Source organism: Capricornis sumatraensis, chromosome 21, assembly GCF_032405125.1.
Source record: "Capricornis sumatraensis isolate serow.1 chromosome 21, serow.2, whole genome shotgun sequence".
Lineage (NCBI taxonomy): Eukaryota > Metazoa > Chordata > Mammalia > Artiodactyla > Bovidae > Capricornis > Capricornis sumatraensis.
This window is the reverse complement of record NC_091089.1, coordinates 50091330-50235508: the sequence shown is the minus strand read 5'-3', so window position 1 is coordinate 50235508 and position 144179 is coordinate 50091330. Positions and strand designations below refer to the sequence as shown.

General features: G+C 39.9%; 1 protein-coding gene across 2 annotated transcripts; it reads left to right on the top strand.

Annotated features, from left to right (window-relative positions):
• The first annotated feature begins 48611 nt into the window (after window positions 1-48611).
• On the top strand, window positions 48612-134244 carry SMAD2 (SMAD family member 2). Of its 2 annotated transcripts, none has more exons than XM_068993955.1 (11): window positions 48612-48668; window positions 80114-80402; window positions 107380-107469; window positions 108524-108717; window positions 109723-109857; window positions 112060-112134; window positions 126187-126240; window positions 127374-127586; window positions 129921-130058; window positions 130377-130521; window positions 133612-134244. In XM_068993955.1, the coding sequence occupies exons 2-11, from the start codon at window positions 80167-80169 to the stop codon at window positions 133733-133735; spliced, it is 1404 nt and encodes a 467-aa protein (XP_068850056.1). In that variant the 5' UTR covers window positions 48612-48668; window positions 80114-80166; the 3' UTR covers window positions 133736-134244. The 2 variants fall into 2 exon arrangements, with proteins under 2 accessions (XP_068850056.1, XP_068850057.1); XM_068993956.1 differs by lacking the exon at window positions 48612-48668 and adding an exon at window positions 48986-49104.
• Window positions 134245-144179: the final 9935 nt, after the last annotated feature.

Below are 144179 nucleotides of genomic sequence, written 5' to 3'. Positions count from 1 at the left end.
TAGCTTCCCAGGCTGGAGACTTTTCAGGATAGACCACGGGAACACAAACACTGGAGCTCTGCCCCTCACAGTGCAGACCTCAGCCAGGTGTCATGGATCTTTGCTTATCTTTCTTTGCAGGCCTTTTGTCACTAATGTATTTCTTCCTTGATATAATGTAGATTAAAGTCAGTTCCTCTAAAAGAGTGACTCTGAACCCTGTGCAGCAGAGTCACCAGGGGAACTTTGAAAAAGACTCTCAGACCTCATCTGAGCCCTCCTAAAACAAGACTAGCTGTGGGCCTGGGAACCACTGCTGGGGAGCAGCCCCACGGAGGGGCTCAGAGGGCCCATGAACTTCTGGAAATTATGGGCAACATGAAATCTGATGTGTTTTGAAGAACCATAGCTTTTGTCATATTTTCACAAGGAAACTTTTGGCTTCCCTGCATTATAACACTATATTTCATGACATTATGTAATTGGTTGTTTGCTTTCTGTTTTGTTTAGTTGCTAAGTCATGTCTGACTCTTTGTGACCCTATGGGCTGTATTCTTCCAGGCTCCTCTGTCCATGGGATGTCCCAGGCAAAAATACTGAAGTGGGTTACCATTACTTTCCTGACCCAAGGATCAAACCCATGTCTTCTGCATTGCAGGTAGATTCTTTACCACTGAGTCACCAAGGAAGCTCCATATATTACATTTCATGACATTATATAATTATGTGTTTGGTTTCTGTTTTATTCACCATGATAAAGGTAGAAACTAGTCAATTATTAGAGTCCCAAAACATAAATAATTCTTTTTCCAATATAAATAAATATTGGTTAAGTGAATAAAAGAACGAATGAATAAAAGCATTGGTAAGCTCCCCTGCTCTCCAGTGGCTAAAATTCCTCTCCAGAGCATAGGGTCATAGAAGCTCTGGATGGAAATGAACTCTTTTTGGAGGTTCCACAGGGATGATGTTGGACTGGATCCGAGGTGTAGACACAGGAGTCAATGACACCTGAGTCTGAGTCATTTGCAAACTCTCCACTCTCAATCAGGATGCTTCAATGGCAGTGGATATTTTTGAACAAAGAAGAGAGCTCTGACCACTCTTATGGTATCTCTCCCGGGTTTTATTTTTACCTCTCTGGCCTTATCAAATGACAGAGGGGACCCTCTGTCTCTTAAAGAACAAACAAACAGCTCTTCCACAGACCCTGACTCCACGATGGCTGAGCAAACATCCATGACTGCAAAGATTTATCTCCTAAGAGCACTTAGCAGAGATTTGGTCCCACGACGTGGGAGGGCTGTCTTACAGCCTCGGCCCCAGAACACTATTCCCTGCCTCCAGACCTGCAGGAATGCTTTCTGGCAAACACTGGAAAGGGCGTGCAAGTAGTGGGGAGGAGTCAAAAGAATTAGTAAGAGAACAGTTCGATTTAAGGGCTTCTATGATAGGAATTTGACCATCTAAGAATACCATTCTGAGAGGCCCAGGCGCCTGTTGGAGACCCGAGGATGCCTCAGAGTGGGCAGGAAGAACATAAGCACGACGCTTCTTCCTCCTTTTTTCTTAGCTTCCTCTTGATGCTATCACAGCTGAAATCTTACTGCTTTTAGCCAGCTCTCAATGACATCATACCTTGAAGGGACCTCTGAGATGACATGGGTAGTATGTCCCCCACGGGGCACGCAGCACTGATGGTGTGCATGAGGGAGCCTATTCAACTCAGGATGGAGCTGCTCCTGGTGGAACTGAGGCAGAGCAGACGGAACTGGGGCAGTGGACGGCAAAGGTTTTCTAAGACAAGCAAGCATGTAGCACATCTGGGCATGTTGATGGTAACTGGTTAGCAGTCACCTTGCAATGGCAAGGGTGAGAAAAAAAACCGTCTCGACCAGCTGATCTTAAAGAGACCTATGTGCAGGGATTCCTTTTCTGCCTCTCTCCCTCTCTCCACTCTGACCCTTTTCTGACATTTTCCTCTTAAATGTAATCCTTTGTAGGAGGCAGAATTCTATGCTGGCCCTCCAGATTCCTGCCCCCTGGTTTATATGCCCTGACTAATCATTTCCCTTTGCTTATGGGTTGTTAGGATTGACATTTGCTAAGTGTGATGAAGTCTGCTAATCAGGTGACTTTAAGTTAATCAAAAAGGGATTATCAGAATGTATAGATATGGATATACATATATGTCTATAGTTGAGTCACTTTGCTGTACAGTAGAAATTAACAACATTATAAATCAACTAGACTTCAATAAAAGAAATCTTTAAAAAAAAAAAGAGAGAGAGAGACTACTCTGGGTGGGCCTGACCTAATCAGATGAGCCCTTTAAAAGAGGGTATTGAAGTATCAGAGAGATTCAAAGCAGCAGAGATGCTCTTCTGACGGTCTTGAAGAAGCAGCTGCTGTGCTCTGGAGAGGCCCGCAGGACAGAATGGCAGCTGGTCTCTAGGCTCTGTAGGGTCTTAGTCTAACGGCCACAAGGAACTGGATCCTGCCAACAACTGGCGAGCTTGGAAGAGAACCCCAGGCTTCCGCTGAGATCACAGCCCGGGTGGCAACTTGAACCTGGTGGCACCTTGAGGAAAGGACCTGGTTAAACCATAACAAGACCCCAGCTCAGTGGAAACTAAGAAATAATAAATCTGATGTTGAGCTACTGAATGTGTGGTCACTTGTCATGCACCAATAGAAAACTAATATAGCCTAAAAGCTCACTTTTATTTAAGTTAACTGGCGATCATGAGTGTGGGCATGGTAGGGAAGAGAGAGGCTATATGTCAGACTCAAGCTAAACTGCTGGTATTTGAATCCTAGAACCACTTGCAAACTGGGTGAGAATGGGTGAGTTATTTAACACCTCTGTGCCTCAGTTTCCCCATCGGGGATGATGTTAATAACAGTACCTCATAGTTCATGGTGAAGAATGCATGACACATAGTAAGCGCTCAGTAAATGACCATCTTGCAATTACACTTGCATCAAAAATGTGGCTGGAAGCTCAGACAATACTGATAGTTCCAAGGAAGCAACTCCAGGTAAGAAAATCATTTTAGTGTCTTTTCTTCTGGGCTTCTGGCCTTGGTGTTACTATCTCTCCATTAGTCTTAACTGTCAGATCAAACATTACCTTTAAAAAGTATTTTTGAAGCATGTACAACTCCCCAGTAGTTTGGCTACTGGCCCAGGCCCCAAGCATCCCTGAGAGGGAACTTTTCTTTTTTAACTATGGTATAGAACACATGGGGCTTCCTGTGGGGCTTCCCATGGGGCTCAGTGGCAAAGAATCAGTCTGCCAAGGCAGGAGACACAGGAAACACGGGTTCGACCCTGGGGTGGGCATATTCATTGGAGGAGGAAATGGCAACCTATCCCAGTATTCTTGCCTGGAAAATCTCATGGACAGAGAGGCCTAGTGGACTATAGTCCATGGGGTCGCAAAGAGTAGGACACGACTTAGTGATTGAGCCCACAGCATGCATTGGAAGGATTCAACTGGATAATCAATCCTCAAAGTAAATACAGTGAATTCCCAGTTGTTCAAGGTGAAATTGGTGTCCAGGTCCTTAGTGGTTTCATTCTATTCCAGCCCTGGAACTGATGAATTTCTGACTATTAATGCCGTTGCCCCAGGGCAGCCTGGACAACTGAAGTCTACCCCAAATGAGGGAATTTCACTGTGAAGTAACAAACTCCCTAGAAAGAAGGAGTTATGTTGTCAGTTTTGTAAGGAAAAGAGGAACGAAAGCACTTGGCTAAGAGAATTTTTAAAAAGTTGTGAAACCTGTGTGCTGATGCCCATATCTGTCCCTCATCAGGGGACATGTGACTCAGCCTTTCTGGATATTAGCTTCCTCCTCTGTAAAATGAGAGGGCTCCTTTCCAGAGAGATGGCAAAACACGTATTTGCATCACCATGCTTTCTGAAACTCGAAATGAACAAAGGTCAAAACAAAGAAAAAAATTTCAACTGTGATAAATACTAGATAACGACTGCAATCTCACAACACAGATTTAAAAAACAGTCATTCATTCATTCTTCATCCATCCAACACACTGTTAACGAGTGCCTCTGACATGCCAGCACTGTTCGAGATGTCAAGAGCCCTAAGAGCCAGATATAAAGGAAACTGATCCCAATGGAAGGAAAATACCAAGGTCTTGACACCTTTTCCCTCTAATTCAAAACATGTACAGATTAAGAAATGTAATTAAGAGTGTTCATAGGGGCTATGTAAGTAAAAAATTTAATCTTGCCCCTTAAAGAGAAGTCCAGTCTTTGCCCTCAGCTCCTGGGAGGTAATCTCTAAAGCTGTTGGAATGTCATGCCTGATTGGAATGTTTTTGTTTGTCTGGGGGCCTTGGGTCACTTCAGATAGTCTAAAACGATGTGATTGAAGGTGGGGGATTTGGGTCACATGGTACAGGCTTAACCTCTAGAGGGACTGGAGGCTGAGATCAGTCACACGAGTCAATGATGCCCATGGGACAGCGTCCTACTAAAACTCTGGACCCTGAGGCTGGGGTGTACTGCCCTGGTTGGCAGCGCTCTCTGTTTGTCACACACGACTTGGAAGGGCAGCCCTGTCCCCACCACCACTGGAAGAGGACGGCTGGACGCCCCGTGCTAGGAACTCTCCTGGACGCCGCCTTGTGCACCTCTTCCCCTTGCTGACCTTCATCTGTATTCTTTGGCAGTAATAAACTATCATTCTAACAGCTCTCAGTGAGTTCCAGGAGGCCTTCTAATGAATTACTGAACCCAGAAGTGGTCTGGAGGACCCCCAAACTGGAAGCTGGTGTTGCAATTGTTGAAGTGAGGCCGGTCCCATGGACTCCTGCTCCATCATGCTACAGAATCCGTTACTGTGGATACAGAATAAGGGGGAAGTGAGCAGGACCCAGGGGGAAAAGGGAATGTGTTGCTTGGGGCCCATTTCCATGACAAAGAAAGGCCAGGTAGATGGGGCTAAAGAACTCCAAGGCTGCTGTCCTGCCAGCTCATCCAGTTTCCTCACTGAGAACACCCTTCAGGATGACTGGCTGGTCCCAAAGTGAGGGAACACCCCAAACCAAAAGAAAGCTCCTATTTCATGGATGCAGTACCTGCCAATGAAGGAGAGACAGTCACAGTCCACTGGGCTCCTTGCTACTGCCGCTCACTCCCCAACCCTCCTCGCAGGCAGAGGTTCCCCCTCAGAGCTGACAGTGACCCAGGTTCCCACTCAAATTCTAAGTAGTCTTACAACACCACTTCGGAAAAAAGGGGAGAAAATTAAGGATAAACCATAAGTAAGATTCTCGGGCAAATAATGAGCTGGAAAAGAATGTTCTATCCGAAGATGAATAACATGCCTGTCTGCCCCCCTCCCGTCTTCTCCCCCTTCTCATTAATACTACAAAGAGAAAAGAGGAAGACATTGTAAGGAACAGATCAGGTACAAATCAGATAAAAAATAAGAGAAGAATCACTCCAGTAAACAACACATTTTAAAATAAAACTTCTCTGTAGCATTAAAATAAAAAAGTTTATGAAAATGTGCTCAAGAAGAGATAACACTACAGGATGATAATAATAAAATTTAACATCTATGGAATATTTAGTATGTGCCAGACAGTGTTCTTAGTGTTTTACATGTATTAGTCATTTAAAACTCACAACAATACTACTATTATCCCCATATTACATACAAGAACATAAACAACTATCCCAAGTTCACTGGTTTGTGGGCGAACTGGGCTTCAGCTCAGAGAGCTTACTCTTTGCCCCTTTGTTACACTACCTGAAACAGTTGAAATCTTTTAATCAAATAGACTGCAATGAAAACCCACATAAATTCCAAAAGGAAGAAGCTCTGGTGGTTCCACTGACTGACTGTAATGAAACAGTGTGAGTCAGTGATTCTTAGAGAATCATTCTCACTACTCTATGGTGATAAATTTTAAAATCTGACCGAAACGGACAATTTCCTAAGGAAATATAAATGATTCAAAATGAATTAATAAAAAGCAGTTAAATTCAAATGAGCAACAGCAAGAACAAACACAAGGGGATACATTGAAGAAGGAAGCTGTCAAAGTGCCAGGCTGGAGAGTTTCATGGGTGAGCACTTCAAGGAACAGATTAATTTTAACACTATTTGAAGATTCCAGAGCATCAGCAACTAAGGAAAATTTTCTGTCCCCCCCTCCACACACACAAATCCAGGATTACAGTGATGTTAAAAGCTGATAGATGCGGGTACACACGCTTACCTTTGTACACAGACAACCTGTGTATCGAATGAGATGCTTTGAGCTACAAGTAATAGAAGCCTTGAGTAAAAGTAGCTTAATTAGCAAGACATTTATTATGAAATCTAACCAAATTCCAGGGGTGCCTATTTTTGTTTTGGGGTCAGACATTTAATGAGGCCCTTAGAGACCACAGCCCCAGGGGTGCTGGCCTCAGAGGTAGAGCTTGACAGGCGAAGGTGGGTCAGTGATCCAGAGCCAACTTCCGGTGACCTGTGTGGTCTAGACTGTACTCTGCCCTCTGCCCACTTGGGTGCCGACGTGTTGGTGCCCTGTTCTAAATGAATGGGGGATCTGTGTTGTATCTGTTTTTAAATATTTTGAATATCGCCTCGTAATAGGGTGGCACTAGCGATAAAGAACCCGTCTGCAAATGCAGGAGACGTAAGAGACACGGGTGTGATCCCTGGGTCAGGAAGATCCCCTGGAAGAGGAAATGGCAGCTGACTCCAGTGTTCTTGCCTGCAGAGTCCCACAGACAGAAAGGCCTAGTGGGCTACAGTCCATGGGGTTGCAAAGAGTCGGACACTTCTGAGCATCTGAGAACATTTGAATATATCAAAGATTTTTGGAAATTTATTATCCTCTAAAATGGATATTTCAAATCAACAGGGGGAAATATGGCTTATACAGATATCTACTTCATTATTTAGAAGAAAATGCTCGTTCTCATTCATGAAGTGTTCCATATTTTGGGGGCTTCCCTGGTGGCTCAGATGGTAAAGAATCTGCCTGCAATGCAGCAGAAGGCCTGGATTTGATCCCTGGCTTGGGAACATCCCCTGGAGGAGGGCATGGCAACCCACTCCAGTATCCTTGCCTGGAGAATCCCTTGGACAGAGGAGCCTGGTGGGCTACAGTCCATGGGGTCGCAAAGAGTCGGACACAACTGAGTGACTAAGCACAGCATAGCCGAGTGTTCATTAACAATAATTCAAAGATTAGAGAGAGAGAGAGAGAGAGACCATAAGATTACTAGAAGAAAACAGCAATGAATTATTTTTATAATCTTGGAGTGAGAAAGGAAACCACAAGCAGTAAAGGAGACATTTGATAAGTTTGACCATTTTGAAAACTTGAATATCTTGTATGGGAAAAAGGGGACATTCTCATAAAGTCAAAAGTCAAAAAAAAATCAAAACATAAAAACAGTGCTAAAACTTATTTGTAATACATTTGACAACTAAGAGGCTAATTTCCTTTACATAAAAATTGATGAAAGCTCTTACAAATCAAGACCCAATATTAGGAAGAAGTTTACCACATCATGAACAACTTTTACATAAATGCAAATAAAAGAAGGATGAGGATTTCTTTGTCCAGCATTGGCTAGGGTAGAGAAAAATGGGTATAATCATATGTCTGCTAATATAACTTTTTAGGAGGAAAATTTGTCAAGTCTAGTAAAACTTAAAATATTTATACCGATTGGCAGAATCATTCCTGGCAGTATCATTTGTAGCTTTGAAAAATTGAAAACAATTCAAACATCTGTTTATATGGGATCAATCAAGCAAATTAGAGTACATTTCTTAATTCAACAAAATGTTGATCCTCTGCCATCTGATGAAGCTTGCATTCTTGTGGGAAGAACCACATTAGCAAACAAGTAAACAGCCATACAAGGTTTGGGATAAATGCTTCAAAGGAAATAAACATGATGATGTTTCATAGCAAGAGCTGGGAAAATATGACCCATGGACCAAATCCAGCCTGCCTCTCTTTTCTGTATAGTTTGTGAGTTAAGAACGGTTCTTATGCTTTAAGTGGTTGGGGGAAAAATATTAAATGATGAATACTATTTCATGATGTGAAAATTATGGGAAATTCAAATTTTAGTGTCCATAAATAAAGTCTTTTTGGAACATAGCCATTCCTATCTGTTTGCATATTATCTGTTTTTTTTTTTTTTCACTGCAATGGCAAATTTGAGTCACTTCTATAGAGATTATCCTACAAAGCCTAAAATATTTACTATCTGATCCTTTGCTGGAAAAATTTGCTAATCTCTATTTTAGAAGAAAGTCATGGAGGACCCAAGAGAAACAAAAACATATGTTCACATAAAAACCTGCATGTGAATGTTCACAGCAGTGAACATTATTCATAAGAGCCCCAACGTGGAAACAGCTTACAGGCCCACCAGCTAATGAACAGATAAACAAAATGTGATAGCTGCCTACGCAGGGTCCGTCTGATTTTCTTTAAGGCCTGACCCCGAGCAACACTGTGTCTGCCCCCACAATACATTTCCTGCTCCCTCACAGGGGCAAACATGTGACAGTTTCTAGCTATGAGACCTATGTGGAAGTGTGTTGGGGATTTCTGAAAGGTTTTATTTCCCCCTCATCTATATGACAGGCTTTCTTCTTTGCAGCTTCCTTTTTCTTTCTTTTTTCCAGTATTTGATGCCTTTTATTCAACTTGAAAGTCTAAGCCAGTAACAACTTTTATCTGAAAAAAAAAGAGACGTTCAACAGTCACCCTGGGACCTGGGGCCATGGCAAAGCTCTCGCTCCACTGCGGTTCCCCCAGGAACCCGGACTGGGAACTACAAGAAGAGGACCAAAGGCCGGAGGGAGGGAGGCTGTAGGGCCCACGAAGGGGAGAGGGTGGTAACAGGAACTAGTGTATCTCTCTGCAGGGACCCGAAGAGGCTCCAGGGAGAGCCCACAGGTAGAACCAGAGGACAGAAGTTACAGATTCAGCTCAACACCCTCACATTCCCAGCACTGTCTCCCAAACAAAACAGGGGCCTCCAGAGGTAGCAAGCACCCCATCCTATGTGTACAAGGAGCCGCTGGGAAATCCAAGCCCGCCCTGGAGGATGTTGGATAAGATGACCTCTGAAATCTCTTGTCTTCTTGAGAGTCTTAGAATTCTTCCTCAGGACAGAAGAGAAGGCAGGGGCCTGGGAAGGTGTAGAGCCCTCGAGAGAGAGGACTTCGTGGGTGAGTCAGGCTGGGATCAGCAGCAGAGAGGCACTCGGAGGCCACTGCAGGGACCTCCTGACCCAAGTCACCCCATCTGCCCCCCTGACTGCTGCTGTCCTTGCACTCCACACCCATCGCCTTGCACGAGTCCTCCTAGGAACCCAGGGAGGACGAAGGTCCAGAGAATAGGATGTGGAGTGGACAGAGCTAAGGAGGGAATGGCGAGGCAGAGGCAGAAGTCTTGGCTGAGCGTGAACAGGGTGCTCACCATGACAGGCTCCGCGCTGAGCTCTTTAAACACGTGGTACCCAGTCTTACCCTCATAGTCCCTCGATGAGGTTGTGCTGCTGGCATCCAGGGCTCCCTAGATCTGGAGGAGGAGACTGAGGACAGCGGGACCCTGCAGCCTGTGTATCGGTGAGACTGCTAAGGAAGAAGGAGGAGAGCTCTGGGTCCAGCAGTGCTGCAGTCGTTCTGACATCTTCCAGCCTCAGCTGCAGCATGAGCCAGGCTTCCTTTCTCTTTATTCTGCCTGGACAGAGGACAAAAGGCAAGAGACAGCAGCCATCAGGTACCCATGGCTAATCAAGAAGACGAAAGTCACGTGCTAAGGATGGGAGAACAGAAAGAAGGCGCTTGGGAGAGTGGGGACCCCGCAGTGCCACTGCATCCATCCTGGAATATTTGCCTCTGCCATTGTTGTGATACAAGAAAAACAATCCTTCTTTCCTTAATGTCACTGTAGTAAGGTTACTCTCATGTGAGGCTACATGCCATTGCTAGCCGATAGAGCAGATTAGAAAACCAAGGAGATGGATTTCCCTGGTGGTACAACGGTTAAGAATCCACCTTCCAATGCAGGGGACATGGGCTTAATCCTTGGTCGGGGAGCTAAGAACCCCTCCATGCTGCAGGGCAACTCAACTCTTGTACTGCAGCTAAAGAAGCCCGCATGGCACAGTGAAGATGCAGTGCAGCCTAAATCAAAAGGAAAAAGAAATAAATAAAACCAGAGGAAGGAAAGAAAAGTTGGATAGCCAAGAATCAAAAAAGTGTAGCATCTCAGAGGCCAGGGGTTTGCACCAAAGAGGATCATTTGCTGGCGGTTGTAGAATGAGCCACGTGCAGAGAGGGCCTTCTAAGGACAAGCTCAGCAAAGCCAAGCCCTGGGTGAGATGGTGAGGGTGTCAGGGCAGCTCTGTGTGGAGTCGAGGAGGCAGAAGTCAACACATTCATCATGTTGTTGACATGAATGTTGAAAGCTACTGGGATGATGGCTGTGTGGAAAGAAAGAATGAGAATCAGATGCCAGAGAGTTATCTAGGAGCTGAGAAATGGGCCCCCTAGAGGAGGACGTATGTTGCCTTGAAAGAGAGTAACAGCTGGCCCCCAGATAGGGTCTCACCAGTCAGTCTTGTCCTGGTGGTATCACAGTTTGTTTCCATTTTATCTATAGTTGGCCAGGTGCTCAGGAACCACACTGCTCTCCAGATTAATAAAGTTAGACCCAGAAACCCATGTGCCTATTGACTTAGTGGGAAATATGCCTTTTCTCGGATCAGCACACTCGGAATTATGTCTGTTCTTCTTGGCCCCCTTTACCTCGTATCCAGGTAACTGGGAAATCAAATCCACGGACAGAAGATAGTTTAATGAGCCCAGCACTAAAATGAGAGCACTCCTGCTTAGATTAGTGTGCTTTTTCCAGAGTGGTGGTTCAGACGAATCCCCTCGTGCCCCTTTTTGTCTGGCTGTGTGCATATCACTTAACTCTGGTCCCCTAGTCTTTCTTCATGCAGAGCCCCTCGGGGCTGCCTGGTCTATGGCCTTCCTCACGCTGCGATCTGAGTGTAAGGCTAGCCACTGGGCAGGCCTGATGCAGGTGTGTCCCTTGTCATCTCAATAATTATTTATCTATAAATGAATATATTACATTATTTATTCTTTGCCTAGAGAATCCCATGGACAGAGAATCCTGGCAGACTACAGTCCATGGGGTTGCACAGAGTCGGACACAACTGAAATGACTTAGCATGCACAAACACGCACTTGCGAGCTTGTGGACTGTAGCGTGCCAAGCTCCTCCGTCCATGGAATTTCCCAGGCACTAATACTGGAGTGGGTTGCCATTTCCTACTCCAGGGGATCTTCCCATCCAAGGGATCAAACTCACATCTCCTGCATTGGCAGGTGGATTCTTTACCACCGAGCCACCTGAGAAGCCCATAAAACTATATATTTATGTATTTATATAATGTATATGAAATACCATATAGACATAAATATAGACAGCTATAGCTAGGTGGAGAGACTTCTGTAGTTGGTTATTCTCATCTATCATGATTAGTACATTTCACTTTCAAACAATAACTGTTAACTAGGTGAAGTGAAGTGAAAGTGAAGCCGCTCAGTCTTGTCCGATTCTTTGCGACCCCATGGACTATAGCCCACCAAGCTCCTCCATCCATGGGATTCTCCAGGCAAGAATACTGGAGTGGGTTGCCATTTCCTTCTCCAGAGGATCTTCCCGACCCAGGGATCAAACCCAGGTCTCCCGCATTGCAGCCGGACACTTTAACCTCTGAGCCACCAGGGAAGCCAAATCAGGGACTGTATTACTGATATTCCTATGAATCAAAGACGAATGTGGATAAACATCACTTTAGCTCTTCCCAAGTTCACTTCATAGTCTTCAAAGAACAGCACAACTCCAAATGGTGGCCACACTTCTCCCTAAACTTCCAAGAACCAGAGGGAGCCCTTGGGCAGAGTACCAGCCTGCCTATGCTTGTGCCCGCTCCCTTCTGAGCCTGCTGCACATGGGATGGTCTTCCCTGCAGAGCAGGCAAACATTTGGCTGGTGGCTGATGCATGTACTAGAAAATATGGCTACTCAACCCACGGGATATCTTTTGTTCAGAATGTTTACAGGGAAAGTAGGGAAATATTCGGAAAAGGTGAGCAAGATCACAAGTGATATTCTTTTGTCCCTAGGCACAACTGTGTGCCTTTGGTCTGTGTTGGCCTCCGCTTTGCAGCCCTGCCCTGGTCTAACTGCCTCCTTTTCGGACAAATGGGAGCAAGGTGCCTGCCAAGGAGGAGGGTGGTCCTTAGGAGTGGAAGACCCCAAAGAAGAGCAGTCTGAAGGTAAGTTTGGAGGTGCCAGGGCAGCAGTCATCATATTCCTGAAAGGACCACTAGGAAGTCAAGTTTCACCTTGATGTAAGATGCCCTTAGATTCTCTGGAGGTAGAACGGCTCATCTGGGGAGGAAATGGGCTGCCCGTGGAGGTTACCCCAGGGAGAAGTTGTGTGGCACTGTCAGGAGGACCATGGAAGGAAGTCTTTCACTGGCAAAACATCACACCATAGGACTTTTGAGGTCCCTTTCAGCACTGAGGTATTAGATTCTATGGCTCGGTACTATAGAAATTTACCTTATATCTTCTGACCATTTATTGTTTAAAAATCTTCTCAATTCTAATCTTGAAAGGAATAGAAAGAAAAGTTTTGGTTGAATGTAAATGAACACAGAATATCACAGTTTTAGAGGTAAATCTTTAAGCGCTAGGTATATTTGGCATTGAAAATAAAGAGCTGCCTTGCTACATATATGCTAACATGGAACACCAGTCAAGAAATATTAAGTATAAAAAAGAAAGCAAGAGGCAGCAGTATATATATATATATATATATGTATACATACACTTGTGTATTCATGGAATAACTCTGTATTCATGGAACAACTCTGTGAAGATACCCAAAAATCTTATAACAGCAGTTGTGTCTCAGGAAAACTAAGTGGTTGAGTGTGTGAAAGAGAATGACTTTCCACTGGAATTTAGTGGGGGAAGGTTACTTCTGTTTTGTGTGCTTGTATTGGGCTTCCCAGGTGGCTCTAGTGATAAAGAACCTGCTTGCCAATGTAGGAGACAAAGGTGATGTGAGTTCAGTCCCTGAGTCGAGAAGATCCCCTGGGGGCGGGCTTGGCAACCCACTCTAGTATTCTTGCCTGGAGAATCCCATGGACAGAGGAGCCAGGCGGGCTACAGTCCATGGGTGTGCAGAGTCGGACATGACTGAAGAGACAGCATGCACGGTATGCTGGTATTACCTATCAAAATGATAATAATAATGATAAACTTTAGCTGCTTTACTGAGAAAACCGAGTTAGAGGCAGGTGCAGGAAGCTCTGAAGAGGGAATCTTTGAAGGTCCCAGGGGGGTGAACGGTTCATATTTAAATATAATTCATCCCTGCCCAAGTTCAGAAATCATCTGTGGAGAATTCCAAGTGAGAGCTAGATGAGTCTGAATTTAAGCCGCCCTCAGGTGGATCATAAAAATGTAAAGGATTTCATGATCATCGATAAGTAAACAAGTGGTCTAGCCTTGATCGTGAGCATTCTCCTCAAACTCTGGTACTCCCGGATGAGCAGTCAGGACAACCAGGTGGGGTCCTCACTCTGCCACTGGCCGACATATGACCTTGGGCACATGTTCCTCTTGGCCTCCTGAAAAAGCAAGGAGCTCATGAGTTCATTACATCATTCGCTCTGAACCAGGGTGTGTGTGGAAAACCCACCGCAAGAGCAATAAAAACTGAAGTCTGGTCTCAGGAAATCAGAGAGCATATCAAGGAAACCACAGCAGAGCTGGGCTAAGCCTCGAGAGAATTACCATATCCTGTTTTCTGTGAGTCTCGACAGCAACTTTAGGGGGTCCAGTGAGTCACCAGATCTCTGTCCCGCTCTCCTCCAGGAACCGCTCACTGCACAGATGGTACCAGGAGCCTTGCGAGCCTCGCTAGGTGGTAAATCTCTTCTCCAGCGTTAATCCCAGTAAGCATACGCTTAATTAGGCAGGGATATACCAGACTTCCCCAATACAGATGATGAAAGTCAGTGCAGGAGATGGCTCATTTTCATCTTAAAAATTTTTTAAAGAGATATATATGAAGTAAGGTGTGTCTAAATGAAGGAAAGCAATTTTGTTAACCTTTGAATTTTTATTGTATACAGTCATCCTTTGGTATCCATGGGGGACTGGTTCCAGATAGCCAAATCCACAGCTGTTCGAGTCCCTTATATATTAATACAAGGTGTGGGGACAGTGGGACTTCCGTATCTGCGGGTTCCACATTGGTGGATTCAACGCCCTGTGAATGTGGGATGCGCAGAGCCAATTGTACATAACTTCAGAGAAATTAATTTTAGCTAAAACATCAGCTTAGATTTTCTTCTGCTTTCTCTTTCATTCTGTTAGATTCCTCTCTTGTTTAAAATAAAAGCATATCTTTAAAATGTTTATTGTATTCATTTATTTCAAAGGCAATGCATGGTTGTTGTTTTTTTTTAAAAAAAGGTCAATGTTCATGCACTCAGTCGCTCAGTCACATCTGACTCTGTGACCCCATGGGCTGTAGCCTGCCAGGCTCCTCTGCTCATGGAATTTTCAGAAAAAAAAAAGAAAAAAGAAAGACAGTACCAAAATGTACAACAGAAAAAAATAAAATTCAAGAAAGAAAAAAAAAAGATATCATGTTAGCAGGAGGGTCAATTACTCAAGTTACATTTGTGCATGTTAGAAGCGTAGTTTCATTGTGCTTTGAAAACACTTTGGTATTCCTTGTGAGCGCCTCCCCTCTGGACGGTGGGAGCCCTTACACTCGCCTGTGAACAGTATTCCAGGGTCCTCTGGTTAAACGCGTATTTTTGATGTACAAATTCAGACTTTTCAGAAACCAGTTCCCCATAAGACAACAACTTCTCGGACACTGGAATGATCCGTTACCTGAACCTGGTACTGCTGAAGGACACCTGTCCCCACCTGGCCTCTTGGGATGATGTTCTAGCATCCATCCACTGCTGGGGTTTTTGAGCTTGCTTCTGTGGTCCTCTGACCCTGTCAGCCTTGTTGCACTCTCTACCAAGGCACGTGGCTTCACATGAATCCTTTGCTTGCTGCAAGCTGGCCATGGACAACCAGGAGCGTGTAGTTTGTCTAACTGTGCACCCCCTGTTCAGCCTCTCTGTGGGCTTGCCATAGGTAAGGTTTTTCTGTGTCGCATCTGGGCAAGGAAACTGCTAGCCCCAGTGGCCTTGGGCTCCCTAAAATTTATTTGGATGTTCTTAAGTATATGCCTGGCATAAGTGGTAAGGAAAAAAAAATCAATCTTTCTCTGGTGTTCTCTTCATTTGAGCAGGAAAGATCTGTCTTTGTTCTCCCTGCTGCCTTGATATTATATCCTTCTTCTCCCGAAGTCAACCTATCTCGGCGTTTAGCCATCATGGGCAGAAATGGAAGTTTTTTCCTTCCACACGGGAGTAGACTGCATGCTCTGAGTCCTCCTGGGTTAGTCCCTAGTCTGGTTAAATAGGAGCTACAGGAATTTACAAATCCTGTTTCTCCTGACAAAGTCTGTCTCTCAAGACTTTTACCATGCTGTACAAACCTATTTTGGTATTGAAAGCAAATTATTAACTCTTCCTTTTTCTTATGGTAAGAACACTACCTGCCTCCCACTCTCGCAGCTCTTCTGCTTTCCCTTAACTCAACACAGATGGATTTCATAGGCTGGGGAACAGCAAGTGTTCATTAAGCAAAATTAAGAACCATTAAGCAAAGCAACTTAGCAGCAGCAGCAGCAAGCAAAGCAAAACAAACAAAAAACCCATCCAAAGCCCCACATCAGTCAGATACTTAGAAATATTACTCCAGTTACAAAACTTTTAATGTGCAATGTTTTTGGTGCCTGGTAAAACTGAACATTTTAAAAAACATATCATGTTTATATAAATTAAAAAAAATTTTTTTTTGCTCTATATTGTATTAAGGGTATTGAATCTTTGCTTTATCTAACGCACAATGTTTCTCTCTCTTTTTCAAAATTTAGAGTATAGTTGCTTCATAGTGTTGTACAAGTGAATCAGCGATATGTGCACAGATGTCCCCTCCCTCTTGGACTTCTCTCCCACCCCACTCCCCGTCTCACTCATCTAGGTCACCACAGAATACAGAGCTGAGTTTCCTGTGCTGTATAGCAGGTTCCCACTAGCTGTCTGTTCTACACATGGCGGGGCACATATGTCAATCCCAATCCCCCAGTTCATCCCTCTTGACCCCCTCTTGTGCCTACGTGTCCATTTTCTATGCCTGCATGTCTATTCCTGCTCTGCAAATAGGTTCATCTGTACATTTTTCTAGATTCCACGTATATGTGTTAATATATGATATTTGTTTCTTTCTTTCTGACTTACTTCACTCTGTAAGGTACAGTGTTCCTATAAAATGTTTTTTGGTCTTATGTTTTATGTAAACAGATATATCATTCTTGCATTTACATTTCTTTCATAATTTTATGCTTAGAAAATCTGTCCCAAGACCATTTAAAATATTTGCTTATATTTCATTCGCATTTTTAATCACTAAAATTCATATGACTTTTACTTTTTTCACTTTGATATATTGGGAATTTATTTTAGGCTAGAGCGTAAGGTGAAGGTCTAATTTGATTATCTATAGATAGCCAATTTTTCCAGAATCCTTTGGTGAATATTCTAGAAACATAAATATATTTGTTGCTGTATTTGCTGCAAATGCATTTGTTTATGCTTTTTTATCTCTTAACTTCTTTTAAATGGCAAGCATATACATCCTTTTCTATCCAAATGAGTGGTTCCCCTTCTGAGTAATCTCTTTAGAAGATTACGTAACTATTTTAAGGATGCTTCCACTGCCGGAAAGATTTTTGCTGATTTCATTTGGAAATTTTTTTGGGAAGCAGCTTTTGAGCCACATAGAAAATCAGTCTTATAACTTAATAATGCTTTTCTCAAACCTGAAATTGCATACTGTGGCTTGATTTGCCAGATAACATGGTTCCAAATAACTCCTTCCTATTCCAAAGAGAAAATACACATTTGAAGCACATTGAAGATGGGCAGAAGGATGGACCTCAGTTCTATGTTTGTTTTAAAATTAGTCTTATGATTTATGGTTGCATTTAATTAGATATGTGTATTTGTTGTTGTTGTTTAGTCGCCAAATCGTGTCCAACTCTTTTGCAACCCCATGGACTGTAAAGCCTGCCAGGCTCCTCTGTCCGTGGGATTTCCCTGGCAAGAAAACTGGAGTGGGGAGCCTTTCTCTTCTCCAGGGGATCTTCCCAACCCAGGGATCAAACCTGGGTCTCTTGCATTGGCAGGCAGATTTTCTACTGCTGAGCCACCAGGGAAGCCCAGATGTGTTTATGCATGCACACGAAAGATTCAATCTTCTGCCTTACATTGTTGACTGTAACTATAAGTTAAAATCCAATCTGACAAAGAGAAGCATAAGAAAGAGTCATGTACCCTTGGGGGGAAAATGGTCTAATAAAGATACTGACCTCTAAACAAAGTGGAGGATGAGACAGTTGGATGGCATCATTGACTCAACGGACATGAGTTTGAGCAAACTCTGGGAGATAGTGAAGGAAAGGGAAGCCTAGAGTTCTGCAGTCCAAGAGCCAGACACAACTGAATAACAACAATGGGTGAATATGGTGGCTGAGGAAAAGCTTCACAGTCCGATGTACTCAGCTTTTGAAGCCTTGATTGTGCAACCACAAACAGTGACCATGACTTTTTTTTTGGTGCAACTTTGGCTTCGGAAGTGCTTTGGCGCTTCTTCTCAGACCAATCACTAAGCCGGTCAACACCGGTTGTTGTATAAAATCCACTTTTTGTCACACGTCACAATCCAATAGAGAAATGGTTTGTTGTTGTTGCATAGAATAAGAGATGACACTTCAAAACGATAGTTTTTTGTTTGTTTGTTTTCTGTCAGCTCATGAGGCACCCACTTATTGTGCTTTTTCATGTTTCCAATTTGGTTCAAATGCTGAACGACTAACGAATGGTCGATGCTGAATTCTTTAGCACGCAGTTGTAAGATCAGCTTTGGTGATCCTCTCACCTGGTCGTTGTCAATTTCCAACGGCTGGCCACTTTGCTCCTCATCTTCAAGGCTGTTGTCTTTTTTGCAAAAATTCTTGAATGACCACTGCCCCCATACACTCTTAAGCAGGTCCTGGGCTAACTGCATTATTGATGTTGTGAGTTGTCTCTGCTGCTTTATGACCCATTTGGAACTCAAATAAGAAAATCGCTTGAATTTGCTTTTTGTCTAACATCATTTCTATAGTCTAAAATAAATATAAAATACATGGCAAGTAATAAATCATTAGCAAAAAAAAAACCACAAAGCAAGAAATGAGCATTAAAATGATGTATAACACAACCACTTGTATTTAAGAATGTATTCCAATATTAATCAAATGGCAAAGTTCAACAATGCAGGACCACAATTACTTTTGCACTAACCTAAGAGATTTGAATTCACCAGTGGGGTAACAAAGAATTCATGGAACAAGATGAGCTCTATTCGTCAGTAGCAAAACCCATGGTTCCATTTAATTTTTTTAGGGCTCCACACATATCTAACAACAACGTTGTTTGAAGAAAAGAAATGCCAAAATTGATATCCCTCTGGATTTTATACATTTCCCAATTTTCTAATTGCTACAGAGACTGCCAACAGAACACAGTGAAAGACTGCCCCATGAGGAGAGGTCTCAGAACACACCACAGGATAGGACTGCAAATTTCAGTGATTACAAACAATTAAAGTGGGCAGCCAACATGTAATTTTCTTTTTAGGCATGGACATAGAATGAGAAACTACTTACTGGGTTAGAATAGATAGAGACAGAGCCATTTCTCTTTGTGTAAAAATCATACTTGATCAAGTTGAGATTAAAGCTAATGTGTCCTCCCGCATTAGCTTTTAAAATTGAGGGATGTGGAAATTAGTGGAATTAAACTCACAGCTGCATTAGTTGCAAGTAACAAAAAATTCCATTTGATCTTGTGTAAACAGAAAAGAAGAATGTTTTGGTTGTGGAAGAATAGAAAGAGTTGAACATCCAAACAATGGGAAAGGCAGGGAGGCAGTGGAGCCTCCAGGAACAATTGGAATCGTGGCCCCAAAATGACCAGAAGCACCTCCCTCTCTTCTGTATTTGGCTTCTTTCCACCAACTGACTTCATTCTGTCTCACTGCAGACCAGCCTTCTCCATGTGTCAGAGTGGATGGCTGTCCTTGGCTCCTGAATGTTATCATCAAAGACATTGCCTGTCATATTGTTTTTAGTTTGAAGTTCAAAAATCCTGCTGGAGAAAGTCACTGCACAAACTCAGGGCACTGTTCATAGTGTAAGCATTGTAGATTTCAATAATTTCCTCACATGCATGCTTGCTAAGTCACTTCAGTCGTGTCTGACTCTGTGCAACCCTACGGACAGCAGCCCACCAGGCTCCTCTGTCCACGGGATTCTTTAGGCAAGAATACCGGAGTGGGTTGCCATTTCCTTCTCTCAGTTTCATCACAGATGGCCATAAAAAGAGTCCTGAGGAAGGGACGTCTTTTCTAATTCCCACAAAGTTGCCATATGGGCTGGTAGTGGTCCTAGGTAGGGTTCTGATTGCCACAGATGAAGTCAGATACTCTTCACCTCCAGGCCAATCAACTGTGGCCACAGGATTGAGGTAATCTAAGAACATGGCAGCCTTTGTGGGATCTTCTTAAGTGGAAGAGGAGTCATTTGGGCAGGCAAACACTGATATTCATTGTTCACTATACCACGAGAGCAGTGTTGTGAGTCTATTGTACCTTTTCTCTCTCCTGTGGAAGTATTTCTAGGTCTTTTTCTCTGATAGGACAATGACTGAGGCTCCATATGTTCCCAGACCCAGGGCAACTATCATTTGTTAAAAGAATATATACATCAGTTCATCTTTTAGATAGTTAGTGTAAGCAGGCAACATCTTCATTGGATTGATTGACTTATTTTCTTTGGTTTTAAACTATCATATAAAATTCTAACTAGGTAGTTACCTTAGGATGGTACTTCGACTCTCTACCTCCATCTCTTCTTCACACAGGGAAAGTTCTATGTGCCCAGACCTCTTTCAGAAGGTGTTGGAAAGCCACAAGAGCAAAATTAACAATGTGAAAGTGTCAGTAACATAGGAAATGCAATAATATGTGCTAGAAAATTAAGATTACTCTTCAGGCATTATTCAGTAACATCACTTCCCTCATCAGAAAATGACAGGTTCTTCTTACTGATTTTGCAGTCCTAGTAAGATCCCTAATTATAGGCTTTTGTACTTCTATCAGTTGGCTCTTAGAAAATAACTGTGATGTGGCCATTGTTATGGGGGAATTAAAAACAATGACTGGTTAAATTTCATAATCCTATATCACATAAAAAGTGTTAGACTAAGGGGAGATAAATACTTTTCTAGTTCCAACTCATATTGTTTCTTTTGTCATTCTGGACTTGGGTACATTGACGAAGTACATTTTCCAACTAAATTCTTTTTGTTTCTTCAACTTCATTTATCCTAATTACCTTATTTTTCACATTTCAATCTTATTAACATTATAAATGGCAATAGTTATTTACTGAATCCTACAAGTAATATTAATAGCTATTTACTGAATATTTTGATGTGTCCAAAAATATGCTTACTGTGTTATTCCAATTAATTCTCCCCCAAATCCAATCTGATAAGCATTATCATCATCTCCATTTGACAGAGGAGGAAAAAAGGCACATGGACAGAAAGTTGTGGAGCTGAGTGTGTCTGATACCAAAGCATGGGCTTGTCTGGCTAAGTGATGAAGCAAAATCCCTGGTAAATTGTTGCTGGACAACATCATCTTACAGAAGAATTGATGCTTTTGAACTGTGGTGTTGGAGAAGACTCTTGAGAGCCCCTTGGACTGCAAGAAGATCCAACCAGTCCATTCTAAAGGAGGTCAGTCCTGGGTGTTCTCCAGAAGGACTGATGTTGAAGCTGAAACTCTAGTACTTTGGCCACCTCATGCGAAGAGTTGACTCATTGGAAAAGACTCTGATGCTGGGAGGGATTGGGGGTAGGAGGAGAAGGGGACGACAGAGGATGAGATGGCTGGATGGCATCACTGGCTCGATGGACGTGAGTCTGAGTGAACTCTGGGAGTTGGTGATGGACAGGGAGGCCTGGCATGCTGTGATTCATGGGGTCGCAAAGAGTCAGACACGACTGAGCGACTGAACTGAACTGAACTGAAAGTTTTAAAGGCAGGTTCTATGTCATTGCCTTTATAATTTTTACAACTATTATCATGTTTTGCATATAGCAGGCACTCAATATGTGCCAGCCACTTTAATTTCTTTTTAGCACATTGACTTGATTCTCATTACAAAATCCGGAGATATATGTCTTAATTATTATCTCTGTTTTGTAGAACTGAAGCAGATAAATCAAAGTGATTTGCTCAAAGTGGCCCAGTCTAGGTAGAGGCCATGTCTTGACCTTTCCCTCCCCCCCCTCCCCCCAAGTCCCTGTCCTACAGTGTGCTCCTCTGGGACCCTGCCCTTGAATTCAAGATATGTAGGCCTGCGCTTGCTAGCTGTAGATGCTCTCTTGATACAGCGCTCAAGCCTGTGAGTTTTTGCTCTAATCTTCTCCCAATGAGCCTGTTAACCCTCCTCCAACCAGCAGGGTTTTCTAAACGATCCATGGGTCTTAGTTCTTACTATTGTTATTCAAACTTTCCATAATCTGTCTAATTTCTGTCTACTTGATATAAGAATTTCTAAAAGAGGCAGGTTAATGTTCTACATTGGGGTGGCAGATTTGTCCATTTCTCCCTATAAATGTATCACTTTTTATTTTGTGTAGTTAAAAGCTACATGATTAGTAAACATATGTTTATGAATATTGTATATCCTTTTAAGATCATTACTTTTATTGTTATATGTCTTCCCTGATGGCTCAGATGGTAAAGAGTCTGTCTGCAATGCAAGAGACCCAGGTTTGATCCCTGGGTCGGGAAGATCCCCTGGAGAAGGGAATGGATACCCACTTCGGTATTCTTTGCCTAGAGAATTCCATGAACAAAGAAGCTTGGCAGGCTACAGTCCATGGGGTCACAAAGAGTTAAATAATACTGAGTAACTAACTTTAACTTTATACCCATTATCCCTATGTGGGGTTTATGCTGTAAATTTTGTTTGGTGTTATTGCTATTGTCCTTATTTTCTTTTGGATAGTATTAGCATGGTATATATTTTTTCCATTCTTATATTAACATTTTTTATATGGTTTCGTGTAGATATGTCTTATAAGCGACATGTAGATGAATTTTTAAAATCCAATCTGATAATCTGTCTTTTATTATGTGAATTTAATTCTTTTCTATATATTAAAATTGTTAACATATTTGTTTCTACCATCTTAATTTGTTTTCTATTTACTATATTCTTCTTTGCTTCTTCATTTCCATTCCACTTTGGTATATAGATAAAATTTTCTATATTTCTATTCTTAAATCCCCTTTTTGAGAAGCTGGAGATACTATTTTTATTCTTTAAAGTGATCATTTTAAATATTTAATTTGTACATATTTAACTCATTTTTAAATATTTATACCCTTCTTTAAAAATGATAACATGAATACACTTTAGCTATTGCACACTGTGCCCACAATCTTCTAATTAATTTACCCTCCCGTTGTATATGTATAATCATTTTTTATTCTTGTTACAGTCAGTGCTAGTGAAATTTATGGAAACATACATTCTCATTCTGTACTCACCATTTCTCCTTGTACAGGCATACTTCACTCTATGGCATGTCATTTTATTGTGCTTTGCAGATGTTGCATTTTCCACAAAGTGAAGTTTGTGGCTGCCCTTACAGAGCAGTTCTATTAGCAAGTCTTTCAGTGCCATTTTCCCAGCCACATTTGCTCACTTCGTGTCCGTGCCGCATCTTAGGAATTCTCGCAGTATTTCAAACGTTTTTGTTATTATTATATTTGCTACAGTGATCTGTGATCAGGGATTTTGATGTTACTACTAACACTCATTAAAGGCTCAGATGAAGGTTAGCGTTTTTTTCTTTTAGCAGTAGTGGATGTTTAAACTAAGGTATGTATATTGTTATTTTTAGATATAATGCTATGGCACACATAACAGACTACAGGATAGCACAAACATGAATTTTATATGTACTGGGAAACAAAAAAATTTGTGTGCCTCAATTGTGATCTCCCTCTTTTTGTAATGGTTTGGAACTGAATCCATCACACACCATTTGAGGTATGCCTGTATTTCAAGGCTTTGCTTTACTCTCTTTGAATATTTTCTTCCTTTTTTTCTTTCTTTTCTTCACCTTTTTACTTTCTTAAATTTAAAAGTTTAAATATTCTCCTTTAGTGAGGATTTATAGGTGTAAAGTCTCTTAGATTACGTGGATGTGTCTATATTTTGCTGCATCTTGAATGACAGTTTGTCTAGGTATAAAATTCAGGCTCACCAATTATAGTGTTTTGCATTTTGAGGATATTATTCCATTGCTTTTTGTCCTGTATTGTTGCCAATAAGAAATCTCTGCTGCTGCTTCTGCTGCTAAGTCACTTCAGTCATGTCCGACTCTGTGCGACCCCACAGACGGCAGCCCACCAGGTTCCGCCGTCCCTGGGATTCTCCAGGCAAGAACACTGGAGTGGGTTGCCATTTCCTTCTCCAATGCATGAAAGTGAAAAGTGAAAGTGAAGTTGCTGAGTCGTGTCCAACTCTCAGCGACCCCATGGTCTCCAGCCCGCTAGGCTCCTCCGTCCATGGGATTTCCAGGCAAGAGTGCTGGAGTGGGGTGCCAGAAACCTCTAGTAGTCATTTATTTTTAGGTGATCTATCTTTATCTCAAACAATTAAAATTTTTTTCATTTAATAGTTTGCTGCTGCTGCTAAGTCACTTCAGTTGTACCCAACTCTGTGAGACCCCATAGACAGCAGCCCATCAGGCTCCGCCATCCCTGGGATTCTCCAGGAAAGAACACTGGAGTAGGTTGCCATTTCCTTCTCCAATGCATGAAAGTGAAAAGGGAAAGTCAAGTCGCTCAGTCTTATCCGACTCTTCGCGACCCCATGGACTGCAGCCCACCAGGCTCCTCTGTCCATGGGATTTTCCAGGCAAGAGGACTGGAGTGGGTTGCTGTTGCCTTTCTACTTTAAAGTATCTAAGTGTGGATTTAATTTTCTTTCTCTTCCTTGGTATTCCATACTTGTAGACCAAGAACTTGTATCATGTCTTAATTTTGGTAAATTTTCAGTTACCACTTCTTACTGTTTCTCCTTGATTCCCTGCATCCTTCTCTTCTGGAACTTATATTAGATGTATTGTGTAGTTTCTCAATTTATTCTCCACATTTCTTAACCCTTCTTTAAAACTTTTTATGTGTTCTGTGCTGCATTCTGAGAAATTTTGTGATACTGTCATCAAATTTACTAATTTGTTCTTAAAAAGTACTCAGTTACTTATGAGGTTTTTAATTTCAAATCTGTATTTTTATTTCAAATTTTGAATCAGTTTTTTTGCCACGTATAACTGTTCTTACTTTTGCTTGTTTGTTTTCCTATCTTTCTTATTATGGATGTGATTTTAGCATGTTGAAATACTTATGTTTAAGTCTTCTTCAGAACAGCCTCTAAAATGCATTTCTAATGGAACAAATTTGTATTTTCATTACTGATTATGATTATAGTCTTCTTAGCCTTAAATGTCTTCAAATGCTTTGCAGTTATTTTAGTTTGGAAATTCATTTTGAGAGGGACATTTGTTTTTCTTTCTCTCTTCCCTATTTAGCAGGTTTGTGGTTGCTTCTTATGTTTTCCCCCACCTTCAAGCCAGTGTCTCAATCTAGGTCTTAGAAATGTTGGTCTTATATATATATATACACAGGGGCTTCCGAGGTGGCTCAGGATAAAGAATCCACCTACCAATGCAGGAGATGCAGGAGGCATGGGTTTGATCCCTGGGTTGGTAAGATCTGGAAGGGGAACTGGAAGTCCACTCTGGGATTCTTGCCTGTAAAATCCCAAAATCTCATGGACAGAAGACCCTTGTGGGCTCCAGTCTACAGGGTTGCAAACAGTCAGACATGACTGAGGGACTGAGCACCATATATATATATAGTTGGGGATTCTGCCCTATGACATTACTGAGGATGCTTCAGATCCAGTCACCAGGCCAATGAGCTAGTTGTTTTTGTTCCTGGTTTTGGACCGGTGTGTCTGTCTCCTACCTCCATAGACTTCCCTCCTGCCTCTATAAAAGCTGTAAGCTCACACATTGATCAACAACAGTTTTCTTCTTAAGCTTTCCTTCCTGGTCAGGTAAGTGCTGATGGCTGCAATACTCCATTGCATGTGCAGCACATTTGGTCCTTTATGATTAACCTAGATTGTATATTCAAAAGCAGAGACATTACTTTGCCTACTAATGTCCGTCTAGTCAAGGCTATGGTTTTTCCAGTGGTCATGTATGGATGTGAGAGTTGGAGTGTCAAGAAGGCTGAGCGCCAAAGAATTGATGCTTTTGAACTGTGGTGTTGGAGAAGACTCTTGAGAGTCTCTTGGACTGCAAGGTGATCCAACCAGTCCATTCTGAAGGAGATCAGCCCTGGGATTTCTTTGGAAGGAATGATGCTAAAGCTGAAACTCCACTACTTTGGCCAACTGATGTGAAGAGTTGACTCATTGGAAAAGACCCTGATGCTGGGAGGGATTGGGGGCAGGAGGAGAAAGGGAGGACAGAGGATGAGATGGCTGGATGGCATCACTGACTCGATGGACATGAGTCTAAGTGAACTCCAGGAGTTGGTGATGGACAGGGAGGCCTGGCATGCTGCGATTCATGGGGTTGCAAAGAGTCAGACACGACTGAGCGACTGAACTGAACTGAACTGAACTGATTCTGCAGAAGTGAAATTTCTAGCCATGGCTGCTGCCTCTAGACCCAAAGCCCAGCAAGCTGTGGCTTCAGCCCTTTTTATTTCTTGATGTTTCTATTTTGTTTCTGGGTAATGGAGATTTTTATCTTGTTTTGAACCTGGTTGTGTTGTTTTCATTTCATTTTTACAGCCATCTATGACTGCTATAATTTGGAGTAAAATGGAGGCTTGAGAATTTGCCATCTCTACTGAAAGTTTTAACTCAATCATTTTACAGTAAAGGGGAAAGGAACATTCCTCAGATTGAACACTAGTGTGTGCACTTATTTATTTATGCTTTATTCCATAAATAATTTGAGGAATTTTTATATAACACACATAAAAGAGTAAAATATAAATTTGCTTTAAGAAAAATAGACTCAAATTGAATATTAAGATTGTGTGCATGCTAAGTCACTTCAGTTCAGTTCAGTTGCTCAGTCGTGTCCGACTCTTTGCGACTCCATGAATCACAGCACGCCAGGCCTCCCTGTCCATCACCAACTCCCAGAGTTCACTCAGACTCACGTCCATCGAGTCCGTGATGCCATCCAGCCATCTCATCCTCGGTCATCCCCTTCTCCTCCTGCCCTCAATCCCTCCCAGCATCAGAGTCTTCTCCAATGAGTCAACTCTTCGCATGAGGTGGCCAAAGTACTGGAGTTTCAGCTTTAACATCATTCCTTCCAAAGAAATCCCAGGGCTGATCTCCTTCAGAATGGACTGGTTGGATCTCCTTGCAGTCCAAGGGACTCTCAAGAGTCTTCTCCAACAACGCAGTTCAAAAGCATTAATTCTTCGGTGCTCAACCTTCTTGACAGTCCAACTCTCACATCCACACATGACCACAGGAAAAACCATAGCCTTGACTAGACGGACCTTAGTCGGCAAAGTAATGTCTCTGCTTTTGAATATGCTATCCAGGTTGGTCATAACTTTTCTTCCAAGGAGTAAGTGTCTTTTAATTTCATGGCTGCAGTCACCATCTGCAGTGATTTTGGAGCCCCAAAAAATAAAGTCTGACACTGTTTCCACTGTTTCCCCATCTATTTCCCATGAAGTGGTGGGACCAGATGCCATGATCTTCGATTTTTGAATGTTGAGCTCTAAGCCAACTTTTTCGCTTTCCACTTTCACTTTCATCAAGAGGCTTTTTAGTTCCTCTTCACTTTCTGCCATAAGGGTGATGTCATCTGCATATCTGAGGTGATTGATATTTCTTCTGGCAATCTTGATTCCAGTTTGTGTTTCTTGCAGTCCAGTGTTTCTCATGATGTACTCTGCATATAAGTTAAATAAGCAGGGTGACAATATACAGCCTTGACGTACTCCTTTTCCTATTTGAAAACAGTCTGTTGTTCCATGTCCACTTCTATTCTTGCTTCCTTACCTGCATACAGATTTCTCAAGAGGCAGGTCAGGTGGTCTGGTATTCCCATCTCTTTCAGAATTGTCCACAGTTTATTGTGATCCACACAGTCAAAGGCTTTGGCGCAGTCAAGAAAGCAGAAGTAGATGTTTTTCTGGAACTCTCTTGCTTTTTCCATGATCCAGCGGATGTTGGCAATTTGATCTCTGGTTCCTCTGCCTTTTCTAAAACCAGCTTGAACATCTGGAATTTCACGGTTCACGTATTGCTGAAGCCTGGCTTGGAGAATTTTGAGCATTACTTTACTAGCATGTGAGATGAGTGCAATTGTGCGGTAGTTTGAGCATTCTTTGGCATTGCCTTTCTTTGGGATTGGAATGAAAACTAAACTTTTCCAGTCCTGCGGCCACTGCTGAGTTTTCCAGATTTGCTGGCATATTGAGCGCAGCACTTTCACTGCATCATCTTTCAGGATTTGAAACAGCTCAGCTGGAATTCCATCACCTCTACTAGCTTTGTTTGTAGTGATGCTTTCTAAGGCCCACTTGACTTCACATTACAGGATGTCTGGCTCTAGGTGAGTGATCACACCATCGTGATTATCTGGGTTGTGAAGATCTTTTTTGTACAGTTCTTCCGTGTATTCTTGCCACCTCTTCTTAATATCTTCTGCTTCTGTTAGGTCCAGACCATTTCTGTCCTTTATTGAGCCCATCTTTGCATGAAATGTTCCCTTGGTATCTCTAATTTTCTTGAAGAGATCTCGAGTCTTTCCCATTCTGTTCTTTTCCTCTATTTCTTTGCATTGATCGCTGAAGAAGGCTTTCTTATCTCTTCTTGCTATTCTCTGGAAATCTGCATTCAGATGCTTTTATCTTTCCTTTTCTCCTTTGCTTTTCGCCTCTCTTCTTTTCACAGCTATTTGTAAGGCCTCCCCAGACAGCCATTTTGCCTTTTTGCATGTCTTTTCCATGGGGATGGTCTTGATCCCTGTCTCCTGTACAATGTCACGAACCTCATTCCATAGTTCATCAGGCTCTCTATCTACTAGATCTAGTCCCTTAAATCTATTTCTCACTTCCACTGTATAATCATAAGGGATTTGATTTAGGTCATACCTGAATGGTCTAGCGGTTTTCCCTACTTTCTTCAATTTGAGTCTGAATTTGGTAATAAAGTGTTCGTGATCTGAGGCACAGTCAGCTCCTGGTCTTGTTTTTATTGACTGTATAGAGCTTCTGCATCTTTGGCTGCAAAGAATATAATCAATCTGATTTCAGTGTTGACCATCTGGTGATGTCCATGTGTAGAGTCTTCTCTTTGTTGTTGGAAAGAGGGTGTTTGCCATGACCAGGGCATTTTCTTGGCAAAACTCTATTAGTCTTTGCCCTGCTTCATTCTGCATTCCAAGGCCAAATTTGCCTGTTACTCCAGGTGTTTCTTGACTTCCTACTTTTGCATTCCAGTCTCCTATAATGAAAAGGACATCTTTTTTGGATGTTAGTTCTAAAAGGTCTTGTAGGTCCTCATAGAACCGTTCAACTTCAGTTTCTTCAGCGTTACTGGCTGGGGCATGGACTTGGATAACTGCGATATTGAATGGTTTGCCTTGGAAATGAACAGAGATCATTCTGTCATTTTTGAGATTGCATCCAAGTACTGCATTTTGAACTCTTTTGTTGAACATGATGGTTAGATATAATGATCATCTGAGTTAAATTCACCCATTCCAGTCCATTTTAGTTCGCTGATTCCTAGAATGTCGACGTTCACTCTTGCCATCTCTTGTTTGACCACTTCCAATTTGCCTTGATCCGTGGACCTTACATTCCAGGTTCCTATGCAATATTGCTCTTTACAGCATCAGACCTTGCTTCTATCACCAGTCATCTCCACAGCTGGGTATTGTTTTTGCTTTGGCTCCATCCCTTTATTCTTTCTTGAGTTATTTCTCCACTGATCTCCCATAGCATATTGGGCACCTACTGTCCTGGGGAGTTCCTCTTTCAGTATCCTATCATTTTGACTTTTCCTACTGTTCATGGGATTCTCAAGGCAAAAATACTGAAGTGGTTTGCCATTCCCTTCTCCAGTGGACCACATTCTGTCAGACCTCTCCACCATGACCCGCCCATCTTGGGTTGCTTCAGTTGTGTCCAAGTCTTGTGACCTAATGGACCACAGCCCACTAGGCTCCTCTGTCCGAGGGATTCTCCAGGCAAGAGTACTGGAGTGAGTTGCCATGTTCTCCTCCAGGGGATCTTCCTGACCCAGGGACTGAATTCACATCTCTTATGTCTCCTGCATTGGAAGAAGAGATTTTTTTTTTTTTAATCACTAGTGCCACATGGGAAGAATAGAATACTAAGACTAGGAGGAAAATATAAAATTCACATATTCACATATGCAGAGTATAAAGTCCTCCATGATGAGCTGTACTCTGAGCTTCCAGAAAAGCCAAAGTGAACAAACACAATTGTTCTTTCCATGAAGAAAACCCTTGCCAATTCTTTGAGAGAAGTAAAGCTTTATTCTGGCACCGAATTCTAAAACAAATGTCTCCTGTGTGCTTCATCTACTATGTGAGCTGAAGTAGATGATGCAGACAAAGACTTTGCTGAACCTAAGTGAGGAACGCTGGTCTCCCAGTGAAATCTCCAGGTATAGTGTTCACTCAGTGAGCAAATGGCAGAGCTGAGACAAACTCAGGAATGAATCTTCGTCAAATGCTCTTCGAATCTCACCATCCTTCCTCCTCTCTAGGGCTCTGAAAGATCTCCACGTATGAACCATGGGTTTGATCACTCAGGCTAACATAAAGCAAGAGGCAAATTCATTTTTTCTTTTATTCTTTTTATTATTGTTGCAAATGATAGAAATTCCACTCAAACTAGCTCAAGCCAAACAAAATGAAAAGTTTTACAGAAGTTTTATTGAAATCAAGCAATCATTGTAAATGAGGGAGGGTAGATCTGGTTACAGAGAGAACTGACTGTTGGGAATCTCACTGCTAGGATCCTCTCTCCGTGTTCTCTCTGCTTCTGTCTTTGTGTTGCCCTAAATCTTTCTGTCTCTCTGTGGGGCAGTGTAGGTTGCCATGTACGTGTGGATGTATGCTGAGTCACTTGAGTCGTGTCTGACTCTTTGTGACCCTATGGGCTGTAGCCCACCAGGCTCCTCTGCCCATGGGATTTTCCAGGCAAGAATATTGGAATGGATTGCCGTGCCCTCCTCTAGGGAATCTTCCCAGGGTTCGAACCCAGGGATCCAACCCATATCTCTTTTGTCTCTTCCATTGGCAGGCAGGTTCTTTACTCGTGCCACCTGGGAAGTCTGAAGGTTGTTGTGTTAGGCACTCAGTCATGTCCGACTCTTTGCAGCCCCATAGACTGTAGCCTCACTCCAGTGTCCTTGCCTGGAGAATCCCAGGGACGGGGTAGCCTGGTGGGCTGCCATCTATGGGGTCACACAGAGTTGGGCACAACTGAAGCGACTTAGCAGCAACAGTCAGCAGCAGACTGTAGCCCACCAGACTACTCTGTCCATAGGATTTCCCAGACAAGAATACTGGAGTGGGTTGCCATTTCCTTCTCCAAGGATCTTCCCAACTGAGGGATTGAACCTGGGTCTCCTGCACTGCAGGCAGATTCTCTATCTTAGACAGCTGCAAACTTCCAGCCTCATAACCAAAGAGGAAAGACAGTGCTTCCTCAATGGACTGAGTTTTAGCAACCCTTGGGAAGAACTGACTGGTGTGGTTTACATCACGTGCTCATCTGTGGGTCTCTACAGACATTTATTAAGCACTAACTAAGTGCCAAACCCTATACTAACACCTTTAGGCAGATTATATTATTTACTCTTCAGAACAACTCTATGGGAGAGGCAGAAGTCAAATAAAAGATAATCATTCTTCCCTACGTGTTTTTGCCTAGTCTTTGGCCTCTCAGTTCCTTGATCCTTTACCTGCAACGATCTCACTCTCCACCCCACCAAGTCACACATCCCCAAGGTCATACCTTAAACTCTGTCTTCACCAATAACTTCATAATCTCAGTTTCAAGTGTCCTACTCTCTAATCACTATGTCTGGAACCTAACTCCAAATGTTTAATCTCATTGGCTCCTCAGACCTGCTGGTCCTATCACCTTTTACTGTCTTTCAACCCTTTTATCCCCAACGCCTTCCATCATGTACTTAATTATCTCATTTCCTGGCCTAAAAGCTATGATTCATCATTGTCCTGTTTGGTTCCCTCAGAAGATGACTCTCAGATAAGAATTTGAGTGCAAGCAGTATATTTGGGAAGTGATCCCAGAAAGCATTGGTAGGGATATATGAAAGTCAGACGTGAAAGGGAAGGAAGTGAATAAAGGGCGTTTTTTGAGCAGGTATGCAAACACTCATAGGTTATTCCCTCCCTGCCATACCCAGGGGCAAGGAAATGGGGGCATCCCATCCATCACTGGCTGAAGATTACTCCTGAGGGCACTGGCTTCCCAGCACTCCTGGCCTGCCTGGATCACAGGCCAACAGGAAGTTGTCAGATGGAGAGTTGCAGGTGCTTGGTGTGAAACCCAGCAACATTCATGGTGATGGGGACCACTGAGAGTGGGTGGGACAATGAGGACAGGTAGAGTCCTTCTTTTGGATAGGCCCCTCCCCAACCTCTGATTAAACTGAGCAGCTAAATGTGGTTGGAGAAATGTATACAAATGTGCCACTGGGTCTCATTTTAAAATGTTCACTGGCATCAAGTGAGCCCTTAGTTAATTCCCAATCCTAACCACCAAAACATCAATTTCACACTTTTTCATCTCCTGTCAGACCTACAGAACTCCCTTTTATCTCCTAACATTTGATTCTTCTTGTTCCTATTTCATTAGGGAAATAGATGTTATCAGAAGTGAGCTTCCACCTTCCCTGCCACAGCACCCAAATACCTACTATCTATACATATGTCTTGCCTTCTTTTCGGTTATAATAGACTAGTAGCAGCAGTAGCAGCAGTATTTCTCAACCCTTCTTTTCATTACCACACTCCTTAAAGAGTCTTTTTAGATATATTCTTCCCTAACTGTGCCCCCTCCCATGAAATATTAGTCCTATAGATACTCTGTATATCTGTTTCTATACTCTATGTGTATCTGAAGTCTATATACAAAAAGAGTAAGAACCAGTGTTCACCCCCATGGAGAATGTATGCACCAGGTGGACCATCCATGCTGTACATGAAACCATCCACTCTACACCAGGTCCCATCCACTCTCGCCAACTTAAGGACGTCATTCCCACCACTATCCTCTCTATCCTGTACCATTAAATCCCTCTTACTAGTCTGTCCCATTTTTCTATTACTCTTTACAAAATAACTCAAAAGACATGTCTTATCTTTGCTGTCCTTACTTTCTCTCCCCCATTCTATCTTTAACCCATTCCAATCAGACTTTCATCCCCACGGGTTCACTAAGCCTGTCATTGTCATGATATCAACATCCTCCACTTTGCCATGCCCAGGGGCATTTCTCAGGCTTATCTTTCTGACCTGTTATTAATAGCAATGCCACACACAGTGGATCATTTCCCTTTTCTTGAAACAATCATCACATTCTCTCGGTTTTCCCACTACCATTATATTCTCCTTGGCCGGATTCTCCTCATATTTCTTACTTCCAAATGACAGAGTTCACTCTAAGAATGTTGCTATGGCCTTTTCTTGCCCTTTAACCACACTCTCTCTTTAAACAAGTTCAGCTGGTCCTGTACTTTAAACATGATTCTTCTTTGCCACTTCTCCCATCAACGGATGGAACCTATGTCCCCTTTCCTTGAATCTGGGCTCTGTGACTACTTGACCAGTAGGACATGGTGAGGTGACATTGTGCCCATTAAGACACTGGCAGCTTCCACTTTCTCTCAGGACACTCGCCTTGGGAGCCCTGAGTGGCCATTTAGGCCATTTCGGCTGCCTCTGGGCTGTGAGGAAGCTGGGCTGCAGGGAGAGACCGTGTGCAGGTGTGCTGGCCAGCCACCAGCGTGAGCCACCAGACATAGAAGTGAAGCCGTGTCCACCCATGGCAGCATGAACCGTGTCGGCCTGCCCTCCAACCTTCGGGTTTCCCAGGTGAGACCCCAGACGTCATCAAATGCAGAAAAGCCATCCCCACTGTGTCCTACCCCAATTCCTGACACACAGATCTGTGGTTGTTTCTGTATTTTAAGGTAGCTGGTTCCACAACAATGGTAAGTGGAATAATTCATCACTGTAATGACTCCTCATTCCTTTGCCTGCATGAGTGCTGAGTCGCTTCAGTTGTGTCTGACTCTTTGCCATCCTATGAACTGTAGCCCGTCAGGCTCCTCTGTCCATGGGATTCTCCAGGTGAGAATACTAGAGTGAGCTGCCATGCCCTCCTCCAGGGCACCTTCCCGACCCAGGGATTGAATTCACATCTCTTATGTCTCCCGCTTGGGCAGGTGAGTTCTTTACCACTAGCACCACCTGAGAAGCCCCCTCATTCCTTTGTCTGCTCCCAATTCTTTATTTAGGGGTGGCAAAAGCCCAACCCTGGCCAATCCACCTATCTCTTTATTCCACCCCTGCAACCTCAAAGGTGAGTATGCCAAGGATCTTCATCTTATTCTGTGCCTTATTTAGAGGCACAGTCCCTAAAATGGCCCCTACCCACAGCCCCACCCCGCCCCTTCCCCACTCTCCTCCTTGCTCACTCTGCCCCTCCTTGTGCCTTAACTGGCCCGCCTGGCCTGCGCCTGCCCCGGGACCACTGCCCTCACTCCCCGCTGCCTGAGGACCTCCTCCCAACATGTCTACTCGGCTGGCTCCTTCATCTCCAGCAGGTCTCAGCTTCTGTGTTACTGAGAACTGCAAGCTGCCCTCTCCCCTACCCCAGCATGTCCTATTCTCCTTCCTTCTTTATCTCTCTCCTCCAAAGTTAACGCCCAGATATTTACTACCCATTTTTCTTATGTTCTACCCCCTGCCCCCTCAATTCGAATACAGCACCCCAAGAGGATAGAGATTTATTTTTAATACTATTTGCTGTGTTCTAGGGTCTAGAATGGGCTTCTCCGGTGGCTCAGTGGTAAAAAAAAAAAATCCACCTCCAATGTAGGAGCCCCAGGAGATGTGGGTTCAATCCCTAGGTTGGGAGATCCCCTGGAGGAGAGCATGGAAACCCACTCCAGTCTTCTTGCCTGGAGAATCCCATGGGCAGAGGAGCCTGACAGGCTCCAGTCCATAGGGTTGCAGAGTCAGACACGACTGAAGCGACTTAGCACAGTGTCTAGAACAGTGTCTGACACACAGCATATGCTTAGTAAATATGTTAGGACAAGATGCCCTCCATTCTAGGGAAGAACTCCTCCATTCCAGGCAAGTAAAATTTGCTCAGTCGTGTCCGACTCTTTGCGACCTCATGGACTATACTGTCCATGGAATTCTCTAGGTCAGAATACTGGAGTGGGTAGCTTTTGCATTCTCCAGGGGATCTTCCCAAACCAGGGACTGAAACCAGGTCTCCAGCATTGCAGGCAGATTCTTTACCAACTGAGCCACAAGGGAAGTCCATTCCAGGCAAGGCCACGCTAAAACACTGTAGCAGAAACCCCCTGCACCAGTAAGCCTGACTGTACCCCAGTCTTCTTGCTGGGAACACTTCCATCTCTGGTCTTTCTGAAATGCAGCCCACTGACCACATAGCCTTGTGGCTTTGGTGCCTTTGGGCTACATTCCTGCTGTATCCAGGTGAAAGCATCCTGCTCCCAGCTGCAACTCTTGACCTCTCTGGGCTCCCTGGCTCCACTCCTTGAGTTCCCTGCACCCAAGGATACAGTCGCATCTTGGGGGTCCAAGGAGATTTAGATAGAATGTGTTGGGGTGATCCAGGCGTGAGCAGCAACATGCCTGCCCCTGTTCTTCCTCCTAGATCTGGAAGTAGAATCGACGCCTTGCAGAAACACACTCACATTTCCCTGGTGGCTGCCCAGGTCCAATCTCCAGGTCTCAGAACATCCTTTCCTTGCCTTCCACAAAGAGTAGATATGCAAACAAGACCCCTAAAGGTCAATTACGAGAGAACCCAGCCTCGTTCTGGCTCAGCAGAACAAGGAGGTTGCCCAGATCTCTGCACTTGGTACACACTTCCTGGGTTTTAGCTCAACTGGAAATGTCCACTGTAGCTTATTGATCTTAGGCAAGCTATTTTACCTCTTTGGAAACTTTGCTGTTTAGAAGAAAAATTTTGTATTTCTGGGGTCATTTGAAAATTAATGGAGATAAAGTGAGCTTTAGGAGCCATGCAGTGATAGGACTAGCAATAAACACTTGCTGTCTCCCCTGTCCTGAGCTCCCTTGTTCTCAGTTGAAGTTCACTGGGAGAAGGAACCACACCTGCCATGCTTTGTACCCTTTCATCCTTTGTACCCTTCCTATCCTCATAGCCCACAGAATGGTGCTTTGCTCATAACATCTAATAAATGTGTATTTATTACACTCCCATTGTTCTACCCTGAATTGAACTAGAGAACAGAAAGATTTCCAAAGCAAAAATATTTAAAAGACTCTTAGTTGAAGGCCTCTTGGTGTAGGCTCTTTTTTTTTAATTGCATTAGTTATAATTGTGCTAAGGAGAAAGATTAGTGCCCAGACTCTGATTTTGTAGTGCTGTTTTTCTAAGTAATTCATTCAATACATATAATATATAAAATATTTTTGAATTCCTTTCACTTTCTTCATGTCTTACTTGATTTACCATTTAATCCCTGGAAGTGAAAATCCAAGCATTAGGAAACATTTTATAGCCTCAGAGAAGTGAGTAATCTATTCTATGTATGAGGGTCTAAGTTCATATTTATTAAATGATCAAATACAGTGGTTTAAAACATTACTAGTATTACAAGTTGATACCAAATTTGAACCTTTTGATTAAAAGGAAATATATTTGCTCCTAATAAGAGGATTGAAAAATAACAAATTGTGATTTCTTTTTCATAGTGTATGTTTTCCAACAAGTTCTCATGTCTGTTTGTTTGTTTGTTTGATGAGTCAACCATTCTGTGACTGCTCATTTCTGCTAAATTGTTAACCCTTCAGGCAGTGATCTTCTCTTTACTTGGTGTTCTTGTCCAGTTTCATTTCTTTCCCCACCTCCTCATGCCCTCTCCTCTCTCTCTTTTCCTTCCTCCTTCCCATCCAGACATGTTCCTCTCACATCTGGACCTCTGCACACCTGCTTTCCTTTGCTGTCTTGACTCTTTGTCTGGTTAACTTCTGGTGGTACCATCTTGGCTATAGTTCCTTCTTCTTCTGGGAAACCTACCCTGACCAAACCCAGCAAGCTGCCTCCTCTAACAGAATAAAGGATCTTGTAGGGCAAGGACTGTGCCCTGTCCCTTCTCTTCCCAGCAAAGTGCACAATCCTTAATACAGGGGAGATTCTCCAGGAACACACAGCTCTGTTGAATGAAAGGAAAACTTGGCTTCTTGGCATCTCCAAACAGAAGTCACAAAATGTCATTTGAGAGATAATTGTTTCAATGAAATACTTTATATATTGGCGGCCAACTTCAAAAGCAGCAAGGCTGTACGTTTGCCAAGCTCTCAATATCCATGAATGATTCCTTATAAAAAGCCTGGCAGAATCTTGTAAATTGATGGACAGCATATTTAGAGCTGATCAGAAAGGGAGAGGAAATTTGAGAATAAAGTTAGGATCTATGCAGTAGTATAAAAATCGTGTGAGAATGCTCAAAGCAGCATTATTCATGAAAGCTCAAATGCAGAAACAATTCAAATGCTCATCAATTTATGAATGAATAAACAAGTGTGACATACACATACAACGGAATATCATCTGGCTGTAAAAAGGAATGAAGTTCTGAGACGTGCTACCACATGGATGGACTTTGAAAACATTGTACTAAGTGAAAGAAGCCAGTCCGTTTACATGAGACATCCATAATAGGCAAATTTACAAAAGCAAAAAACTAGATTAGTGGTTGGCTAGGGCTGGGGCAAGGCGAAGAGAAAGGGAAGTGAATGCAATGGTATGAGGTTGATTTTGGGGGGTGACAAAATGTTCTAAACTTCTGTTGTGATGATCACAGCATAGTTCTGTGAACATACTAAAAACCATTGAACTGTATAGTTTAAATGGGCAAGTTGCATAGTATGTGAATTATATCTCCGAAAAAAAGCTGTTTTTGAAGAGAAGTAGAGAACATTCATTGCAAAATCGTATCTCACTAAGCTGTGAAAAAGATAATTTTTAAAGATAATCCTTACTTGTAAGAGTTCTACTTGGTGCTTCTTGATAAGTGAAAAACCAAATCTCTAAAATCTGGGCCTCAGGGCTTCCCTGGTGGCCCAGTGGTTAGGAATCAGCCTGCCAATGCAGGGCACACGGGTTCGATTCCTGGTCCAGGAAGATCTCACATGCCATGGGGCAAGTAAGCCTGTGTGCCACAACTTCAGAGCCTGTGCTGCACAATGAGAGAAGCCGCCACAATGAGAAGCCTGTGCACTGCCACTTGAGAAAGCCCACCGGCAGCAACGAGGATCCGCTGCAGCTGGAAATAAGTAAATAATAATTAAAAAAACAAAATCTGGGCTTTTGAACTCCTGCGTGCATAGTCCAGGGAGCCCCACTCACTGTTGAGTATTCAGGATTACAAGATGCTAAAGATGCCAGCCAAGCTGCTATAGTGTGATGAACTCTAGGGAGAAAGCTGTAAATGAGGTGAGTAGAAAGATTATTCAAAGGACATGCGGAATGAGGGAGGAAACAGCACAATTACGCTTCGAGCGTAAAATGTAAACATGTACCTGGAGACTGACACCTTGTAAAAGCACCATTGCTTCTGTGCAGACCTCTCTCGGCTAGCTGTCCAATTTGAGGAGTCTTCATTTCAGACACTGTTGTGACTGGAAGGAGTGCTGAGCTGGGACTCACCTTCTAGTCCTGGCTCTGTCATTTATTCACCAGTGAACAGACAATTATTATAAGCCTACTGCATGCCAGGCACTGCGTCTAGTTCTGTTGACTCATAGTTCAAAGGCACACACCCTACCTCAAGGATCTTATTTTTCAGAGAAAGATGATTTTAAAAAGTATAGTGAGTGTTGTGAAGGGGAGGGGGAGGGATCTATTCCCTTTTGAGGAATAAAGAAAGAAGAGGTAGGAATGAGGAAGAGGCTGACCATTTAGCTTAAGTTGTTTGTTACCTGCTTGTTTGCTGTCCCACAAGCATGTCAGCTCCTTGAGGAGAGAGCTTTCTATCTTATTCATTAAAAAAAAAATAGCCACAGACCACACATGCACCAACTTAAAGTATGCATGCGTGCTAAGTCCTTTCAGTTGTATTTGACTCTGCGACCTGATTTACTGTAGCCCGCCAGGCTCCTCTGCCCTTGGGATTCTCCAGGCAAGAATAGTGGAGTGGGCTGCCGTGCCCTCCTGTAGGGGAATCTTCCCGACCCAGGGATCAAACCCACGGCTGTTAAATCTCCTGCATTGGCAGGTGGGTTCTTTACCACTAGTGCCACCTGGGAAGCCCAGTTAAGAGTATACAATTCCATAATTTTTAGTATATTCACAGATTTGTACAATCCATACCACAATCTATTTTAGAACATGTTTATCCCCAGCAAGAAACTCTAGCTGGGGATAAAAATGTAACTCTAGCAGTTACTCCCTATCTCATCCCTCTTTGCTCTTGGACCTAGCCAACCACAAATCTATTTTCTATCCTTATAGAATTGCCTATGCTGGCTGTTTCATATAAATGGAATCAGTATGATTAGCTTCTTTCTGTGACTAGCTTCTTTCTCTTAGCACAGTGTTTTCAAGGTTCATCCATGTGGTAGCATGCTTCAGACTTCATTCCTTTTCACCACCAAATATTACATTGTATGGATACTCTACACTTTGTCCACTCATCAGCTGATGAGTGTTTGTTTCCACTTTTTGGCACTTATAAATATGCTGCGAAGAAAGCTGAGCACCAAAGAATTGATGCTTTTGAACTGTGGTGTTGGAGAAGACTCTTGAGGGTCCCTTGAACTGCAAGGAGATCCAACCAGTCCATTCTGAAGGAGATCAACCCTGGGATTTCTTTGGAAGGAATGATGCTAAAGCTGAAGCTCCAGTACTTTGGCCACCTCATGCGAAGAGTTGACTCATTGGAAAAGACTCTGATGCTGGGAGGGATTGGGGGCAGGAGAAGGGGACGACAGAGGAGGAGATGGCTGGATGGCATCACGGACTCGATGGACATGAATCTGAGTGAACTCCAGGACTTGGTGATGGACAGGGAGGCCTGGCGTGCTGCGATTCGTGGGGTAGCAAGGAGTCGGAGACGACTGAGCGACTGAACTATGAACTGAAATATGCTGCTATGAACATGTGTGTGTGTGTTTAAGTGAGCATATGTTGCCATTTCTCTTGGGTATATACCTAAGAGTAGAATTGTTGGGTGGCTCAGATGGTAAAGAGCCCACCTGCAGTGCAGGAGACCTGAGTCCAGTCCCTGGGATGGGAAGATTCTTGGAGGAGGGCATGGCAAGCCACTAAAGTGTTCTTCCCTGGAGAATCCCCATGGGCAGAGGAGCCTGGTGGGCTACAGTCCATGGGGTCTCAAAGAGTTGGACACGACTGAGAGACTAAGCACATGGTTACTCTGTATGATCTTTTGAGGAATTGCCAGAGTTTTCCAAAGCCCACCATTTTACATTCCTCCCATTGATTTCTTTACATCCTTGCTAACACTTGTTATTTTCGTTTTGACCATACAGTCCAGTGGGTGTAATCACCTCAGTCAATTTTGTATCCCAGTATCCCTCCAAGAGAACCTAATACAGGCAGATGTCAATTTATATGTTGACAGAATTTGAGAACATTTGTCATTTGGGGTTTCCCAAAATCTGATCCCCTTTCCTTTTTGAGGGGGTAATCTAAAGATTACTGGAGAGAAGCAGATCCCATTTACAACACAGATGTCGAAAAACGTCACCTCTTTACATTTCCAGAGCTGCCTTCAATTAGAGCAAGGAATATGTGTTAAACCTAACGGGTCTGCCACAGACTTCAAAGAGAGAGCCCAAGTAATACAAAGTAGGTTTGGTGGAGAATCCATTCTGGCAGCAATTACAGGCACTGCAGTGACATTTGCCTTCAGGACCAAGAGTGCTGGTAGTGCCAGTGATGGATGGTACCTGTGTCCAGTGCTGTTGAACCGCAAGTATAAGCTGCAGTATCCTATTTTGAATGGTGGTGGTCACCTCCTTTGAAGCATTGTACCACGGTATTGGTTGTGATGCTAGTTGCTGCCCAGACTTCCTTGTTCTTGCTTACTGTCTGAGACTGTTTCTGGAGACTTCCCAGCAATTGTCAGTCACCCAGTATCCTTCCATGAACTCCCTTTCTCTTAATTCAGCAAATACCAGCTTCTGCTGCTTGCAACTAAGAAACCTGTTTACAATGAACCCTGGATGGATGAGTGGGTGGGTGGAGGGATCATCAATGGATGAACTGGGGTTACATGGAAACAGTGTTTTGAAGTACAAGTAGAGGTTCATCAGGGCTCCCAGGTGACTTAGTGGTCAAGAATCCACCTGCCAGTGCAGGAGACGTGGGTTCGATCCCTGGGTCGGGTAGACGCCCTGCAGAAGGAAATAACAACCCACTCCAGTACTCTTGCCTGGAAATCCCATGGAGAAAGGAGCCTGGTGGGCCACAGTCCATGGGGTTGCAAAGAGTCAGACACAACTTAGTGACTAGCGACTAAACAACAAGAGGTTCATCAGGCACAAAAGCATTGCAGGCAGAACAAAGAGCACAATGTAGGCCCTGAGGCGTGGAAGAGTATGGTGTGGGGAAAAACACCAGGAATTCCGCCTGGCTGGGCTACAAGGGCAGGGTGGGGAGGGCTGAGGTGTAAAGCTAAAGAGAGTAGCCTAGGACAGATCATGAAGGATCTTTTGGGTTATGCTAAAGATCATGGCATCCGGTCCCATCACTTCATGGCAAATAGATGGGGAAACAGTGGAAACAGTGTCAGACTTTATTTTGGGGGGCTCCAAAATCACTGCAGATGGTGACTGCAGCCATGAAATTAAAAGAGGCTTACTCCTTGGAAGAAAAGTTATGACCAACCTAGATAGCATATTCAAAAGCAGAGACATTACTTTGCCTACTAATGTCCATCTAGTCAAGGCTATGGTTTTTCCTGTGGTCATGTATGGATGTGAGAGTTGGACTGTGAAGAAAGCTGAGTGCCGAAGAATTGATGCTTTTGAACTGTGGTGTTTGAGAAGACTCTTGAGAGTCCCTTGGACTGCAAGGAGATCCAACCAGTCCATTCTGAAGGAGATCAGCCCTGGGATTTCTTTGGAAGGAATGATGCTAAAGCTGAAACTCCACTACTTTGGCCACCTCATGTGAAGAGTTGACTCATTGGAAAAGACTCTGATGCTGGGAGAAATTGGGGGCAGGAGGAGAAGGGGACGGCCAAGGATGAGATGGCTGGATGGCATCACTGACTCGATGGATGTGAATCTGAGTGAAGTCCAGGACTTGGTGATGGACAGGGAGGCCTGGCGTGCTGCGATTCATGGGGTTGCAAAGAGTAGGACACGACTGAGCAACTGAACTGAACTGAAAGAGACTTGATTCTATCTTAAAAAAAAAAAACTATCAATTTAATCAGGATAGTAGATCAGATTTGCATTTAGAAAATACGCTATAAAAAAAATTTCTGGCAGCAGGAAGGAGACTGAATTGGAGAGGAAGACTAAAGATGTGCAGACCGGTTAAGGAGCTATAGCAAGAATTTCAATGAAAGATGCTGAAGGTCTGAATCAAGGCAGTGACCTTGGACAAGAGGTATTGGATCAGAGATGTATTAAGGAGATAGAGGAATTTGTGTCAATTAGATATATAGGCAAGAAGAAAAAGATCACAGACAATTCCAAGGTTCTGGCTTACATTAGTCAGAGATGCCGATGCCATTTACACACGCATTCCTTCAACAAATATTTTTCTCTTATTGTGGGTGGCTGCTGCTATAATGCAGTGAAGGAAGCCGACCTGCTCTTATGCCTGTTGTGGTAACAACTGCTCTACAGCAGGCCCCATTCATGTGACATCTCAGATTTTCTGGGCCTCTTGCTCTGTCCTAGCTGCTACCATGAGTGACTTAGTTAAGTCCCTCATGATTTGACAGCCTAAGGCAGACCAGCCACATACCAAGTTTTTTTCCTACCGCTTCTGGCCTCCAGGGCAGGGACCTGCTTTCTGAGTGGCTATCAAAGGATACAGATCACACACCTGGGATGTATGGGAAAGTTAGCCCCCTGTGGGGCAAGCTGCAACCAGTGGGCGACTAGAGACAAGATAAAATTCCTTCCTTCCTCAAATGTTCCAAGGCATGAGTGCTCCATGTTGTTCGTCTGGCCAAGTGGTTGCGCTTGTCAAGGCTTGTTATGAAGCAGTGTTCAGCACAGTCATGCATTGCTATATGTTGCTCTCCATTCTTTCTTGCCTTTTCCCTGTCCCTGACCTGGGATAATATCTCCTAAAGAAAGCGTCAGCATCCTTGATTCAGGCTCTGCTTTCTAGGGAACTGGGATAGAAACACCCAGAGAGGAAAACAGAAGATAATGAGTTCACTGTTCACATGCTTTGAGTTTGAGGGAACATTATCCATCCATTCAAAAATATGTATTGAGTACCTCCAGGTATGCTTGAATTAGGGACAATATGGTGAACGAAATAGGCACGCTTGAGTAGGGGATACTCTGGTGAATAAAGCAAAGTTTCCTGCTCTTACAGAGCTTACATTCAGCAGGGAGAAGTGACAAATGATAAATCAGTAAAGAAATAAACAGATATAATTCCAGATAATGATGAGTTCTGAAAAAAAAAAGTTTAAAGGTGAAATGAGAGTGTCACTGGTGTGTGTGTGTGTGTGAGTGTGTGTATGTGTAGAAGGGTTGATTCTAATCTAGAACAGAAAATAACTAGAAGCTTTTTCCACGGATGGAAGAGCAGGTTTTCCATAGGAAATGTCTGGAGAATAGATTTGGAGACAGACATATTTGCCTAGTGTTGGAGTTCAGGAGTGGAGGAGAAACCTGCCCTATTTTCACTGTGAAGTTTGGTTAGGACATGTGCACAGAAGGTAAAAGCAAGACTGAAGAGGGTAGCAAAGACATAGGGGAGGGCGTAGACCAGGGGTAGGTCAAAGTCGGCAGGCAGTGCCCGAGCAGCAGAGGCACTGTATGTATAGCCCCTGAACGGGTCACAGGACTTTGGAAAAGCCCAGGCTTCAGTTTCCTTAGCTGCAAATAAGAGCTTTGATCAGGTTCCATAAGGGGGAGCTGATAGGAAACTTCTCCGTAGCTATGTAATTCACCCCTTGAAATCCACCGTTGAAGTCCTTAGGACCCAATAGTAATCAGCTCTCTTCCATCATTAATTACATTCTGGCCGCTCATCAGCTAACACAATTGTCAGACTCTTTTAGCAAAATGTCTTTTTCATAGCCGAGGACTGCTTACAGTAAGGACAAACAATGGGGGCTCATTAATTCAATCATTAAGACACTGATTATGCATCTATTGTCTACTCCAGTCAGTTAAGTAAGCTCTTCAGTCTTCATCAGAACAATTATGCTAATAAGCTTGAAATTTTCTAAGTGTATTATACCTTCATACACTTATCCTGCCTAGCAGCAGCCTGGCTCAGTCAATATTGTCACACACAGACAATTATAATCAAGGCATAAGGCCCTATTGTTGATATCTGACTACCAAATTATCCTCTCACAATAGAACTTTAAATAATTTGTCCATTGTCCTTCTAGGATTTAGACAGTGGCCCCTGTTTAGTTTATTTCAAATACAGAGATCTCAGATAACATTTAAAGTCCTTTATGGGAATGCTCATTTCACTGGAATTGTAATTTTCCAAGTAATATTTGAACAATCATTGGATTAGCTATCTCACGATAAATTATCCAGTGATTCTTTATGCTTTCAAATGTACAGATAGAAATATCAGATGCCTGGATAATGATGATAAATATAACTTTTCTCCAAATGTATCTCTTTCAACCACAGCCATTTCTCTTCCAATCTCATTTTCTTTAAGTGAAAAAACCACTTGTATGTTTTACTTTCTTGAGTGATTTTTGCCATGGAATGAGAATTCTCTGCCATGAAGAACCGATGCTTTTATGATAAGCATATAAGAGATATCTGATAAATACTTGCTGAAATTCTTTTTTCTTGTATATGCTTTATTCTCCATTTCCTATCAGATATTACATATTTTTTATTTTTAGTAAAAATTAGCATGTGAATGTGTGTTTGTAGAGGCAGGTGTACACATCTTCAACATAACTTTATTTAAAACATGAAATTTCATTGTGTTGAGATAAAAATTCAGTTGGTATTGGGTTTCTTCATTTACAGCAAAAACAACCCCACACATTTGTTCTTTACAACTTTTGCTTAGGTCATCTCATTAATCAGTATCCTTTCAGTTACAAATAACTGAATCTTTGAGATGTAATACCACAACTTCCTTCCATGAGGATGAGCAAATATAGAAATTGGATGTTCACAAGATACTCAAAGGTTTTATTGAGGGCAAATACAAACTGGAAGGGGCAAAGCTGTGTAGAATGCATGGAGACCTCTGACACACATACAGCCTTTTTCTGCTATACAAATGCTGTTATTTCATATTTCTTCAATTATGTGGTATTTTATCTCAGATTGTGGGGAAACAACTGAGAACAAGATGCTTACTGTCCTTGTCCTTCAGGAATTCACAATCTAAATGGCGAGACAAAACACACACAAGAGAAGTTAAAAAACTACTCAAGACTAAACTAATAGATCAAGACATTAATCAAAGCAAAGTCATGGTATGTAAATCTTTCTAACCATGAGAGAAATTCATACGTGAGTGATATCTTTTGGGCTGGAGTAACAAGGAAGAGTTTAACAGATTTAGCAGAAAGGAGAAGGAATGTGAGTTCTAGCCTTTGAAAAATAAATACGTGGAGATTATATACACACATACATATTATTAAAACTCAAGCTAAAAAGAATGATAAAAGTTTTCCACTCATGACTTCAAGGTGCTCCTTCTAGAAGCAAACGCTGTTACCGTTTTCCTTATGTGCCTTTCTGAAACATTTTACTACTTTTAAATAGATTCTTTATTTTGATTTTTTAGTATTGTGCCTAATAAAGTGTTAAACAAGGTGTCTATTCATATACACATAAGATTTTAAATATAACTTATATAATTGGGGCCTACTGATAGATCTTGAGGTATCCTAATGAATTTCTAAGTTGATTGCTGCCATGGCGATCCCTGTTCCCAGCTGCCTTGAGTTTCTATCTTGATCCACTTCGGCTCAGATGCATTTCTAGCTGAGGGGCAGAAGGCATGCTCCTTTCCTAAGCCTTTTGGGACTGCATTGGTAGCCAGATTGCCCCTCCTCCCCTTTCCCTGATCATACAAATCCTGGAAGTCTTCCTAAATGGAAGAGTTAGGGATCCAAAGTCTGACACTTTGGAGAGATGGTCTTAGACCTCAAGTATATTATCCATTGAATTAATGTGCCTCTGAAAGTAACTACCTCTCACACTAGGAGCAGATTCTTCTGGAATTCCAGTCAGATCTGCTTCCACTTGTCCTCACTCACATGGACACCCAAGTGCACACCCTGGTCACATAGGAGAAAATACTTGTGTGACGCAGGTAGATTTTTATAGGCTATTTCATACAAAAACTGGTGGTCTGTTAGTGGCAAGAAAGACCACAAACCTTAAACAGCCTTCCTGCTTCTACATCAAATAAGCCTTTGCCCTGGAACATCCTCCTTGGTGGCTCTGGGAAGTGGAAAGGGAAGTCTTAAGAGGTGGAACAGCTCCACCAATTGGCTTCCTAGCTCTCCTTCACAAGCTGTTTTTAGAAAAGAGGTGAGTATAACTGCCTCTAAATTTACAAGAGGAGACGCCATCCTGGAGGTAAACTTTTGAAGGTAAGATTTCTGCTGAATGGGTTCATCTTGACCTATGTGCCTGCAGGCAAAAGAAGGGAAGAAATGATAACGATTATTGGTTTTCTTCGAACTTCAAAACCATGTGCTATTCACTTTCATATTTACTACTTTCTTTAATCGTCACACAACTATATTTATTTATTTTAATTGGAGGCTAATTACAATATTGTAGTGGTTTTTGCCATACATTGACATGAATCAGCCATGGGTGTACCCCATGGGTGTTCCCCATCCTGAACCCCCCTCCCACCTCCCTCACAAAACTATAGTTAAGCAGCTATTATTGCAGGAGAATTTTACTTGCCAAAGATCACAGATTTGAAGCACAGCTGCATTCAAAACTACAATTTGCCCAACTCCAGGGTTCATGCTCTTCATCACAAACTTGATGAGAAAAGTACTTCCATGTTCGAGGAGATAGTAGAAATGGAGATTTTTTAAAAAAAGGATATTTGGAAAATCTGTAACACTCAGAGGATGACCAAATCTCTCTCCAGATTCAGCATTAGGTATCCTCCTAAGAGAAGCCTTCATTTCTGAAAAGAATGTATTTCAGAAAGCCTTACTATTTGAAATGGTCATCTGGTACTTCCTGCTTGCTGATTTGTATTGCCAGTGCTGCTCTGCCTCGAGTCCTCTGTTAAATTCACGAAGTAGTGTACATGTGAGTGCCAGACAAGAACCAAGAAAACCATGTTACAGGTCTAATCTCTGCCACCAACGACCTATGTGAGACCCGAATTTCTTCTCAACTTGAAGTTCTATGGTGTTCTCTGCCTAACATCGTACATGCTTGATAATCGCTTAATATGATTGGCTGGGTTCAAGATTTCAGGCAGAGGCTCGGGGTCTGCAAGGAAAAGGCGACCAAATTCTAGCAGCTTAGAGGCTTTGCAGTGCAGACGTGCGAGGATGGGGTCTAAGAACAGCGCCTGAGCAGTGCAGAAATGAACGGGGCAAATAACTCAGCAATTGAGGGATATCGTGCTAGGCACTTGTGTTCTAGACTTCACAAGGAGCATTCAGAACACGCATGATGAGCACCATTTTTTCACGAAGACAGGACCAAGTTTCCGTTCAACAAAAATACCTGTGACCTCCCCCACCCCCACCCCCCCCCCGCCTCCCCACCAGACCCTACAGCCCAAGCAAAGAGCTCCGCCCCGGGCTTATTTACATCTCGGACCCCGCCCCCGTTCACCACCACGAGGGCCGCGCCCACTCATTCGCACAGGGCGCCCCACGCGTGGGTCCGGGACGCAGGCTTTGGCACACCCCTCTTCGGCCCCTTAGCTCGCCCACCGTCGGGGCCTCCCACCCCGAGGATAAGCACGCCTCCACTCCCGGCTTGACTACAGAGAAGGTGGGCCGGGCGGCGGCCTCCGACAGGCCCCACCCAGTGGTGCCGGCCAGAGACGGGGACGGAGGACCAGCCGCGATCAGGACGGAAAGGTGGTCGCCCTCACGGCAGGTTACGCGCCTCCCCTCCCCGCTCCCGACTCCCTTTCCCAGAGTTTCCCGTGCGAGCGCGCCAGAGAAGAAGCCAACCGAAACCGCGGGCATCCCACCCCGCCTAAGTCCTCCGCCGCCCGCCCGGCCGCGCCTCGCCTCACGCTCTACGGGGGAGGCGGGACCAATCAGCGAGCGACGTCTCCCTTCCGATTCGAGGCCCCCGACGCGCGGCTCACACCCCGAGCACCCAGCGCGCTGATTGGCTGCGTGCGCCGCCGGTCCGGCCGGGAGGGCGGGGAGGCCGGAGGGAAAGGAGGTGGGGAGAGGTAGCGGCCCGCGCCTCTCAGAGCCCACAGCTCGCGCCCTGGCCCTAACACGGGCGCTCGGGCCTAACCCCTTCCCTTTCTTCGCTGCCCGGGTCTTCCGCGCGCGCTCCCAAGGCCGCGCGCTCGGCCAGCGTACCTCGCGCCCCTAACGGGCGTCCGGGGGCGCCAATCAGCGGGCGGCAGGGTGCCAGCCCCCCGGGGCTGCGCCGGCGAATCGGCGGGGCTCGCGGCCCGGGGTGGGAGGCGGGGCTACCGCGCGGCCGCGGCGGCGGCGGCGGCGGCGGCGGCGGCGGCGGAGGAGCAGCTCCCAGCCACCAGCCAGCGAGCGCCGAGCGAGCCGCCCGGAGGTGGGTGCGCCGCGCCGCTGCGGCCGGCGGCGAAGGGCGCAGGGCGGAAGCGGAGGTGGGGCCGGCGGGCGCGGCGGGGGAGGACGGCTCGGCCGTCGGGGGCCGCCCGGGTGGGGGCGAGGCGGGCGGGCGCGCGCCCGAGGGGAGGAGGGGCGGCGGTGGCGGCGGCGGGACGCGCGTCCCCACCTCCTCCTCCCCGCGGGCGGCGGCCGGGCCCGCGCCGCCCCCTCTCCCGTCCCCTCCCCGCGCGCCGGGGCCGCCGGCCGGGCTCCGGCTGGGGGGGCGGGGCGGCCGCCAGAGTGTTTTCAGTTCCGCCTCCAGTCGGCCCATTCCCCTCTCTCCTCCCGGCCCCTCCATCCCTTTCGGAAGAGGAAGGAACAAAGGTCCCGGACCCCCCCGGGCTCTTGACGGGGCGGGACCCGGAGCCTCGGTCCAGGTAACGCCGCGGCGCCCGGCGGGGCCTCGGGGCCGGGGTGTGTCTCTGTGGGGCTCGGGGTCGGTGAGGCGGGCCGGCCGCGTCACCTGGCCGGGCCGAGGGGCCGGGGTGTGGCGAGGCGCCTGGCCGCTCGCGGGGTGCGGGAGCGCGGGGCGGGGCGGCCGGGGGGACGGGGTCGGCGCTGGGAGCCACCCGCCCGCTCGCCCGCCCGCCCGCGCGCGCGGCCCGGGGCGGGGGCCGGCTGTGTGGCCCGGCCCGTCCCCTCCTCCTCCGTGGCGGTCACCCTCGCTAGTTTGTGGTGGTGATTTTCAAATCCCGCAGGGACGAGGCTCTGGTTTCGGGGACTTGTTGGGAAGCCCGAGTTAGGAGCATGCGAGACTTTGCTTCCACTTCCCCCCCCCCCCCCGCCCCCACTTCCCTGGTGCTGTAACCTTTGTTAACCATTCTGGTCTCGGGGTTCAGAATCGCGAGCGTGTGCTCTCACACAAACACGCACACGGCTGGTACTCCGTCCACATAACTTCTCCACTAGCTTGTGAAAGTTGCTCTTGTGAGCGGAGCCTATTAGCTGTTTTTTTTTTTTTTTAATCACACGCCTTTAGAGAGCAAGCTAATTGATTTCAACGTATTTCAAACTTGGTTTTCAAATCCTGCAGCTTTAATTGTTTTCTTCTCTTCTGGGGAATACTGCCCTTGGATTGAGTACTTTTGTCTTCTACTTACTTAATCCTTTCGTGGTTAATGGTTTCCTTTTGATCCTGAACAAAAGAAAAAAACAGTAGTTAGGTTGGTTTTGTTATTCCTTCCTCTTGACCCTTGAAAAAGCTAAATACTGCCGGTTTGTTGTCAACTAACCCTTTATTTAAAAAGAGACGTTTCCCGGTAAAACGAAAATGAGGTAGCATTTTTCCATCAGTCTTGTCATGTTTGTTACAGTTTGGGGTATCCTAAATTGTGGTGTTTTAGCACGACACAGCTAAATTTGTTGTGAATAAATAAATGATCTCGCGAACTTGCTTGGAGTAATTGCATCTTTTCAAAAATTACATCTTTTCTTCTGATTTCATATGAATTGAGCCTTCACCACTGATTGTAAGGGTGCTTTCCTTGAGACTAATAGATAATGCACTTTCTATTATTTTGATAATACATTAGCTGTTCTAGTTTTAATCCCTTAAAAAAGTTAGGGTTGGGGGTGTGTAAGGTAAATAGTTAAATTTGGGAAGTTGTGAACAAGTAAATGAAGCAAATATTCAAGAGATGAAAGAATGTAAAGTGGGCTTCATAAATGTGTCTTAGTTTGAAGATGTTTTTTTCATTTGCCTTAAAAAAAAGTACCATACAAGATATTGATAGAATTTTCTCCACCAGAAGTTCATTTAGCAAACATATCAAAGTCAGAGACCAACACTGATTTTATTTTTAAAGTTTTAAGTTTTTTTTCTGCTGTAAAATTAGTTGTTGTAGTAAATAAGAACAGTTCAAATCTATTGACATTTCTAAGATGAGTGCCCACTTAAACCCTTAATGTTAAAGTTGAGTTTGAAGTAGTTCATTGGTCTATTTTAATTAATGTAAGGTGTTCGGAAACATCCATTCTGGGCTTTTTTTTTTTAGTATGAAAGTGCTGTTAGAACTTGGTTTTTATACTTTGTAGCTATACCTTCTAGTGATTTCACATTCTAAGTGTTCAGCAAAGTTTGGCTTTTTAAAATTGTAACTTACCTGTATCTAGTCATAAGTGGTCAAATCTCTACACACACATCTGTAAGGTTCATGAAATAATAGTTTGCAAGAAACTGTGCAGAGTAATTTCCTGTTGTTTGTGGCTTGTCAGGCTTGGTATGTGCTTTAACTCTTAAGTAGGAATTTGGGGATAGTTTTGTATATTTCAGCAGAAATTCTCTTTAGTAAGAACAAAGGTTGTTTCTACTTCAAGATGGCAAAAGGTCCCCTTTTCATTTTCATACTGTAAATACCTCAAACATGTTCCTGAAATCTTGTTACTTCACATTGAGGGAAAATCTGAGTGACAGAATAGTTCAGCTGCATAACCTGATCAAAGACCTGCAAAGAAGTTATTTTGCAGATATTTTCAACTGTGGCTTTTATAAAAGGTCCGAAAGCACTCCTTATTCTTGTTTGGTTTTGTACTTTAGGACTTCTGAGGCCTCGTTTTTTGTAGCAGCTTTTTTGTACAGGTGTTTCTGTAATGCATATAAAATCTGTATTTAGTGCAGTCTGGCAGATGGAGCCTTATTCATATTCTTGGGACAAGAGTCATTTTTAGAGGCTGGAGAGGGGCATGTCTTTTGATGGGAGTAGAGGAGCCATTTTTATCTGTAGATGTTTTCCACTAAGTATCACAAAGGTATGTCAAGAAAATGTGAACTAAAAAGATTTCAAAACCAGTCCAGGCAAGGTTATGCATTTATTCAACAAGTAACTTGTATTTATTGAACAGGTAACATTTACTCATTTATTAAACAGTAAAATGATGTTTTGCTGTGTGTCAAGCCCTGAACTAGGCAATAAAGTAACAGGGAACTAGTATACCCTGTTCCTTAATGGAATTTGAAAAGTGGGAAGTCTTCATTTCTCCTTGCCCTGTCCTCCGGTGTTTAGAAAATCATGTTAACGTATTGATACAAATTGAGGGAGATTGTAATACAGGACTGAGCCACTTCCTGAAGTATGCTTGCACTGCTTTCTTTTGAGCATAGAGCACAGCACTGGGGAAGGGGTCACATGTTCACGCTCATCATCTCTGGGAACAGATCATGTAGTTTTTTTGGAAAGAGGGAACTTGTCACCAGTTTTACACAATCTCTACAAATTGAAGGTATGACCAGTCTTTCAGAAATTAGTATTTGTTGCTGAGCTGGTGAACACTTGAAGAGCTAGCCTAATTTGGCCTTGGTTTGATTATTCGTTGCCATTTATATCTTCCCTGATAGCACAGTTGCTAAAGAATCCGCCTACAATGCTGGAGACCTCAGTTTGATTCCTGGGTCGGGAAGATTTCCTGGAGAAGGAAAGCCTTCCCACTCCAGCGTTCTGACCTGGAGAATTCCATGTGGGGTCACAGAGTTGGACACAACTGAGCGACTTTTGCTTCACTTTGTAGAAGATGGTTAGGGAAAGAAAGCAACCCTGAACTGGTCAGGCTCCAATGAAAGAGCCAGAAATAAAGTATAAAAACAGTTAGCTAACCAAGACCAAGCATTGGGCTACAATCTTGTGTAGTGGAAAGGCCCTGGGTTTCCGAGTCAGAGAGACCAAGGCTTACAGAGTCAGTTTCTCGGTTTTATGGACAAATTACTTTAACTCCTGAGCCTTGGTTTTCTGACTGAAAATGGAGCTGATAGCACCTACTTCTTAAGGTTATTAGAAAGAGTAAATGACTGTGATGAGGGTATGAAGGTATCTAAAACAGTGCCTGAGAAGACATAAGGGTCTTCTCAGAGATCTCTTTTGTTCTCTTCTGGTTGTAGTTTTCACTTGTTTTCTTTCTAGTTCAGACGACTCTCCTACCCTCTTCTCCTTGACCTATGATAACATGCATATGAGAAACAGACACTAAGCAGGAAAGCCAAGGGTAGCCAGATTGTCCCGAGTCCATACGTTATAGCCCTAGTCACGGGAGAGTCATCGCTACCCTTAATTAGATCCTGTTGGCATTTATTTCGTATGTTTCTAACAAGCAGAGTTCTCTTACTTCTAACCTACAGAAGATTAGAGACAAATAGATTGTGGGTAATGTGGGAGGTTGAGGCCAGTCTAATGGGGAGTGGACTAGAAAGATGGGGAACTGTTAGCCTACTGTCCATTGTAAGATAAAACAGATAGCAGCTTGGTGAGGATAATGGAGATAATCTACAACACACAGAAGCAAATACTCAGAGCCTAGCTAGCAGGTCTGGAACCATTCAGTGCAGGACCAGACCTGAAAGCATAGTAATGAATGTTCATCAATTAGCTTAAATCATATTTGGGAAAATCTATTTAAAGAGCGTGGTAATCGACATAATATACTTTAGATCGTCATTCAGGATGATTAACACATGTTCTTAAAGGAGTAGAATGTGATTCTAATGATGTATTTCATGAAAGATCCACAGTACCTACCGTGACCAAGCTGCTCTTTAGTTTTGCCATTGTGGGGGCCTTGATTCCAGACTGAAAAATCCTTCATGCGAGGCCAGTAGTAAAGAAAGGTGATGTGAATGGTACAGCGCCCACGCCTGTTCTTCAGAGGAAGTCATTCTGTTTGTCAGTCTGCGGGGATGTCATGTACAGTTGTTCACTTGGATTTTAAGATTAAGTATGCTAGTGATTTCTAGAACTAGTGTGGACAGTTGGCTGGTTTGTCTATTGAGGGCTTCATGCCTCTTACGACTTCTGTTCAATATTACCCTTGATAACTTTTTTGGATCTTCCTCCTTCCTATCTCCAGGTTGTACTTTCTAAACCATCTACTCCATCAAATATTAGTATTAATTGGTGACCTTGTAATTATAGCCTTAGCTATTTGGGGGGAAAAAAAAGGACTTTAAAAAAAACTAGTAGTACAGAAGTAATCCAGCCCTTTTTGTTTAAAAATGCAGTTTGAGGCTTATTGCTTCTCTCTGATTTAATTTTGGTCATTTCTCCAGATTGGTATAATTGTGATCTGTTCAATTAGGACATACTTCAATACTGATTATAGGTAGATATCTCAAGGATAGCTCTGAGTTTCAATTTCAGTAGGTTCATATAGGAAGAATGTAACTTTGCCAAGTCAGATGGGTTTGGACCCTGCCTCTGGTTTGGGTAGTTAGCCAGAAGTATTAAGGTAGTTAACATGATTGTGGCTTACACACTTGCCGTGCATTCTAGAGTGTACTGATTGCTTTTGGATTATAAGTGAGCCACACTGATAGAGAACAGATACCTGCTCATTTAGATCTGTCTTTAGGTTTGTGCTTTTAAGAAAACAAATCCTAAAGTGATTCATTCTCATTAAAATTTTACTATGAAATTGTCACTAACTCTTCCAGATAGTTCTGTAATTTTTTCAAAATCTTGGGATCACTTTGGAACAATGGAATGTGAGTGCAGACTTTAGTTTTGGTCTGTTCAGTACCCATGTCCAGTTTGCATCTGAAAAGCTGCATTTCCTTAAACAATCTAGTGCCCTTTCCCACCTTCTCTCTGAGGGGTAGGTCTAGCTTCAGGTTTAAAGTATTCAGCTAGTAAGGAAGAATACTGGGAGGAGCCGCTGCAAGTTCATCACATTTATTACCTTGAGTCTTTCAATTCAAAAACTCCATCTGAGGACATAGTGTACTAAGTCTGTGATCTTGTAGTTTGCCTGTTTAAGATAAAGTACATTTGCATACGTTACTTCAGCTTTTTCCAAAAATTCTATAAAGAGATAATGGTTAAGGATTTGTAAATATTAAAGAAATGCTCCAGTTTAATCACACCCTTCATTACAAAATGTGAGGTGGTGAATCTGGTGTTCAAAGTTCACAGAATGAACTCCTGATAAATTGTGCAGTGGAAGCTGGGCACATGGGCTTTCTCCCTTGATTTGAATGAGCTGTGGAAACTTTTTTGTTGACTATAGAGTTGCTCTATCTATGGCAGTGAATGCAAATCTTCCTTGTTTAGACCATATCTTTACTTTATAAACAGGTGGTTAGGCTGTAGTTCAGGCAAGCTGACCAGTTAAACTTTTTGTGTAATGTTTTAAGTATCAGGAGGGTCCTGCTTTGGCCTGAGGTTTGTGCCTTGGTCGTTTTTGCTCTAAACCACTTTTTAAACCTCACACGGACCTATGTGCACCCAGCAGCAGCCAGAAGGAAGGCTCCTGCCAGCAACAGCAACATTATGCAGAATCTCAGAATGTAAGCCAAGTGGCAGTTACTGAAGTCCTGCCTGTGCAGTTTTCCTGTCATTCTTTTACCGCCCCCCGCCAACCCACCCCCGGAAGCCTTTGAAGTTCCAAAGGAATAATAGATTGTAGAGAAGGATCTTTGGCGTAGACCCACACCATTCAATATAGTAGACACCAGCTACATGTGACTATTTAGCACTTGAAATATGGCTACTGTAACTGAGGAAATGAATATTGAATTTAATTTTAGTTAATTTCAAAGAAAGTTCTGTTGGGCATTCTCTAGTCTTTGTTTTAGTTGGACTTTTACACTCTGAGGACTTGCACCCAGTTGATGTGGGCATAAGTTGTTGCTTCAGCAGAAGGTCAGTACAGACTCTGGGAATTTGAGAAGTTGGAGTACTGAATATTTGTGCTGATTTGAGTCTGAGCTTGTGTAATCTCAATAATTGCATCCTTTTTTACAATCCAGGGATGATAAACGAGTATGTAATTTTATGTTTATAAACTGAATATAGGCCTATGGATTCCACACAACTCATTAAAAGTGAAAGGAAAGTAGCTGAACTGAAGAACAGATAGACTCTTTGCTCAGCAGTCCTCCTTTAATGTGGACTTTCTCTCAACTAATGACCTGCTTTTTAGGGTTAAATTCAAGCTCTGACATTAGGTTTTAACAGTCCATGAAATTGAACACGTGGATGTTTCTCTTTGCTTTTGTTTAAAAGGCATATTACCCATTGCTTTCCATGGGGCCAACTTGGGTTTCCAGTTGGCAGTGCCTTTCCTTACTAGTGTACAACTTTGGGAATAAGACAGTTACAGTGAGAATTGAGAAATGTTTTTTTTTAAACTGGCTTTTATGTGTGTGTGTTCATTAATGCTTTCTGTTGTCCTGGTTTCTTTGACTAAAACAGTTGTAAAAATCCAGGTCATTAATACATCTTGCTTTTTTCCCTGTCTTGTGTGATACATGTTTGAATGTGGATTGCCAGAAACCTCATAGTGATTTTTTATTATTTCAGCAGGAGCTTAGGTGTTCTTTTTGAGGCAGCACCATCACATTTCACGTATTTTATGTTGAAATGTCTAACTTGATTTTCTTCTGAAATAAATGTATAGGTATTGGGGGAATATTTCATATTTGCTGTTGGAAGATGTTGGGCATCCACGGTCACTTTCAGCACTGAATGACTTTCTTTGTTCGAGACTTGAATTTTGTGGGGTTTTGTCACCTATTTCCATATCGCCTTCCTGCTGTCCTTAAACAAGTCATCACTGAATTCTGAACTGCCGAGGTTTAGCAGTCTTTATCCGTTATCATAGTGCTTCAGTGTTTGCCATCATTGACTGTGTATTATCTAGATTTCTTAAAACCATACAAAGAGACATAGATTAGGCCCTTTCCTTTTCCTTCAAATATGGAATAAAATGCACAACGTTTTTTGTTTTATCAGCTATGTATATACATAGCTGATCTAGAGAGGGCAGCAAGGGAGAAAAAAGTCTCCAGGTATCAGAAGCTTAGAAAATCAGTTAGTATCAAGGAAAAGCCTTGGGGAATTTATTAGATAAATAATCCAGTAGCTGGGGCTGGGCTTCTATGGCCATTTGGGAAAAGGAGATAAAATTCTGTAAACTGTACACTAAAATGCACACAAATATATACACATCTGTTCCAGTATCATTGAAACTTCTGTGGGCTCTGAGAAAAACAAGCTTCAAGCTTCTCTATGGAAAAACTAGAAAAACACTAGTGTTTGTATCCCATGAATGCCAAGCATGGTAAATAAAAAGCAGACACTAGTTAGATGTAGAATAGTGGGTTTTGGGGGATTTTTTGAATAGTGGGCTTTTTAAGTAGGTAATACATTATTGTATTCAAACTTGAAATTCAAAAGATACACACTGCAAAGTCTCTTGCTACGCCTTACTCAGTTGCCTTTCTAAAGGCAAGTAGCATTATGAGGTTTTCTTGTATTGTTCTGAAAGTGTTAGGCATTGTTCTGAAAGTTGCATATATGAACAACTTCGTGCATTCGTTACCTTTTAGTACAAAAAGTGGTCCTTTATTTTGCTTAATAATGCATCCTGTAGGTTATTCCTTGTCAGTATATAATAAATACTTCTTAGCTTTCTTTTGGTTGCACAGTATTTTTTTGTATGTGTGTCTATAATGTATTTAATCAGTCCTCTGTTGATGGATGTTTATTTCCAGTCTTGTGTTAAAAATAGTGCTGCAACAAATAACTGTTTCTGCATCATTATATACATCCATAGAAGAGATTTCTATAAGTAGGTCAGAGGATATCTACATTTATAATATATTTTAGGAAATGTACTTTATTCATTTTTTGAATAATAAGAGCACATGATGCCAGATTCAAAAGGAACAAAATAGTAAATGATGAAAAGTAACTCTCCCTCAGATCTCTTACCTCCTACTATCCAGTTCTGTATCCATCTAGAGCTGCTCTGTTCAGTAGATAGCCACGAGCTGTATGTGGTCCTTGAACACCTGAAATGTAGCTAGTCCAGACTGAGATGGACTGCATGTATAAAACACACTGGATTTATAATACTTAAGTAAAAAAAAAATACTGTAAATAAAGTATTTTCATCTTCAATACTGATTACACACTGAGATAATATTTTAGATGTTTGTGTGTATGCTGAGTCGTGTCCAACTGTTTGTGACCCCATGGATTGCAGCCCGCCTGGCCCCCTGTCCATGGAATTCTCCAGGCAAGCTTATTGCAGTGGGTTGCCATTTCCTACTACAAGGGATCTTCCCAACCCAGGGATCGAACCCTTGTCTCTCTGTTTCCGGCATTGGCAGGCGGGTTCTTTACCACTGAACCGCCTGGGAAAACCCTTTTTGGATGTGGTAGGATGAATTAGTACATGCTGCAGTCCATGGGGTGGCAAAGAGTCGGACACGACTGAGTGACTGGACTGAACTGATTGCATTATTAAAATGATTCAGTTCGGTTCAGTCGCTCAGTCGAGTCTGACTGTTGGCGGATTACTTTTAACTATGATTACTTTCAACTATTTTTACTTTTTAAAAGTAGCTAATAGAAAGTTTACAAATACATGTGTGGTTTGCATCCTGTTTTTGTTGAGTGGCACTGGGTCTAAAATTCCATATGTATGTAAACATGTCTGAACGTATGAGAGTTCCTCTTAACAGGCAGGTTTTTTTCCTTTGCATTCTAATCTATGGGGTCAGAAATCTGGATGTTAGTTAAAACAGACCTGGTGGTTATTTATTGTCACATTCACTCTGAACATTTAGTGGGTCTCATCAGTGGCAGTCATGCTTCCATTGACTTTTACAGTGTTGGTCCACTTTGGAGAGAAGCCTGGTATCATTCTTGCTGTATGTTGTTTGAACCCGCTCCACTCTGCACTGGTTGCTGACACTGGTGCGCAGCAGTTGTTCTGGGATCCCCCTCCGCGCTCTTGGGGTTCCTTAGGCTTTCTCCTTTGCTAGATTTCTTATTCGTTTGCTTTCCCTTCTTTTTACAAAACATATCCTTTCCTTTAGGACTTTCCTTGAGAGAGAGTGTATATGGAAAATATTTGGAGATATTGTACGTCTGAAAATACCCTTATTCAATCCTGGGTGGCCAATAGAATTCTTGGTTGAAAATAATTGTGTTTCAGAATTACGAGAGCATCGCTCTGTTGGCCTCACTTAGTTTTACTGTTCCGAAAATCAAATCCATTCTGATTCTTTTCTATATGACCTTTAAAAAAATTTATATCTGGGAACTTTTGGCTCTTCGTTTGTGTCCTCAGCATTCAGAAGTTTTACAGCCACCAGCTTTTATGTGGGCATGTTTGATCCATTGGCCTCGGGTCTTAATGGACCTTTTCAATCAGGAAGCTCCCATCTTTCAGTTCAGGGGATACTTCTTGATTGCTTTGATAATTCCCCCTCCTTCCATTGTCATCTCTGATGTTTGAACATTGAGCAGTCCAAGAGCTGTCTGTTACTGTTTGAATGGTTCCCTTTGTGAAGCTTGTTTCCTCTGTAAAACATGCTACTCTTGGTCAGGGTTGCTATAGTCTCTCATTTCTCTGGGTGTAGTGGTGATTTTGACAGTGTTTTCTTTCTCTATATAAACTTAAAGCTGCATTTTTCTGTTTTTGCTTCATTTTCCCTCAAATAATCCAAGTAATCCTTAATTAAGAAAGTAGGGGTCTGAAAAGCTGATTGGAAACTATGCATATGGGTAGTCTCCTTTCAGTTTCATTGAAGAATAATCTGGGTGGACTGTTTGTTGGTAAAGTCTTGATTTCAGTGTCTGTATGTTTTTCCTCTTAGGTTGGTCAGGTATCCCAAAGAGGAGTCTTGTTCTGACTAAATGGGTAAAGGTCTGGCTTCTAGTATTTTTGGGAACCAGAACTCAATGAAGGAAAGGGCTGGGGAGTGTCTGCATTTAGCATGCCTTGTGTTCATTTACTCCATCTCTTCTCCTAACAGGACCAGACTGTTCTCCAGTCCAGGTAGACTGATTTCCTCTCTGCCAAGAATAAAGGTTTAGTCTTCTGCAGAGGGAAAGGGGCAGTTACCCAGCGAGGGAGCGGGGGAGTAGGTGATTGCTTCTCAGATAGCTCTCACTCAATCCTGTCTCTTTTATCTCCTTACCCCCTCCCGGTCCTCAGCTCCTGCTATGCCTGGTGGTGTCCACAACTTAACCTTTGGAGAATTCTGTTCTGTAAATAGAATGGTTCTCTACAGGTAGCTTAGAGTTAGTAATAGTTTCTGAAATCTGTTCACAGTTATTACTCATCCATCCATTTTCCAGTTATCAAAATTTTGCTTTTCTTCTTACTCTTCACCTATCCTCATGAGATTGTCTTTTCTTTTGAAATTCCTTCATTTTTATTTTATTTTGGTTTTTGTTTGCTGTCTTCACCTACAGCCACTGATTAAAGTTTTCCATGAAAAATTTAAGGAGTGCATCCTGAAAGAATTGAAATAGAATGTGTAACTCCAAATCAGTGGGGATGAAGGGGTTGAAATGATGAATATGTGATCATTCAAGAAGAAGCCAGGAAAGGGGAAAAAAGAATTGAAGAAACTCCTTAGGAATTAGAAAACAAAATAAGATGATAGAAAGTTAGCTTCAGTATCTCCATAAACCAGTACATAAGTTCACATTAAGCTTACTAGTTAAAGGAGAATGAAAACTTAGAAAAAAGTTTAATTAAATGCTTCTTCTTAGTAGATACACTTAAAACTAGGATGACGTAGTCTTAAAGTAAAGAAATGCAAAAAGTTGTGCTAGGCATTATCTGGAAATCTAATTCCCAGTGTGATGTTATCTGGGGATGGGGCCTTTGGGAAGTGATTAGATCATGAGAGTGGAGCCCTCCTTAATGGGATTAATGCCCTTTTAAGAGAGACCCCAGGAAATTCCCTTGCCCCCTTCTGCTGTATGAGGTTACAGCAAAAAGACAGCTGTCTATGAAGTAGGAAGTGAGCCCATACCATACACCAAATCTGATGGCACCTTGAACTTGAAATTCCCAGCCTCCAGAATTGTAAGAAATAGATTTCCACTGTTTAATAAGGCACCCAGTCTACAGAATGCCATTACAGCAGCCCGAATGGGGATTATGCCTAGCACAACTTTTTTCATTTCTTTACTTTAAAACTACATCATCCTAGAATTTGATGGCTTCCCTGGTGGCTTAGACGGTAAAAGCGGCTGCTTACAATGTGGGAGACCCAGGTTCATTCCCTTGGTTGGGAAGATCTTCTGGAGAAGGAAATGGCAACCCATTCCAGTATTCTTGCCTGGAAAATCCCATGAATGGAGGAGCTTGGTAGGCTACAGTCCATGGGGTCGCAAAGAGTTGGACACGACTGAGCAACTTCACAGTATATAAGAATTTGGGTGCAGGGCAAGGTGGGTATGCTAGGGACAGTCTGTAGCGATCTATACAGTAACATTGGCAGAATTACAAGGATAAATAAACAAATGTGTAATAATTGTACTAGGAGATTCTAATATACATCACAATAATTTAAGAAAAGATAGGTAAAAAATAAGGTTATACAGGATTGGAAATGTGCAGTTAGCAAGCATGCAGTAGTTACAGTATATTTTTTTCTGATTCCTGTGGAATTTTATAAAACTTGGTTATGTATCAAACCTCAAAGCAAATGTTGACAAATTCCTAGGAATTTGTACCCTGCAAGTCATATTTGGGACCCTAGTATGATCAAGTCAGAAACATCGCAGGAGGATAGCGCCAGCTCCCAAATCCATAGTGGTGTGCTGGAAAACATTTCTCAGTTTAAGGACGAATCATAAAAATGAGAAGTGTTTAGGATGATGAAAATGCTGCTTATCAAAACTGGGTTACAACAAAAGCTCATTTGCCTACCTGGGAAATTTAGAACTTTAAATGTTTACTGAAGAATTAAGAATGTTTAGTAAAGAAAAATAAATGCATTAACTATACAATGTAATGAGTTAGAAAAAGGAAGGAAATAAAGTTGAGGAATATTAATGGGGGAAAAATATAATTGAAATGACTAAACCTTTATGATTATACAGTGGAAGTGAGAAATAGATTTAAGGGCCTAGATCTGTTAGATAGAGTGCCTGATGAATTATGGACGGAGGTTCGTGACATTGTGCAGGAGACAGGGATCAAGACCATCCGCATGGAAAAGAAATGCAAAAAAGCAAAATGGCTGTCTGAGGAGGCCTTACAAATAGCTGTGAAAAGAAGAGAGGCGAAAAGGAAAGATACAAGCATCTGAATGCAGAGTTCCAAAGAATAGCAAGAAGAGATAAGAAAGCCTTCCTCAGCGATCAATGCAAAGAAATAGAGGAAAACAACAGAATGGGAAAGACTAGAGATCTCTTCAAGAAAATTAGAGACACCAAGGGAACATTTCATGCAAAGATGGGCTTGATAAAGGACAGAAATGGTCTGGACCTAACAGAAGCAGAAGATATTAAGAAGAGGTGGCAAGAATACAGGGAAGAACTGTACAAAAAAGATCTTCACAACCCAGATAATCACAATGGTGTGATCACTCACCTAGAGCCAGACATCCTGTAATGTGAAGTCAAGTGGGCCTTAGAAAGCATCACTGTGAACAAAGCTAGTGGAGGTGATGGAATTCCAGTTGAGCTATTTCAAATCCTGAAAGATGACGCTATGAAAGTGCTGCACTCAATATGCCAGCAAATTTGGAAAACTCAGCAGTGGCCACAGGACTGGAAAAGGTCAGTTTTCATTCCAATCCCAAAGAAAGGCAATGCCAAAGAATGTTCAAACTACCACACAAGTGCACTCATCTCACATGCTAATAAAGTAATGCTCAAAATTCTCCAAGCCAGGCTTCAGCAATACATGAACCGTGAACTTCCAGATGTTCAAACTGGTTTTAGAAAAGGCAGAGGAACCAGAGATCAAATTGCCAACATCTGCTGGATCATGGAAAAAGCAAGAGAGTTCCAGAAAAACATCTCTTTCTGCTTTCTTGACTATGCCAAAGCCTTTGACTGTGTGGATCACAGTAAACTGTGAAAAATTCTGAAAGAGATGGGAATCCTAGAGCACCTGACCTGCCTCTTGAGAAACCTATATGCAGGTCAGGAAGCAAGAGTTAGAACTGGACATGGAACAACAGACTGGTTCCACATAGGAAAAGGAGTATGTCAAGGCTGTCTGTTGTCACCCTGCTTATTTAACTTCTACACAGAGTACATCATGAGAAATGCTGGGCTGGAAGAAGCAGAAGCTGGAATCCGATTGCCGGGAGAAATATCAATCACCTCGGATATGCAGGTGACACTACCCTTATGGCAGAAAGTGAAGAGGAGCTAAAAAGCCTCTTGATGAAAGTGAAAGAGGAGGGTGAAAAAGTTGACTTAAAGCTCAACATTCAGAAAACGAACATCGTGGCATCTGGTCCCATCACTTCATGGGAAATAGATGGGAAAACAGTGTAAACAGTGTCAGACTTTATTTTTTTGGGCTCCAAAATCACTACAGATGGTGACTGCAGCCATGAAATTAAAAGATGCTTACTCCTTGGAAGAAAAGTTATGACCAACCTAGATAGCATATTCAAAAGCAGAGACATTACTTTGTCAACAAAGGTCCGTCTAGTCAAGGCTATGGTTTTTGCAGTGGTCATGTATGGATGTGAGAGTTGGACTGTGAAGAAGGCTGAGCGCCAAAGAATTGATGCTTTTGAACTGTGGTGTTGGAGAAGACTCTTGAGAGTCCCTTGGACTGCAAGGAGATCCAACCAGTCTGTTCTAAAGGAGATCAACGCAGGGATTTCTTTGGAAGGAATGATGCTAAAGCTGAAACTCCAGTACGTTGGCCACCTCATGCGAACAGTTGACTCATTGGAAAAGACTCTGATGCTGGGAGGGATTGGAGACAGGAGGAGAAGGGGACGACAGAGGTTGAGATGGCTGGATGGGATCATGGACTCGATGGACGTGAGTCTGAGTGAACTCTGGGAGTTGGTGATGGACAGGGAGGCCTGGCATGCTGTGATTCATGGGGTCGCAAAGAGTCAGACACGACTGAGCGACTGAACTGAACTGAAACCTAAGGTGCTAAATTGAAAAGACTAAGTTAGCCGAGATTGATAGAGGAGAAAAAGAGCACAAATACATTAGAAATGAAACAGGGATAGGACTGAAGACAAACTGTGGTTTCAAAACTGAGACGTGTGAACAGCTTTTTGCCTTTGATTGGAAAACAGGTTGAATGGAAATCTCTAGCAAAATAAATTACCAAAAGTGGCTTAAGGATAGGAAACCTGATTATAATTTTAAAATCTTAATTCATAGTTAGAAAATACAAAGAAATGAAATTAAATAAAAATTTCAAAAAGTCCAGACCCCAAATGAAAATCCCAGATGGGCAAGTTCTACAAAACTTAAGAAGAACCAGTAATTCCAGTGTCATGTAAAATGTTACGTGGTCTGAGTCCTGATAGGAGAAGAGATGCAGTGAATGAATATATGAGAAAAAATCATTTTGCTGGGCTACTATAATCTTAGTACCACGAGCCGTCAGGACAGATGTAGTATCAGAAGGGAAACATACAGGCTATACCTCAATAATAAGCACAGCAATGAAATTTTAGATAAAAAGTTAGTATTTGCTCATAACAAGCCACTGTGATTAATTAGGGTTTGTCTCAAAACGTAAAAATGACTAAACATTAGAAAACCTGTAAATGAAATTCATCACATTAACACATCGAAAGAGGAAAAAGCTCTATGATAATCTCAATGGGTGAAGGAAAGCAGATGATAAAATTCAGTACTTATTCTTAACAAAACTTCTTAGAAAATTAGGAATATAAGGGAACTTGATTAATTTGAGTAAATGGTCTTTGTTAAAAAAAATAGAAGTGTACCTGTGGCATGATTACAACTTTGTGAATTTCTGTAACAGACGAAAATTGCTTTGATATAAATCAGGAATATGAAAGGTATATTGACTCAGAAGGGATCCAAGGAACCTTTCTGAGACAGTGAAAATATTCTGTATCTTGACAGGGATGGTGGTTATATGGAGGTATGTATTTATTAGGACTCACTGAATTATATATTTAACATCTTGTGCATTTTATTGTATGTAAGCATTGCCTCAATAAAGTTGATTTTTTTTTTAAGTTAATACAGTTGACACTTGAACCGTGCCTGTCCACTTCTGTGTTTGTTTTTTTTTCCCCCAGTAACTATGTACTACCCCATTCACGATTGAATCTTGAAATGTAGATCTGTGATATAGAAGGCTAACTGTAAAGTGACGTGAATTTTCAAATGCGTGGAAGCTCAGCATCTCTAATGTTGTCGTTCAAGGCTCAAAAACCAATGCCAGCAACAAGCAAAATCTGAATTTAAAAAAGACACCCTTTAAAATGGCAACACAAACTATAAAATACCTAGGAAAAAATAAAAACATATGTGGGACCTTAATGGAAAAAATTATAAGACCCATATAATATTCAATTATAAGAAAATATACTTGTGTTTATGAATAGAAGATACAGTATCATAAATATCAATTTTCCTCTACTTATTTATAAGTTCAGTGTCATTCCAAGTAAAATCGCAGAAAGGTGAAAGAATTCATTTTGTCCGATACCAAGACATAATTCTGTAGCTTTAATGGTTAAGACATGATGGTATTTGTTTCAGATATAGACTAATGGAAGGAAAGGAAAAAAAAGCCTAGAAACACAGTAGCGTTTGTAATCACTAGGGAAGTGATTCAGTATATGGTACTGGTGTACTTGATTATTTCTGTTGGGGAGAAGATACCTGCCCTACATCACACACCAAAATAGACTGCAGCCAAATAGAACAGCAAAACTTTGCAATTTGACTTTTAAAAGGTGACAGCATATGGAAAGATCCAAGAAGGTATAAGTGTATACATAACTTAAAATACTGATAAATTTGAACCCTTTAAAGTGAAATACTTCATTTTAAAAAGGCCATTAAAAGTCACTTGCTAGGTGAAGATATATGTGGCTTGTGTAATTAACAAAAGATGATTATATGAAGAATTCCCAGGTAGCTCAGCTGGTAAAGAATCTGCTTGCAATGCAGGAGACCCTGATTCAATTCCTGGGTTAGGAAGTTCCCCTGGAGAAGGAAATGAAAACCCACTCCAGAATTCTTGCCTGGAGAATTCCATGAGCAGAGGAGCCTGGTGAGCTACAGTCCATGGGGTTGCAAAGGGTTGGACACGACTGAGTGACTAAGTGCAGAGACAAGAAAAAGATGGTGAATGTGAACAAATAATTCAAAGGAGCAGGATCCTGAAAAATCAGTAAACATGAAAATATTCTCAAATTTTTTTGTAATTGGGGAAATGCTAAGTGTTGACAGCCCTCCTCTCTGTTGCACTCATGCTTTTGATGAAAGTTTGAGGGACCAAATAATGTGTTGATGATAGTGGATAAAATAGGAACTCATTTTTCCCTGGTGGGAACAATTAGTGTAATCATGTTGTTAGTACTTGGTAAAGATGTATATGTGCATGTCCTGCCGGGCAGCATTTCTACTTGTTGGTATATGTCCTAAGGCCTTGTTTTCCATATGTTTCCATGGTGGGAAATACATTGATATTATATGAGACACAGGCTGAATTAAAATTTTTGAAATTGAGTGTGATCTGTTTTCTACTGTTTTCTGTTTTTTTTAAAAAAGCTACTGCTCAGGATCAACTAAGTTGATTTCATAGTCATCAGTAGTTCACAACCCTCAATTTAGAGAGATGGCAGAGGATAACATATAATAAAATGCCTGTTTTAAGTGTGTGTGTGGGGGGCTGCAGTGAAAAATCGTTTTTCTTGCTGTGGGGTTTCTTTTTTGATCAGAAAGTTCAGAAGTTTCTGTCCTTAAAGAGCTCTCCTTATGAATGAGAAGTTATATGCCAGACTACTGATGGGAGCTTGTAAGAGTGGATAATTGGAAACAACCTCCTCTTTAGAAGGAGACTAGACAGGGAACTGTGTTGGAGTCATACAGTGGAATGCTATATGACAGCTAAAATGAATGCCCTAGAGTTGAAGATTATTTATGTATCATCGGCATGAAAGAAATGCAGCGACATGAGCAGTGTCAAAGTTTGACACAAATTTATAGAAGTGTGCAAAACTTTATTGTTACGGATACCACGTGTATCAAAACCTCTTAATGACCATTGGGGAAAGTCAAAATCATGGCTATCTCTTGAGAAGCAAGAGGAAGGACAGTGGGATAATAAAGGTGTTCATAGGGGACTTTAGCTGAATCCATCTGTCATGTCTTATATCTAATCATATACTACAAAATGCTAAGAGTTGACAGAGCTGGATGGGAGATCCAAGGGTATTTCAATATATATTTTTGTATGACTGAAATACTTATTAAAAAAAAAAAAACTAGCCACAATAAAATTCAAGATAACTGGAGGAAAAAATAAATTTAATGAGATGTGTAACACCTTTATGCAGAAAATTAGACAACTTACTGATGGGTATTAAGTCCAAAATAAGTGGAAATATCTCATTTTCATAAGTAATACATAGTGTCATAAATTAATACAAATTCATTGCACTTCCAAAGTTCTATAGGGTTTTGGTGGGATTTGACAACATCAAATTAAAAGTCATTGTTAGTCATTAAAGTGAAATTAAAAGTCGCTCAGTTGTGTCCGACTCTTTGCGACCCCATGAACTATATACCATCCGTGGAATTCTCCAGGCCAGAATACTGGAGTGGGTAGCTGTTCCCTCCTCAAGGGGATCCTCCGAACGCAGGGATCAAACCCAGGTTTCCCACATTACAAGCAGATTCTTTACCAGCTGAGCCACTGGAGAAGCGCAGTCACTAAGGTGCATCCAATTCTTGCAGCCTCGTGGGTGTAGCCCACCGGCCTCCTCTGTCCAGGGGATTTCCCAGGAAGAATACTGCAGCGGGGAGCTTTTCCTTCTCCAGGAGATCTTCCCAACCCAGGGATCGAACCCGAGCCGCCTTCATTGGCAGGCCAGTTCTTTACCACTGAGCCACCAGGGAAGCCCATCAAATTAGAAGTAACATCCAAATTAAAAAAAGAGTGAGGGAGGACTCGCTTCTCAAATATCGCAACTTGCCTGAAAGCAGTAGCAGTAGCATAGGTATGAATAAGCACGCCAGGGGGCGGAATATGAAGTCCCCAGTGAGACATTTATTTACAGGGCTTTGGTATGTGACAGGAGTGGCATTTTGAATTAGTAAAGAAAAAAACTAATAAGTGGTGCTAATAAAATGGGCTTCCCAGGTGGCTCAGTGGTCATGAATCCGCCTGCAGTACAGGAGATCCGGTTTCCATCCCTGGGTCAGTAAGATCCCCTGGAGGAGGAAATGACAACCCACTCCGGTATTCTTACCTGGGAAATCGCTTGGACAGAGGAGCCTGGCGGGCTAACTTAAGTCCATGGGGTCGAGAAGAGTTGGACACAACTGAGAGGCTGAGCGTGCACACACACGCTGGTAAGATAGGCATCCTTAGAGGAGATACTGAGATTGCCTTCTCACCCCTTAAATGGAAATTCCTGATAAGTTAAAACCTAAATGTGAAAAACAAATGTAAACTATATGAATATCTAGAAGGAGCAATATCTTAAAAAAAATCAAGGTATTTGTGTCTCAGATTCCTCATTTGTAAATAACAGTACCCACCCCACTGAATTCTTAAGAGAATTAAATAAGTTAATGCTTACCTGTTAAGACTAATGTGTTGTGTCATTGAGTAAGCACTTAGTAAATGTTTGCTACATTTGAATGCAGAAAGAGATCTCTTTAGAAATTAACAAAATTGTATCGTAAGATTTTGATTTAAGTATAAATTTGTATGCTAAAAGACAATGTAAGGAAATGAAAAAAAAATTCTAGGATTTGGAGGGTTTTTTTTTGGTAATACACATTCAGTTGATAGGGTTTTTTTTATCAGAATAAAAAACAGTGTGCAAAGAATAGCAAATTGAAGAAATGTAAGGAATGCCATTTGCAGAACTGTTTTACAGTTATTAATAACTTGAGGGCTTTATTTGCTAGTTCGGGATAATCAGACCTCTTAACTGAAACTTTCCAGTGAGTAATCTTGAAATCCCAATTTTACTAAAATATCATTTGATAAGCTTTCGTCTTTGGCTGTGAAGTGAAGATTTCCCATTCTGTTGAAATTTGCACTGTGTTTACCACAGCTGGAATTAGGAGCAGGGTTAGTATCTGAACTTTTCAATATTTGCAGATGTTGAGAAAAACATTTCTGACTTGAGTACAGAGCTTGCTACCACACTATTAAAGAAAATCTGTATGATGTAAAAGATTCATTCATATTTTGATAACTTGATCATAAATTAATTTTCTTGTTTTCTTACTCTATTTTGTCCTCAAGTTGGAACATGCAGAAATCGATACCTTATAAAAACCTAAACTCTATCTGTTTACATTTCAAAACTTTTGGCCAAATATATGATAACTTAGCTATTTAAAATGCCCAACTAATTAGCATTACTGCAAAAATTATTTTATTGCATAATTGAAAAATTCTCCAGAGATAATTAGCCAGGAGTTAACCAGCCATGATTACTAAGACATGACAAGTTAAGACTGGTAACTTTAAGCGATCACGTAGTTCCGAAGTGATCATAACTGCTCTTTCTAAGACATGGGACACTGAAATCATGGCCATACTAGGTCATGAGGTCACTCAGATGACCCAGAATAGGTTTAAACTTTCCATGTTTCATTTCCATGAAGAAAAAAGTTCTTATAAAAGACTTTATAGAAGGTTTTCAAATCCCTAAGAATACATCTTAACTCACAATAAACATTTTTCCTAACAAAAGTGAAACAGAGACCCTGTTTTACTCAGGTTCTTCCTGACACTGGGAATCCCTTTCATTTTGCTGGTAATATAAATGTTTGATTTTTATTCATTTTCCTAGCTGCAATTCTCATGGCTGAATTAATTGAACTAAAGGTATAGGCACTTTTAGATAGCATCTTGTTGTATTTGCTTGTTTCGGCAGTTTTTCGCAGGGAACAGGGCTCTTTCCTATAACTTAGGAGTAAGTTTTGTTCTAAGGATAAAGTGGGTATGGCGCTTGCCCGGCGCCTGGAGGGTCCTCTGAACGCGAGCCTTCTCCGCAGGGCTGCGTGCTCGGCCTTGCCTGGGTGTGCACTGTGCTCCGCTGACTACCCTCTGCTGGGCCTCTGCTGTGTTTTCTGTTGCCCCCAGTCATGTGATGAACACGAGTAAGGCCGTGTATTAATACTGACCCTGTAGCCTGTTTTCACATTGGCTTCTGTTTCTGTGTTCTGAATAGTGATTAATGCACCATTCCGTGCCGCTTAGTTTACACTGGTTAGTGACCATTATCTTCAAATCCTCCTTTTCCCTAGACTGTCCATATCCACTTGGCTAGTAACACATGTGAATTGTTTGTGCAGTCACTGAAGTAATGCTCTTAATATTAGCGGTAACTTCTGTCTTCAGTGTTTTAAATTAGACTGGCCTCGCTTTTCCCTCTCTCCTACCTTGTTGCTTCCTTGTAGTCTGTGTTCCAGCAATACCTGCATTTATTTTTCTTTTTTTGTAACTCCTAAAACGTTTCCTGTCTCTCAAACATACTGAACTTTCTGCCTGCTGTTCGTTTTCTCTCTCTCTCGTCACACTTCTGCTTTGTTGTTGCTTTTGTGATACGTCTCCCTTCCAGAGGTTGAATTAATAAGTGTGTTCTCAGCGCTCGGATAGGACTGTCACATGGTATTGAGGCTCATGCAGCTGGCTCCACTAGAGCGTGCTTTGTGACACACAGTAGGAGCTCAGCAGAGTTTAAAACGTAGCCAGATACGCTTTTTGCTGCCTGTTAGTTGCAAATGTCTGCTTTGGTTTGTAACCGTCTACATGTGTTTGGTGAAGTTTTATGTGTCTGCTTTATTTTGTCAGGTTGTAGTTTTATATACTATAGTATTTTCAATTATAATATTTAGTATACTATAATATATAGCATTTTTATGTATGTTTATTTGTGTGCATTTTTACAGCGTCTGTCACTCTAGACAGCTTAATGTGCTATCTGCTGTGCAGTTCTCATTGTTCTTTACTCCCCTCACAGTGGGAAAACTTTAAAGGAAGTCACGTAATCTTATTTTTTTACTCCTTTCAAATTTTTAGCATCTAAATCACAGTTGGGCTATCAAGGATGTCAGGACAGTGTTGCTATGTGGAATTCCAGAGATGGCCCTATAAAAAAGTTACTGTGGCCAAGTAAATCTATGAAATTTGGGACCCTTGGGACAGTCTCCTGAATTAGGTTGGGGACCTGTTGTTTTTTCCTTTTGAGGGGAATGAATATGATTATAATTATTGATAATTAGGTTGTGACCATTATTTTCTAGCAAACTATACCAAGGCCTCAGTATCTTTAGCTGGAAGATCATTTTTGAGAATGACCTTTCGAGAATTCGGAGTCCTTTTTTGAGAGTTATACTTGCTTATTGAATAGTAAACGTATTCTCGTTGTACAGCAGCCTTGCCACCACTGCCCCAGTTAAGTCTGTGATTGGATGTCATTTGGGCTCTCAGTTTTTGTTCTTCGATAACAACCCCGCCCCCCACCACACCTGTCCCTGTTCCCCAACGTACACCTAGAAGTGCTTGTAGAGGCTCACCTCCGGGTTGTGGGCAGACACGTGCAGGCTTACATACATTGTTGGTCAGCTGCCACCGCCTCCCTTCTGAAACTTCCAGTATGAGTTGGCGTATTGAAGGTTTGGTAACTTTTTTAGTTAAGAAACCTTTTTAATTTCGCTTATTTGGAACTTCTTAGTGTATTTGTTTAGGTGCTTTTTAATTTTTTTGAGTTGTAATTTACACGTGACAAATGCCCAAACCTTAAATTTTCAGTCTGTGAGTTTTGGTAATTGTGTACTCACATGGAATTACTTATCAAAAAAAGATAGAAAACAATTTTATCACGCCAGAAAGGTGTTTGTGCCTCTGGCCAAGCATTCCTCTGTGTGTTCCTACCTTTTCCTGAGACAGTTATTTTGACTTTTGTCGCTTCATTAGTTTCCCCACTTGTTAGAAGTCATAAGTGGAATCAGTATATATTTTGTATATTTTGTTCTTAAGTAATAGCTTTATCATTTTTCCCCAGCATGATCGTTTTGAGATTCATCTGTGTTGTGAAGTGTATACATAGTTCCCTCATTTTTGTTGCTGAGCAGTATTCCATTGTGCGAATATACAGCAATTAAATTTTTTTTTTTCCCCCTGTTTTCTTGGTATTTGGGCCATTTCCAGTTTTGGGCCATTGTGAATATGGCTGCTGTGAACACTCTTGTACAAGTTTCTTTTTGTGAACCTAAGTTTTCATTTTTATTGAACATATGTCTAGGAGTGAAATTATTTTGATATAGGGTAGATGTATGTTGAACTTTGTAGGAGCTTGCCAGTCTTCCAAAGGCGCAGAACCATTTTACACTCATATCACTAGGGTGTGAGCATTCTGGTACACAAGTCAGGCCGAGTAATGGTCCCCAAAGACACCCATGTTCTAATCCCCAGAACCAGTGAATATTACTTGATATGGCAAAAGGGATTTGCCAGGTGTGGTTCAGCATCTTGAGATGTGGAGGTTTTAGGGAAATACCTGGATGAACCCTAAATGTAGTCACAGGTGTCCTAACAGGAGGGTAGAAGGACGTTTGGTTACAGAAAGCGGAGGCGGTGTGACAGTGGAGGCAGAGATGGAAGTGATGTGCTTCGAAGATGGAGGAATGGGGCAAAGCCAAGGGATGCAGGAGGCCTGCAGGAGCTGAGGGGAAGGAAGCAAAGTCTCCTCTTAGACTCTTCGGAAGGAACCGATCCTGATGATACTTTGACTTTAATTTATTGAGACTCATGTCGCTAACTGTATTGTTCTAAGGCACTGAGTTTGTGATAATGTGTTATAGCAGCAATAGCAAACTAGTAGATTCTATGTCTTCACCAGCATTTGGTGGTGTCAGAATATTTTTAAACCATTTGAGATGTGAAATGTATTGCGGTTTTAACTTGTATTTTTCTGAAGAATGTTGATATTAAACATCTCCTAGTGTGCTTATTGCACTCTGTATCCTCTTCATGAAATATCTGTAATTTGTCTTTTGCCTATTTTTTTAAAAACAGAGTTCACGTTTTTCTTTGACTTTCAGTTCTTTATATATTCTGAATAGTAGTCCTTTGCCATATATATTTATAACATATTTTTTCTCTAATCTGTGATTTACTCGTTTTTTTAAAGGTGTCTTTAGGTAAGCAAACATTTTAAGTTTTGATGAGGTTTGTGTTATAGTTCTTTTATGGTTAGTGCTCTTTATATCTTAAGGACATAAAAGTATTTTTTTGTTTCCCTCTGGAGATAAGATTTTCCTTTCCCGTTGAGGATGGTATAAGATTGTGATTGAGGCTTACTGTTTTCCATGTTGTTGAAAAAATGTTTAAAATAGATTGACTTGGTGCCTTGGAAACCTTGGTAGCAAGGGCTTCCCTGATAGCTCAGTTGGTAAAGAATCCACCTGCAATTCAGGACACCCTGGTTCAATTCCTGGGTCAGAAAGAACTGCTGGAGAAGGGATTGGCTGCCCACTCCACTACTGGGGTTCCCTTGTGGCTCAGCTGGTGAAGAATCTGCCTGTAATGCTGAAGACCTGGGTTCAATCCCTGGGTTGGGAAGATCTCCTGGAGGAGAGAAAGGCTACCCACTTCAGTATTCTGGCCTGGAGAATTCCAGTATAGTATAGTGCATGGGGTTGCAAAGAGTCAGACACAATTGAATGGCTTTCACTTCACTTGGTAGCAAATGAGTTGACTGTATATGTGTGTGTCTATTTCTGAACTCTTGTATTTCACTCTGTTTATTTTTCTTATGCCTACTCTATGATCTTGATTACTAAGTCTTGAAATAAGGTGTTATAAGTCCTCCAAAATCATTCATTTTTCAAGATTGGTTTTACTGTTCTAGATCTCCTGTTTCCATGGGAATTTTAGCATCAGCATATTGATTTCTTTAAAAAAAAAATCCTGCTGAAATTTCAACAGGGCCTGCATTTATGTCAAACTGGGGAGGATAGACATTTAAATAATATTGAGTCTTCCTGTTTATAAACATCGTCTCTATTCATTTCAGTCTTCTCTCATTTACCTTAGCAATATTTTGCATTTCTTAGTAGAAAGGTCCTGAGTATCTTTATTTAGATGGACCTACAGGTTTTCTGTTGTTGCAGTTATGTATTGTATTTCTTTAAATTTCCTTTTCCATTTGTTCTTTGCTTGTATGTAGAGATACAGTTAGTTTTATATGTTGACCTTCTATCATAAAACCTTACTGGCTCACTTGCTAATTTTACCTGTGTTCTTATAGATTTTTATGCAGTTTCCAATAGAAACCACCATATCACCAGAAAATATACTTCTTTCTTTCCAGTCTTTATGTGTTTTACTTCTTTCTTGCCTTATTGCAGTGGCTGGAACATCCAGTGTGTTATTGAATAGAATGGTGGCTGTGGGCATCCTTGTCTTATCTTCAGTCATAAGGGAAAGAGACTTAATGTTGTTTCATCATTAGATATGTTGCCAACTGTAGTTTTTCAGTTATCCTTTTCCAGAATGAAGAACTTCTTGCTCGTCTCTGTTTCTAATTCTCTTTAAGAGTTTTTGATCATGGATAGATACTAAATTGCTCCCGTGGTGGCTCAGTGGTAAAGAACTGGCCTGCCAGTGCGGGAGATTCAGGTTCGATCCCTGAATCAGGAAGATTGCTGGGAAGGACATGGCAACCCACTCCAGTATTCTCTCCTGGGAAATCCCATGGGTAGAGGAGCTTGGTGGGCTATAGTCCATGGGTTCACAAAAGGGTCACACACACGGCGTAGTGACTAAACAACCATAGGTGTTAAATTAGCATTGTCGTGTGCTTCTCTTTTCCTGCATCAGTTACGAGAATTGTAAGAATTTTTCTTGTATACTGTAAATGAGGTGCTTGATTTTTTTTTTTTTTCTTTTAAACTGGTAAACATGGCACCCCACTCCAATATTCTTGCCTGGAAAGTCCCATGGATGGAGGAGCCTGGTGGGCGGCAGTCCATGGGGACGCGAAGAGTCAGACACGACTGAGCTACTTCACTTTCACTTTTCACTTTCATGCATTGGAGAAGGAAATGGCAACCCACTCCAGTGTTCTTGCCAGGAGAATCCCGGGGACGGGGGAGCCTGGTGGGCTGCCGTTTATGGGGTCGCACAAAGTCGGACACGACTGAAGCGACTTAGCAGCAGTAAACCAGTTTTGCTCCTTGGAAAAATTGCCACTGTTTCTACTTTTCCTCATTTATTCGCCATGAAGTGATTGGACCGGTTCCCATGATCGTAGTTTTCTGCATGTTGAGTTTTAAGCCAGCTTTTTCACTCTGTTCTTTCACCTTCATCAAGAGGCTCTTTAGTTCCTCACTTCATGCCACTAGAGTGGTATCATCCACTCTCTGAGGTTGTTGGTATTTCTCCCAGCAGTCTTGATTCCAGCTTGTGATTCATCCAGCCCAGCATTTCACATGATATACTCTATATAGAACTTAAATAAGCAGGGTGGCAATAGATGATAGCCTTGTCAAACTCCTTTTCAAATTTTGAACCAGTCTGTTGTTCCTTGTCCAGTTCTAACCGTTGCTTTTTGACGTGTATTTAGGTTTCTCAGGAGACAGGTAAGGTGGTCTGGTATTCCCATCTCTTTAAGAATTTTCCACAGTTTGTTGTGATCCACACAATCAAAGGCTTTAGTGTCAGTGAAGCAGAAGTAGATGTTTTCCTGAAATTTCCTTGATTTCTTTATGATCCAGTGTATGTTGGCAATTTGATCTCTGGCTTCTCTGTGTTTTCTAAATCCAGCTTGTACATCTGGAACTTCTTGGTTCACATACTGTTGAAGCCTAGCTTTGAAGGATTTTTGAGCATAACCGTGCTAGCATGTGAAATGAGCACAGTTGTATGGTAGTTTGAACACTGTTTGGCATTGCTCTTCTTTGGGATTGGAATGAAAGCTGACCTTTTCCAGTCCTGTGGCCACTGCTGAGTTTTCCAAATTTGCTGACATATCAAGTGCAGCACTCTTAACAGCATATCATCTTTTAAGATTTTAAATAGCTCAGCTGGAATTCCATCACTTCCACTAGCTTTGTTTGTAGTAATGCTTCCTAAAGGCCCAATGATTTCACCCTCCAGAATGTCTGGCTCTAGGTGGGTGACCACAGCATCATTCGGGTATGAACTTCATCAAATCCCTTACAGTTATACAGTGGAGGTGACAAATAGATATAAGGGATTAGATCTGAAGAACTACAGTGTTATGGAGATTGGTAACATTGTACAGGAAGTGGTGACCAAAACCATTTCAAAGGAAAAGAACTGCAAGCAGGCAGAGCGGTTGTCTGAAGTTGTTGTTTGGTTGTTCAGTCGTGTCGGACTCTCTACAACCCCGTGGACTGCAGCACACCTGCCTTCCCTGTTCTTCACCATCTCCCAGAGCTTGCTCAGACTCATGTCCATTGAGTTGGTGATGCCATCCAACCATCTCATCCTCTGTTGTCCCCTTCTCTTCTTGCCTTCAGTCTTTCCCAGCATCAGGGTCTTTTCTAATGAGTTGACTGTTCACATCAGCTGGCCCAAAGTATTGGAGCTTCATCTTCAACATCAGTCCTTCAGTGAATATTCAGGGTTGATTTCCTTTATGATAGACTTGTTTGATCTCCTTGCTGTCCAAATAACTCTCGGGAGTCTTCTCCAACACCACAGTTCAAAAGCATCATTCTTTGGTGTTCAGCGGCCTTTATGGTCCTACTCTCACACCCATACATGACTGCTGGAAAAACCATAAGTTTGACTATCCGGACCTTTGTCGGCAAAGTGATTTCTGCTTTTTAATACGTTGTCTAGGTTTGTTGTAGCTTTTCTTCCAAGGAGCAAGTGTCTTAATTTCATGGCTACAGTCACCATCTGCAGTGATTTTGGAGCCCAAGAAAATGAAGTCTGTCACTGTTTCCATTGTTTTCCCATCTATTTGCCATGAAGTGATGTCTGAGGAGGCTTTCTAAATAGCTTAGGAAAGAAGAGAAGCAAAAGGCAAGGGGGAAAGGGAAAGATATACTAACTGAATGCAGAGTTCCAGAGAATAGTAAGGAGAGATAAGAAAGCCTTCTTAAGTGAGCAATGCGAAGAAGTACAGGAAAGCAATAGAATGGGAAGCACTAGAAATCTCTCAAAGAAATTGGAGATATCAAGGGAACATTTCATGCAAGGATGGGCATGATAAAGGATAGAAATTGTAAGGACCTAGCAGAAGCAGAAGAGGTGGCAAGGATACACAGAAATACTATATTTTAAAAGTCTTAATGACCTGGATAACCACGACGATGTGGTCACTCATCTAGAGCCAGGCATGCTGAGTGTGAAGTCAGGTAGGTCTTAGGAAGCGTTTTCAGATAGCTTTTCTTTGTACTCATTCTTCAGCATCAGGGCACGTTTGTCTGCTGCTGCTGGTGGAGCTATTTCCTGCCTTCCTCTAGGAGTAGACCGTAGGGATGCTACACATGAACAGCTTGTCATGTGGCAGGTGCACAAGTAGGTTTTGCTACCCCCACCCTCCCAGATCGGGTTCTGCTCCTCTCTCTGAGGCAGGGGATCTTCCCTTGGGCCTGGGAAGTGGGAGGCTTTCCTGCATCTACTGTCCTGGCTGAAGGCTTTGTTTCATGTGAGATGGCCGCTTAACAGGAAGGAGCTCTCCGTTATCTTTACTTTTATCTTTAATATTCAGTAGGTTGAAATATTCAGCAGATTGACTGTTAGCTGTTTCCTTTGCATCTGTGGGTTGATGTCTGATATCAATTTGGCAGTGTTCTTGACCATTATCTCTTCTTATGCTTTTTCTGCCCCATTTATCTCCTGGGACCCCAGTTATACTCCACTCAGACCCAAGTTCACATTTGATGTTGGATGTTCTGGGATTTTTTTCCACACTTTTTTTTTTTTCTCTTCGTGTTTAAATCTGAGCACTTTAATTTGGCCTGTCTTCAAATTCACTGCTTATTTTTGTCTGTTTCTAAATCCATCTAAAGAGATCTTTAATTTCTGATATTGTATTTTTCATTTCTCACATTTCCCTGTGATCTTTTTTTATAGCTTCAGTGTCTGTGATGAAAATCTCTGTTTGGTTATTCATGCTGTCTATCTCTTCCATCAGTTTTCATCATAGTTAAAAGTATGTCTGGTAATCTCCAAATCTAGACCCTCTGATCTGATTATATGAATACTATCCTCTTCTGACTGTGGTTTGCTCCTCTCTCTGTCTTGTAATTTTTGAGTGAATGCTGAATGTTTGTGTAAAATCAGTGCAATGGCCCATCATTTCTTGCGAGGCTAAGTGATAAGATGTGTGTGTAGTTGACCTAGTTCTCGGCTTGTTTGCAACTTTAGCTTGATTAGCTCAAGTGTTTTAAGAGTAGGGTTAAGACTTCACATTCTACAAGATTTGTTGTCTTATTGTAATTTTAGTTCTTTCCCTGTACTTTGTATCTGAGCCATCAGCTTTCTGAACTGCGGGTGATTTCTCTGTTTTTCTCTGGGTTTTTTGTGATTCTGGAGTGCTGCCCTCAGGCTCTTGTATCTTCCAGTGCTTTCTCTCAGCAATCCTTTCCTACCCTAGCCTTGGTAGTTCAGTTTACAGAGTATCTCCGTAGAAGTTCTTGTCTCAGCTCTCCTGTCCCACCTCAGCCTAGGCAGCTCAAGTGTCTGGAATCTCTTGGATTACTTTCTCTTAACTCTCCTTTGCAAGGCATTTGAAGAAGACCTTTAGCTTCTTGGGTTATCTCAGCTTTCCAGCCTTGTCCTCTACCCTTTGGCACATTTTGGCCAACACTTGGCGCAGGTCTGTGGGATCGAGTGGTTGAGTAGTGCAGACTTGTTCTGTGGAATCCTTGGAATTCTAATATATCTTGTCTGCTTAAATGTTACTGTTGAAATGTGTTAAAATTTAGGTTGATTTCTGCTTATTCTCACTGTGGTGGGATTATTCCTCCATAGCTGCTCTACCAGGAAAGAGAGCATCTTTGGGTTCCTTTTTCTATGAAGACTCAACACTTTTTGGAATTTAGTTCCACTCAGGTTACTTTGCATCTTAAACTTCCTGATGGGTTCAGAAAAACCATGATTTTATATCTTTCCTGTCTTGTTTTGATTGTTAGGGTGAAAGTAATGATCTGTTGGGATCTTTTACATCCTAATTAGAAGTGGAACTCCTTTATGGAATATTTTCTGGTATATAATCTAGCAAATACCTGATAAAGTTTGTTAGCAAATACCTGATAAAGTTTGTTATTTCACTTTGCTGTAGTTGGATTTTCTACTGAATTCTCAGAGCTAGATTTTGAAATATTTTCCATTCTTCTCAAATCTGAACTCTGCAGTTCTGTCCTCAAGTGGCAAATTATCTTATCTCTTACTTTGAGATTAAAGCCATTGACATTAAATTGTAATTGAAAGGCTTGTGGAGAGTGTGGGAAGAATTTGCAGTAGCTGCTTAGAAAACTGGGTAAATGAAAAACTAACACAGTTAGCTGTAGGGGAAAGAGTTGTACAGAAAGGAGCACATGATTATACAGTAGTTTACTATTAATGTCATCAGGTACAAAACTACATTTGGGAGATAGTTATTTTTAAAGTTGGAAGAAAGCAAGTGGCTGTGGTGTAAATCCTGATTTTCTTGTAGAAAAGTCGATAAGTGTATCTAAACTTGATATTTCAAGGGCTGTCATTACTGAGGTATAAATAGCAAAAATAAATTTAAAAGATTTTAAGGAATTTGTACCTTGGTGTAAGAAGAGGAGCTGTATTTGACTTTATTCCTTATACGTGTTGTTACTTAGATAAAAATGAACATTTTTTAAAAAAAGCTTAATTAAAAGTCTTCTCGGGGGATAGTAAAAGTGAACCAAGTCTTTTCTTCACAGACTCTTTTTACTTTTATTTCTTCCTTCTTGTTTACTTCACACTTGATGCCTTTTCCTTTGTTATAACTTTAGATTTTCCTTTATGATAATTAGCTATGAAAGTTTAAAACTTTGGGGTTGTTGGGCTTGTAAATTAAAAAGTATCTTTTGTTAACGAGTTTTGAGAACAGATTGAAATGCCAAAAGGTGAGGAAAACTTCTTTTGGTGAAATATTTTATTGATCCTATTAAAATTAAAAATAAAGTAGTATGGGTAATGAGAAACTTGTCCAGTGTTGATAAAGATACGAGATTTTACTTGCAAAAGTATTATATTTATCCACTTGTAACATTGCCTTGTTTTTAGAAGAATTTGTTTTTTTCACAGTTCATTTAAATTAGTAAAGATATTTTCAAGGGTGAAAAAGATAACTTTTGAACATCTCTTGTGAAAATAATAATTTGAATTTCTCTTTCATCTTGTAATTGCCTTTTGGTATTGTGCTGAAACTAGTGGTTGATCGTAAAGTTAGCCTCTAAACTATTCTTTCGGTGTCTCTTCTAGGTTAGATTAAGGAGGATATTTTCTTAGAGTGGACCACTGCTTTTGGTAAGAACATGTCGTCCATCTTGCCATTCACTCCACCAGTTGTGAAGAGACTGTTGGGATGGAAGAAGTCAGCTGGTGGATCTGGAGGAGCTGGTGGAGGAGAGCAGAATGGACAGGAAGAAAAGTGGTGTGAGAAAGCAGTTAAAAGTTTGGTGAAGAAGCTGAAGAAAACAGGACGATTAGATGAGCTTGAGAAAGCCATCACCACTCAGAATTGTAATACTAAATGTGTTACCATACCAAGGTAAGTTGTTAGATAAGAAATTTGAGGGCCTTACTGTTGAAAGTTGCTTAAAGGAATCTAAGGGAACGTTACTGAAATTTTTTTACTTTCAAATCAGTAGTGATTATTAAAATAAGATAGCTGTTCTTAACCTATCACATTAATTTTGTTTGACTCATTAAGACTTATTTTATAAATCATTTTCTTGAACAGTGAGAAGGTTTAATCAAGCAAAATAAAATACTTAGACTATATTTTTATCTTCACTGCCTTCATTTACCTTCATTGCCTAAATGCTTCATTGTATACTTTTGTAGTTTCTGTGATCAAATTTGAATAAAGAGTCAAAGATTTTCTATCACTAGCGCAGTAGTGGCTGACCGTTTTCTCCTCCTTTGGTCAAAACTTCAAGTAAGGAGTTAACAGAGACAGCTCACATTGTGATGAATTCTGTACAGTTTTTATTTGAGTTACAACATTACTTCTAACAAAGAACCATATGTAAGACAGCTTCCTGTGGGTCATGGTTGGTCAGAACCTGTCTTGAAGACCTGCCTCTTATATTAGAAGGATGTGTTACCTAAGAGGTTGAAGTTTTATTAGTGTACGTTTAATCATTTTCAGAGTAGTGCCACTCTCAGAAGCAGTGTTTTTTAAAATAAAGTAGCAAGTGGTTTTAATTTGTACTGCTATAATTGTGCACATTATAGAGTTTGAGGGAGTGTCAGTTTATTGCATTTTCTAAAATGATTGTTTACAGTGTCATACACATAGGCTAGCATATGGCATGTGAAACCATTCTACTTGACATGTTTCTAATGAGTTTTGGGAAATACACTGTGGATGCTTGTTGATAATAGAGCCTAGTAACACCAGCCTATCTACTTGCAAATACTAACAGAATGTTTCCTGCCTTGTTTGGTAGATTAATTATCCATTTCTTTTACCTTGCTTGTTTCATGTATTTCTTAAGTAAGAGTAACTTTTCCTGGTTTATTCTTTCATTTTAGATATGTTTATAGATGCCTGGCATTTCAATTCAGTAAACAGTTGTTAATATCAACATATAGTCTTTGCTGTTGAGTTGCTTACTTCCTAGTAAGGGAGGTTAACTTGAAAAAATAAGAAAGATAGTTTTATAGCATACAGTAGGCATTCTGAAAGATGTATGCTCAGGGAGTTGTGTCCAAAGTGGGAAGCCTTCCCTCTTCTGCAGCTTGTGAAAATTTTCCTCCTGAAGAAAGATTGGTGGCCGAGTTGGGTGGATGTCAAGGAGGAATTTAGTTAGGAGAAGCTTGATTCACCCAGAGTGGTGCTGTAGTGTGGCGGTGGGAAGGGCCGCTGACTGGGGTCCTGCGAGTGTAGGGGAGGAGATGGGGGATGGCCCGCCTCAGAGGCTGCGTGGTAGTGAAGAAGTGCTGCATGGGTGAGGGGGGAGACATCAGAGAGTCTCAGGCAAAGAAGTGAGGAAAAGGGCTGTGAGACTGTCAAGAGTGGAGGTGGGAGACTGGATAGTATGTTTCCTCCTCATCCAAGGGAGCAGTGTGGTCCGGTCCAGGAAGACATGGGGCCGTGGGTCTGCACCGCTTCATTTAAAGCTCTGCTGCCAGTGCAGTGAAGTGTTGATGGAGCGGAGCTGCAAGGAGAGTCGTGCAGTCCTGCCTCTTAAGGAGATTCAGTAGGTAGCAGCCTCTTGATTGAAATGTATAGACTTTGTATTTAAACTATGGAAGTCCCCTTAGTCAGATTTCTTTTCCTTGTCCATTTTTCATTTTACACACTAGTTTTAGAGATATTTTTTTACATTCTTTTTCTTTAAAGATTTTTTTCCCCTAACACTTTCACCCGATCAATGAAAGTGAAGTGTTGCTTTTCCAGTATCTTGTTTTTCACTCTTTAATAAAAGTTCCATGAAGCTTAGAAACTTGCTTGTCTAATTTGGTGGGTTTTTTTTTTTTTTAATATTGCAAGAAATGTAGATTTAATATTGGCTGTTATCTGTCGAAAAATTTAAGTTTCTTGTAGTGTTTGGAACCATATATTTTTTGAAGTTTGCTTTCTTGTTAATAGTTGAGAATTGTATCAGATTATTAGTCATTTCTTAACTACTAAATATCCTTAAACATTTGGTCAGCTCATCATGGTGTCAACTGTAAAACAGGGAGAGTGGGTGCAGAAAGGGCCCATTGTGGAGGGATCCAAACCACAGCTTAAGCAAAATTATTTAAGATGTAATGCAAAATGGGTTTACTGTAAGTCTGTTAGCTTAAATTGCAAGTGAGTTGTTAATAAAATACCTTTAGGTATTGATGCCTTGATGTTTTCATCATGTATTGATGAACTTGAAGCATAAATTACTTAATTTTTAAAATGGCAAATATTCTTAAGTGGTCAGTGTCTCATTGACTGACCACCGTTTCTTGCCCTCCACCTCCATCTGCTGCTGTTAGAGTGGGACTGAACTGTGGGTAGGAACATAGACCTGACTCTGTGTCCCTCCCACCCACCTCGTATAATTAGCTCTGCCTTCGTCGCTTTGTCTCTGAGGACAGGGAGAGCTGTAGCTGCACGTATGTGTCCCTGCTTCCTTCCTACTGTTGTATGTGGTGACAAAGTGATTCATGGGTAAAACTTAACCTACTAAGCTACAGTGAGCTGAATAGTATGGATAAAGGTTCATGAAGCTTTTCCATCTTGAGACAACTCAGTCAGAAATCAGAATGGCAGTTGATGTTTAGGTAACGAATCAGTCAAAAGAAGAAAAATTGGCTTTCAGTGCATATTATCTACAGAAAAACAAAATCCAAACAGCAGTGGAGATGGAGAGCTTGTGAAGTTAAAAACAAGAGACTGTGAGGTCTGAATGCTAATTTGATACTGGTCGTTGTACGTAAATAAGCAGGAATACAGAATTTTTTTTTTTGTAAACATAAATTATAAGGACTTTCCTAAGGTGATACTTTGTGTTTGACCATTTATGACATTTTGATGGTTCACCCTAAAGAAACAGTCAGGAATATGGTCAAAGATTTCTGGTGTTCATTTCAGCATTGTTTTTAATAGCAAAGAATTAGATAAATCCAATCATAACCCATAGTTTCCTTAACTATAAAGGAAACTTACATAACTCATTTTATACCAGAATTGAATGGTAAAGTAAAATTGAATAGCAAAGTAAAGTTTATACCAATTTTACTTGTAAAAATAGATGCAAAAATTATAAATAAAAAAGCTCAAATTATAAAAAAAAACCCACCAAATCATGAGTAGGTAAGGTTTACTGCAGGAATGCTAGTATGATTGACCTGTTGGAGGTCCATTATTATGAGGCACTGCATATTCATATTTATGAAAGCTCTGACCTTAATGGATCTAGAAAGGGCTTTTTATAAAATCCAGTCTCATGTTAACAAATTAGGAATAGGAATTTTCTGAAGTTGATAAAGCATAAAAATGTTAACGTTTAATCTTGAAACTTTAGAAGAAATAATGCCAAATTGTTAATAGTGATTAGTTATAGATTACCTAAAAAGAGAAATGTCCTATAATATTTCCCTAATATTTATCTATGAAGGTATGTTTTACTTTTGAGTCAGCACAATTAAATGTTTAAAAAGAACTTTTTGGCAATACGTAGACTATTCTTATATATTTTTTAAAACCCTTGAAGTCAACTTTCCTGTTACAGGGAAACAGTATTTTCATTTTCTTAACATTCTAATACATGTGTTTATATTTTTTCCTTTAAAAAGAATGTTCCTTAAAAAGATAAAGTAGTATGTGTTGTACATGATTCCAAATTCAAACACAGATTATACAGTGGGAAAATTCCTCCCTCTGCCTCCCGTCATCACCCATATCCTCACCCAGTTGTATTACTATTATCTTATATATCCTTCCAGGATACTGAGTATCTTATTAATACCGTCACAGACATTTGGATTTTGTTTTCCATCTTCCAGATTTTTAAAACATCAGAGTAATTGAAGTAAACTTTATGCAGATTGTCAGCTTTTATTTTTATTTTCATATTCCTACTCTTTTGCTTCTCTGGATAACCCAGAAAGAATTAAAGAAAAGTCTTTAAAAACTGAAGTATAGTATCCTTCGGTTCTCCTTAAATTAGTGCTTTTTTATTTCAGAAGAAACTAAGAATGAGTGTTCCTCCCTCATACATCAGTGTGTGTGAGATAATATATATGGAGTACTATGACAGAAAGAACTCTGAATTTGAAGTTGGATGACTTGTAAGCTTTCTTCAGTACTGATGAGTGAGAATCCTGAGGCATGTAACTGTATTTTTTACTGTTTCTTCATCTGTGAAAGGGGTCAGTACTATCTTGAGTTCTTTCACAGTACTCTTTTGGGGTCTTTTGAAATACTGTCACCATTGGTTTATAAGCTGTAAAGCACTATAGTCATGAATATGATTTATTTGAAATGTTCCCAGGTATTCCATATCTTCATTTTCCTTCCAGGTTTTCTCCTAGAACTCATATTGAATTATAATTGTCTATCTTTGCTTAGTAAATGCTTTTACCAGATAACTATCATGATTTAATATAACTTATTTAAAAAATCAATTAGTGAAAACAGTGAAACATGTATAAATGCAAACTAGAACTTTGAGACGTATCAGCCTCAGCATCCAACTTGTCATTTGCTGTATGATCTGTGTATAAGTTGTGAAAGCACTTTTGGTGAACACTTCATTAGGCTCCTGTGAAACACAGTTTGAAAGACATGTTGCTAAGACCCTTAACCTTTATCTGATGCTTACATTTACATTTTGATTTTTTTCTGAGGTAGTTAGGATCCTGGTATTCAAAGTCCTTTTGTGTATATAATACATTCTTCCATGGGGCATTTTTATCATTTACCTTATCAGAGAAAACATACCTGCCCTAGAACCTAGGTTCCTTTATAAAATTACAGAATTATTACCCAGATTTATTATTATCTATTTAAATTTAACACTCTTTACAGTAAACATCATCCTCACTTTTCTTGTCCCATTCACGTAATGTATTTTGCTTTGAAGAATTCACTTAACAGCCTAGAATCAACCTAGCTAAAATAATACACATCTAAAAAATTGTAGCCATGTTTTTAGATGCTACAAATGATGCCTTCCCCAAAGAGTAATTAACTTTTTCTTAGGTAGACAGGCTGATCACTTTAATCTCAGTGGCTGATCTGGGCTGAGGCTTGGTTGCCATTTTAATTTGTTTTAGTCTGCACTGGCACATGCCTTTTATTTATTTATTCCCATCGTTAGCATTGTGGGAGATTCATATCAACTCTTCTTCCATAATTTGAGTTTGGTGCCTGATCCTAATGGTTGCATTTTTAAAATAAGGCAGACATCTTTGAGGGACGAGAATCTTGTGATTGTCACAAGTTTGACCATGTTTATTTTCTTCATTAGAGTTTCTTTTCCCAGACTGAACCTGGTGCTCAGCTTGTACCTGGAATGTACAAGTGACTCCAGGGGAGGAAATGGCACAGACAGTTTTCTATTCAACAGAATAGATGTCTTCTCTTCTCTCAGTCTTTGTTCGTTTGGATCTCATTGCTTTAATTGCTCGCTGTGCTCACTGTTGTCTTTGAATAATTTTTTTTTGTTACCTTTTTCCCTCGAGTTTTTGCAACAGGGAACATTAGCTTGCTGTGTATGACCTGCTTATATCTTACCTGGAAGTAAAATTGTAACAGCTAGTTAAAGTGAGACTTCTTATATATATTCAGAGACCCCCAAATCTGAGACCTGGTTACAAGTAACCTACAGTCAGAATTGAGGTGCTATACCATTTATGCAGAAATTGAAGGAAAGATTAGCTGAGACAAGTATTGTTAGGTTTAACCTATCACTGACCTCCTCGCCATGATAAAGAGTTCGTGAGGGAGATCCCATATGAAAACTTGGAGAGAGTAGGTTTTGCTCTGGCATTTCCCTTCTCCTTTTATCCAGATTGAGGGGTGTCAGGGACCTTCTCAGTTTGAATTGAGGTATGGGAGATAAATAGACTGGTACTTGATTGTCACCTGAAAAAGCCTAAAAATAAAAGTAAGAGAGCAGTTGAGCTGCTCTGTATCAGTGGAAGTTTCCCACGGGCCAGGTGGACTTTTCTAAGGTAGTTGAAGTTGACTTACCTTGAAAAGATCAAGAGGCTCAACTTGGAGAGTCAGAGTGACCCAAGCCGGACAGCCAGAGAAACTCTTGCAGTAGGAACTAACTGCAGGAAAAAGGTAGCATTTGGGCTTCTGAACTTAGAGGGCTCTTCCCTCCTCGTTCTGGAAGAGTGGAAGTTAGCAAAGTTGAATGAGAGAATAAAAGTTTCGATTTAGATCAGAGTAGTAGAATAAATTTTTTCAAAGAGGTTTTTGTTAATTATCTATATATATTTATATACTATATATATACACTTTATATATTTATATATATTGTGTACTAGAACAGCCATGTGACCTTTTTGAGATTTTTATGCAGAAATGAGGAAAACAGTTTGAAAAGGAGCTTGCTTGAGGGTAATGATATGGGAATACTGAAAAGCTTTTCAAAAAACTGTATATATTCTCCTCTTGAAAACTAGGGAACCCACATTTAGTGACACTGGGGACAAGCAAGCTGAATGGGGAGAATGGAGGAATGTTACCTGTGTCTACATGAAGTGCATAGCTTTTTAACAAATTTTTTTTTTTTTACAAAAAATCTTGACTGTATACCTGTTAAATTATCCAATGATGCTTTTTCCCCAGGAACTATTTTATTACAATAGAGTCTTCTTTTATTACCATCACATTTTTTTTCCCCCTTGAACTGTTCAATCTCTGTTCTCAAAATCCAGTGTTATTTTAGCTTTGGGTTATTATAAACAATGTGAATTGGTTGTCTTGAGACTCGTATGAAACTTATCATGAATAATGCTTAAATTAGAACTAAAATATGTAAAATTCTTATCTCCCTCACCCCAGACTTTTTTATGAACCTTGCTTATGTTTATGGCTTTTTATGTATTAAGAGGATATAATTTTTCTGTAACTAGGTTTACCCTAAGTTTGCTAGGCTAGTGGGGGAGAAAAAGTTAAGGGAGGCTGTATTTTTATTAAGGATAATGTAAAAGTTCAGAGTTAGATAGTGAAGAGAAATTTATAGTGAAAAGTAATTAACTTACAGTAATTTTCCCATAATTTTTATGTGATTGCTTATATAATTTGCATTATGTAAAACATTTTAACCTCTACGTGTAAAATCCCACTGTCAGCTTCAAAGTGGTATACAAATGTGAGTTAATTTTTATCTTCTATGATGCTGATATTAAAATTGTCAAATTAAAAAAATCATTTCTTTACAGCCAAATACAGCGTCATAAAAATGTGTGATTGATAAGTTAAGTTTTTTACAGAACTCTATTCTGTCGTGCAATTCTTGTTTTAAGTTTTATGCATTTAATAGATTGAAATGACCACGTAGTTATATTTTGTTAGGATTTCTTGTTTTTTAGGATACTAATTTTTTTAATTGTTAAAAACAGAATATGTATTAAAATAAATTTTAAAAATCCATCAGCTCTATTACTAAAATAAATGTCCTTGAGCCTACTTTGGTGCTGGCTTTTTTTTTTCCTAAGTAAAAGTTTCTGTTTTTTAGGAAGAACTTGAAATATTTTGAGCAACTATTTTTAGAATTGATATTTAAATCTTTTCAATGATAAGGACTATTTTATTTATGTGGGGGATATTTTGCTATTTTTCAAAGGCAGTAGAAGCACCTAGCAAGATTTCAAAGTAGTATTTTCAACATAACATTTAAAGAGAAAGGTTGGTAACTTTTTCAGTCATTTCTTGGTCCTTTCTTCTGCTTCTAAGAAGAGCTGTTTCAAACCAAGAAGAATAAAAGTATCCCTTTTATCTTACTGGACTCTGGAAATTCTGTTGTCTCCTCCTGTTTTAATTTAGGAGTGACTCTACTAATTTCATTGTCCAAAGAATGTTTTTTTCCTGAGAAATTAACTCTTATAGTGACTGCTCTAGTTTTATAGTTAAGCACATTCTGTAATGTTTTACTTATCTAAAATGCTATACCAAAGTTATTGGTTTAATTTTATCTTGCCATATTTTTATTTTTATTGAACTATGTAAGAGGCAGAATAGAGTTGGTAATTAAGAATGCAGCCTCTGTCCCCACCCCTTGCTAGCTGTACAACCTTAGACATGTCACTTTATCTCTGTGCTTTGATGATCTCATTTGTCAAGTGAGTTAACTGCCTTATTTGTGGGTTGTTGGGAGATTAAGTGATCTAGTATATGTAACAAGTTAGTGCTGTGCCCGATGTATGGTAAGTGCTTGATCTGTGTGAGCTGTACATGGGATGAATCCCTCCCCAAACTTGATTTTGATGTGAGACTGATGAAGCCAAACGTATATTAAAAGGGAATGAAAAAGATTATTGCTCATATGATAAAGCTTTTGGGAAAAGCAGGACAGGCTTCCAGACTGGTCCAAAAATTACTTGAGAAAGAAGTAATGGGAGTCGTGGGGCTGGATTGATAATTCTTGTGTTCCTGTGTGTACCCAAACTTTCTTGGTTTAAAATTCCTACCAGCCACAAGGATTTCCTTAGCAGTTTGCTCACATTTGAGGCAGAGGGTTGAAGACATGGGGGAACTTGAAACTCTGCACATCAAAATAGAGTCAGATTCCTCATTAAACTCAACAGGAGTAAATGAAAGTAAACTATACCAAGTGCATCATAGTCAAACCCATGAAAGAGAAAATCGTGGACACAGCCAGTGAACAGTGAGACGTGTTACCTACCAGGAAATAATGATGTGAAGGACATGTGACCTTCTGTAGAATCAGTGGGGCCAGAAGATGATAAAATGACATCTCTGAGAAGCCATAGCCATAAACATGTATCTAGTTAATGAAACTTTCAAAATATATGAGTAAAACTTGATAGAATTAATGTATCAGAATCACAGATTTGTGGCTATAGAGAGTTAAATAAGACCAAAAAAGTGAGGAAAGACATGGAAGATCTAAATTACATTACTGTTTTGATATTTATAGAAAAGTAGATCTAAATCGGTGTGGTAAGTCTTTTCAAGTACTCATGGTACCCTCACCAGGAAAGACTATCAGCAGGGTTCAGTAAATTTTAAAAGATTAAAAGTCAACAGAGTATGTTCTCTGCCAAGAACAGAACAAAATTAGAAATCAATAAGACATGTATTAAAACATGGAAATTATCATAATTCTTTGTCCCATGGGTTATTTAGAAGAAAACTGTGAGCAAAATTAGAATATGTATCAAAACTAAAGGATAATCAGATTACACTATGTAAAATAAGTGGGATGTAGATAAAACAATGCAGAGTTCCAAAGAATAGCAAGAAGAGATAAGAAAGCCTTCTTCAGTGATCAGTGCAAAGAAATAGAGGAAAAGAACAGAATGGGAAAGACTAGAGATCTCTTCAAGAAAATTAGAGATACCAAGGGAACATTTCATGCAAAGATGGGCTCAATAAAGCACAGAAATGGTCTGGACCTAACAGAAGCAGAAGATATTAAGAAGAGGTGGCAAGAATACACAGAAGAACTGTACAAAAAAAATCTTCATGACCCAGATAATCATGATGATGTGATCACTCATCTAGAGCCAGACATCCTGTAATGTGAAGTCAAGTGGGCCTTAGAAGGCATCACTGTGAACAAAGCTAGTGGAGGTGATGGAATTCCAGTTGAGCTGTTTCAAATCCTGAAAGATGATGCTGTGAAAGTGCTGCACTCAATATGCCAGCAAATTTGGAAAAGTCACTAGTGGCCGCAGGACTGGAATAGGTCAGTTTTCATTCCAATCCCAAAGAAAGGCAATGCCAAAGAATGCTCAAACTACTGCACGATTGCACTCATCTCACATGCTAGTAAAGTAATGCTCAAAATTCTCCAAGCCAGGCTTCAGCAGTACGTGAACCGTGAACTTCCAGATGTTCAAGCTGGTTTTAGAAAAGGCAGAGGAACCAGAGATCAAATTGCCAACATCCGCTGGACCATGGAAAAAGCAAGAGAGTTCCAGAAAAACATCTATTTCTGCTTTCTTGACTATGCCAAAGCCTTTGACTGTGTGGATCACAATAAACTGAAAAATTCTGAAAGAGATGGGAATACCAGACCAGCTGACCTGCCTCTTGAGAAATCTGTATGCAGGTCAGGAAGCAAGAATAGAACTGGACATGGAACAACAGACTGGTTCCAAATAGGAAAAGGAGTACATCAAGGCTGTATATTGTCACCCTGCTTATTTAACTTCTGTGCAGAGTACATCATGAGAAACGCTGGACTGGAAGAAGCACAAGCTGGAATCAAGATTGCCGGGAGAAATCTCAGTCACCTCAGATATGCAGATGACACCACCCTTATGGCAGAAAGTGAAGAGGAACTAAAAAGCCTCTTGATGAAAGTGAAAGAGGAGAGTGAAAAAGTTGGCTTAAAGCTCAACATTCAGAAAACGAAGATCATGGCATCCGGTCCCATCACTTCATGGGAAATAGATGGGGAAACAGTGGAAACAGTGTCAGACTTTATTTTTTGGGGCTCCAAAATCACTGCAGATGGTGACTGCAGCCATGAAATTAAAAGATGCTTACTCCTTGGAAGAAAAGTTATGACCAAACTAGATAGTATGTTCAAAAGCAGAGACGTTACTTTGCCGACTAAGGTCCGTCTAGTCAAGGCTATGGTTTTTCCTGTGGTCATGTATGGATATGAGAGTTGGACTGTGAAGAAGGCTGAGTGCCGAAGAATTGATGCTTTTGAACTGTGGTGTTGGAGAAGACTCTTGAGGGTCCCTTGGACTGCAAGGAGATCCAACCAGTCCATTCTGAAGGAGATCAGCCCTGGGATTTCTTTGGAAGGAATGATGTTAAAGCTGAAACTCCAGTACTTTAGCCACCTCATGCGAAGAGTTGACTCATTGGAAAAGACTCTGATGCTGGGAGGGATTGAGGGCAGGAGGAGAAGGGGACGACCGAGGATGAGATGGCTGGATGGCATCATGGACTTGATGGGCGTGAGTCTGAGTGAACTCCGGGAGATGGTGATGGACAGGGAGGCCTGGTGTGCTGTGATTCATGGGGTTGCAAAGAGTTGGACACGACTGAGCAACTGAACTGATTTGAACTGAACAGGGAAATTTATCGCTTTAGATAATTATATTAGAAAAGTTATCTAAGATGTCACCTAGGAAATGAGAAAAGGTCAAAGAAAATAGTAGAAGGAAGATAAAATCAAAAATAGCAGGAAATCAGTGATTAGAAAAGAGACAATAGAGATAATAAATCTGAAAACTGATTCTTTAGGAAGATCAGTAGAATTGATAAATTCTCCTATAACACTGATGGACATAAGAGTGAAAGAGCCCATAGCCGTGAACTAGCTATGTATGAGATGATAGAGGTAATATTATGCTAGATCCTACAGACATTAGAAGCATACTATGAATATATTTTCAACAACTTTATGCCAGTAATTTGTGATGGTCAAATTTAAGAACATGTTACTGTGGCTGGTGCAGGAAGAAGTGGAAAATTTGGATAGCCCTATATCAATGAAAAAGAAACTGAACTCATAATCAAAATCTCTCTCACAAAGAAAAGTCCAGGTCCAGATGGTTTTACTGGTAAATTTAAAACATTTGTGCAAGAAATAACATCAATTTCACAGAAACTCTGAAAAACAGTTATTTTATGAGGTCATTGTAACCCCGATAGCAAAACCTGACAAAGATGGCACAAAAAGGAGAAAATTTACAGATTAATATTAGTCATTAGCAAAGGTATAAAAAATTAACATGTATCTTCCAGCAATATACAAAGAGCACATAATGACCGAGTGAGATTTAGCTCAACAGTGAGAGGGTAGTTTATAATATTCAAAAATTAATCAATGTAATTCAGAGCAATAACAAAGGGGGAAAGCAGTGTGATCACTGTACTTGGTTAGAAGCATTTGATAAAAATTCATCATCCATTCATGATAAACACTCCCAGCTAATGAGAAATGTAAAGACATTTCCTCAGTCTGATAAAGCACATTTGAAAAACTGACAGCTTAAGATTATACTTACAAAATAACATGTTTTCTCTAAGAGCACAAGGATATCCATTCTTATGTCTTCTTCAGTTCATTATTTTATCAATAGTTGAGGACCTAGGCAGTGCAGTGGGGCAGGGAAATGAGATGTAAGAGGCATACAGAGCTCAAAGAATGGGTCAAATTGCTTATATTTGTAGATGATGTGATTATGTAAGAAACAAGGGATCTACAAAAACAGTCACTAAAGCAAATGAGTAAATTTAGCAAGGCTGCATTTTACAAGATGAGTTGTATTTTCTTTAAATACTCAATACATTAACAGCAAACAAGTGGAATTAATATTAAAACAATTCTATAAATAGCATCAATACAATTAAAATATCTAAGATTATTTTTTAAAGATAAGATCTGTATATTAAAATTTCAAAATCTTAAAGATTAAGGACTAAATAAATAGGGAGAGAATTCTTCTCGCATAGATAATTCTTTTTATCAGACTTGCACTCCCTCAGATAAACCTTATCAACTCTGCACAGAATAAAAAGAAAAATAAGGCACTACAGAGTAAACAGAATAGACATTTTGAAGGAGATTTGACCCTTGGATGGAAGTGACAGGCAAATTTTCTGTTTTTATTGCTTTTATCCATGCAGAATGGATAGAGTAGCTAAAATTTCAATATGAATTTCACCTTTTCTGGCCTGAAAAACCAGAGATTGGGGTTGAGGACAACCAGAGTTGCTGATGAGTGACAAGAGAATTCTAACATGGAGAGAGCCACTGAAGGGAAGTCCCAAGTTTTCCTTTAAAAAACTCTGCCGAAATCACTAGGCTCATCCTTAAACTCGTGTGTGGGGTAGAGTAGTGCAGTCTGGCTGAAGGTAAAAACTGATTGAAATTGCTTGAAGACTTAAGAGTTTGCAGTTTGAGTACAAACAAGTTAATTACATGCCAAAACAAAACCAGTTAACACTTGGAGGAATCTAGCATCTCCATCATGTAATGTTCAGTGTCCAGCATACAGTCTTTTAAGTTACTCAACCTCTGAGAAACAAAGAAAATGGGACCTTTTCTCAGGAGGAAACCGATGGAGACACCTCTGAGACAACCTTCCTGTTTAACTATCACGCAGTAAGCTGACATATATTTGTCTATTGAAGCACTCAGTAGTATTAATTAAGTTCTCTTTCAGTTTAATTTGAATCAAATCAATCTCCATCAAACCCTAAAAATAAATGTATTTGTTTTTCATAGAATATACACACTTAGCCTAAAATTTACGTGGAAATACATAGGACCTAGAATATCCAAAGCAATTTTGAAAAAGATCAACAGTGTTCAAGGACTTAAATTATCTGACTTTGTATGAAGCTACAATAATAATACATTGTGATTCTGTCATAAAAACAGATAAATAGGATAAAATAGAGAACGTTAAAATAGATGGTTCTATAAAACTGTAAGAGATGTGGGTTCTTGGTTATTGGGGCCACCTGATGGGAAGAGCCAGACCCTGATGCTCGGGAAGATTGAAGGCAAAAGGAGAAGGAGGCAGCAGAGAACGAGATGATTACAGAGCATCACTGACTCAATGGACATGAATTTGAGCAAACTCCAGGAGATAGTGGAGGACAGAGGAGCCTAGCGTGTTGCAGTCAGTGGGGTTGCCAGGAGTCAGTCAGAGCTTAGCAACTGAACAACCAACAAATGGTTATTTGATTTTTGACAGGTTTGCCAAGGCAATCCAATAGAGACAGGAAAGTTTTTCAGCAAATAATATTGGGAGAATTGGACTGTCCATGTGGATGAAGGAATCTTGGTCCCACCTTACACAATTCAAAAAAATTAATTGTAAATGAGTCAGCGTTCTCATCTAAAAGCTAAAACTATCAAGCTTGTATAGGAAAATACATTTGTGACCTTGTTGTTGTGAACAAATTGAATTATGTTTGTTCAGTTGTTAAGTCATGTCTGACTCTTTGTGACCTCATGGAATGCAGCACACAGCCTTCCCTGTCCTTCAGTATCACCTGGAGCTTGCTCAAACTCATGTCCATTGTGTCAGTGATGCCATCCAACCATCTCGTCCTCTGTCTTCCCCTTCTCCTCCTGCCTTCAATCTTTCCCGGCATCAGGGTCTTTTCTAGTGAGTCGGCTCTTCGCATCAAGTGGCCAAGTCAGCCTCAGAAACAGTCCTTGCAATGATTAGTCAGGGTTGATTTCCTTTAGGATTGACTGGTTTGATCTCCTTGCCATCCACCAAACTCTGAAGAGTCTTCTCCAGCACCACAGTTCAAAAGCATCAGTTTTTCGGCTGTCAACCTTATGATCTAACTCTCACATCTGTGCATGACTACTGGAAAAACCGTAGCTTTGTCTGGACCTTTGTCAGCATAGTGATGTCTCTGCTTCTTAATACACTGTCTAGGTTTGTCTAGGGCTTCTCAGAACCTTTCTGGTGGTAAAGAACCCGCCTGCCAGTGCAAGAGACATAAGAAAGGTTGGTTCAGTTCCTGGGTCAGAAAGATCCCCTGGAGGAGGAAATGGCAGCCCACTCCAGTATTCTTGCCTGGAGAATCCCATGAACTGAGGAGCTTGGTGGGCTGCAGTCTGTAGGGTCACAAAGAGTTGGACATGACTGAAGCGACTAAACACACAAGGGTTTGTTACAGCTTTCCTTCCAAGGAGCAAGCATCTTTTAAATTTCATTGCTGCAGGCAGTCCCCATCAGCAGTGATTTTGGAGCCCAAGAAAATAAAATGTCACTGTTTCCACTTTGTCCCCATCTATTTGCCATGAAGTGATGGGACCGGATGCCATGATCTTAGTATTTTGAATGTTGAGTTTTAAGCCCACTTTTTCACTCTGTTCTTGCACCTTCATCAAGAGGCTCTTTAGTTCCTCTTCACTTTCTGCCAATAGAATGGTCATCATCTGCGTATCTGAGGTTGTTGATATTTCTCTCCCCACAATCTTGATTCCAGCTTGTGATTCATCCAGCCCAGCATTTTGCATGGTGTACTCTGCATAAGTTAAATAAGCAGAGTGACAATATACAACACTGACAAACTCCTTTCTCAATTTTGAACCAGTTGTTCCATGTCCAGTTCTAGCTGTTGCTTCTTGACTTGGATATAGGTTTCTCAGGAGACAGGTAAGGTGGTCTGGTATTCCCATCTCTTTAGGAATTTTCCACTTTGTTGTGATCCACACAAAGGTTTTAGCTAAGTCAGTGAAGCAGAAGTAGATAATTTTCTGGAATTCCCTTGCTTTTTCTGTGATCCAGTGGATATTGGCAGTTTAGTTCTTCTGCATTTTCTAAGCTTGTGCATCTTGGAAGTTCTCAGTTAACGTACTGTTGAAGCCTAACCTGAAGAATTTTGAGCATTACTGTGCTAGCATGTGAAATGAGCACAATCGTATAGTAGTTTGAACATTGTTTAGCATTGCCCTTCTTTGGGATTGAAATGAAAGCTGACCTTTTCCAGTCCTGTGGCCACTGCTGAGTTTTCCAAATTTGCTTACTTACTGAATGCAGCTTTTTAACAGCATCATCTTTTAGGATTTGAAATAGCTCAGCTGGAATTCTCTCAACTCCACTAGCTTTGTTTCTAGTAATGCTTCCTAAAACCCAGTGACTTCATACTCCAGGATGTCTGGCTCTAGTGAGTGACCACACCATCGTGGTTATTGAGGTCCTTAAGACCTTTTTTGTATAGTTCTGTGTATTCTTGGCACCTCTTTTTACTATCTTCTGCTTTTGTTACGTGCTTACCATTTCTGTCCTTTATTGTATCTATCCTTGCATGAAGTGTTTCCTTCATACCTCAGATTTTCTTGAAGAGATCTCTATAGTCCTTCCCATTCTATTGTTTTCCTCTGTTTCTTTGCATTTTTCACATAAGAAGGCTTTCTTATCTCTTTTTGCTGTTCTCTGGAGCTCTGATTCAGTTGGTGTATCTTTCCCTTTCTCCTTTGCGTTTCTCTCCTTTTCAAAGCTGTTTGTGACCTGGACGTAGGCAAGGTGTGTGGTTTTTTTTCTTAAAGGATATGGAAAGCAATAAGAGGAAATTCAGTTAAACTTCCATCAATATTAAAAAGCATTTCATCAAAAACCATTAAATGAATAAACAAGTTGAGTGGAAGAAAATATTTGCAGAACGTGTTTCTAACAAGAGGATTGTATCCGCACTTTATAAAGTATTTAATTCGGCAGTGAGAAGGAAATTGCCTATTTTAAAAATGGACAAAGGATTTGGATGCATCACAAAAGAAGATATGGAAAGGACCCGCTGAGCAAATAGAAAGTATGTGGTATTGTTAGTCATTGGGAAAATGCACATTGTGAAACCACTATGAAATACCACTGTACAGCCACCATCACAGGGGGAAGAAGATTGCCTTTGGGGGTGGGAGGGGATGACAGGGATTGACTGAGAAAAGGGGTAGGAGGGGACTTCTTGTCAGGATACAGAGTTACCCAATTTATATAGTTGATAAAATTTAAACCTAACAAAATGGTACCATTAAGATCTGTTTGGCTCTGTGTAAATGTTACCTTTGAGAAAGTGAACAGTGAACTCTAGTTAACTATATACGTATGCTTTCAGTGTCTAGATTTAAAGTACCTACAACTTAATTTTGAATGCATCAAAAATAAGATGGATTTAATAGATCCTGGGGCAAGAACAGCGTGGCTCCGAGCTTTCATTGCAGTTTTCCAGGGAAGGAATGACAGTGCGGGACGGACATGCTGAGTTACATTTAGGGTTAGGTAGTTTTAGTAATTTTGGTCAGTCTCTGGGCTATAGAGGTGATTCCTAGATGTCTAGTACGTACCCCTAGGTTGATTTAGGGCAGGAAGAACGTTAGCTTGGTGTGTCAGAGTTTGATTAATAATAGAGGTGTGAGCTCTGAATCTGTTGGTTTGTGTTTGAAAGATGAGCTCTCACCGGAGTCCCTTGCTGTCTCTAGACGTGGGAGGGGGGTAGTCTCTCTGAAATCAAAGCTCCAGATGCCAGCGTGTCAAGGATACAGAAAACGAGAAAATACGGTTGATATGTATTCATATAAAAGCTTAAAGCTACAGATTTTGAACCATCATTCTGCAAAGGTATACCTTGAAAAATTTAGGCTCTTAAGCCATCCAGAAGTAGATACAAATCCTGGCTGTTACCTCAGTAGCTTTGTGACCTTTTGAGATATTTTAACTGCTCACATTCATTTTTTTATATGAAAACAGTGTTCATGTTAATTCACTTTATAGGGTTGGTATGAGTATAAATTATGTAATACATATGAGGATTAGTGCCAGGTACATAGCAAATGCTTAAAATAAATGTTGGCAGTTTTTCCTCAAGTTTTCTGTAGCCAATGAAAATTTCTCAATTGTTCCTTTATATTCTTTGCTAATTGTTAAGAACAAGGTTGTTCCTAAAGCTCCTTTCTTGGTGATGGAGGGAAGGTTAAAAACTATCTGGAGGTAGGCATTTTCCTGTTTTCTGTTCCCACGCCTCAGCTGTGTAATGGTGATAAAGTGAAGTTTGTAGACACATACAGTATGCAGAATTATAGAGACCAGAATTTATTTTTTTACTACAGTTATCAGCTCTTGATTCCTGAGCTGATAAAAACTTTCAGCCTTGCTAGTCACATACAGAATGGAAGGACTCCTTTGTTGTAAGTAGAAATAGTTTTAGATGGGTCGATGCAAATTATTTCATACAAGTTCATGTGTCTGCATGCATGCTGAGAGTCAGGTCAGACCCTTTGTGACCCTGTGGACTAGCCCACTAGTTCCTCTGTCCATGGAATTTTCCAAGCAAGAATACTGGAGTGGGTTGCGATTTCCTGCTCTGGGGGAATCTTCCCAAGCCAGGGATCGAACCAGCGTCTGCTGTGTCTCCTGCATTGTGAGGTGGATTCTTTACCACTGTGCCACCTGGGAAACCCCTCGTATCTCATGAGTACATCAGTAATCGGACTGGAGCCTCCATTCTGTTAATTTTACTCAGTGTTCAGCGTTGTATATATGAGTTTCCTCATGACTGTCTAGATCCTTACTTCTTTTGATTTGTAGAAGAAATAAACTCTTTAGGCAAGAAAGTCATGAAAAGTAATGAATTAGTCAAACATAATGAGGTTTGTTGTGAAGAAATCTCTAGTACAAGGTCTGCAGGACTTTGCATGAGATTCTGATATGGACATGCTTGCTCATCTGATCGAATCTGTGTGAGGACAGCTTTGTAAATGACTTAGGCATGTCTTATTTTAGCATATTATTGTATGCTAATTGCACTGGTGAACTATGTCAAATTTTGACCAGGCTGAATTTATCTGAGACCAGTTTTTGTTTTTAACCAATTAGCATGCAAAATTTTTTAAACTTTTGCATATTTAGACTGTTCTAAAGTCACTGAACTGAACTGAAAGTCAGTCAAATTTAGGAAATGTTGAGCTAATGTGTATGGGATAGTGCTATTACTACAGTTTATTCTGTAATTAATAAAGTAACACCTTCTTTGGAACATATGAATTTCTCCTATCGAGTATTTTTATCCGTTTAATGTTTTCAGACCCATCTTTCTCTTCCTTGTAGCAGTGAAGCGTTGATACGTTTCACTTTCAAGTGATATGTAGACACTTCTTGTGGACTTCTTAATGTTGTTTAAATGTATAGAAACATAATTTAGTGAAAGTTTATTATTATCAGAAGGCTAATTTATACTGAATTCTGTAACTGAGAAAATTCTAGCATCAAATTAATGATTCGTTAATATTGATTTTTTGTTTCCATTGTGATTGTGGTGCTGAATGACTAAGGTTCTTTTAAGGTCAGCATATTATCATCTGCCCTGTATTGCTAAATTCTTTACCTCTTTTCTCTAAGAGTACTAGGAAGCATAGTTTATTTAGCACATCCTAATACCATTTGGCCTTTTTGGTGTGGTCTCGTCACTCACACGTTAAGTCAGTCTCTCTGCTTACCTTTGGTGCTGAGGTGATTGTCAAACCCTGATCCGAACTGAGGCACTGAGATGATGCCGCAGAGTGAGACTGGTGTTTACCAGATTATCACGAGCACGCGTCTAGAAGGTCTGTGTTTACCAGGTTATCCCGAACATGCATCTAGAAGGCTTCTGTTACAGTTTACTCGGGATGAAAATACAACTTAAAAAATTATTGCAGACTCCCGACAGTACTATATTTGAGGTGCCCAGGGATCCCCAGGTTTCAGTCACGAAATGCTGACAGAGGTGCTGTGGAAACAAATTCAGAAAGCTCTTGGTGAAGTGGAAAGTGTTGGACAAGAGTGGGCTGGAATCTTGGCCCTGCCGCTTGTTAGGAGATTGTTTTACTGTCCCTCTGAGGCTCAGTTACCTTAAATTTAAAGTGAGATAGTAAGTAGCTTGCAGGTTCTTATGAGGTCCATAATATATTTAAAGTCTCAATTATGCCTGGCATATGGCCTGGCTGACTTATAAAGGTAATTGTTATTACTTGTTTCACTGGTTTCCAGATGTACATTTCTTCACTTTGGGACACATCATATAAATAAAATTAGAAGTTTTTTCTTATTTAGTATAAGATAATACTGCATTTTGGATTTATTGAAATACAGAACGTACAAAAGTTTTATAAAGTAGTTGTAATCAGTGCTGTTTTTCTGACATTTTTCCTGCGTTTACTTCTTTTAATATCTTTAAGAACTGTCCATATTTGCAGTTATAACTTGCCACCCCTTGTTAACAAACTGAAACCCTGAGAGAGCCATTTTCCTCACTGTTGTTTAAAGTATTATGATTTAATGTGCCCAGGAACATTCTGATTCACTCTTTATGCTATAAAAATACTAATTTAGTCACCAGCTACCTTGCTTGCTGTGTGGTAGGTATACAAAGACCTTTGGAAGCTCAAGGTCTTATGGGGTTAATTTTGTTCATAAATAAAAACTTTGGGTTGAAAGACTCTTCAAAGAAGAGGAAGTAATTAAAACTGCCTGATTTAAATCCCCTAGACTACTAGGTCTTAAAAATTGACCTGTTTTGCTAGGCATACCTAAAGAATTAGTAGTCAAGTTAAAAGGGGGCTAGGTGCAGGCCATTGACATAAATGCATGTGGAAGAAAATGGGTATCAAAGGCTCATGTTAGATAGAGAGGACATTTTGCTAGAATAAACAGGCCTCAGACTGGCATTTGTTATCTCCTATACTGATGCCCTAAGTGAGCTGAAATGGCACAGAATAGAAAATAACAATCTGTACTTCTTATTCTTAGTTATCTAAGGTTAGAAGCATATCTTTTAAGAGAAATGTCAAGACAGCTTGACTTACGTTTAATTCTGTGGCAGTATTCTTTTGTTTGATTTGTTTAATTTTGGTAAAAGGCAATACATTGGCATAGTTTTAAAATCTGTATATATTTTATGTGTACACATATGTATGCATGCATATGTAAAAACAGAATGAACAAACATTGAAAATTTTTCTCTTCCCTCCCTCTCCCCACCTCAAGTAACTCTGGTTCACTCTGTGTGTGTGTGTCTTTCCTGTACACTTGCGCAGATACTGGAAGATATTTTTACTGTCCTTTTTTTTTACACAGAGTAGCTTAAAAATACTGTACACTTTTTCAACTTCATATTTTATTTGCTAGCTCTTTCCTTGTCAATTAATAGGGAACTTTATTATATACTAAATTAATATATAATTTTTTTGTTGCTACTTTCCATTTTTATTATTTCAGTGTTTGAATCCCCCCCCGCTTGTATTTTTCCATAAAATTTTCAGATCATAAAGTGCGCAAATCACCATGCTCAGTAGGTTTTGATTTGACAGATGCACATAGAGTCAGTCAGTTCGCTTGCTCAGTCATGTCCAACTCTGCGACCCCGTGGACTGCAGCACGTCAGGCCTCCCTGTCCATCACTACAGTATATCAAGATAAAGAAGGTTTCATTCAGTCACTCAGGAAGTTCTTCGTTCTCTTTCCCTCCAGAGGCAACTGCTGTTGGGATTTTTCTCGAATTTATCGAATCATTCAGAATCTAGGCTTTCATGTTCAGCTTCTCTGAGTCAAATATTTCTGAGATTGATCCATGTTGTATCAGTAATTCTTCTTTTTCCAGATATTTTGCCTTTGAAGATCTTTTGCCTCGGGCTTCCCATGTGGCTCCAGCGGTAGAGAACCCACTTGCCAATGCAGGAGACTTCAGAGACAAGAGTTCCCCTGGGTTGGGAAGATTTCCTGGAGGAGGGCATGGCAATCCACTCCAGTATTCTTGCCTGGAAAATCCCATGGATGGAGAAGCCTGGCAGGCTGCAGTCCATGGGGTCACAAAAGAGTCGGACACGACTTAGTGACTCAACAACAACATACCATAGGGTCTGTGGATGACTTGTCATTACATGCCATCCTTTTCAAAATACATGATGATGGAAACTGAGGGAGTCCTCTTGGGAGGTCTTGAACTACATGTCCACATACATAAAGACTAGAAGGAAAGAAAAAATTGTCCTAAGTTTGGTCTGGTTTTTTATAGTGATGTAAATTGAAAGCCATTTCTGGGAAGAAATTAGCATTTCTAGAAAAATTTAGGCAATTTTCTAACCTCTTCTAAACAACCAGGCACTTACCCACCCACCCGCTGATTGTCAGGCACTGTTTTGTTCTGTTTGTTAAATATTCTGTGTATACTTGAAGCAGATTCTATAAATGTCAGTTAGATGGTGGTTGATAGTATTGTACAGCTCTTATTATGGTATATAGATTTTTTTTTTGATAGTCTGACTATCCTAAGAGTTAGTGAGATAACTCTGATGACTGATTTGTTCATTTCTTTCTTTAGATATGTCAGTTTTTAACTTCATGTATTTTGAAATGCATACAGGTCTTCTGATGAATTGGCCCTCTCAATGAAATATGTCTGTTTATCTCTGGTAATATTTTTAGACATGAGTCTTACTATTTCTGGTACTATGCTTTATTAAACTCACTGCTTATATGAACTATATTTCCACTCGTGTATTTTCAGCCCATCTATATATTATATTTAAAGTATACCCTTTTTGGTAGACATTTTGCATACTGTATTCATTCTGACAAGTCTTTCTTAATTGGAGTATATGGTGTATTTATGTATAATGTTAACACTGATAGGGTTGGGCCTACTCTTTGTTTTACTCTTTACACTTTACTTTGTTTGCAGTTATTATCTGTTATTTGTTTTTTCTTTCCTTTGGACATAATTTTTAGTATTTTGTTTTATTAATAGTTTTCTATATGCACTTTAATTATATCTCTTGGCTGTTTGAGGAGGGGGTTCCTTTCCCAGTGATAGTATGTATTTTTAGCTTTGCAATAGTGTAGTGATTCTAAAAAGCCTCTTGTTTCCTCTGCTGCCCTTGTCATTTAAATTACACCCACATACCTTTAGTTACAGGGTTTTTTTCTGTTGTTGGTCATAATCTTTCTGTAGAAATGAAGAGCTGAAATGAATACTATTTTTTATATTTGCTTACATACCTATACTTTCTAGTTTTTTAAAAATTTCCCCCGTGATTTAACTTACATCTGTTATCATTTCTCTTTATCCTGAATTTTGTTGATTATGGATTTTAGGTTGAGGGTTTTTTTCCCTTGGTGCTCTTTAAAGCTGCTATTCCATTAACCTGCAGGCTTCCATTGTTTCTAATGAGAAATCGTTACTATGCCTCTCCACGTCTGAATTGTTGTGGTTAGGAAGCTGTCAAAGTTAAAAGCTACGTGTCGTTGGTTAAAGGTGATAAAAAGCAAATTTTATTCAGTAACTATTGCCATCAGAGTGGCAAGATGTGAGCCCAGTTCCAATTTGCACAGAGGTGACTGGAATAACGAGTAGCATGGGGGTCAAGGGTGGGGTCTGCAACATAGTCAGAGAAGTGAACAATTACATACAGCAAGTGGGCTAGAGGTTTGGTCCGTGTCACTGATTTAGGCCATCTGTGTTTGGCGAAAAGCATTTATCAGAAGTTAGGGTTCTGCCTTTCCTTAGAGGGCAGACTGGGAGGCAGACAGACGCCCTTTTTCCTGATGATGAGTTACATTTCAAAGGAATGGTTTTCAGGTCCTTCCCTCCTGAGTTGTAGGAGTCATATATACATTTCAAAGAGACAGGAAGGGTTTACAATTGTAGGCTCTTTTAAGTAGATGCTCCTCAGGAAAAGGAGGTCAGAAACCTATGTATCAGTATTGGCTGGGACAAATGGTAAGTTCTTTTGGCAGTCTTGAGCATTTCCAGACCGGAACTCCAAAGGGTCTGTGTCACACGACGAGGCCTTAGGTTTCTAGAAGCCATGTTAGAGTTTGGTCAAGTCTTCTACTGCAGAGGTTTGGATGGAGTCCTTTGTGGAAAGTTTTCATACTTCTCACCAGCTTAAAGATTTTCTTTTCAGCGTTTGTTTTTAGCAGTTTGACAGTGATATGCCCTAGTGTGTTTTGGTTGTTTCATGGGTGTTATTTTTAAACTGCTTATTATTCACTGGGTTTTTGGGAAGTATAAGTTTAGTTTTTCACTGAAGTTGAAGAGTTTCAGCTATTATTATTATTGCAAATATTTTTGTCTGTTCTTAATTGTCCTCTTTTGGGGACTGCACATGCTACTGAGAGTTTTATTCTGTTATTCAGTCTTTTGTTTCATTTTAATTAGATAACTTCTGTTGATTCATCTTTAAATTCACTGACTCTTCTGTTTTCTCCCACCATCAGGTTAATTTTTAATTTCTGATTTTGTAGTTTTCAGTTCTAGAGTTTTCGTTTGTTTTTATAATTTCCTGAGATCCCTATTGGTTCATTAAGTCCATGAACGTGCTCATAGCGGTTACTTCAAGATTCTTGTCTGTTAGTTCGTCTTAGTGGTCTGTTTCTAACGGCTCTTTTTTCTTTTAACCAGAGGGTAACAGTTTCTTATTTCTTCACATGCTTAGTATTTTGTGATTTTTGTATTGGATATTTGGGACAAAATATCATAGAGACTAAATTCTCTTATCTTTCTCTGAAAAGTGTTGATTTTTGTTCTTACAAATAGTTTTGGGTGACCTTAAAGTGCAAACCGCTTCTGAGGAAAGGAGTAGCTGAAATCTGAGCTTAGTTCTTTCAGACTTTCAAGTGCTCGTTTTGAACAGGCCTCCAGAGCCTCTCCCACAGGGACAGTTTAGGGTCTGGCCAGAATTCACACTCTTGGTTTGATGTGTTTTGTTTTTTCTTCCTTCCCCCTTTGTGGCTTCTTTACTTCATTATGGGATTTCCCTCTTCTTTTTCCAGCCTTTCCGGTAGCCCCAGATCCACCCTCTGATCCTGCAGGTCGTTAAAAGCGCTGTTTTTTGCTTCAGGTCTAGTTCCCCTGGGTGGCTTCCACTGTGGGGTGCCTTAAGATGCAGAGCCACTCAAATGCATCTCTCACCTGGTGTAGTAGCCCCTTATAGAGGTTGACTTTCCTTCAGTTTGTGTCTGTTTTTTGTGTCTCTCCACTGTTTTCAAATAATTGGTTTTGTTTTCCAGTAGTCAATTTTATTATATTTTGTCTAAAGGCTATCATTTTTATCCACAGGAAGGTTTGCCTGATTGAGGCTGCTCTACTGGCAGAACCTCTGTTCTGTTGTGTTTGTGTATTCCTTTATTAATTTCATGCAGTTTCCACTGTTGAAGATTATAGTGTGTTTCAGGAACTAGTAGAGCCAGTTGCTTCTTCATGGGCGTTTTCTTGGTCATTCTTGTAATTTTTTTTGATATGTTATATTGGGCAATTTTGAGTCTTAAAATTGTTTTTTTTAATTTTTGTTGAGTCCATCAAATATAGAAATTTGGCAGAAATGATATTGCTATCATGTTAGCTTCCTATTTAGGAAGAGGTATGTTTTTCTCTTTGGTTGATTTTTGTGTTCTTTAGTAATAATTAAAACATTTATTTTTATAGTTTTGACACATTTATAATTACATTTATCCTAGGTATTTTGTATATTTTGATATAAATTGATTCTTTAAGAAAATTTTCATATATAAATGAGGAAAAATGTTACTTGATAGAAGCAAATTCCTTATTTTTGAATAAACCTTCCAATTTGCATGAGAGAGATTACAATGGTCAATAGAACTGAGGCTTAAATACCCTGTGATGGCAGTGGAAAAGTAGCTGAGTTAAGAGTTGGGATGTAGTTCTGTCTGCCTCTAGATTGATTGCATGCTTTTAACAGCTACTGTTCATTGTTCTCTGATAAATTTCAGGGCTTGAATAAAGCACAACTTAAGCTCTTCATGCCCTGTTACATTTCTGCTTCTCATGTCAGCTCCAGAGTTTCTTGAATGAAATATTTATTTTAGCCTCAAGAGCAGAATAGCCACATTATGTACTCTTCTCAGTCATTTTCCTTCCACTGTTTTTAAAGAGAGAAGAGGAAGATGTATACTGTTCCTTCAGAGGTTTGAATTCAGATTCATGAAACTCCAGAATTGGGTTGGTTTCATTGTGTTTTAAACCACTTAGTGCTATATGTTTCCAGCAGATATTTGATAAGTATCTTATATAAAAGAACCATTTGTGTCATGGTTTTTTAGTCAGCGCACCTTCGGGAGAAAAGAAAAGGTCTGAATTAGCCTCCAGTTTGGCCCTTTCTGACTTTTGTAGTCTGAGAAGTGGAAGTTAGACTTGTGAAGCCTAAAAAATCCAAGAGAATCTGTAACAATGTCTCAACAAGCTGCTCCAAAGTGTCTGAAAATGCATTTTGCAAAGCCACCCCGAGTGCAGCTCAGTAACCCTGCAGGAGGCCCTGAGCAGCCCCACCAGACTGGACGAGTTGCCCAGCCTCAGGAAGGCAGCGCTTTTCATTCACATTGACCTTTGAAATGCTGAGTGAGTGAGCTCCTTAGCAAAGGATGCTCAAAAGTTGTTTTGAGTTGTTTCTTTCTCTTCCTTTTAAGTTTTGATGATTTTGTAACAGGTAAGAAATTGTTTTTTGACTCTCGTTTTTTAAAAAAGTACGACTTGCTACCTGAGATCCCTTTGGCAGTCAGTAGTTCGATTCCAGACTGTTTATTAAGCTCTTCTTTTCCCCTCTTCTCACACAGATGAAGTGGTGGCAGGGAAAATAGGCAGACTTTTATCTGGGCCGTCCTTGTTCTTGAAAGAAATGTGGAAGAAAAATTTTGATTTTTGAAATTTCAAATCAGATTTTTCAAAAAATCTTCCCGGTGTATGTCTTTCAGGTTAAGAAAAACTAGATACAGCAACTTTGTCATAGTCATAGTGTCTTTTACAAATTTTGTACTTTCACATATCTTTAATCCCTGTAGCAATTTCTTAAAAATTTTCAGGTAGTGTGCTATGCTAGGATGGCTTCAAAATCCATTTCCTTGTCCTTTGTAGTAATAAGAGCAATAATAATTTTCAGTGAAACTGAATATGTATGTATCTTAAATAAGCTTGAAATTTTAACTGGATATATGTCTGTTTTAATTGAAATTTTATCTATGTTAAAAATACCAGTTGACATCCATTTTTAGATTTTTTTTTTAACTGGATTATAAAATGAAGCACTGTTAGTAAGACTTAATGGCATAGGAGCCTCTGTTGTGAGCAGAGGAAATTGGAAAAGGCACAGGTATGATTTCATTAAGCTAGAGAGCATTGGTGTTCACATTTTAAAAACATAATCATGACTTATCTGGAGTCACATGTTCCATTTTATTGGCTTCCTTCATATAGAAAATATGGAAATCAGCACTAAATGCCCGTGTAAAAGTGAAGCAGTGTATATTTTCTGGGTGAAGGAAGTATTCTGTACATTTTCCATGTTTTACATCATGGTAATTTGAATAACCATGCTTCCATGTTCACATCAATTTTTTGTTTTTCAATTTATGCACAGCACTTGCTCTGAAATTTGGGGACTGAGTACACCAAATACGATAGATCAGTGGGATACAACAGGCCTTTACAGCTTCTCTGAACAAACCAGGTGAATATTCTGCCCTCTATGGAATCCTAGAGATCTTGTGGGAGGGAGGGTGTTTTGGAAGACCTAAAGTGGGTTGCTTAGTATAATTTTGCCTAGGATGTTTCCTTAATGTAAAATAAGGCATGGCATTTAAAATAACTGCTTGCCACTACTAAAAATATATTAAATGTTTCCGCTGACGTGTTGATCAATGAAATTCTAGTTTTGAATCTTCTTTAAATTACTGCATCCCCTAAAGAATAGGAGCTTCAATAACTATATTCTCATTTTAGTGTGAGGGTAGATTATAATCTGTTGTTGGCCTAATTTTTCAGTAGATACATAACCAGTTTTTGCTAAATTTCTTGCTGTCATCTAAATCTCATCTTTATACTAATAAGTACATGGTTATTTACTGAACCCCTTATGTCACAATTAATGGTAGGCTGACTCGTTTTGGTTATTTTTTTTAATCACCTTACTCTCTCTTTTTGAGCATATTGGTATTTGTCCATTTCACCTCATCATTTTCATCACCATCTGCATTTATGTGTGAGCTATAGAAAATATACCTCAGTACTCAAAACAGTCACAACTGGGTAATGAGTCACGTTAGTTTTAGTAAGTTACTTTTACATCATTGTTGGTATTTGTCATTCTTCACACTAGTTCCTTTTTTCGATAGTTCAGTCACCTGCAGAAGTAACGCCCTTAAGCCTCCCTGAGTAAGAGTTTGAGTCACTAAAGATAGACGTTGATAGCATTTTTCAAGTGTAGCTGTATGAGACTTAAAAAAATAAAAAAAACACAACATTTTTCCTCCAAGCGGCTACCTGTTCATTGATTGACGTTTGAGTCATTTGTGTAGCATGTTTATAAGAAAAATACCCTAGTGCTGCTGCTTACCTTTATATCAGATCCATTAGATAGTTCGTTTTCCTTCCTTGTGCTCACTAAAACTAACTAAATGTCTGTCATTCCTTTCTTTATGCTCTTAATGTACTAGTTTAGCCCAATTGAGTATGTTTATTTTTTTTAAAGTTCCCATCTTTCTTCTCCCCTTGCTTCCCAACAGGTCTCTAGATGGTCGTCTTCAGGTGTCCCATCGAAAAGGACTGCCTCATGTAATATATTGCCGATTATGGCGCTGGCCTGATCTTCACAGTCATCATGAACTCAAAGCAATTGAAAACTGCGAATATGCTTTTAATCTTAAAAAGGATGAAGTATGTGTAAACCCTTACCACTACCAGAGAGTTGAGACACCAGGTAGGAAAATTAGTTTTTCCCCTCGTTTTAGTTAAATGCTTGAATTTAAGTATATTAGGTACTCTTACACCTAATTGACCCAGGAAACTTTACTATAAAACTCTAATAGTGAAAAGTGAAAGTGTTAGTTGCTCAGTTGTGTCCGACTCTTCGCTTCCCCATGGACTGTAGCTCACCAAGCTCCTCTGTCGGTGGCATTCTCCAGGCAAGAATATTGGAGTGGGTTGTCATTCCCTTTTCTTCCTGACCCAGGGATCAAATCCAGGTCCCCCGCATTGCAGGTGGATTCTTTATCATCTGAGCTACCAGGGGAGCATAAAACTCTAATTAAAGTTGCCTTGAATTCAGTATATTTTTTGGCAGTAATTAAAAATACTAAAAAAATGCTGATTATATGTTATGGAAAAATGTATCTTAGAGGGAAAGATATGTTAGTTTCTTGAAATAACATTTCACATCAAAGTACATATCTAGGAAATTCTAATCCTATAGACACACAGTCTGCCTAGAACTGAATAAGTCTCATTACCTGTCTGCTGCATTAACTGTTTTAAGTCATTTCGCTCTTTGGTTTTTTGATGTGTTTTAATGATACCATTTGTAACTAAGCAGTTTAGTAAAACTCAGAGCAGGACTTAGTTTACTTAGTACTTGAAATTTACTAGAATGCTGCTATATTTAGGGGGGAAAAGCTTGATTTCACAAATCTTTTTGCAACCTTTCCAGTGAGGATTTATGAACTTCTGTGGTCATGTAATACGATCAGGATCACTTTTTCCTCAGAAGTACAAGATAAGTCAGAACTTAGAGATTTAGATTGTGGACTTCGTGGTAAATTAAAATCATAATCAGGTTTGTCAGTTTCTCAGTAGCCAAATAATACCAAATAAGTCGATCCTAAACTTCAGAAATTAATCAGGCTAATCCTTTTGTGTGTGGAAGCTTTTAATAAAAGGGTCCGCCCTCATCTGCTCTGCCATTAACTTGGATTTCTCCCTCTTTCAGTTTTGCCCCCGGTGTTGGTGCCCCGGCACACTGAGATCCTAACAGAACTGCCCCCCCTGGATGACTATACCCACTCCATTCCAGAAAACACTAACTTCCCAGCAGGAATTGAGCCACAGAGTAATTATATCCCAGGTATTTTTGCCTTCTGAGTCTCCTAAACTGTGAGATAGATACAAATTTTGTTCATAAACATTCATCTATTAATAAATTAATAAGTTATGGTTTGGCTTTTTAAAAATTTTAGTTCTGCAGACATAGCAACATATATGTTGTACTGAAAAATGAGGAAACTTCTATTTTAGTTCTGTTTCATCTGGGACTCAGTAATGCTGAAAAATAAAATGAACTACATGATTCTCAAATTCTGCTCTATTACATTGTATGTCCAGTACAAACTAAAGGTATAAGCATGAGTATTTAGCTGTACATTGGATTTTTTGGTGTTTTAATTTTTTTCTCCGTGTGTAGTATTTATCTATTCCACTTTTATGTTTTATTTATACCACTGAAAATGTGTAAGGAACTTCAAGTTTCAGCTATAGTGAAAAAATTGTCTTAATGTGTCTCATCGTGGAAATAATGCTTGTTCATTGGAGGTAAAGACTTTTTAAAAACAGCTAATTTTAAAGTTAAAAAGTGTTTTCTGACTATCTTAATGCTTTTTTATTTTATTACTATTTATTCCAAAATAAGATTTAAAGCTGCCTTTATTAGGAAACATAAACATTTTGAGGAGTTAGTACAGGGCAGAGAGTTTGTTGTGGAAAATAGGGGCTAGGACAAGTGGAAGCAAGGTGAACACAAGGCATTTTGTAGGGAGAGGAATTTGACTGGAAGTAGTTACATTTGTGAGTAGTGTGTTGGATTGAGGGAGTCCTTAAATCTGATGTAGAAGTTAGTATAATTCAGCAATCCTTAGGAAACTGAGGTGTAAGCATTTGCTCTTGTAAGACAACTACCCAGTGATTATGTAGAAAGATGTTAATCAAAATGTTTGACTTTTACCTGTGGAGATATTTGGGCTGATTTTCCATCATCTTTGTTTAAATTTGGGTCTTTTACAAAGTGGAAAATCACGTGTAGATTATACTTAACCCGCTTTTCCGGACAGTGCCTTGGTGTTCACTTTTTATTCCACTGCGAAAGAAATTGTAACATTTCCTCCAAGACACTAGTATTATACCTTTGTTGTCTACTACTTTATATATAAATAATAATGGAGAAAAATGAAAAAGAATAGCATATTTTTGAGTTCAGTATTTTTCCCTGTTTACACCTTTGAGACCTGGTGGTTAAATTGGCAAAGCTTAGCTTTTTAAAATTTTATTTAACTTTTAAAATAGCACATAACTGAATATATTCTTATTTTTATATTCTTTGTTGTTCGAGTATTACTATGAAGGAATTTATTTTATTCTCATATTAAAAACTGGGGGGCACTGTCATTTAAAATGAAAAGTTTGATACTTAAGTTAAAACTTAAAATTAACTTATTGAAGAGAGATTGTCAAGAGTTCATGAAGGAGACCTTTACCCTGCATCACCTAAACTTCTGTTTCCTGCTTGGAATTGTGATTGGTAAAATTGTATAAATTTTTTATTTTACATGAAGCATATTCAGATATTCAAGTACTTTCTGAATATAAATATTTTGTTCATAAGCCATTTTGGAAATGACACATTAGAGTCTTACGTATTTTCAAAAAGTAATTGACCTCAGTTTTGTGTAGCAGCAGTCTTATTTGAATTTAATTTTCTGCCTCAAGCATTCAGGATTTACTGTTTAGAAATCACTCAAGCAATCTACTTTTTAGGTAGAATTCAGGCTAGACCATTCCTGAACTATATTACCATATTTTGCCCTATAGAACCTAGTGTAGTATGTCAGCCTGTTATTACTTTGTAATCCTGAAACCTGTGTACCTATGTTGTGTGTCTAAGTACCATTTATGATGGCCATTAGTTAAAAAATTTCTCTTTGATTACTAATTTCTTTTAAACATACTGATTAAGAACTGAGGCATCTTTGAAGTTATATTTTTGGCTCTTGCCCCAGAAAATATACAAATGAGAATGAGCCAGCTATGTAAATAATAGCTAAGACAATATGCACAGAGAGCTCAGTTGTGTTACAAGTGGGTTTTAAGGATTCAACTATAAAGTTTGGGTCAGAACCTGAATCATAAGCCCTCAGTATCCAATACTATTTTTTATAGTGATGTTATGTAACACTATATGTTATTTGGAGTGACTTGTTGGTTATCTGTGGTAGCTGGGAGAAAAGGCATTGAGATTAAATTGAAGCTGTACTTGATTTGTTCCAAACTTTTGTAGAAACGCCACCTCCTGGATATATCAGTGAAGATGGAGAAACAAGCGATCAGCAGCTGAACCAAAGCATGGACACAGGTAAAAAATACTTTCAAAGTTACTCAGTAATTAAATACACAATTTTGTCATGTTTGAAATTCACTAAAATTATTACTAACCCATATATTTAGAAAAGTTGGGACACCTATTTAAAAAAATGGAATCTTTTATTTTGATTTAATCATATTTGAGCAATCAGAGAGAGGGTGACCCTCTTTGTCAGTGAAAGATTAACACGTACTACTCTGCAGAATAACTGTTAAGATTTTCTCTTATTAGAGTTAAATAAAAATCAGGGAACACTCAGATATTTTTCAAGTGTTTTGTGGTTCTGTTGAAAGTTTTAGGGACTTTATGAATAAATGTCTTTGTGATGAAAGACTAATTAACCGAATAACAGGTTTTCAGAGGAACTTGGAAATAAGATATGGGGATCAGCTTTTTAGTGCTCTTTCAACTTAATAGTACTGATTTATAGTAGATTGCTTACATAAAGTACCTTGTATATTGTACTCGACCTACTTCAATTTCTAATACTTCGCTGTCAACTTTAAACACAATGAAGAAAAAATTTTGACATGTAATAAATGTTACACACATAGAGAAGTTGTTATATAACAGAATGTGTATAACCCATCATAACTAGTAGGTTACCAGTGAAGTAGCTGTGATGTCCCTGTAATTGTATATCTTGATCTATTCCATCCTGGTTGTATCTTAAGGATTGGACACCTTAATATCACAACCTGCCAAGTTACAGCATAGCTTTTCTACACACTGTATACTAAGGCATTCTATATTTATGATAATCTAAATGGTTTTCTCGGAGAAGGCAATGGCACCCCACTCCAGTACTCTTGCCTGGAAAAATCCCATGGATGGAGGAGCCTGGTGGGCTCCAGTCCATGGGGTCGCTAAGAGTCGGACACGACTGAGCGACTTCCCTTTCACTTTTCACTTTCATGCATTGGAGAAGGAAATGGCAACTGACTCCAGTGTTCTTGCCTGGAGAATCCCAGGGACGGGGGAACCTGGTGGGCTGCCGTCCGTGGAGTCGCACAGAGTCGGACACGACTGAAGCGACTTAGCAACAGTAGCAGCAGCAAGTGGTTTTCTAAATGGCAGGGGCTTGGGTGGTTGGCTTTATAATAATTCTGTTGCTTAAATTCTTTCATTATTTCGATTTCCAAGTAGAGAAGCTTCTGCTATAGCTAATCATACTTTATAACTTTTCAGAATAGTAAATAACAAAGAAAAGTAGATGATGGTCATTTGATATAGCATGTTGTGAATCTTTTTCTTTTTTAATTTTGGCTGAATGACTTATGGGGTTCTTCATTCCCTACCCTCAGCACAGAGCCCTAGCCACTGGACCCCACAGAACTGTATTCCTAAATCAGCCATGTTCCTTTTTGTCCTGTGATGGGCAGTTGCTTCTGTGACACTTAGACATGAATACCATAAAAATATACTCTGATGACATCATTAGTCATCAGGGAAAATGCAAATAAAATCATGGCATATCACTTCACACCCTCTAGAATGGCTGTAATAAAAAAGTCCACCTCTTTGTGAACCCATGGACTGTAGCTGCCAGGCTCCTGTGTCCATGAGATTTCCCAGACAAGAATCCTGGAGTGGGTTGCCATTTCCTTCTCCAAGGAATCTTCCTGACCCAGGGATCAAACCCAGGTCTCCTGCATTGCAGGCAGATTCTTTACCACTGAGCCATCAGGGAAGCGCCATAATCAGAAGAATAAGAAGTCTTGATGAAGATTGGAGAGGTTAAGAGTCTTCATACATTGCTAGTGGGAATGTAAAATGGTTCAGTTACCTTGGAAAGATTTGCTGTTCTTCAGAGTTTAATATAGAATAACAATAAGACCCAGCAGTTTCACTCGAGAAAATTGAAAGCATTTCCAAACTAAACTTGCACATAAATGTAAGCATTATTCATAGTAGTCTGAAAGTAGAAATGACCCAGATTGTCTATCAGATGGTTAATGGATAAATTAAATGAGTTATATCCATACTTGGGAATATTATCCAACCACATAAAGGAATGAAATACTGGTGCATGCTACAACGTGGGTGAACTTTGAAAGCATTATATTAGGTGAAAGAAGCCAGGCACAAAAGGCCATAAGGATTCCAATTTGTGCCCGTTGGATCCTATAGGTGAAACATGAGAGGAGCAATAAGATGAATATAATCACTGGTTAGGCACATCCCTGGTGGCTGAGTCAGTAATAAATCCACCTGCAGTGTGGGAGACCTGAGTTCCATCCCTGGGTCTAGAAGATCCCTTAGAGAAGGAAATGGCGCCCCATACTAGTTTTCTTGTCTGGAAAATCCCATTGACAGAGGAGCCTGGTGGGTCACAGTCCAGGGACCTCTCTGGAATGGTGGAAGGTTCTAGGTGTGTGCTGTCCACGTGGCCACATGCTGCTAGGAGTACTTGACGTAATTGGTGCAGCCAAGAACCTGAATTTTTATCTTTATTTGATTTAAACAGTGACATGTGGCTAGAGGCTGTTGTAACCTATCTGATGGCTATCGTGCAGGTGGTGTTTGGGGTCAGAGATCAGCTGTCTGCAGGGCTGCGTCTCCTGGAGCCAACCTAGTCCTGAGCAAGTGCTCAGGGTTGGAGGACCATGGCCATGCCCATGGGTGACCCCACGAGAGAGCACCTCTGAGTATGCACACCTCATCTTGGGACTGTGGGGCGAGGGTGCAGCAGGAACAGGCCTCACTCACTGCCTGACTCTCTGGACCTGTCTCCTCAGCTGCATGGAAATCCATGGTCACTGTGTAGGCCAGAGCTGGGAGGATGGGGAGGCCGCAGGCCAGCCCCTCTCCCCATGTCCCAAGGGCTGCCGATGCCCGGCTGACCACGCATCCACCTGCCCCGCAGCTGTCCTGTGCTTCTCAATGAATGTGATCAAGAACACACACTTTGTGTTTGACCAAGACCAGGTTCACGATAGCCATTGTGATGGTGGTAGCCACTGCCTATTGGTGGTGGCCCAGGCCTTCATGAACTTTTGCTCCACATCCAAGCACAAGTTGGGCAAGGACTTGCCCTCCAACAAGCTGGTCTGTGCCAAGGACGTCCCTAACTATAAGACTGTAAGAAAACCTTGAACTGTGTGGATCACAACAAACTGTGATCTCTGATCAGACCACCTTACCTGTCTCCTGCAAAACCTGTATGCAGATCAAGAAGCAACAGTTAGAAACGGACCAGTTCAAAATTGGGAAAGGACTGTGTCAAGGCTGTATATTGTCACTGTTTGTTTAACTACATACATCATGTGAAAAGCCAGACTGGATGAATCAGAGGCCGGAATCAAGATTGCTGGGAGGAATATCAACAGCCCCAGATACGCAGACGAAACCACTAATGACAGAAAGTGAGGAAGAACTATAGGGCCTCTTAATAAAGGTGAAAGGGGGAAGTGAAAAAGCTCAGTTAAAACTTAGCTTTCAGAAAACTCAGATCATGGCATGTGGTCCCATCACTTCATGGCATATAGATGGGGAAATAATGGAAACAGACTTTATTTTCTTGGGCTCCAAAATCACTGTGCACGGTGACTGCAGCCATGTGATTAACAGATGATTGCCTTGGAAGGAAAGCTGTGACAAACCTAGACAGAGTATACAGAGATAGCAGAGACATCTGTAGTCATGTCATACAGACGTGACTATACGACAAAGGTCTGTATAATCAAAGCTATGGTTTTTCTAGTAGTCATGTACAGATGTGAGAGTTGGACCATAAAGAAGGTTGAGCCAAAGAACTGACACTTTCAAACTGTGGTGCTGGAGAAGACGCTTGAGAGTCTCTTGAACAGCAAGGAGATCAATCCAGTCAGTCCTAAATGTTATCAACCTTGAATATTCATTGGAAGGACTGCTGCTGAAGCTCTAGTACTTTGGCCACCTGATGGGAAGAGCCAACTCATTGGAAAAGACCCTAATGCTGAGAAAAATTGACGGCAAAAGCAGAAGGGGGTGGCAGACAGATGGGATGGTTAGATGTCACCACCGACTCAATGGACATGCCTTTGAGCAAACTCTGGGTGATAATGAAGGACAGGGAAGCCTGGCATGCTGCAGTCCATGGGAGCCCAAAGAGTCGGGCATGACTTAGCAACTGAACAACAGTAATCACTAGTTATGGTAATGGATCAAAATCCAGTGGGGGGGCGGGGGGGCGAAATAAGCTGAATCAAAATGAATTCATTGTTTTGGGGCTAGCTTTGAACATAACCTGATATTTCTAATTCTGTTTCATTGGAGGAAATGTTACTATCTTTTTCAAAATGACACATTTAAAAGTATTTACTCTAAGGACAGTGACAGTGTGAATATTTGAGATGCTAAAAAAAAAAAAAAGTAGCTTTAATACTAGTCTACCTGCTATTTATTCTCTTAGCACAATGACAAGAATTTTCTGACTGCTGCAGGATCCCAATTGAGAACAAAATTGACCTCTCTTTAAACTCTGGTCCATACTTTTCCTGAGGGAAGACATGATTAAATTAATCGTTGAAACCCTTCTGGGATAGAAGGAGTTAATAGTTTTTAAAAGGGTAACCAGAGGGGGCATTCCCTGGTGGTCCAGTGGTTAGGACTCTGTGCTTGCACTTCAGAGGGCACAGGTTTAATCTCTGTTGGGAGAACTAAGATCCTGCAAGCCTCCGGGCCAAAATAAATAAAATTTAAAAAAAAAGCCAGTGGACAAATAAAGTAAAATACAGAACTGTATGAGCAGGTACGTGTTATTTTTTGCTTTGCTTTATGTTTTTAATTTCTCCGGTCAAGCCTTCATTCTTTAAACCCTGTGGACATTAGGGCTGAGGCTGAATGAACATCATAAGAAATACAGGTTTGGTTTAGTTCTAACCTTCTCTTCTTGGAACCTGGTCATTTTGTGTACCCCTAGATAAGGTTCACGTGCTCTACTCAGAAGACAGCATCTCTAACCAGATGCATGGCTGCTGGATAGCATGATTGGCCTCTGAACTAGACTACCTGGACTTGAATTGTCCCTCTGCTCTATGCTAGCTTGATAATGGCATGCAGTTTCCTTATCTGTAAGCTAGGGGTAGTATAGTACCTAACTCACAGGGCTGTGGGACTTCCCTGGTGGTTCAGATGGTAAAGCGTCTGTCTCCAATGCTGGAGACCTGGGTTCGATCCCTGGGTCGGGAAGATTCCCTGGAGAAGGAAATGGCAACCCACTCCAGTACTCTTGCCTAGAAAATCCCATGGATGGAGAAGCTAGGTGCAGGCTACTGTCCATGGGGTCGCAAAGAACTGGGCACGACTGAGCCACTTCACTTCACATAGGACTGTAATAGTAGCTGCTGCTGCTGCTAAATCGCTTCAATTGTGTCCAACTCTGTGCGACTCCATAGACAGCAGCCCACCAGGCTCCTCCATCCCTGGGATTCTGATGTACCTAACTCATAGTAAATACTGTATGCGTGTATTTAGAGAAAATATAAAAAAGATGAATTAACAATTAAGAAAGAGAAGAAAGTTGACTGCATGGAGATGAGAAGTAAATTGAGGGAAGTGAGATCTCAGAGCAGGAGCAGTCCATTGTCATGATTAGGATCTTCTCAAAATAGGAAAGTAATTTGCCAGGAAAAGAGAGTCAGGTTTGTGAACGTTAGAGTAATGATCTTACTGGGTGTGCCATGTCTGCAGTGTTTTATAGCTTTTAGCATAGATGTATAGCTGTTATGAGATGCATGCTTCACTGTTTTAACCTTTTACTGTTATTATAATTTTATTTTTCAATTGTTTATTCCTAGAATATAGAGTAAAATTTGATTATTGTCTGTTGATTTTTTTCCCTGAACTTTGCTAAAGTCACTTTTCGTATCTAGTATTCTGTAGATGCCTAAGATTTTCTGAAAACAGTTTTACTTCTTGCTTTCTCATTTTTATGCTTTTTTCTTTTTCTGTCCTGGCTAAGACCTACAGTAAACTGTTGAATAAAAATACTAAGAATGGATATTTTTACATTGTTCTTGATCATAGGGCAAATACATTTAATAATTCCTGAATAAGTGAGATGTTAATTATGGATTTTTAATGGAGTATCAGATTGAGGATGTTTCTTTCTGTTCCTGGTGCTTTGAATGTTTGTAATGAATGGCCGTGAAATTTTGTCCATACTTTTTCTGCGTCTCCGGAGAGGATCATGCAGTTTTATTCCTTTTTGAAGTGAGTTTCACGAAGTGATTTTTCTGATAACAAACCAATTTTGACCTTATTTGGTTATAATAAATTGTACTTTAATAAAAATGTTTATGGGTTTGATTTGATAGTTCTTTTAAAGGGTTTTCAAGTCTATATTTATAAGAGATTTTGGTCTTTAGTTTTCATATAATGTTTTTCTGTAGCTTCAGTATCAGTAATGGACTCGAAATTGGATGAGATTTTCTACTATTTTCTGAAAAATTTTGCATAGGATTGTTACTATTTCTTCCTTAACTACTTGATAGCTCCTACTAGAGAAACCATCTCTTAAAGGGAAGGGTTTTTAAATTGAAAGTTGTTTAGATTCTCTATTTTCTGTTTTTTATGTAAGTTTGGTAGCTTGTGTCTTAAAAGATAATTGTTCATTTCATCTGAGTGGTAAATTTTATTGCTATAAAGTCATTTCTAATGTTTTGTTATCCCCTTGATGTCTGTAAGATCATGCAAGTCTTGATGTACCATATTTTACTTATAATACTGATAATTTATTTTTTTTCTTCTTGATAAGTCTTGCAGGTGCTTAATCAGTTAATATTTTTAAATATCCAGTTTGGGGCTTCTTAAATTTTTCTACTGTGTTTCTCTTTTTACTACTTGATTTGTTTCTATTCTTCGTTATTTTCTTCTACTTAACTTTGCATTAAATTTGGTCTTTTTAGAGCATTGTGGTTTAAATTTAGATCGTTGATTCTTTTCTATTTTTTTCCCATTGATTCTTTTCTAATGTAAGCTTTTAAAACTGAAAATTGCCTTCCAACACTTATTTTAGCTTCATATCACAAATTTTAATGTTATTTTTCATTATTATTTGTTGTTATCATTTAAGTATTTTCTAATTCCTTTTTGATTTCTTTGATCCATGATTTTTTAGAAGTGTAGGGGCTTTCTAGACAGTTTATTGATTTCTAACTTAATTCCATTATGTTTCGTATATATTGTGTATGATCTCAGGCCTCCGAAATTTACTAAGAATTATTTTATGCCGCAGTGTGGCATACTTACTTTGATTTACAGTTCCATTTACAGCTGAAAAGAATTTTGTGCAGTTGTAGTGTTACTCTAGGTGTCATTTTTGGTTGAGGTCATTGCTGATACTGCTTAAATCTTAACTCTGACTTTTTTCTAAATGTGACTTTGGGTTTATCTCTTTCTCGTTTTAGTCCTGTCAGTTTTTGCTTCATGTATTTTGAGTCTCTTATTAAATGGCACACGTTTCGAATTACATCCTTCTGATGAAGTGACTCTTGTTATAGAATGTGTCTCATATAAACATAAGCATCCATCAACGTTGTGTATAAATGATGAACCCAAGCTTTCATTGGTTCAGAGATCTCGCTTGTTTTCTTTTCTTTTTCTTTTTTTTTTTATTAAATTTTAAAATCTTTAATTCTTACATGTGTTCCCAAACATGAAACCCCCTCCCACCTCCCTCCCCATAACATCTCTGTGGGTGATCCCCATGCACCAGCCCCAAGCATGCTGTATCCTGCGTCAGACATAGACTGGCGATTCAATTCTTACATGATAGTATACATGATAGAATGCCATTCTCCCAAATCATCCCGCCCTCTCCCTCTCTCTCTGAGTCCAAAAGTCCGTTATACACAGCTGTGTCTTTTTTCCTGTCTTGCATACAGGGTCGTCATTGCCATCTTTCTAAATTCCATATATATGTGTTAGTATACTGTATTGGTGTTTTTCTTTCTGGCTTACTTCACTCTGTATAATCGGCTCCAGTTTCATCCATCTCATCAGAACTGATTCAAATGAATTCTTTTTAACGGCTGAGTAATACTCCATTGTGTACATGTACCAAAGCTTTCTTATCCATTCATCTGCTGATGGACATCTAGGTTGTTTCCATGTCCTGGCTATTATAAACAGTGCTGCGATGAACATTGGGGTACATGTGTCTCTTTCAATTCTGGTTTCCTAACCCAGCAGACAATCTCTTTAACAAGTGGTGCTGGGAAAACTGGTCAACCACTTGTAAAAGAATGAAACTAGATCACTTTCTAACACCGCACACAAAAATAAACTCAAAATGGATTAAAGATCTAAATGTAAGACCAGAAACTATAAAACTCCTAGAGGAGAATATAGGCAAAACACTCTCAGACATAAATCACAGCAGGATCCTCTATGATCCACCTCCCAGAATTCTGGAAATAAAAGCAAAAATAAACAAATGGGATCTAATTAAAATTAAAAGCTTCTGCACAACAAAGGAAAATATACGCAAGGTGAAAAGACAGCCTTCTGAATGGGAGAAAATAATAGCAAATGAAGCAACTGACAAACAACTAATCTCAAAAATATACAAGCAACTTATGCAGCTCAATTCCAGAAAAATAAACGACCCAATCAAAAAATGGGCCAAAGAACTAAATAGACATTTCTCCAAAGAAGACATACGGATGGCTAACAAACACATGAAAAGATGCTCAACATCACTCATTATCAGAGAAATGCAAATCAAAACCACAATGAGGTACCACTTCACACCAGTCAGAATGGCTGCGATCCAAAAATCTGCAAGCAACAAATGCTGGAGAGGGTGTGGAGAAAAGGGAACCCTCCTACACTGTTGGTGGGAATGCAAACTAGTACAGCCACTATGGAGAACAGTGTGGAGATTCCTTAAAAAATTGCAAATAGAACTATCTCGCTTGTTTTCATATCTTTATTGCATGTATCAGGGACCCAGATGGGACGGCCGCATTCCAACCTCATAGACTATGAACGCTTTCCCAGAAGGTGAGGTTTACTCGGAATTTTCACCTGCCTTCAAGTCAGATATGGGAGTTAGAATTGGCAAATGAAGAGGACTGTATCTGTGCTTGAGCTTCTCAGATTCCAGTTGCCTGTGTGTGGCCATTAAATTTTTAGCTGGTTTGTCCTTTGGCAAAAACAGTCCTGTGTGTGCTAACTTGGCAGATACTCCCAGCAATGAAAATGGTTACCACTCCCTACTTAATGTAGGAAGAGCTCATCCCTTTCAGTAAATGACTTATAATTTAAATGAATCTGTAGTTTTGGGGTCACTTTTGGTAAAAATACAATTTTTAAGTGTTTCTGATACTTATTGTAGGAGTAAGGGTTTTTCCATAAGGGTAACCCTGTACAAGTTACTAATAGAAACAAAAGAAGAGCAACTGTATTCTCATTTTGAACACAATTCATGCTTATAGAAAACTTGGAAATACACAGAACATAATAAAGAAACATGAAGGAAGTATGTATTTTTTAAACTGGATTTACATAGTTCCTATATCTTATTTTTGCTTTATCTCAAATTTGTACCATTGTATGTCGAAAGTTCGACAGTGTTTTACAGATTAAACTTCCGATGCAGCATTTTGAATTATTCAACAAGTGGATATTCATTATGAAAAATTAAAAGCAGGTATTTTAATTCATAAAAAGCAGTACCACAATGAATGTCATAGAAGGATAGATAGAAAGAGACAGAGGAATTTGCACCTAGGATCTCAGATTCTAGAAATTGTGTTCCTGACTACTACACTATTGCACTAGGCTTCCTCTGGCTTGTTTCAGAAGAGATGGAGAAAAATGCCTGCTTTTGCAGTATTTGCTGAGGTAGGACTTGGTTGGTGATCAGGTAGGGATATGGTGGAAGGAGTAAACCAGCATGATGATCAGTTTTTTGAAAGGTTTGTGAATGTGATTGGTCTCTGTATTCAGTAAATGAGTTTTTTTAAAGCATATGTTTAAGCCTTTTTTGGTATAAAAACAAAATCATAGATAATTTTAGTTCTTTGGGACTGTTTTTTGTAATTTGAATTTAAAGATGATAAAATGAGATTATTTTAAGGCCTTTAACTTTTCTGTCTTCCCATATATGCCTTTTGGAAGAATAAGTCTATTTTTTTATTGGAAAGATAATAATTTATGGTTAGTTTGTATACTGAAACCTAAAGTAAAATATACATTTCTTTGCCATTAATTTTGCTCAAGAAATTCAAACTAATTTTAATATTTCTCAAAAAGTTATAAAATAGATACTAAATATGTAAGTCATATCAAAATGAATCCCATTTGGAGAGAACTTGAAGTTTTAAAATAATCTGAGCAAGAATTATGCAAGATATAAAACCACAGAAGAAAGGATTGTAAACTTAAGTAGGAACTCTGATTCATTGCTAATGGGAATGCAAAATGAATGGTATGGCCACTTTGGGAGACAGATTGGCAGCTGCTTACAAAGCTGCACATACTTAGCATACAATCAGCAGTCATGCCCCTCGGTAGTCACCTAAAGTTGAAAGTTTATGTTACGTACACCCAGAAACTAGCACTTGGATATTTATAGCGGCTTTATTCATTAATTGCCAAAATTTAGAAGCAACTAAGGTGTCCTTCAGTAAGTGAATGAGTAAATGAACTATGGCACATCCAGACAATGTTATTCAGCGCTAAAAAGAAATCTGCCAGATAAAGGCATGAAAATACATGGAACCTTAAGTGCATATTACAAATGAACTAAAGGACATACCTGTTTGATTCCAACTGTATGACGTTCTGGGAAAGACACAGACAGCTATAGAAACAGTAAAAAGATCAGTGATTGCTAGGGATGTAAGGGGAGAGAGGGATTAATACACAAAGATTTTTAGGGCAGTATAAGTATTCAGTATGCTACTACTATAATGGTGAATACATGTCACTGTACATTTGTCAAAATTTATAGAATGTACAGCAGCCAAAGATGAACCCTAATATAAATTATGGACTTTGAGTGATAATGTCTATGTAGGTTCCTCAGTTGTAGTAAATGTACATTGTGATGCGAGACACTGATGACAGGGGAGGTTGTACATTTGTGGGTAAATGGGAAGCCTTGTATATTATTAATGCTCAATTTTACTGTAAAGCTAAAACTGGTCTAAAAAATAATATTATTAAAATTTTTTTGATTTTGAAAGATAAAACCAAAAAACTTGGGGGAAATATGTATAAGAAGTCTCATAATTGATTTCTAGATTTAAAACCACAAATCAAGAGGTTAAAGACAGTGCTTAATAGATAAATGGACGTAAAGGACATGAGTGCACTATTTATAACAAAATAAAAATAAATAAAAATTTTAAATGTAGGAGTTGCCCCATTTAAATCTTTTAGATTGTCATATGTCAAAAGGTAGTGACATAGAGTGAAGAAATGCTCATAAACTGTTGGTGGGACCAAACATCCTGGGAGGGTACTTTGGTACTTATAAAAATTTAACCTCACATTCCTTTTGCTCAGCATTTCCTTGTTGAAAAATGTATCCTATAAATATATGCAAACTTGTGTGCACAAGGATTTCTCTAGATGTTTTAGCTTCAAGTAATAGAAACTAGCTTTAAATAGTTAAGTTATTGCTTCTCATAACTGCGAGTCCCAGACTTAAGTAGTAGCATGTATATATGAACAACTAACAGATTAATCATAATTTAACCTGGCTCTCTCTTTTTTTTTTTCGTTTCTAAAAACTTCTGCTACCTAATACATTTTTATCTTAATTTAATTTCTAAAAATTTTGTATGTGATTATAACCAACTTTTTGTAATCTTCAGTTCTAACTTTCATCACATACGACTAGACTCAGTCAGAATTAAAAAATCATGACTGCTGGTCATTTCTAATAAGTATTTAATAGAGAGAGTAAGCAGTTAAAAGATGTGAAAAATTGGGCCATTTCCTCCATTTCTAATAGTGGCTCTGTTTATTTTACCTTCGCTTCAGGAAACAGCAGTGGGTTTTAGTTCATTGTTCTAAATATATTTTGACCTTTCATAGCTGTACCTGTTATGACTTGCCAACAGATTTTTCAAACTGAGGAACAAAAAAAGAACACAAGAACTTTGTTATAGAAGGCTGTTCTGGCTTCTCAAAAATCATCGCCTGTTCTTTATTTTGTGATTCGTTTGTTTACGTGGGGGCTGCCGTTTTTCCCATGCTGCCTGGTGTTTTCGTTCATGGTCGGGGTGTGGAGAGGGAGGGGCACACCAGGGGGCTTCTGGCCTTACTCTACATCTATGCCATTGCTATAATTTTAAAACTGGGGAGCTGCAGGTCTTGCTTTTTCGGGTAACATTCTCAACATATGTAGAGGATAATGATGAGAAAACAAAGTGTATCCTACAGTTATGATTATTTAACGACAGTTTACGGCAAACGTGGTTCAAAATTTGCCTGAAATTGAGTGAAGTGACGTCTCACTCTTTCTTCTGTCTGTGGTGCTCCTTTTTCTTAACTTTTTGTGTTTGTGCCCCTTCCTTCCTTATTTTCTTGATCAGATTTAACCAGTTTACCTCAAACTGGAAGAAACAAATACTTTTTTGTGAGAAAATATAGTTTACCGAAACTGACTCCAGAGAGTAGAGCTGTCTTAACAGTCCTCTTTTGTAGAAGAAATAGAGTAATGTCTTAGAATAAACCCTAGAAAATTATTAACTGTAAATGATCTCACACAGGAGTTCTACCAAACTATTAAAGCATATGTTATTCCAGTACTACGTAAACTGTTACAGAACACAGAGAAGACGTAAAGCTTCTAGCTTGACTTTATGAGGCAGCATAACATTCGTGCTTATAACATAAATCTGCAGATCTTTACTGCATAAGAATGATTATTTATGTAAAATTTCTAAATAAAGAATTTTATCTCTCATCTTCAAAGCCAGCATCATACTTAATGGGCATATACTAGAAGTATTTCTTTGAAGTTAAGAGTGAGAAAAGAATTTCTCCTATCACCACTTTTAATCAAACTGTCACATACCCCCAAATAATTGATTAATCATGTCACATAGAAGTTTTTAAATTCTGTTTAATCAAAATTGGGCTGAAAAATAAGACAGATGAATAAGTATTTGCATCCCATACCATGAAAGGACTAATATTGCTAAAACATAAAGAGCCTTCTGTAAATCAGTGAGAAAAGTGATCAACACCACAATAGAAAATTGAGCAAAAGAAAAGAACAGACTATTTACAGGAAGGAAATAAAATATAAACAAATATCAAGCTGCTGGGTGTCATTTATAAGGGAAATGCAAATTAAAACTATACTTGTTGAGACCTTGTTCTCATTTATCAGCAATAACACATGAGCCTCCCCTCACTATTTTGTGACTGGGAGTGTAAACCGATACAACCTTTGAAGATGACGATTTTGGCAAAATTTATCCAAGTTACAGATGGAGAGTCCTTTGATTTGGCAATTTCCCTTTTAGAGTCTATCGTTCAGATACAATTCAGATTATGCAAAATGTGCAAGATTAGTAACTTATTGGAATCTTGGTTTTTAAAAGCAAAAGACTGAGAATAACCTGAACACCTGTCAACATGGGATCATAATATACCATAATGTAAGGGGAGGCCTGGCGAGCTGCGATTCATAGGGTCGCAAAGAGTCAGATACCACTGAGCGACTGAACTGAACTGAACTGAATACAAAAGCAAAGTTCAGAATTGTGTTTACCATTTGTACATAAAAAGCAGGAGGCACAGAAATATATTTGCTTGTATGGTTTGCAGAATATTTCTGGAAAGGTACACCAAGAACTGGCAACATTGGATGCCTTTCAAGAGGGTAACTTGAAACCAGGACTTTTTTCTCTCTTTTATATATTGAAGTTCCCGAAATTAAACATCCCATTAAGCATTTGAATTCTTGGCAAATTATCTGTGTTATTGTTTATGATTATTAATACAGCTAGATACAATAAATTTTATTATTTGGTCACAGGTTTTGAAAATACTTTCTTTCATAAGCTATTTTAAAATTGAATCCTTTTGTTTCAGGATCTCCAGCAGAATTATCTCCTACTACTCTTTCCCCTGTTAATCATAGTTTGGGTAAGTTGCAAATACTTACAAATACTCTTCCACCTTTTTATTTAAATGTCCTTTCTGGTAATTATTTTCCGTATATAGGAGAAAGAGAGCTCAGTGGGTAACAGATGATTGTTCAAATTAGTGCTTTTTTAAAAATGATATTGATAATGTGCCTCAATATTACTAAAACACCTTTCTCCTGGCACATAATGAACATAAGTTAATTTTTATTCATGGAAATCATATCCATTATTCATGAGGAATTTTATGTCCTATATGGCTAGACTTTATGGGTATATTTAGTTCCTATTATATTTTGTAATAGTGATATGGGAGATATATACGTGTGATTGCTAATGTGTGTGTATTCGTGTTGATACATGTGCATATGTATGTTTGTGTGTGTATATGCACCTTGGTCTTCATTTTATACAGTTTCACAATTTCTCTTTAGTTTCTACACATTGGAATTTATTCTGCAAAATTGTCGTGTTTTTTTCTGTGGTATTCCTTATGCATTTTAATCAAAATTACAGCACTGAAATATATATGGTCCTTGTTTTCCCATGAAATATGTAGATTCTTTCACTTTATACTGTGTTTCCACTTGCATCCTTTGTGTTATATTACTTTTTGTTCCTTGTGTATATGCAGGCTTTCTCTTTTTGTAATTAGGGTAACTCAGTGAGAATCTCATGTTAAAATTGACAAATGTCATGTTTCGTATCCTGTCATGACAGGTTTTGTTTTGTTTTTTAATCCTTGGCTGTTGATGTATTAATCCTTGCTTTAGCTTTGTTCTACTTGATCCTACCCAAAATTAATTGTATAATGCAAATTGACTTATTTTACATGTGGTGCAATTGGGGTAGAATTACTAATAGAACAAGTAATGCACCATAAAGTCTAAAAAAGATGTTTGAAGATTTGGATGACTTAAGGAGATAGGGGAAATTTGAGAAATTGAAAATCTGCTGTGATCTTTGGAATCTGGGGTTCGTGATGTAGATGTTAAGTCTGTTTCCTGGGCTATTGCCAGTATAGGCTGGCATAGAACACGTAAAGATAATGATATTCAGTCTATTCTTGGCTTGACATGGCTTGAATTGTTCACACAACATTTCTTTTATGGGTTTGTTTTTCTCCTCTGCCAGACTTGCAGCCAGTTACTTACTCAGAGCCTGCATTTTGGTGTTCAATAGCATATTATGAATTAAACCAGAGGGTTGGAGAGACCTTCCATGCCTCACAGCCCTCACTCACCGTAGACGGCTTCACAGATCCATCAAATTCTGAGAGGTTCTGCCTAGGTTTACTCTCCAACGTAAATAGAAATGCTACGGTAGAAATGACAAGAAGACATATAGGTATGTTTATTTTCCTTGTGTGAAAAACCAATGCCATTTACTCATAGCGTGAGCACTGTGTGGTTTACCACATCAAGAGATTGTGTGCAAGAAAGCCTGCCTTCTCCCTGTCAGCTTAAGTGCAGTCACGTTGCACAGCTTCACCTCCTTCAGTAGTGATCCTGGTGATCCTTCCTCTCTCTGCAGACTTTTATCTTCAGTTCCTCTTTATTTGGCACCCTCGACACTGGGAAGTCCATCAGTAAATATGTGTTAAAATGCCTTTGCTGAGCCTCTACCAGTCATAAAATGGTCATGTTCAGATTTTAGGGTTGTAATTTTAGCAATTTTTTTCAGTTTGTTTACATCTCCTAGTTTTTTCTCCGCTTCAGTGAATTCATATATTAGATCTGTACACTATTAATCTAAAGCAAGATATCTAAGACAAAAACCACCATTAACTTGTTCAGAAATAATTCAGAGGATCTTAGAATGTGGTGGTCCCAGGTACCCTCTCAGAGAGTTTATGAGGTGAAAGCTATTTTCGTAATGGTACTAAGATGCCGTTTGCCATTTTCACTCTCTTGTGACTCGACAGTGAAATATTCCAGAGCTTACAAGGCTTGCGATTTTGCAAGAAGTTAAACATAGACTCTGATGAGAATTCTTCTGTCTTAAGCCAGACATTAAGGTTTGCAAAGATATAAAACTCTTCTCACTAATTTTTTCCTTACTTGGGAAATAACTTTTTATAAACTTGTTTATGTTAATACGTAATAAGTGTACTATTTTGATTTTCAAATGAATTAATTTTTTTGAATCTTTAGTTTTAACACATAATATGGTAAGTTTGCATATATTTAAGACATGAATAGCAACATTTTGGGTCATTGGGGTTTTTTGTTTGTTTGGTTTTGGTTTTTGACAATGAGGGAAAAAATAGTTTGAGTGCTACTAAAATAACCGAACATAATTCTCATCACCTTAAAGAAACTTCTTTTAATAATAGTGTGCTTCTGTTTTCATTTAATTAACCATTACCTCCTATGAGAAGTAATGCTGATCGAAGAGTCAGTGTGATATTACAAAGTGCTAGTGATTTCGGAGATGTTAGTTGGCTCCGTGTGAAATTTCTCAAATATTGCTTGATGTATAGATTTTATATAATCTCATTGAGGTACTCAGATGTCTTGTAGGTGACGAAGGCCTCTGAATATCCACCCTTCTTTAACTAAAATAATTCTGATTTTTCTATGTTCTCATTAGGGCTCTGCATAGAAATTTAACAGGACGTTAACCTTACCATATTTACTTCTAAATAAGTAGGTTTACCCTGCTTTTTCACCCTACCTCATGTGAAGCTTGAGGTCCCCTTCCAAGCTCACAGGTGATTACTACAGGGTCCACTTCCTTGAAGTTGTAGCACTGAGATCCTCATTTCCTACAGACTGTCCCCTAGAGGCTACTCTCAGCAACTAGAGGCCACCTGCATGCCCTGCTCCATCTTCAGTCAGCAGTGACGACTCTGTTCAGTTCTGCTCCCTCACACTTTGAGGCACTCTCGCCAGGACCAGCCCAGCCCCTTTAAGGTTTGTCACCTGATTAAGTCAGGCCCACCGAAGACAGTCTTCGTTTCTTGGGGTCAGCTGATTTAAGAACTGTACATCTGAAAAATTCCTTTAAGCACTACTTAGTGTTTGACTGAATAATTGGGAAGATAAACATACCAGGGACGAGAATGTTAAGTGCTGTCTTAGAATTCTGCTTTTCACAGTTTTCATTTTTTTAATCTTTGTCTTTCTTATATTTTATGTATGTTTGATTTGTCAAATTCTGAAAGAGGTATTTTAAAATCTCCCGATATAATTTTTTCTTACCTCATTCTGCTTTTGTAAATAGAGATCTGGTTACCACAATAATAAATAGTTTTAAAAGGGGCAGGTGATAATTTTTATTATTTTTTTTCTTAAGCATAGTGGATTCTTTGAAAAGGAAAACTGTGTATCATAATGAAGGCATATTAATCTAACATTAGTTAATTCCTTCAAATGAATTAAATTGCTTTATTCAAAAATATGATTTGTTTGGAATTCTCTATTTTGCTTATCCACTTTTCTACATTAAGCACTTTTAATGAGCATATATTATCTTTATGAATCAATAAAATCATTGTTGAAAAAATACTTGGAAAAATATATGATAGTATGTTTCAAAGTTAGATTTCAGAAAAGCATAGCTGTGAGAGAGATCATCAAGAAACTTTATACCATTCTACTTTTTCCTCTAAGAATCCTTCAGAAATGATGTTGAAGTAGTAAATGCTGTAAAACTAATTCCTTGTCTGTTTCGTTTCAGGAAGAGGAGTGCGCTTATATTACATAGGTGGGGAAGTTTTTGCCGAGTGCCTAAGTGATAGTGCAATCTTTGTGCAGAGCCCCAACTGTAATCAGAGATACGGCTGGCACCCTGCAACCGTGTGCAAAATTCCACCAGGTATGGATGCAGCAATGTGAATGAGCCTATCATGTCAACTTGCTGAGTTTTTCTTTGCTATTAATTTTCAGAATCAGGAGATGATTTGCATGCTCATATTCAAATGTCTGTTGGAGAAGGAAATGGCAACCCACTCCAGTATTCTGGCCTGCAAAATCCCATGGACAGAAGAGCCTGGCTGGCTAGGGTCCAAGGGGTTTCGCGACTTAGCAACTGCACCACCACCACCATTCTAGTATCTGTAGCTCTTTCAAAATGATTCTCTGATACTATCTTCTTTGTACATAATGTTTTTTTTTTTTTTTTTTCCGATCATAGGCTGTAATCTGAAGATCTTCAACAACCAGGAATTTGCTGCTCTGCTGGCTCAGTCCGTTAATCAGGGTTTTGAAGCCGTGTATCAGCTAACTAGAATGTGCACCATAAGAATGAGTTTTGTGAAAGGGTGGGGAGCAGAATACCGGTATGAAATACACATTCAACTCTTAAATTTCTAGTGTAATTCTTTTTCTTCCACTCCTTGAATCTTCTGAAGTTTATCCGTATTTTCATTGAAGTTTATAGAGAGCAAATTTTTATGTAAAATAACAAAAGAAAATTGGAGGCCTCTAGATTCAAAACTAGTACAAATTCCTGTGCTGGCACTATAGAACATAGAATTAAAACATTATGGACAGGCATTGTAACAGAATGCAGAGTGTTAAATACCGTAAATGGCATATTGGAAGGGTTATCAGTTCATGGAAGGAGAGCTGTTTTCCTGGGGCCAGGAGAGGTAGAGATGGCCCAGAGTCTGGGTTCTAAAAGGTGTCTAGGATTTCAGTAGTCATAGGTGTACAGGGGTGGAAAGTGATGATCCTGGCAGTAGAATACAGTTCAGTTTGACTGGAGTATAGAAAGTAAAGAAAGATAGGACTGGACAAAGAAGTTGAGATGACTTCAATATAAGGTTAAAAGGTTGAACGTTATTCAGTAATAGAATGGGGTATTTAGGTACCAGGCACTGTGCTGTGTTTTAAATGCAGTATCTCATGCCTCTCAGCATGGCTAAGAATTACTGTTGCTGTTTTTATTCTTTCTTTATAAGGTTGCAGTCTTTGTAAAGTTTTTTAAAAAAAAAGGTCCAAACTCAATATTTATTTGGAAATAGGCTTAGGTGAGATTCAGTAGTTTGCCCAAGGACATGTTCTCAGTGGTAGAGACGGGACCTGAGGAAAGCTCTCCTTGACTCTTCTCTAAGGATAGTAGTAGCAGTTACATAAGTGAGTTTTACCAGAACCAGTCTGTCATCAGGGAGTAAGATCAATTAGGCTGTTGCTAGATTAAACAGTTGATTGGATTCCACATCAAAGAAAGGGAATAGTTCATCAGCGTAATAATGAATAAAACTATAAATAAAATACTTAGCCTTTTTCCAGTTCACATTACTTACAGTCTGAATGTCTGCTTAAGAAGATACTCATATGGTATAGTAATAATACTCCTGTTTCATTAAGCAGTTTGTGCCCTCCTTAGAATTTTTATTTCATTTGAACTTGATTTCCTGTCTTAAATTTTGAGGTGTATGACTTTTGTGATGATGAGATTTGAGATCTACTGGTTTGACTACTTCTATAAAAAATATACAATGTGTTATATATTTGTATCTAAAGTGAGACTTGTCACTGTTTTGTCCAAGTTATGTTAGTGCAAGAATTCATTTTTTGACTTTGCTGTAGCTCTCTTTTGTTTTAATCGTTTCCCCTTTGAGATTGGGTAACTTTAAACAATGCTGAGTTTCTTTTTCCCTTTGAACTTGGATTGAGTTGATATTAAAATTAGATTCAGATAGTACTGTCTGATACCAGTTTATTAGGTCAGACTTCTTTTTTCTCCTTCGAAAGATTATAATGTGAAGCATGGCAGAAATAGAGTGGCATCAAACATGAGTTACATAGGTCAGGGAGAATTCCATGTATATCTATGGGTCTCCTGTTAAGACGAGTGTTGATTGGTGGAAAGAGATATTGTCTTTCATTCACTGTGGTCTCTGCTGTTCTTTAACCCAGAGATAATATAAAATCTACACAAGAAGCAGTAATATACAGTATGTATTCATGGATAGTGGAGTTCAGGTACATCTACTTTGGATAATAAAGTTTCCTTTAACATTTACAGATCAAAATAACTTAGATACTCATATATCTGTGAACTGTGGAACCTTTCATCCTTAATGACAGAGGTGCTGAGGAGATAGATTTGATGTTTGGATTTCTAAACTATTTTTCAGTTTCTTTAAGTGCCAGCTTGATTCCCAGCATAAAAATCAGGAGACATAGTAAGGGGGAATACAGATGTGTAAAGAATTCATGTCTCAGTCAAGTGAGTTACAACTGAAGTGAATAATCAGGCAGGGGCACAGATAATGTGAGGCTCAGACCCTGAGACAAGGGTCTGCCTGCTGGAAGTTTACCCAGGAAATGGAGGGAGCCCTGCCAAGGAAGGAGGGAGTAAGGAAGAGAGGCGGGGGAGGGAACACGACTCACACCGTTCTTAAGCCTCCTCCTCTAGTGGGTGGGCCACTAGAGCTGTTCTCTTAGGAAAACTTTGGGGAAAGAGTAAAGGACACTCAGAATTGCCCCACTCGGAGGGAAAGGAAACTGGGCATTTAAATGCCAATTCCTGTGTCATTGGTTGAGGTCTGTTCCTGGAGATGTTAATTCACTGGCACTTCTGGTCTCTTCCATATATGGACAGAGCAGAGGTTCACAGGCACAGAAATACAGATACCTACAGTTGGAAGTGGGCTGGAGAACACTGAGAATCTGAAGGGAGTCGCAGGGCACCACTACCACCTGCTGCGGAAAACCACATCCTCTGAAATACAGTGGTAGTTCTAGGTTATGCTGAGCATGTGTCGCTTGGAGGCGAAGAGTTGATCGTGGCCTTTCCTCACGTTTGCAGGGTTGTCATGTTGAAGCAAACAGACTTACTGACTTGCTGTATATAATAAATAAGAACTAAAATCTGTATGTGGAAGTGACAGGATGTTCTTGAACAGTTTGTGATTTTTATAGGATAGCTTGTTTAGTTGAAGTACTAGAGGTATTTCTTATTAAAAACCTGCATGATTTTGCTAAAAGGGATGTTGGTTGTTTGTTTTGTCAGGGGACATTGAACCCCAGCTTTGAACATTCTGTGGTAAGCTTGGGTCAGAATTTTTGTTTTGATATACTTTAAGTCTGAACTCTGTTCCATTTGGACTTCATTTTCTATTTGAGTACTTTCTATTCTTCGGATGATTAATAAGTAAAGTGACTATATATATTCTGATTTGCTTGGGACAGTGCTGGTTTATGTCTCTTGCCCTGGCAGTGATTATTTATAGCATTATAAGTACTTTGTTAGACTTTAAGGATTAAACAGTTTTCAAAATAATAGATGTCCAAACTTAATACTCGTTCAAAAAGGAATCTAGGTTTTCGTATATACAACCTATTGATTTATCTTAGTTCTTCCATATCCCTGTTATTCTTTTGATTTCGTAATTATTTTCTTTCATTCTTTTAAACAGAAGGCAGACGGTAACAAGCACTCCTTGCTGGATTGAACTTCATCTGAATGGACCTCTACAGTGGTTGGACAAAGTATTAACTCAGATGGGATCCCCTTCAGTGCGTTGCTCAAGCATGTCATAAAGCTTCATCACCAATCAAGTCCCATCAAAAGACTTAATGTACCAACTCTTCTGTCATAGTATTTGTGTGTGGTCCCCGTGGACTGTTTACTATCCAAAAATTCAAGAGAAAACAGCACTTGAGGTCTCATCAATTAAAGCACCTTGTGGAATTGGTTTCCTATGTTCGAATATTAGATGGGAAAATTAATGTCTAGAAATACTCTCCCGTAAAGGAGGAAGAGAAGATTTTAAAGACTTTCTGATGTCTTGTTGGGCATAAAACTGAGTGTCCCAAAGGTTTATTAATAACAGTAGTAGTTATGTGTACAGGTAATGTATCATGATCCAGTATCACAGTATTGTGCTGTTTATATACATTTTTAGTTTGCATAAATTAGGTGTGTGTGTGCTGCTTCTTGATTTAGGCAAGCCTTTATAAAGTTATAGTACCTAATCTGTTATTCCCACTTTTTTGTTATTTTTGTGTGTCTTTTTTAATATATAATATATATCAAGATTTTCAAATTATCATTTAGAAGCAGATTTCCCTTGTAGAAAAACTAATTTTTCTGCCTTTTACCAAAAATAAACTCTTGGGGGAAGAAAAGTGGATTAACTTTTGAAATCCTTGACCTTAATGTGTTCAGTGGGTCTTAAATATTCATTCTTTCTGTGTTTGTTTACTTACTGCTAAATCTCATTATAAGGAAACTTTATGGAAATCTTTCTAAACCTCTCCTCCATTTCTACTCTTCCATCAAAACAGTGTAGCATGACATCCATCACCATCAATGGTTGTACTGATGCTACCAGCACCAGTTAATTCTGGGTACAATGATAATTCATATGGAGTAAGTCCCTTTTGTCTTACACCAAATTTCAGTTTCAGCAGTTAATAAGAGGCTTGTATAACCTGGCAGTCTTTTGATTTATCTTTACACCTCATAAAAGTGCACAGGTGGCAGTATAATTATTTTCAGGGATATACTGCAATTATTTCAATATATTTATCCTTTCTGAAAATTCAGTCTAAAAATATAAAACCCCTTTTTAAAAGATACTTTCAAATATTTCAGTAGCAAACCTCTTTTGAGTTGAATTTCATTGGATTTAATTACCAGATTATGTTATGAAGTGGACCTTTTGTAAATGTAATTGCTTCTGCAGAATACCTAGAAAAGCAGTGCTGAGGTCTGATCAGCAGATAGGGGCCATCTGCTTTTAAGGTATGTTGTATTAAATTTATAGAATCTGTGTTATTTTACATAATTGTGAATTCTGAATTGTAAAATTTGGGGGAGAAGCCGTTTAGCAAGTTTTTTATCTTATGGATACCTGTGGTCTGAGCTGTTCTTAACTAATCCTGAATATGTGGTGACGGTTAGAAGCCACCATACTTCATGCTCTGCAGGGACAGGCGTGACCAGAGGTGTCAAAAGCTCTGTTGGAAGTCATTCTACAGCAGATAATCCTTATTTTACTTAGTTTATTAACTCATTCCAGTTTAAACTTTTCTTGTTTGCATCTCAGTAGAAACAGCCAGTAACCACTCCTGGTCCCTTTCTAGTAAGTTTTCATATTTTTAAAGACAGATTATCTTTGGTTGGTACTTGTGTTTTATAACCATATTCACCTGTATGTACAGGGGTTGTTTTCAGTACTTTCCGCATTTGATTGTTTTTTGTCGGATGTTCCCCGTTTTCCTGTGTTTGTGTATGCATGTATATGTTCATGTGAACATGGTAGAGTGATTTTTCGTTCTACAGATATTTATTGTTCACCTGTTACGTGTGCCAGGAACTTTCTTAGCCTTTGGGTAAAGGTGAACAAGATAGCTATGGCCCTTGCCTTTGCCGAGATAGCAGTTACTCTAACACTTAATTAGCATATTTGTTTATGAAGGAGATAAACAGGGTACTGTGATAGAGCAAAGCAGAGGGAAAGCTTCTGTAAAGTAGTGATGATTGAGCTAACACGTGAGAAAGGAGCAAGCCATGTGGAGAGCCCGGGAAAAATAGGCATTCTTGGCAAAGAAAATGGCATCAAATGCAAAGGCATATTTTAAAGGAAACTCATCATTTATTAGGTGTTTATGCTTTATACAAAAACCTCTTCACAGATCCAAACTTGAGGATCAGATTGGTTCTACAATTTATAATAGTTGAAGGTGGCCTTATTTTGTAATGGACTGCTTCATGTGTCTTTCTTGTTAGTATTTCCTCTTCCTCAAGTCCTTACTATAAGAAGTTTGCACCAGGTCACTGCCATTTAATGGAGCAACCCTTTCTTTAATTCTGCCTTGGGCAAATTTTCACGACTGTAGCAACTGGCTGCTTGCTTCCAGGCGTCCTGCTGCCCACTGATTACTACTTGTACAGCCCGCCTTGTGGATGGTATAAAAGTCCCAGGTATCACCACCGTCAGACCTGTTGAAAGTGTGGAGGCCCTGTCCTTTGTACTTGAGAAGTCGTGTGATGTTAGGGAATACTGCTCCTTGTCTGGGGTCAAAGAACAACTCAAAATGGTAGAAAGTCCTGGCTGTTACTCTTGCATTGATAGGTTAAGCCAAGCAGTACCGTCTGTAGCGTTTCAGTAATGGGTCACATCTCTGCAGTTATGGTGGGATTCTTACACACAGTATGAAGCTGGGACTCAGCTCTTTGGAAGCACCTATTGTATTCAGCAGTTAGGCCAGTTAAGCAGTTGACTCGGTGGTGGTGGTGGTGGTGGTGGTGGTATTTGTTTGAATATGTTCAGTGGTCTTAATTTGCTTTTTAATGAGATGCTGGTTTTGCTTTTTGTTTTGTCCACTGTGGCCTAATTTTTGCTGATTTTTTTTTTTTTTTTCCTTTACAGGGTTTGTTTTCATTCTTCTAAGTGATACAATCTCCTCTTTGTAGAGTTTTTTCTTTATTTAAATTAGCAACATCATTTAGAATTTCTTCTACACAGTGCTGGTAATGTCCTCAGTTTAACAACATGAGAACTGAAGGATCATGCCTTCTATCACATTTTCAAAATAAATGGTGGTTTTCACACTGGATTACATACATCTTAGGGCTGGTTTAGGGAATTGGAGGCTAGTTTATTCCCACTGGCTTCGGCCTGGCTGGCCAGTGGCAGCTTCATTTTTATTCTGTATTGGAGTTCTACATAGATTTCTTTTTTTAAAAGTTTCACTGCTTAAAAAAAGGTTGACTTTCCTGACTGGGTTTGAACTACACCATACTAACTAAGTGTAATTGCACGTTATGATATACCTTCATTCAATGAACACTTACTGATGCCTGTTCTTTACCCAGCCAGTGTGATAGATGTTGAGTGGTAAGATGACTGGGATTTGGTACTGACTCTTAGTCTTGTGGGATTACTTTCTCCCACAGGACCTGTCACTTTGTCAGAAGAAAACCTGCCTAATTTTTCTTGAAACCTAAATATTCTTGTTCTGTATTCTTATTCTGTATTCTGAGTATATACTTGCAAGTTGTTAATATCTTAAGGTTTTTTTTAAACCTTAAATCATATTTAAGGTTTTTGCTTACTTCATCTGTTCTTTAGACATTGCCAGATTTTCTTCTTTGTTAAAATTATTTCAATTTCACTTTATTTGTGCCTTTATTGTCAGTTTCATCAAGACTAAGATTTTGAAGGTGAAAAACAATCAGTCTAGTCTCTTTCTAGTTCAAATCAAATCAAAGAGTATGTGTACCCAGTTGGTTTCTCTACCTCTTCCAAACACTGTCCAGATATATCTTTTAACATGTTTTTTAAAAAAATAAGTAAATACTTTGAGCATTTGTTCAATAATCAGCACCTTCCTAATCTGGTTGATGGTGGGATGTAATATACCGTAAGACAATCCTCACTGTTCCTAACATCTGTCTTTATGTACAGTCTTGACTTTCATAGCTGAACGGTTCTGATTCACAGATTGCTGCCCCTCCACCATTGCCCCAGTATCTCTTTAGATAATTAAGTAGTCTGTGGACATAAGCAACCCATGATCTTGTCTCTCACTCTGGTGCAACACGTTGAGGTTTAGACATAACAAATAACTGCCTATTTTCTTTCCTTCATGAACTCTGTTTTACTGAGCCCTTTATATTCATCAGCTGAATTTCTTTCTTTCTTCCTTGTCTTGACAGCACGAATCCCTAGTGGTTTTGCTGGTTGCCCCCTTCCTTTCCAACCATGTTTTAGCTGCATACATCAGAGTGTTTCTCTCCTTTGAAGTTTACTAAAGACCAAAAAGGATGGTGCTGTTCATACCCAGGGTCCTAACTTTTTTCACCGCGAAGGTTGATATTCAGTCACTTATAAGTGGTTCAGAAATTCTGCCCAGTTAAACGTGCGTGTGTATGTGTGTGACGATCAAATAGCATGAATCATCACATTTTGTTTAAATCGTGTTTAGGATTATGAACTTTTCCAGCAGTTGCAGCCAGTAATTTCCCCATAATACCATCCCAGCTTCCATCTTGGAGCATATTGAGTTGTGTTTAGTACAATCAAGAGTAATAACGATAGAGTGTGGTGTCCAGAGGTTGTCAGAATTCTGTAGAGTTCTTTTTAATATCTTCCATTTCAAGGTTTTTATAAATATTTTGTCTGTTCAGACTACCTTTTGTGTGTGGGGATCAAGGGGCAAATTTTATCTTGGGAGTGGAATTCCTGTGTTGGGAGCCTCAACCAGGAAATGTGAGCTATACTGGATACAGATAGCCTCATGATTGCTTTTATGATAAGTTGTCTGATGTGTTCACGTAATTTTTTCGGTAGGAACTGTTTTCTCTTGGATATTATAGCTAACTTTATATATAGCATAACTGCCTTAAGTCTTTTTAGTAGGAAATAAATTAGATAATGTGTATGTATGGATTTATATATACATATACACTCATATAAAAATCTTAACAGTAGGGGTTGTTTGCACACATTTTAACAATATTCAGTGATTTTATTTGTTAGATCTCAGTAAAAGATTCCTAAGTTGGCTTGCAGACATCTTCCTTTCATGGATAGACCATCAGGGTAAATTTTTTATTCTGCCAGGGTCCTAATTTGGTGGTTCTGTTAGTATGCCCTTTTTAGGCAGCTTGACAACTAAGAATCAGAACTGAAACTGACATCACGAAAAAGCTCTTGAGTGGTCTCTGTGAAAGGTGCTGACCAGATAACATAAAATTTTTTTTAAATCATGATGTTAGGTTGTGTGCCCCCTGCCCCTGCTCTTTCCCCCTGGCATAAGACTGCTGCTTTACATAACCTGGGAAATACCACTACCAAGTCAAGTTTTCCTGTAATTAAGGATAGCCTAAAGATGACTTTCTTAGCTGTGCTCAACAGAAATGAATTTTCCAAGATTCTCTGGGTCATTTCTGACTTACAGAGGGTCTGACCAGCGTGTATTATTAGCCTGCGTTAACCTCAGTGTCTGTTGGTTTGCTGCCATTAGATCCACAATAGACCCAGATTTTCACCGTTGGTTGAGATGTAAGGGCCCTTTGAAAGAATAATGCCGCTGATGAAGGAAGTGAGTATTCATTAACTCCACACAGAGGACTTTTAGATTTTTCTCCCCCCACCCCTGATTATATTCCTCTTTTTAAAAAACAAAACAAAAAACCCTCTTACTCTCTCCAGAATATCCAGTCTGCTCTTTTGCAAGGTTGGGGGGGCGGGGAGGGCTTCTGGGAAAGGTTTTACTTCCTCTTCTGATTAAAGATGCTTATTTATTGAACCGTGAAATTCATAATATATTGATTTAAGGACAGAAGTGAAGTTTTAGAATTTTAAAAATACTTAACTATTATATATTTTTCATTTCATACTTGACTGTTTTTTTTCCTCCCTGTGGCTTTAAAGCTTTTGGCTGTTTTTCGGTGTTAGTCTCTAGGTAACTTGCTGTGTTTCTGGTTCTGTATTAAGTCCTGCCGTTTACAGCGCTGTGGCATAAAGTTGGTTCTCAGCATAGAAGTCTTCCTAAAGTCTTTTTCTTCCAAAGAGATTTTCCTTTCTCAGTAATTCCTAAGATGATAACTTGTATGTCACTTTCTTTATTCACATTCTTGGATTGTTCAAACAAAAAAAATTGTTGGTGAAAAAGATTTAGGGTCCTTTTCTGATGAATGTATGTACCTGCATTAAGAATGTAGTCATTTGTCGGTTTTATGTAACTAGTGTGTACACAGATTAAATCAGGAGAAAGAATTATCTCATACATAGCATGTAGGTAACATGCATGGATTTTACATTTTTAAAAAATACCCTATTTTTTTGGCAAAATGTAGAACCCAAAATGGTCATTTCTTAGACCAGCTTTACCTCAGGCTTCATTTTTGCTGTTTTGACCCTGGGCCTTTAAGGCATAAATATTTATATCTTTTTATTACTGATAGTGAAACTGTGACACTAACCATTTCTGTAATACAAGGCAGCAAAACAAGGAAAACTATAAAGATTAAGATGAAAGTAGTTGTGCAGTTGTTGAGCTAGATCACAGCATTGTAGGCAAAATAAAAATGTGCATATCTGAGAATATTTTTTTTGCCGTCTCTCCCCAAGGCCAGACCTTCTGGTAGAGCACAGTTAAAAGTAACATAATTCTGGGCCTAATCTGAGGGAAATGGCTCCAGTTGGCAGTCGTCTTGTTAACATATGAAGCCCGAATGTGGGAAATAGTTGGCAAAGAGTATTTTCACATTAAAAAAAAATATGAAAAGTTATAAAACTGGATTATTCATTTAGCTCTGAAAAATCTCAAAAAGATACAGTAAAATACTATATAACTGGACAAAACCTGAAGAACCTATAGAGGATTTATGTGAAAATAGGCTTCAAGGATGAACTGTTTCATGCTCACCAGTTTGCTTAAGTTTGATCAACCTGTTCTTAAAGTAAGATATTTGTGGACTTCTAGGAACTAGCAATTAACAGGTGTCCTAAAAAGATTTTTAAGCTGATTCCCTCATAAGTAGCCCTATATGCTCTTGAAGGTTCTTACCTTTCCTCTGTTGATCCTAAGGGAGGAGTGAGGAGTGCTCTTTAGGGTGGCAACCTGCGCTGGCATGCCTGGGACCGAGGTTCATGCCTGGGACCCTGGTTCATGCCTGGGATCCTTGGATGCAAAACTTGTGAGAGCTAAACCCAGGAAAGCCCAGGCCCACACAGCAAGGAGGAGCTGATAGCCCTGGCTGTTCTTGTGACTTAACCTCACCTTAAACATTATACTAGTTTCAATTAAGTTCCACTGCCATACGGCACGTGTCCTCCAATCACTTATTATTGTAGATGGAATGTGAGATTTATGGCAAATAATAGCTAATGGCACCAATGTGCTCTTGGTAGTGAGACTAACAGTAATCCAGGGAAGATACCCGGTGGTTGAATGAAACAGAAGAGGCATCTAGACAGTGAAGTTCTTCAGAACCTGTGTGTATATGTAAGTACAGATCATGTCTTTATGGGGTTAAATTATTATATCTGAAATTTAAATTCTCATGATAAAACTGAGGAGCGTGGATTTTTTCTCTCGAGGAAGGATACAGCCTTCTACTGCATTCCCCAGACTGTCCTGGTCAAGAAGCCAGAATGTGGCATTATTATGTTTATTCTCAGTGAATGTCATATTGTTACTAAATGCATCAGCCAATGGCAGATCAAGGAACTGATGTCCTGATCCACACTGAGCAGCACCCTCAGTTCGGATAGCCTCCTAGCCCTCAGGTGCTTACCAGCTATGACACCGACCACGGGAGGCAAGGTTCCTCTAAGACGGCGTTGATTTTGTGATGCAATATGAAGGGTGCAGACTCTGTTCTTGTTCCCCTGTGGTAGTCCGCAGACTGCTTCCTCTCTGTGCACTGTGATGTAGACAGTAGATGTGTTCTTTGTAAGCTTTAATCCTATGATTGTCAGAAGTATGATGTGGTGCCATTTTTAAAAAATTAAACAATGAGCTGAGGCTTTATTTCAGCTGGTTTTCAAGTTAAAGTTGTGAAATACTGATTTCCTTCCCTCCACCCACACCAAATACTTTAGTCTATTTAAAGTACAAAAAAAAATAGTTCTACTTAAGAAAACATTGCTTAAATGTCCTGTGATTTCTGGTCAAATTTTATATATTTGTGTGTGTCTGTATGTGCTTCCACTTTTTACCTTGTTGGCTCTCTACCTGTGTTAACAGTACTGTCACCATTGAAAGGTGAACATTTTTCCTAGCATTAAAAAAAAAAGCCATTTGAGTTGTTAACCATGTTATTATGGGACTAATTTTTTTATTGTTTTTATTGATCTTAATTTAAACTCATTTTTTTAAGAGGGGATTATATTTTGCTGACCACACTCTAAATTATATGGAAACAGAAAGTTTTGTTGTGTGTATTTCACATAATGGAATTATGCTATTGAGTGCCTCTTTTTATTTTTTAAGTTTGGTGTTATATGAAAAGTTTATCCCACTCCCCTGGCAGACAGATATACACTGCTTGGTATACACGCACACAGCACATACCTCACAGAGCTAGCTGATTAGGCATTTTAGTTTATTTCAGAGCTTTCCTGTGGCAAAGTAACGATCTGATACACATGATTGTTCAGTGAGAAAGAGAATAGAAGGTGAAATTCACAGTAACTCTCAAAATGTACTCTTAGCAAAAAAAGCAATTGGTATTTTTAAAAGACTTCATTGAAAAATAATACATAATACATACTCAGAATTGTATCATTCTTATGAAATAATTGAGAAACAAACTTTTTATATCAACCAGACTCTCTGTGCCTTGCCTTCCTGGGATGAATCAATACTTCTGAATCGTCGTTAGCAGGCTGTTTACTTCAGACCATTTAAGACACTTACTTTAGGATGCATCAAAAAGGACTTCAAAAGCTAAAATGCACTATGCTACTTGGTACCGAACAGCCCAGAGACTAGCTTGATTTTGTTAACAGTTCTGTATTGGTAGGAAACCTACTTAAATCCTGCCTAAATTGCTACACCATACAGCTCTATTAATCTAAAAGGAGCCATTGATTTTCAGCATGACTTCAGTTGACAGATGACTAGAACAGATCCTTTTCCCGTCGTCACTTCACCCTGGGAACATCCCTGCGTGTTAACCTACTGATAGCGATACTGGTTATCTGCACCATGAGATTTTTAGGACAAACTCCTGTGTCCATAATTGCACGTATTCAGCGGGCCGAAGAGTAGGAAAGAAGTATTGTTTGCATGTTTGGGCTTTCTCCGCATTTGGCAAATGCTTTTATCCTACTTGCTTCAAAATAGATCGGAAGTCCCAGTGTGGGAAGCATGCCTACTAATATCGAACAAATGTATTTCGGTGCACTCCTGTTCGGCACCAGGTGTGCCCAAGAACTAGAGTGAAGACCACATTCATCTGCTCAAGAATATATTTGTACCATGCAGTTGTCTAGCTTCTTTTTAACACACTCTCATCCTTTTCATCAAAGTAATAACAAGATAGTGAAAGTGAGTGAAGTGAAGTCGCTCAGTCGTGTCCGACTCTTTGCGACCCCACGGATAGCAGCTTACCAGGCTCCGTGATCCATGGGATTTTCCAGGCAAGAATACTGGAGTGGGCTGCCATTTCCTTCTCCAAATACAAGATAAGCCTAACCTAAAAATTAGAAGTTTGCCAATGTAGGAATCCAAAATAAAACAGCATACGTAAAAGCTGTTTGCTGCTGCAGTGAATAGATACTGAGATGCTAGTTTGCATTCTTAAAGTCAACCACATTAACTGAGGGCAAGAACATTGAATCAGACTTATGGGTAGCAACTTTGTGATAAGACCACAGGCTCTTTGGGAAGGTGCAAGAGAATACAGAGTAAATTACTGTGTCCCAGTCTAAGCTTATTGTTTCAGAATAAATGGAGTTTGGGATACATATCTGCCATAGATTTTTACAATGTTCAATTGTTTTGTTGGCTGCCTTTGCACCTATTAATACCTAATAAGGTTGCTTAAAAAGTAGTTTGAAAGAGAAGTTGCTCAGTCATATCCGACTCTTTGAGATCCCATGGACTGTAGTCTACCAGGCTTCTCTGTCCCTGGGATTTTCCAGGCAGGAGTACTGGAGTGGGTTGCCATTAGGAAAGAGATAGTATCACAAAGAAATGGAGAGGACTTTTGGGGCCAGTCAAAATGAGATCTTGGAACCAAGCTTGTGAATCTGAATGTGCCTGAAAGCTGGACAACTACTGAGCTCCTGTGTGTGGTTAGCAGGAAGCTGACAACCACAAGCTGGGTAGGTGCTACTGCAAAGCGCACACGTAATAATAGAACCTAGATAGCCAGGAGGTAAAAGCCATAGCTAGCTCTACACCTTGGGTCTCAATCTGTACAGAGATTGTGCTACTGAGCTGGGTGGCTGGAGGGCGTGAGAACACCAGCCATAGCCCCAGCCCAGGGTGGAGTGCTCGTTTGGGGCAGGGGGAACTT

What these genes read in the sequence shown, in the direction of transcription:
- SMAD2 (XM_068993955.1), top strand. Translation starts at nt 80,167, where the DNA reads ATGTCGTCCATCTTGCCATTCACTCCACCAGTTGTGAAGAGACTGTTG. An exon ending in AATGACAAGAAGACATATAG is followed by an intron (nt 127,587 to 129,920) that starts GTATGTTTATTT and finishes GTTTCGTTTCAG; the next exon opens with GAAGAGGAGTGCGCTTATAT. An exon ending in CGTGTGCAAAATTCCACCAG is followed by an intron (nt 130,059 to 130,376) that starts GTATGGATGCAG and finishes TTCCGATCATAG; the next exon opens with GCTGTAATCTGAAGATCTTC.